General features: G+C 46.0%; 3 protein-coding genes across 4 annotated transcripts; 2 read left to right on the top strand and 1 right to left on the bottom strand.

Annotated features, from left to right (window-relative positions):
• Window positions 1-16021: 16021 nt before the first annotated feature.
• LOC120915505 (nicotinamide N-methyltransferase-like) lies at window positions 16022-38208 on the top strand. Its single transcript, XM_040326069.1, has 4 exons — window positions 16022-16130; window positions 25634-25801; window positions 32570-32777; window positions 37574-38208. Exons 2-4 carry the CDS (start codon window positions 25651-25653, stop codon window positions 38007-38009), a joined length of 795 nt encoding a protein of 264 aa, XP_040182003.1. The 5' UTR covers window positions 16022-16130; window positions 25634-25650; the 3' UTR covers window positions 38010-38208.
• Window positions 38209-48009: 9801 nt separating this feature from the next.
• TIMM8B (translocase of inner mitochondrial membrane 8 homolog B) lies at window positions 48010-57132 on the bottom strand. The gene is made up of 2 exons (XM_040326068.1): window positions 56942-57132; window positions 48010-48363 (listed from the first exon to the last, which is right to left on the bottom strand). The coding sequence occupies exons 1-2, from the start codon at window positions 57056-57058 to the stop codon at window positions 48196-48198; spliced, it is 285 nt and encodes a 94-aa protein (XP_040182002.1). The 5' UTR covers window positions 57059-57132; the 3' UTR covers window positions 48010-48195.
• A 260-nt stretch (window positions 57133-57392) lies between these two features.
• On the top strand, window positions 57393-83811 carry SDHD (succinate dehydrogenase complex subunit D). Of its 2 annotated transcripts, none has more exons than XM_040326067.1 (4): window positions 57393-57500; window positions 73729-73833; window positions 79317-79461; window positions 83043-83811. In XM_040326067.1, the coding sequence occupies exons 1-4, from the start codon at window positions 57455-57457 to the stop codon at window positions 83206-83208; spliced, it is 462 nt and encodes a 153-aa protein (XP_040182001.1). In that variant the 5' UTR covers window positions 57393-57454; the 3' UTR covers window positions 83209-83811. The 2 variants fall into 2 exon arrangements, with proteins under 2 accessions (XP_040182001.1, XP_040181999.1); XM_040326065.1 differs by having other exon boundaries at window positions 79314-79461.
• Window positions 83812-119188: the final 35377 nt, after the last annotated feature.

The raw sequence follows: 119188 nt of genomic DNA, 5'->3' as shown, positions 1-119188 counted from the left end.
CGGAATGCTTGATTTTCCTCCTCTCCCTCCTGCAAGCATTCAGCGGCTGTATGGTGGAATATAGAAAGCTCAATTACTCTATATGCAGCCCCCTGCCGAATCCGATCCTCCCATATTGCGAGCTGTACGGCGGGCATCTCTTCTCCTCTCCTGTGTATCATCACTGTGCTAGCTGGCATGCATGGGTGTTCGGCGGTGACGCTGTAAAACGACTTATATAGGCATGGGGCGTGGTCACAAGGTGATGCCACCCAGCGACCCTACCCCTTGTTACATCAGATTCCCATCATGCCCCGGGAAAGTGATGTAACAAGGGGTGGGGCAGACCCCGACAACCAACGGCCAGGGTTGTCAGGAAGAGGCCCTTGTCCCCATCAACATGGGTAGAAGGGTGCTTTGGGGTGGGGGGCACAGTGTCCCCCTGCCCCAAAGCACCCATCCCCCCCATGTTGAGGGCATGCGGCCTGGTACGGCTCAGGAGAGGGGGGGGCACTCGCTCGTCCCCACCCCCATTCCTGACCGGCCAGGCGGCATGCTCGAATAAGGGTTTGGTATGGATTTTGGGGGAACCTAAGACCTAAGGGCCTGGTATGCTCCTGAAGGGGAACCTACGCCGTTTTTTTTTTTATTTGGAGCGGAGTTCCCCTTCATGGTCAGCGTAACCTAAAAAAGATTCTGCCATTCAGGTGCGCCGCTTCAAGCCAAGCAAAGGCAGCTACGCCGCTTGATATTTACCAATATTTTGCCGGCGTAGTGAAGAGGCGCACCTGAATGGCCGAAAATGCCGCTCAAGCATGCGCAGTACACAAATAAACCTCCCGCAGGTTTTAAATGTACTAGCAGGCGCAGTGGCTGGTTTTTACAAAAGTCACTTTCACTTTCAATTCAGGCCGCATATGTTACACGAACACATGTCACTACACTTCCCCACATCCCCCCCATAATAAACTCACTCCCAAACCCTTTTATTTTACATTTATAGATGCCGTGCGCCAGGTCCATAAGGGCCTCCTGGGCGCATTCGGCATTATAGTTAATAAGGAATTGCGCTGCATTGCCGGTGCATTCCTTTAGTAAATGTCATAACGGTTGTTGCGCCCGCCGATGCGCCATGAATCATGGTGAAAAGGCATAGTAAATCAGCCCCACTGTGTTTGTTATATTTATTTTGATAAGTGAGTTTTCTTTGTTTATGAGACAGCGCAACCTTTTCATATTTTTACTTTTTTTTTTTATAAAAAGACTCTTGCCTGTCCAGGGATCCAGCGCTGTACTCATGCAGGCTGGTTCATCTCTGTCTTTGGGTCCCCGGTGCTGCCATGCTGAGTGTAGGAAGCCAGCTGCGACCTGCGCTGTGTGAGTGGTCCCGCAGCCTTCTGGGACCTGTGACATGTCTCAGACAGTTGCATGGAGGGAGTGGAGAAAACTTTGGTGGCATTGCCTAGACCAGGGGTCTCCAAACTTTCTAAACAAAGGGCCAGCTTACCGTCTTTCAGACTTTAGGTGGGCCGGACTGTGGAAATTGGGAGTAGAGAAGGTCCTGAGGTCAGTGAAGAAAAAAAAGTAGTGCCCCATCATTTGTTTCAGTGGAAGCAATTGTGCCTCATCATTGGTGTCAATGGGGGGATTTGTGCCCCATTGTTGATGTCATTGGGCCCCATTGTTGGTCCCATTGAGAGGGATAGGGCCCCATTGTTGATGTCATTGGGAAAAATTGTGTCCCAGCATTAGTATTAGTGAGAGGAATTGCACCTTCATTGGTGTCATTGGGAGAAATTGTTGCCCCATTGTTGGTCCCATTAAGAGGAATAGTGCCCCATCATTGGGTGTCATTGAGCCCCATTGTTGGCACCATTGGAAAAAATTGTGCCCCAGCATTGGTATTAGTGGGAGGAATTGTGTCCCTTTATTGGTGTCAGTGGGGAGCAATTATGGCCCCAAGAGCTAGGTAAAAGCAAGCAAAGGACCGCATCTGGCCCCCGGGCCGCAGTTTGGGGACCACTTGCCTAGACACTTCAAGCAGGAGTGGGTACCTGTCAAAATTAGGTACTTCACACTCCAATAAAATAAAGATGTTCCAAAAGTAGAAGAGGAGGAAGAGCAGAACTTCCACTTCAATGTACATCGGGAGCAAAGGCGGCTCTGTGTAATCCAATCCAAAACAAGAGCTACTGGAGGTCAAATTGCTAAAAAAGTTAATGTTTAATAGAAATGTGTCAGAATACACATACAGTTTGTATAGAGGGCTGTGTAGCCGCAGAGCGGTCAGGGTGCAAATGCTGACCTGTGTCCACAGCCGTGAGCATCAGAACTGGAGCACAGATCAATAGAAGGTGGTCAGGACTGAGGAGTCACATTATTCCTGTCACATCTTGTGTATGTCCGGGTGCGTGTGCGTCTCTTACCTGGGGAAGAGATGGCACCAGGATGCAGGATGAGGCAAGCTGGCAGAGGCCGTGTGATGCTTTGGGGAATGTTCTACTGGGAAGCCTTATTTCCTCCTACTTATGTGGATGTTACATTGGGGTCTATGACTTGACGGGTCAGGGCTGTTTTGTCAGTAAAAGGGGGACCTATTCAATATTGGGTGGGTGGTCATAATGTTATGGTTGAACTGTGAAAATGTATATAATAATTGATGCTGCGCTGTTGTTGAACTAAAGTGTAACCAATGTGTCACAAAATGATAAACGTACTAAAAAAGAAAAAAGCAATAATAAGGGTGAGCACAAGGTGGCAGTGTAAACCAAATGTGCAAATTAAGTCTTCAACTAACAGATCCTTACAATCAAAAATGATTTGCACAACATACCTGGGGCCAGATTCAGATACAATGGCGTATCTTTAGTTGGGCGTAGCGTATCCCATTTACGCTACGCCGCTGCAACTTAGACAGGCAAGTGCAGTATTCACAAAGCACTTGCTCCCTAAGTTACGGCGGCGTAGCGTAAATGGGCCGGCGTAAGCCCGCGTAATTCAAAGTAGGCTGGTAGGGGGCGTGTTGTATGGAAATGAATCGTGACCCCACGTAAATGACGCGCCTAACGAACGGCGCATGCGCGTGCATGCTCCGTATCACGTTGAATTTTCTCCGTAAATTCTGCCGGCTCAATGCTTAGTCGACGTGAACGTAACCTACGCCCATCCCCATTCGTGTACGACTTACACAAACGACGTAAAATACCATGCTGTTCCGACGTTTCCGACATCCATACCTTAACATGACTTACCCCTGCTTTATGAGGGGTAAAGTTACGCCGGTCGTACGCCTTACGTAAACAGCGTATTTTAATACGCCGGGCGCAAGTATGTTCGTGAATCGGCGTATCTAGCTCATTTGCATATTCAACGCGGAAATATACGGAAGCGCCCCTAGCGGCCAGCGTAAATATGCACCCCAAGATACGACGGCGTAGGAGACTTACGCCACTCAAATCTTGGCAACAGTGAGGTGTATCTGATTCTATGAATCAGTCGCAAAGATACGACGGCGCACATTCGGACTTACGACGGCGTAGGTGGAGATACGCCGTCGTAAGTTATTTGTGAATCTGGACCCAGATCTATAACAAATGTGGGTGATTAGTCAATCTGTGCTCATCAAGTACATACACTGAACAGTGAAGTGAAAGTGTAACAAGTCTTGGAGGCAGTCTTTTTGGGATTAAAGAGGTTCTAAAGGTTAATTTTTTATTTTCTAAATAGGTTCCTTTAACCACTTAAGCCCCAGACCATTTTGTTGCTAAAGGACCAGGCCCCTTTTTGCGATTCGGCACTGTGTCGCTTTAACTGACAATTGCGCGGTCGTGCCACGTGGCTCCCAAACAAAATTGAAGTCCTTTTTTCCCCACAAGTAGAGGTTTCTTTTGGTGGTATTTGATCACATCTGTGGTTTTTATTTTTTGCGCTATAAACAAAAATAGAGCGACAATTTTGAAAAAAAATCAATATTTTTAACTTTTTGCTATAATAAATATCCCCAAAAATATATATATATAACAAAAACAATGTCCTCAGATTAGGCCAATACGTATTCTTCTACATATTTTTGGTAAAAAAAAATAGCAATAAGCGTTTATTGATTGAAAAGTTATAGCGTCTACAAAATAGGGGATAGTTTTATGGCATTTTTATTAATATTTTTTTTTACTAGTAATGGCGGCGATCAGCATTTTTTTTTTTATCGTGACTGCGACATTATGGCGGACACTTTTGACACCATTTTGGGACCATTTTTACAGCGATCAGTGCTATAAAAATGCACTGATTACTGTGAAAAAGTGTGAAATGTCCTGTAGGTCAGCCTGCGCTCCAGAGGTGTTGTCTCCACCTCTGGGCAACAGGTGGCGCTAGAGGGGTTCTGGCAGAGCGACTCTCCCCAGCAGCCAATTAGAGAAGTTTTCCCTCACGGAGCATGCTGGGGAGGGGTATATCTGTGGCAGACGCCATCTTTATTGAGTCTTCGCGGGGTCCCGTTTCCAGGTGCGGCATCTACCTTTAGGGTGCGCGCATCCATGGACCCCGCTGGCGTGGCCCACCTGGCCGGAGTCGCATTCTACACAAAGCTCCATCCTGATGGAGAAGGGAGCCCCAGTGACATACTGGGTCCCCAACTTTTCTAGGAAGATCCTAAGCTGAGGGCTGTACGGTGGGGGATCGGCTCAGGGAGAACCCAGAAGCGGGTTATCCAGGAGACTGTAACGAACCATCGGGGATCTGGTCACCAAGATATTGACAGGTATGTTGCAGCTGTCAATCGGTGACCCTGTTTGACTTATGCGTAAGTCTACTGGGAGGATTCGCTCAATTTGTCCATTTAGCTCATCCAAAGTAATAGGCCTGTGGCAGAGGCCCTAGAGCCGGGTCTGTGAGAGAGATCTGTTCCTCCCAGCAATCTAAAGTGACGCTTCGGCTGCCAGGCTTGTGGCAGAAGTCTTTCGGGGGGCACTTCACCCACTTTGGCTGGAGTGGCGACGAACTGCAATTTGGTACTATTGAGAGCAGGATTGCTTGGTTATTATCCAGGCCTGATACTGCAAGGTTCTCTTCTCCTTCATCAACCTTTTCTTCCTATTTGATGTTGGCTGTGTTGGCCTGGAATTAAAGCATTGGAAAAAAACTTTATTCACTGTCTGGACATTCGCTCAATACTCTGTTCTCAAACTGCACCCCTAGACAACATTGAGGTAACTTAATACGCCAATCCCAAGGCAAACCAGCGGCTCCTTCGAGGGTAGCGCTCCAGTTACACGTATATCTCAGCTTGAAATGGAGACAAAGGGAACTAATAATACCAAACAGATGTCACCCCTCCTCCTCCTTCTTTCACTGAGGAACCAAATATGGCTCTGAGTGAAGAAAGCCCCTGTGAACTTGGGTGTAAGGACCCTGTATGACACGAGGACTGTTTGTGCCAATAATGGACTTGCAAGGAGAAACCACCGTGTATAGACTGAACCAATCAATTGTGCTCATGTGTATGATGTCATGTTGTCTTTAAAAAGCCAATAAAGGTAACCGCCCCTTTCTCTTGGCACGGGGATTCGAAGCAAGCAGTGTCTCATTTCTTGCTTCTGTAATTTGGCCCAGCAGGCAAAATAGCTGTTCCCTGAATTTGAGTCAGGGACCCATCCTCATCAAGGGAACAGACGATCAGTGACACTCTCACTAGGAAGAACGGGGAAAGGTTTGTTTACACTTACCTCTCCCCGTTCTTCAGCTTCGGGACACCGGCGGCGATCGTGTCCGTGGTCACGGAGCTCATGACCGGGTTGCGAGTGCGCCACCGGCGGCTCGTGCGACCCACGGCTGGGCTCTTAAAGGGGATGTACCTGTACGTGCTTATGCCCAGCTGTGCCGCTCTGCCGACGTATATATCGTCATTAGGCAGTCCTTAAGTTGGATCACTTACCTTTTCCTTCGATTTCCCTTCTAAATGTTTTTTTTTCTTTGTTTTCTTTGTCTGAATTTCTCACTTCCTGTTCCTCCTCAATAAGCTGTTCTGGCTGACTAACCCCCAGCCAGATTGGCTCGGATGATGGGGAAAAGCTTACTGAGGAGAAACAGGAAGTGAGAAATTCAGACAAAGAAAAAAAACATTTAGAAGGGAAATCGAAGGAAAAGGTAAGTGAACCAACAATGCACTGGCTTAAAGAAACCGATTTAGAAAAAAACATTTTTTACAACCCCTTTAAGGTGATAAACAGTGAAGTGTAGTGCTACAGTCTAATGCCGCGTACACACGACCGTTTTTCGGGTTCTAAAAAATGACGTTTTTAAGGGTCTAGAAAAAAAAAGGGCCAGATCCACAGAAGAATTACGCCGGCGTATCTATTAATACCACGTAATTTCAAATTTTGCGCGTCCTATCTTTGTTTTGTATCTACAAAACAAGATACAACGGCATCTTAGATGGATCCGACAGGCGTACGTCTTAGTACGCCGTCGGATCTTAGATGCAATTTTTCGGCGGCCGCTAGGTGGTGTTTCCGTCGATTTCCGCGTCGAGTATGCAAATTAGCTATTTACCGCGATCCACAAACGTACGTCCGGCGCATTTTTTTACGTCGTTTGCATTCGGCTTTTTCCGGCGTATAGTTAAAGCTGCTATATGGTGGCGTACTCAATGTTAAGTATGGCCGTCGTTCCCGCCTCGCATTTTTAATTTTTTACGTCGTTTGCGTAAGTCATTCGCGAATAGGGATTTGCGTAGAATGACGTCACCGTCTTAACCATTGGCTTGTTCCGGTTTCATTTCGAGCATGTGCACTGGGATACCCCCACGGACGGTGCATGCGCAGTTAAAAAAAAACGTTGTTTACGTCGGGTCACGATGTATTTACATAAACACGCCCCCATCACCGAGATTTGATGGAACACACAATGGCTCCACAGGAGGGACTTCCCTATCAACAATGTGTTGATAGGGGAATCGCTCTGTCTATGGCCCCGTACACACCAGAGGATATCCGCTGGAATCCGCCGGACCGTTTCCAGCGGATACATCCTCTGGCGGATTTGGATCTGATGGCTGTACTCACCATCAGATCGAAATCCGCGCGGAATACATCCGCGGTGACGTGTCGCGCAGTCGCCGTGACGATGAAAGGTAACTACTTCCACGCATGCGTCGAATCATTACGACGCATGCGAGGGATGGGAGCGGACGGATTGATCCGGTGAGTCTGTACAGACGACCGGATCAATCCGCTGGACACGATTCAAGTGGATAGATTTCTTAGCATGCTAAGAAATTTCTATCCGCTTGAAATCGATTGGCCGGATAAAAAGGAACAAGTTTTTTTTTTTTTCCTTTCAAATAATTTTTAGATATTAGATATATTATATCACCAACCTTTAATCTCTTCCGTTTTCGGCTTTTGCTTTTGGGAATTCTTTCCTGATCAGACCAGCAGCAATTTTACCACAAGATCGTCCTTAATTTTAAGGCTCACTAAGGCCCCTTTCACACGGGGCGGATCAGTAATGATCCGCCCCGTGAACCTCCGCTTGCTCAGCGGGGATCGCTCTGTTGATCCCCGCTGAGCCGGCGGATGACAGGGCGGTCCCCGCACACTGTGCAGGGACCGCCCTGTCTTTTCTCCGCTCTCCCCTATGGGGGGATCGGATGAACACGGACCGTCTGTCGGTGTTCACCCGATCCCATCTGCCAGACAGATGGAAAAGTAGGTTTTTCCTCCATCACACTTTGGCAGATCGGAGCGGATGTCAGCAGGCATGTCACCGCTGACATCCGCGGCTCCATAGAGGAGCACGGAGCGCCCGTTCAGGTCCGCCTAAAAAACTGGCAGGTGGACCTGAACAGGCCGCCCGTGTGAAAGAGCCCTAATCCATGTTTCATCCAATAGACAAGGTAAGATAAGTAGCTGGCCTGTAGGCACTTGTGTTGATTGATGCACTTTTGACCTGTTTTAGATGGGATGATGTAAAACTCTGGAGGCTCTGTAACAACTTGTTCTACAAGTCTATTTGATGGCACAAATTGCGCTGTACAGCATTTTAGGAGGCTTTTAGCACACAAGTGATGTGAGGCCTGGAAAAGCCTGTTTGGGTAGAAAAGGGTACAAAATATACCAGAGAAACGAGTTACTTCAGGAAAATGATGGCTCTGTTAATGAGAATAGCAGGTGGCAGCTGCATTCACAGGATCTCTTTCAAAGTCTTGTAAAACATGGAGAAACCAAAGTAGGGCCGAAACAACTAATCAACAACTAATCGATGATGAAATTAATCAATTACAATTTTCATAATCAATTAATTGACCAGTAACATAATGGGGTTAAAAAAAACTAAAATTAGCCCTTTATAGCAGTGGTCCCCAACCTTTTTGACACCGGGGACCGACTGCGTGGACGAAAATTGTGCCAAGGCCCAGGGCGGGGGTTGGGGTTGGCACACGGCGGGTAAACAATTTTTCGCGGGCAATTTGTCAGCGCATTATTTCTATTATTACATTGTAGTAATAAATGAAATAGTTCATAATGCAGTTCATAATGCAGAATCCATGGAAGCCCTGAGCGTGTCACTTGCCACGTTGCCTGTCACCAGATGTGGAATGTCACTTGCCACATCACCTGCCACATTGCCTGTCACCAGATGCGGAATGTCACTTGCCACATCACCTGCCACGCTGCCTGTCGCTAGATGCAGAATGTCACCTGCCACGCTGCCTGCCTCAATATGCAAAATATAACTTGCCACATCACCTGCCACGTTGCCTGTCACCAGATGTGAATTGTCAATTGCCACGTCACCTGCCATGTTGCCTGCCACCAGATGCGGAATGTCACCTGCCACGACACCTGCCACGTTGCCTGTCATCAGATGCGGAATGTCACTTGCCACAAGTTACGGAATGTCACTTGTCACATCACCTGCCACCAGATGCAAATTGTCACTGCATTGGTGGTAGCACTAGTCCATGTGGTGGGTGCCGTGTGAAGGCAGAAGAGTGGTGATGCAGGGGGGGGGGGGGGGGCGGTGAAAGATGTAATCTCTCTGATCCCCGTGCACTTCTGACATTGAGGCTGAAAGAGCAGCAATGCGAGGTGCGGAGAGAGATGTTGTCATCTCTGCTTGCCCGAGCGTTCGCTCGTTTTATCTCATCCACCCGGCGCTTATATCCCAGCCGCCTGTCTCTGTCATGCCGTCTGTGGTAAGGCCACGACCCGGGGGTTGATGACCCCTGCTTTATAGTACAAAAAAGAAAAATCGCTACTGTAAATATTACTTTCACTGTCCCACAGTAAAAAAATGAACCCCTTACAGTAGCGATAACCCCATTATGTTACTAAACCTCTCAGGCCGGGGTCACACCTCTGTGTTTTTTGTTGCTTTTTGCAGAAACACTCTACAGTTCAGTTACATGTTTTCCTATGGGACACGTTCACATCCATGATTTTTTTTTCAGCTGCTGCGTATTTGGAAAGGGCGAGGACTTTTTAACGCAAAACTGTGCTATTTTTTATTTTTTTTGTTCAATATACTTCAATGGAGAAGCTGCAGAAAAGCATGTGATGTGTTTTTGCGGCAATTTGTGTTTTGTAACCTGCCCAACAACAAATTGGTCCAAAAAAAATTAAAAATTCAATTTTTTTTTTTTTAGGCCATTATTTGATTAACTGATTAATCTAAACAATAATCGGCCAACTAATCGATTATAAAAAAAAATCGTTAGTTGCAGCCCTAGCCCTGTCCCTTCAAGCTTGCTTGCAAAAGCACATATGTAAGTCACGCCCACATATGTAAACATTGTTTAAACCACACATGTGAGGTATTGCCACGATCATTAGAGCGAGAGCAATAATTCTAGTGCAAGACCCCCTCTGTAACTCTAAACAGGTAACCTGTAAAAAAATGTAAAGTGTCGCCTATGGAGATTTTTACGTACCGTAGTTTGTCGCCATTCCACGAGCGTGGCAAATTTGAAGCATGACATGTTAGGTATCTATTTACTCAATGTAACATCATCTTTCACATTATACATGAAAGTGTATTTCTTCCCAAAAAATTGCATTTGAAACACCGCTGCGCAAATACAGTGTTACATAAAATATTGCAATTTTCTAGCAAAAAATACAAATTTCAACTTGTAAACAACTAAAGTCAGAAAAAGGCCTGGCCCTTAACTGGTTAAATTTGTGATACAAGTAAATTATGGCTTAATAGCTCGTTATGTTGTATAGCAGAAAGTAAAATATATATATTTTTTTTCAAAATTGTCTGTCCTTTTTTTGTTTATAGCACAAAAAAAATAAAAAAATCCCAGAGCTGATCAAATACCACCAATAGAAATCTCTATTTCTGGGAGACAATGACATACATTTTATTTATGTACAGCATTGCATAACCACGCAATTGCCAGTTAAAATAACACAAAAAATTGCCTTTTCATAAAGGGGGGTAAATCTTCCGCCTGGCAAGTGGTTATTGTAAATCCCTCACCTTCAGCAGAATGTAATAACCTTTTTTAAAAATAAAAACATCTAAAAGCACTTGTTTATGCTTCTCCTGGGCTTTGATGAAATGTGCCGACAATTCACAGAACGGAATGACCATTAACCACTTGCCGCCCGCCAATGACAGATTGACGGCGGCAAAGTGGTTGTAGAATCCTGACCGGACGTCATATGACGTCCTCAGGATTCTGAGCCGCTGCGCGCCCCCGGGGGCGCGCATCGCAGCGATCGTTGTTGCGGGGTGTCAGTCTGACACCCCGCAACACCGATCGCGGTAAAGAGTCTCTCACGGAGACTCTTTACCACGTGATCAGCCGTGTCCAACCACGGCTGATCACGATGTAAACAGGAAGAGCCGTCGATGGCTCTTCCTCACTCGCGTCTGACAGACGCGAGTAGAGGAGAGCAGATCGGCGGCTCTCCTGACAGGGGGGGTTCGCGCTGATTGTTTATCAGCGCAGCCCCCCCTCGGATCGCCACATGGACCACCAGGGATGCCCACCAGGGAAGGGCAAAACAAAAAAAAATGGAAAAAAAAAGTCCAAAAAAAATAAATAAAAAAGTCTGAAAAAAAAAAAAATGGGAAAAAAAAGATGCAAAAAAAAAAAGATGCCAATCAGTGCCCACAAATGGGCACTGACTGGCAACAAGTAAATCAGTGCCCCCCCACAGTGTCCATCAGTGACGCCCCACAGTGTCCATCAGTGCCACCCCACAGTGTCCATCAGTGCCACCCCCAGTGCCCATCAGTGCCACCCCACAGTGCCCATCTGTGCCGCCCATGAGTGCCCATCTGTGCCGCCCATGAGTGCCCATCTGTGCCGCCCATGAGTGCCCATCTGTGGCGCCTATGAGTGCCCAGTGCCGCCCATGAGTGCCCAGTGCCGCCCATGAGTGCCCATCAGTGCCGCCCATGAGTGCCCATCAGTGCCGCCTATGTGTGCCCATCAGTGCCGCCTATGTGTGCCCATCAGTGCCGCATACCAGCGCCGCCAATCAGTGCCACCTCATCTGTGCCCATCAGTACTACCTTGTCGATGTCCATCAGTGCCATCTCATCTGTGCCCATCAGTGCCACCATATCAGTGCCCGTAATTGAAAGAGAAAACGTACTTATTTACAAATAAAATTACAGAAAAAAATAAAAACGTAATCTTTTTCAAAATTTTCGGTCTTTTTTTAGTTGTTGCGCAAAAAAAATAAATGGCAGAGGTGATCAAATACCACCAAAAGAAAGCTCTATTTGTGGGGAAAAAAGGACGCCAATTTTGTTTGGGTACAGTGTAGCATGACCACGCAATTGCCATTCAAATTGCGACAGTGCTGAAAGCTGAAAATTGGCTTGGGCGGGAAGGTGTATACGTGCCTGGTATGGAAGTGGTTAATTAACCACCTGTGTACCAGACTGTATTTTAGGGTTGCCACCTTTTCTTCAAGCCAAACCTGAATACTTTAGCGGCACAGGGCAATTTTTTTTTGTAGTATACACTATGGGATTATAAAAGACCTGGGACATCTTTGGGTGCCCCAAGGATAGTAGTTATGCGGCGCATATAGCGCGCATTGTTTGGCCAAAATGCTCTTGTTGACACCACCGCCCAGCCTCCCAGTGGTGCTGAACCTGCCCCCAGACAGGGGCCCGCAGCTCCCGGACGGAAAGAGATTCTTCTTTCTTTCTTTTATTATTGTTTTAGAGTGTAAATGTTTGCTGACCATACTCCCTGCTTGTTATCCCCGATGAAGGTGCTTAACCAGAAACGCGTCGGGTACCAGGGTACACCGCTCACTGGAGAGTTACAGTGTCATTGCAGTTATATGTTCTGTTGTACAGTTTGTGTTTGTTTTGTTGGTTACATGCATATCATCTTGTATGGTTCATGGTTTTAATATTTGTATTTTTGTCTCATGACAGTTTCTATGTAATAAAATATTGTTTTTTTACGCATCACAGTGTCAGTGGCTTTTAAAGTCCCACCTAAGGGGGTACAGTTCTTTGTTCTACATTCTAGAGATGTGGCCACTACACGGTGTTACCTGATATGGTGACAACCTCTCTTTTCTATAGAAAGAGATTTGTGTGTAACTATCTTCATTACTTGGGGAGCCACAGCCCGGTCTGGATAATGTGTCTGGGTTTCAGGCGGACTGAAACCTGGACACATGATTAAAAACAGGGGTGCCCAACCAGTGGCCCGTGGAGCCCTCTGATGTGGCCCGCGACCGCCTGCTCTGGGATGGAATAGAATACTGTTATTAAAGGTCAGTTTATTACTAAAATCACAGGGCCGGATTCAGATACAATGGCGTATCTGTCCGGCCCGCGTAACGTATCTCCGATACGTTACGCCGCTCTAACTTTGTGGCGCAAGTTCTTTATTCAGAAAGAACTTGCACCCTTAGTTACAGCGGCGTAACGTATGTGTTGCGGCGTAAGGCCGCGTAATTCAAATGTGGAAGGGGGGCGTGTTTTATGTTAATGTGTGTTGACCTGACGTGATTGACGTTTTTTACGAACGGCGCATGCGCAGTTCGTGTACATATCCCAGTGTGCATTGCTCTAAATGACGTCGCAAGGACGTCATTGGTTTTGACGTGAACGTAAATTACGTCCATCCGTATTCGCGAACGACTTACGCAAACAACGAAAAATTTCAAAACTCGCCGCGGGAACGACGGCCATACTTAACATTAGCTACGCCTCATATAGCAGGGGTAACTATACGCCGGAAAAAGCCGAATGCAAACGACGTAAAAAAAAAAGCGCCGGGCGGTCATTTGTTTCTGAATCGGCGTAAATCCTCATTTGCATATTCCTTGCCTAAAAAATACGGAAGCGCCACCTAGCGGCCAGCATGGAATTGCAGCCTAAGATCCGACGGTGTAAAACACCTACACCTGGCGGATCTTAGGGATATCTATGTGTAACATAGATACGACCGTCGGAACTCAGAGATACGACGGCGTATCAGGAGATACGCCGTCGTATCTCTTTCTGAATCCAGCCCATTGTGTATATATCCGCATATACAAAAAATGTGGTTTTAGCCTGGATCAACCAAATCAAAAGAATTTTAACAATAATAATATATCTGAAAATAATTTAATGAAAATATTCCAGCTTCATCCACAGGGGATGCAGTTCTAATGGTCAAGCGCAAATAACAACAAAACGAGAGAAAAACTTCCCCCAAAGAAGACCAAAATTAGAACACTATGGAAAAAACAATGAATTTTATTGAGTAGAAAAAATATATAGTGCAACAAAAAACATATAGGCCCAGATTCTCAAAGGCGTTACGACGGCGCAACACCATTTGCGCCGTCGTAAGTCCTAATCTGGCCCCGGGTATCTATGCGACTGATTCTTAGAATGAGTTACGCATAGAGACCCATTAGATCTGACAGGCGTAAGGCTCTTACGCTGTCAGATCTTAAATGCATTTTTTTTTCCGCCGCTAGGTGTCGCCGACGCCTTTTTCCCCGTCGCTTATGTAAATTAGCAAATTACGACGTCTCCCGAACGTAGGCGCGCTCGACGCAGAGAATTTACGATGTTTCCGTAGCCTTTGCGACGCGTAACGTTGCCCCTGGGTCTATGAGGCGCAGCCAATGTTAAGTATGGCCGTCGTTCCCGCGTCGAAATTTTCAAAATCTACGTCGTTTGCGTAAAACGTCCGTGAATGGCGCTGGACGCCATTTACGTTAACGTCTAAGCAAATGACGTCGGTGCGACGTCATTTAGCGCAATGCACGTCGGGTAATTTACCCGACGGCGCATGCGCAGTACGCTCGGCGCGGGAACGCGCCTAATTTAAATGGTGCCCACCCCATTTGAATTGGGCGGGCTTGTGCCAAGCGCTTTTACGATACACCGCCGCAAGTTTACAGGTAAGTGTTCTGAGAATCAGGCACTAACGCTGTAAAACTGCGGCGGTGTAACGTAAAACACATATGTTACGCTGCCCAGGAGCAACGTAATTGTATGAGAATCTGGGCCATAGAAAATGGCAGATAAACAGAGTGGTATCACAGTTAAAAAGACAACGTTGTCAATTAAAATCAGGGGAATCACAGCTGCTGTTTTTCAATGTGCTGGGTGGCACACACACAGGAAAAGACAGCAGCACACTGCTTCTCCACTGTGTGATCCGTGCTGCAGTAAGGCCATGCAGGTAGCAGGCAAGCTTCAGATGTGGTCCTGTATGAAGTCAGGCAGCCAAACAGAAAGCCGGTGGAAGCGACAGAGAATCTCCTCAGCAGCTGCTGGTTCCCAGAGGACGTGCTGATGTCAAGCTTCCCGCGTCAAGTTTTGAAAAGTTTACGTCGTTTGTGTAAGTCGTTCGCGAATAGGGCTGTACGTAAGTTACGTTCACGGCATGCGCCATTCGTAAAAAACGTAGGATACGCGGGGTCACCATTCATTTAAATAAAACACGCCCACATCATCCCCATTTGAATTAGGCGGGCTTACGCCGGATCACAGACGTTACGCCGCCGTAACTTAGGGCGTAAGTTCTTTCTGCATACGGAACTTGCGCCCTAAGTTACGGCGGCGTACCGTATCTGAGATACGTTACGCCCGCTGTGACGGTATTAGAATGATATCCCCGTCAAACATTCCCTTCTTCCCATAACGAAAGTCACCCAATATCCCACGAGGAGGAATATTCCTGGAGTCGCCCAATAAGCCACACATGAGTCAGAGCTTACTGCTGGAACAAGGCAGACTTTAATGGTACAACACACAGCTTATATGTAATTTACAAAACTGTTACAATGACAATCTCCGCCCCCTCACACTGGGGCTTCCATACAGATTATAGGCAGACACTTCGGAGCCGATTCTGAAGACACATTTCTTTAGATAATGACATCAGTGAAGGTAATTACTAGTTGTAACAGAATACGTTATCTAGACAGCTTGGCCCCGCATATAGAAGAGATAATTACCACAATCAAGCAATCAGAATAATTAACATGAGCCCCTTCTAATCACAGTAAGCAGTAAACACAGGGCTTCTTCACACAACACACTAGATCAATTACCCTTTGAAATAGGGCTGGCTGAGGGAGGGACATTAACATTTCAACAGCCTGTAACACATGAATCCTTTTTGCCTCTAACACACACACACAGCATAACTAGCAGGGAGAATTACACTGAAGCATATCCTTCACACCCGCCAAAAGATACGCAAATGTATCTGAATCCGGGCCTTTGAGTTTATATATTTTGGTGCCTTTAAAGTCCACTAGGGGATCTCCCATTTGTTTCTCGATACACTTCTGATCCGGGCGGATTTGGGAGCGGATACCTGTCAAAACCAAATACCCCCCACAATAATAATTGCCAAATATGGCAAAGGGGGGGGGGGGTATCTGATTTTGACAGGTACAAACAATCTACATTTGACAGGTTTCATCTGAGTTGGTAGACTTTTCCTATCTTACAATGGAATGTGATGAATGATAATGACACCCTCCAGCATGTAAAGGGTAAATAACATCTACAACAAATATGCAGGGACTCTCATTACAATATTGTAGTGAGGGAGGGTGTCAGCATCGGGTTTCACTGTAAATTGTGCTTATAAATTTGGTGGTAATTCACAAGTAGGAAACCTTCAGCTGAGCAGTGAGCACCAAATTGAGGTAAGAAGCCATTCTGGAGCCAACACAGAAGGAAATCTTCTGAAATCCTATCAGCATCTAAAATACATCAGTCCACCTAGAAATTGCGCTTATAATATTGTTTTGCAGCATTTGAACTATTAAGTGGTAAAGGGTGCATTAGTAGTGATGGAATGTAATTTTTTTTTTTTTTATGTAGATCTAAGCATTAAATGAATTAATAGAGGCATTTTCCTATGGCCCTTTCTATTACCCACATTACATAAGACCTAACCAGATATATGAGGTAGCTTTATTTATGTTCACAATTTTATTAGTTGTTTTATGACAGAATTTTTTTCAAAAACGTGCACTTTTTTCACAGTTCGACTAAATTGCTTCAACTGTTTTGTATTTTTGATTTTAAATTACATATTTTTTTTTAATTAGCAATTTTTACCAAGTATACTTTCCATAGTTGTTACCAGGGTTGTCCCGATACCGATACCAGTATCGGTATCGGGACCGATACGAGTATTTGCGGGAGTACTTGTACTCCTGCAAATGCCCCCGATGCCTGGCCGAATACTTGTCCCTCCCCCCCTCCGCCGCAACGTGCCGCCGCCGCAAACCCATTGCCGCCCCCGCCGCTGCATACCGTAAAGCCGCCACGTTAATCTGCGTGCCGGGAACATTACAGCTTTTGTTTGAATAGCTGTGTTCCCCGCCGCGCCACGTATAGACACTCCCCCTTGCTCGGGATTGGACGGGTGATCTGTCCAATCCCGAGCAAGGGGGAGTGTCTATACACGGCGCGGCGGGGAACACAGCTATTCAAACGAAAGCTGTAATGTTCCCCGCACGCTGATTAACGCGGCAGCGGCGGCGGCATCATCTAGGTATGGGGGACATGGCTGGATATATGTGGGGGACATGGCTGGATATATATGGGGGACATGGCTGGATATATGTGGGGGACATGGCTGGATATATGTGGGGGGACATGGCTGGATATATGTGGGGGGACATGGCTGGATATATGTGGGGGACATGGCTGGATATATGTGGAGGACATGACTGGATATATGTAGGGGACATGGCTGGATATATGGGGGGACATGGCTGGATATATGTGGGGGACATGGCTGCATATGTGGGGGACATGGCTGGATATTTGGGGGGACATGGCTGCAATATGTGGGGGGGACATGGCTGGATATGTGGGGGGACATGGCTGGATATATGTGGGGGACATGGTTGGATATATGTGGGGGACATGGCTGGATATATGTGGGGGACATGGCTGGATATATGTGGGGGACATGGCTGGATATATGGGGGACATGGCTGGATATATGGGGGACATGGCTGGATATATGGGGGGACATGGCTGCATATGTGGGGGACATGGCTGGATATATGGGGGGACATGGCTGGATATATGGGGGGACATGGCTGCAATATGTGGGGGGACATGGCTGCAATATGTGGGGGGACATGGCTGGATATATAGGGGGACATGGCTGCAATATGTGGGGGACATGGCTGCATATGTGGGGGACATGGCTGGATATATGGGGGGACATGGCTGCGTATGTGGGGGAACATGGCTGCAATATGTGGGGGGACATGGCTGCAATATGTGGGGGACATGGCTGCAATATGTGGGGGGACATGGCTGCAATATGTGGGGGGACATGGCTGCATATGTGGGGGACATGGCTGCATTTGGGGAAACATTTAAAAAAAAGTATCGGTATTCGGTATCGGCGAGTACATTAAAAAAAAGTATCGGTACTTGTACTTGGTCCTAAAAAAATGGTATCGGGACAACCCTAGTTGTTACTAAACAAATCTTTTTATACATAGTACATTAGGTATGTATACACTATGTTTGTTCAAGTTGCAGAGCAATTATTTATTTGTTTTAAGGTACTTATATAGCGCCGTCATTTTATATTACTTATACATTCACATCAGTCCCTGCCCTCAAGGAACTTACAATCTAAGGTCCCTAAGTCACATTCATACATACACATATTACATACCCCCAACTGCGATGGGAATGAGGGACGCCTATTAGCAAAAAGTATGTAGGCATAGGACATACACCCTACCAAGAGAATATTACAACAAAAAAATGAGTTAAACCTACAAGTGCTTTTTGTTACCACTACTAGTCCTTTATATTGGCTTTTGAAATTTACAAATGCTGCAATTTAGAAATTGGATGAAAGGTTTAGCGCTGGGAAACTGGAGTTGGGAGCTATGCGTATAAGGGCCAATATAGACAGGGACCAATTATCCTACCAGCATGTCTTTGGAGTGTGGGAGGAAACCCACACAGGCACAGGGAGAACATGCAAACTCCAGGCAGGTAGTGTCATGGTTGGGATTTAAACCAGTGACCCTTGTGCTGCTAGGCGAGTCCTGATCTCAACACAATAGATCACCTTTGGGATGAATTAGAGCAGAGATTGAGAGCCAGGCCTTCTCGTCCAACATCAGTGTCTGACCTCACAAATGTTCTTCTGGAAGAATGGTCAAACATTCCCATAGACACTCCTAAACCTTGTTGACAGCCTTCCCAGAAGAGTTGAAGCTGTTATAGCTGCAAAGGGTGGGCCAACTCAATATTGAACTACAGACTAAGACTGGGATGCCATTAAAGTTCATGTGCGTGTAAAGGCAGGTGTCCCAATACTTTTAGTAATAGAGTGTAAATGTGCTAAATGAACCATGGAGAGTCAGGACGCTCTCTACGTTGAAGATAGAGAAAGGAGCTGTGTGTTAGTGGGCGTCCTGACTCTCCTGTAGTCCAAGGGAGGGGGCGAGCACGACACTCCACACCAGGGAGAAAGCCTTGCATTACTGTGTGGAGTTACAGACAGAAGAACAGGAAGTGAGGATTTCTCAGAAGAAATAAGGACATTTAAAAGCAAAATGGAAGGATGAGGTAAGTGAAGGAGGACTAAGGTAAAGGAAGCTATTCAGGGGGAAAAAAATATCTTTACAACCCCTTTAATGAACATGCACCAAATGCTTACACACGCAATAGGCGACAATCTCTCATGTGCGGCGTGCCACACATGGAATGGAGGACCAGGTATTCTAACAGTTATTAGGTATGGGGTTCATTTTAGAGCTCAGGCTAGGTAAGGTGTTAAGGTTGGCATAGAGGTTAGGATGAAGCTTAACTAGTCTAGACCAACAGCTTCACAAATGAAATACTTATATGGAAGCTGTTTGTAATTTTGGCAAACTGGTTCTGAGATTTACACCACCCAGCTAGGTCCATGTCCTAAATTTTCTTTACTGAAATTAGGCAATAGAGCTTGGCCACCTCCCACTCCTTCTCTGATTGGGCAGAGAAAGAGTAGTACTTTAACCTAATCAGGTCACTGCCTGTTTTTGCCATGTCATGCATGTATCTGGTCTGATTGGCTCAGAGTACTTCCTCTCTGTGACCCATTTTGAGTTCTTTTGTACATGGTGACATCGCAGAGGGAGGCGATGGAGACAGGGGTTGTTGGTGGCACTGCAGAGGGGGATGGAGGCAGGGGGTGATTGGAGGCAGGGGGCCTGGGGGAGATTGGAGGCAAGGGACGATGGAGGCAGGGGGTTATTGGAGGCAGGGGGCCTGGGGGAGATTAGAGGCAGGGGGAGATTAGAGGGAGATTGTGGCACCGCAGAGGGGGATGGAGGCAGGGGGTGATTGGAGGCTGGGGAGATTGGAGGCAAGGGACGATGGAGGCAGGGGGCCTGGGGGAGTTCGGAGGCAAGGGACGATGGAGGCAGGGGGTGATTGGAGGCAGGGGGCCTCGGGGAGATTGGAGGCAAGGGACGATGGAGGCAGGGGGTGATTGGAGGCAGGGGGCCTGGGGGAGATTGGAGGCAAGGGACGATGGAGGCAGGGGGCCTGGGGGAGATTGGAGGCAAGGGACGATGGAGGCAGGGGGTGATTGGAGGCAGGGGGCCTGGGGGAGATTGGAGGCAGGGGGTGATTAGAGGGAGATTGTGGCACCGCAGAGGGGGGTGAAGGCGGGGGTGTTGGTGGCAGAGGGGGATGGAGGCAGGGGGTGATGTGACTAAATAATTTGCCCTTATTATATCGAAAATAACAAAAATGATTTTTTTTACCTTGAATCACATTGCTATTAGCCTAGTGTACTTGTTTGTAGCCTAAATACTGAAATTTGCATCTAAAAATTTAATTTAGTAACTTTTGTGAAATGCCAGTAAAAACGTGGCTGTGCCAGTAAATTTGAACCTGGTAGGTTGGCAACACTGAAGTTGAGTAACCTCTTAATTTTCAATATAGAGAATAGCATGCAAAAAAAAAAGCAGACGATCATTCGTCCGATATTCTCATTGTGTGTAGCGGGCTTTACACCATAGACCATCGTTTTTTCAGCTGGAGATGTTGTTCTACAAACAGAATTCATACAGAACATGTGATGATGACAAAGCTACATCCAATCTTTGAACGACAGTGCTCGTAAATAAGACATTTTTTGAACTCAGAGAGGAGTAAACATCTTGTTAGGCTGAAGCTGTCTCATATTTGCAGAGCCTCAACAGATTAACTCGTTTTTATGATTGGGGAAAACGAGCCACCACTTAGTGAAAATAAAGCATATATGTGGAATTAAACCTTTTTAAAGGATATGTAAAATGTTCAGTTTAAAAAAAAAAAAAAACATTTCATACTTGCCTCCTCTGTGCAGTTGGTTTTGCACAGAGTGGCCCCGATCCTCTTCTTGGTGGGCTCTGCACGTGTACTATGGGAACACGCTGGAGCTCATCCTTAGTCCTACTGCTGTGTCAATTAACACATACAGCAGAACTCGGCTCCGCCCCCTCTACCGTGTCATTGGATTTGATTGACGGCAGCGGGAACCAATGGCTGTGCTGCTATCAATCTATCCAATCAGGACCCGAGACACCAACTGAAGCGGGTGTGCCCGTCCCCGGCGCAGGAACGATCAGGCTCAGGTAAGTAAAAGGGAGGCTCTGGTGGGCTGGGGCACTACAAGAGGTTTTTCACCTCAATGAATGGGGGTTATTTACTAAACTAAACAAGTGCAAACTACAAGTGCAAAGTGCATTCGAAATTGCACTGAAAGTGCACTTGGAAGTGCAGTCGCTGTAAATATGAGGGGAAGATCTGAAATGAGGGGAAACTCTTCTGATTTTATTATCCAATCATGTGCAAGCTAAAATACTGTTTTTTTTTTCCCTTGCATGTCCCCCTCAGATCTACAGTGACTGTACTTCCAAGTGCACTTTGCACTTGTAGGGCTAGATTCAGATAGAATGGTCTATCTATGTGCCGGCGTAACGTATCTCAGATATCTCAGGTATCTCAGATACGTTACACCGCCGTAAATTTGAGCGCAAGTTCCGTATTCAGAAAGAACTTGCGCCCTTAGTTACGCCGGCGTAACCTATGTTGTCCGGCGTAAGCCCGCCTAATTCAAATGTGTTTGATGTGGGAGTGTTTTATTTAAATTCTCTGTGACCCCACGTATTTGACGTATTTCACGAACGGCGCATGCACCGTCCGTGGAATATCCCAGTGTGCATTGCTCCAAAGTACGCCGCAAGGACGTATTGGTTTCGACATCAACGTAAATGACGTCCAGCCCTATTCGCGAACGACTTACGCAAACAACGTAAAATGTTCAAAACTCGGCGTGGGAACGACGTCCATACTTAACATTAGCTACGCCTCATATAGCAGGGGTAACTTTAGGCCGGAAAAAGCCTAAGGTAAACAACGTAAAAAAAATGGATTTTCTGTGTCATCTCCCTTTCCAGCAAGGCTAAAGGGTGCCTGTGAGCTGGGGCAGGTGCACTGTGCCAATCTGATTGGCAGTGCCCAGTACAGTGTGCTGTACAAACTGGACAGAGGTGGCTGAGTCTGCTTCACATCCCATCCTACCCCTGCCATGTCTGTCCTGCCCCATACTCCACCCCCTTACTTGCACACGTTGCTGTGAAAGGGCTTGCTATGAAGGTGGCAGATTGAAATATAGAGCACACAGCAGCTCTAGATCGTGGCTGCCTGAGCCTAGGGGAGACGAGTCTGGGGCCATGAATATGAGTAGCAGACATACTGAACACCCCCCTTCTCTCACTATCTCTCTCACTCCCCCCCTCTATTATTCCCCCTCTCTCACTTTCTCTCTCCCTATCCCTCTCTCTCTTTCTTCCCCCTCGCACTCTCCCTCTCTCACTATCTCTCTCCCCTGTGTCTCTCTATCTCTCTCTCCCCCTCTCTCCCCCCCCCTCTCTCTCTCTCTCCCCGCTTTCTCTCTCTTTCTCTATCTTTCTCTCTCCCTCTCCCTACCTCTTTCCCCCTCCTTTCATCCATCTTCTAGTTTCATCTTCAATTTACTCCCCAATCATCGTTAATGTACTATATAACCAACAAGCGCTACCTAGAAAACCACACCCAACTTTGCCTGGGAGAATCCTGACCCATTGGATCTTCCTCAGATCCATAAAGTTCTGGAAGAATGGTACTTACCACCCCTAGAAGTTATATTGATGGACCCCGTTAGCCATAAAGGCGATATTCCCGCTGATTTCTTTGATGAATATGTTGCTGGAGTTGTAGAGTCCGAATACACCACCAATGTTAGGCCTCGTACACACGAACGTTTTTTTTTGGCAAAAACCAGCAAGAAAACTGCTGGCAGAGCTTTCTTGCAGAGAAAACAGTTAGTGTACGAGGCTTTCAGGTTTCTTGTCTGGAAATCTGGGCTCTATTTTCTCGTCGAGATTCTTGTTGGCCTGTTTCATGACGAGAAACCTGAGAGTGTGTATACTTACCTGTCGCCGTGGAAACCCGCGCATGCTCGAAATAACTTTGACGCATGCGCGGTAGCTTCCATGGCATAGGTAGAGTGAAGCACGCGATGACGTCACGGCGTTCTTGCCTTTCAAGAGATCCGCGGTTCTTTTGAAAGGTCAATGTGTACACTCGGGCGGCAAAAGATTCTTGCCAAGAATCTTTTCTGGAAAAACGTTTTTTTTTCCTGAAGAGATTCTTGCCCGTGTGTACGAGGCCTTCCTGTGGACTCTCTAGCTGACAAAGCCGACAGCTCAAGTGAGGGTGTTAATAATAATAATAATAATAAAAATAATATATAGCACCAACAGTTTACACAGCGCTTTACAATGTATAGGGGGGACAGCACAATTACAGTATAGTTCAATACAGAAGGTACAGGTGGGCCCTGCTCGTAGACTTACATTCTAAAGAGAGGGGGTGGTGTTACAAAAGGTAATAGCTGCAGAGAATTATTTGATGGGGGTGGCTCGGGGACAGTTAGGTGGGTGTAGGATAGGCTTCCCTGAATAAATGAGTTTTCAAGGGGCTCCTAAAGGTGGAGAGGTTAGGGGCTGAGCAGACATACCAGGGCAGGGAGTTCCAGAAGATGGGAGAAGCTCTGGAGAAGTCCTGAAGGCGAGCATGGGAGGAGGTAACAAGGGAGCTAGAGAACAGGAGGTCCTGAGAGGAGCGGAGGGGACGATTTGGGTGATATCTGCAGATTAGGTTGGTGATGTAGATGGGGGTGATGTTGTGAATGGCCTTGCGTGTTGTGGTTAGCATTTTGAATTTTATACAGTGGGGTAGGGGAAGCCAGTGAAGGGACTGGAAGAGAGGAGCAACAGTCCTGGAGTGAGGTGCATTAGTCTAGCAGGAGAATTCATAATAGACTGAAGGGGGGATTTCCTGCGTAGGGGTAGTCCAGGAAAGAGTTGCAGTAGTCAAGGCGGGAAATAATCAAGGAGTGAATAAGTTGCTTTGTGGTGTCATTAGTCAGGAAGGGTGACCTAATGTTATTCCTAATTCAGTGGCGGTGTGTCCATAAGGGCGCACGGGCACCGCCCCCTCTCTCCAGCCACCCCCTCTATGACCAATGGATAGATTCATGCATAGCATAAATCTATCCATGGCCGCCACTGCCACCCCCTATCCGCCCGGACCCTTTTCGGGGGGGGGGTTTTGAAGCACCTGATTAGTCATAGGCTCTAATAGGCGTCTGTAACGGTCACCACCGTTTACGGCCTTCCATCAACCCACGACAGCTTATCGACACTCCAACCAACAGGACCCGATCAATAAGAATTCCCCCCAGACAGGAGACACACAGCTCTGTGCTTCTGGTTTCAAATGTAATGACAACTTTAATGATTTCTTTCAGTCTTATATACAGTACAGGGCATGAAAGGAACAATCAACTCCCCACCCACACATCACACCTTGGGGGGCTTCAATCACATTCTTTGAGCTAATTACTAATCATTCTAGACATGTCTGTGCCAGCCTATAATTATCATGATCTAATCACTGCACATTCCTTCATTAACAGCATAACAAACAAAACGCCATCACACACAATGATCTCTTCTTAATCCATATCCCTAGACAGACGTTCTGTCTTTGCATACAGCTTGACCGAAAGGTATTCACACCTCTGAGCATCAATAGGCTTAAAGCAGTGTTATCACACAATTACAGGTCTTCCAGGAGCCTGACTCAATTAGCATGTCACTAGTCAGGGCTAATCATAGAAATTAGTCACTATTGACTGGTTGGGTCACAATTAACCAACATCTTGCAGTATCTCAAAATCCTGCAATATGAACTATCAGTGATGTCCCCTGTCCTGTAATTTAGGACATCATTTCTCAGTCACCCTATGGCCCTATCGGACATAAGGTGACCCTAGACATAAGACTCCTTGGTGACGCCGGTACAGGAGTACCCCTCATCCTTACAAAGTCTCTGGGTGTCCCGGGTCATTCCGTTACAGCGTCAAAAAAAGGTATATAAGTAAAGGTACCCCTGTGCCAGGCAACTGACTCTGATCTGGTTGCCCACCGTACCACACTCCTACATGTCTGTAAATATCGGGTGGCTGTACTGTCCAATACTATCACATTAAAATACTTTACCACTTCAGCCAGTCTCCATGTGAGTTCTCTTCCGTCGTGGGCAGTGTGCCTGGACCACTGATATGCACCTCACTGTTCTTGAAAGAATGTCAGTTCTGCTTGAGGAGTAGGAAGACTACTAAGTCCTGCCTGCAGAGTTTGACCTCCTACTGGGCCACTCATTTGTTGAGATGATGTTTTTCCTCAGAATCTGCAGGTCTTTCCATATAGCGGTTTACTTACCTTGTGTTTGAGTGTTGGGGCTTTAATATAAACGCCAAGTACGCTGTCATTTAATAGAACTAAAGAAGGTGCTTGGATAACTAGTGAAACATGTTCAGAATTACAGAACAAATCCAGATATCTGTAATTAACTTCTGCTAGCTAAACTAATAAACCATTCATGCAAGTTTGTGATTTTTAGGTTTCCACCATCTATCACTGTGCTGGCAGACTCACAGGATTTTGAAGATTTAATTGATGACAATAATTAAACATAAACTTCCCATTTATCTCTTTATTTCAAAGTATTACATTCCCCATTTCAGTTGCAGTCCACTGCATTTAATAGAATCAAGCTTTCTTTACTCTCCTAGAGAGAAGATAGATCAGCATGGAGACTCCATACACATCATCTCAAACCTACATTGATGAGTTTGACCCTGTGGATTACTACAGAGCATATTATGACCCTGAAGAAAAAGCTATAACTGGAGAATGGTCTGAATTTGCATTGAAGAATCTCCATGAAACCTTCACTTCAGGTAAAGAAACACTGTTTTTATTGCTGAAAGAATTATCACACAAAGTTGCACTTAACTCTTTTCATGCCACCACTGTATGTCACGCTGTACAGATGCTGGGTCGCTTCCACACATCCTGGTGAGTATTAAACTTCCCTATTCCCGTGCATGCCTCTGCCATGTCTCCCGGACACCGCTTGCCCAGGACTGGCATGGCATGTGTTACCAGGTAGAGTGGAGGGGGATTAGCAAGGTTGTTCACACTTTCACTTTCAAGTCCTCGTGTCACTTGCTGGGAAAAACAGCTGATGGAGTTCGATCTGCACTACATTAGATTTATTGAGACATTAGGGGTCTTCTAGACATGTTAAACTTAGACAAAAGAATGGCAGGGGGTGTAGTATACTAGGATTTTTCCAAACCGTTTGGCACAGTTCTCCACACGCAACTAACTAATCTGTAAATTAAAGTCCACAGGCTTAGAATTTTCAGTTTGGAAATGGATAGAAAACTAGCTAAAAGGCTAGATTCAGTTTTTATTAGTTATTATAAGGTTATTATTCGTGTACCCCAAGGTTCAGTGCTGGGACCCTTATTTTTTAACATATTTATGAATGATATAGGGTTTGAGATTTAAAGTACCATTTCAGTCTTTGCAAGTGACACCAAGCTATGCAGTGGAATTACATCCCTACAGGATGTCTACCACCTCAATTCACTATTGGGCAACTATGTGGCATATGAGGTTTATGTTGATAAATGAAGTTGTGCACTTGGGGCTAAAAACATGCATGCATCTTGCATACTAGGAGGAAAACAGCTGGAGGAGTCAATGGTGGAGAATGATCTGTGTGTTCTGGTAGACAGTGGCATCTTAGGAGCATTGCACTGGGGTCCTGTCTACACAATCACACACGAGAATAAAAATGCAAATTGCCCCCCGCTAGTGGCTGAATAGCACCGCAAAAACAACGGTAAATCTCAGCTAAAAATAGTGGCGCTTTACCGCCGATGGCGTGAAAGTAGCCTATGTCATCATGTGCCAGGCCCAGGCCCAAGCAGCCAATCAAATATAGTGCTCAATGTGGATTGAATAAATGATAATTATGCATAGCCATAGTTGCCATGCCGCCGCCGGCGCCGGTGGCTATATTAGTGCGGGAGGCAGCCTAATGATGCTTGGCTAGGGTCGCTGGGCAGGTGGGGCCCCCGGGAAACTTCCCAGCATGCCCATGCGAAAATACAGCCCTGATGGTAGATCATAGACTTAATAAGAGGATGCAATGCCAAGCTGCAGTTTCTAAAGCTTCCAATATATCTTGTATCAAAAGTGGTATAGACTCCAGAGAGAAGGATATCAATTTGCTCCTGTACAAATCATTAGTAAGACCTTATCTGGAAATTGCAGTTCAGTTTTGGGCACCAGTTTTCAACAAAATAAAGCATTGAAACATAGATTGATGGGTGAGTTGGCTTTAAATATTAAAAGTGAAATTATTATTTCCAGTTTGTGGTGACCAGATGCACCTTAGTTACACTTTAAAAATGGAAAACACATATACTGCACTGTCCTTAACCACTTTCTTACCGGGCCATAGTAATATGGCGCCGGCAGGAACCCTCCCTCCGGGTGGACGTCATATGACGTCCTTTCTTCCCGGCCGTCTAGGGGGCGTGGCATCGTTCGTGACCCGGTGCGCACGCCCGCGGCATAGCTCCTGATTCGGTGCGTGTGCTTGGCGGCCGCAATGTGCACCAGGCACCCGCGATTGCCCGCGATGTCCACCGGCACCCGCGATTGCTCGCGATCACGACAGGAGTGTGGATCTATGTGTGTAAACCCACAGATCCACCTCCTGTCAGAGGTGAGGAGACCAATGTGTGTTCCTGAAATAAACCAATGAAAAGTGGTTTATGTGTTAAAATAGCACAGCTTCTGCTGTTAAAAGGCTATACTTAGCGTTCTGGACAGATGATGAATCGTTAGACAAATTTGTGAAATAACGTGAATAAAAACCGTGTGTTTTAATATACACACTATAAAAGGATAATAAGTACAATTACAGTACATTCATAGCTTCAAATAATAGTTCAAAATAAAAGAAAGTTCTTAGAGTGCTTTAAAAATGGCAGATTAGCCATGTGTTTGCTGAAGAAAATAGTCTGTGTGCTTCTGAAGATGGATGAAGAAGAAGGGACCTTTTTCATAAAGCACTTAGCTTATATCAAGCTACTCCCTTTTTTAGACTTCGCGCCGAAAAATAAACCACTCCTTCATTTACTCCCTCCATCCTGAGGAGTGACGAGTAGAATTATAAGGCTCAATCGGACAATTCATTGTCATCTATGGAGTGGCAGGTGTAACATGTGTCACTTTACATCCACCGACATCCAATCTGATCTGATTCCCTAAAAACAGACAGATGGAAATGCATTCCCCATTCTTCTACTGGGTCAGATGGCAAGTGGGTGTAAACAACCGCCCAATAGAGGAGAGCAGGCTGTGTATGTTCTGTATAAGTGGAGCAGACACTGAACAGACATGCGCCTGCGGGTATCAGCGGACATATTCCTGGTGGAGTCTGCCTGTGTGGACGGGGCTTTGTCTGTGTTTTGTAATCCCAGATCAGGGTCTGGGTCTTGAAGGCTTCAAAGTGTCTTGGTTGGGACAAAGCCTTAAATTCTGTGTCCAGGTCTTTATGGAGATCTACAACAATTGTGAGTGTGCAAGGCCTGGTTAAAATTTAGTGGGCTCTGTCAGGAGAAAGCTGTGTGCTCCAGCCAGGAGGCAGTTGTGTCCCAATAGGAAAGAGACTGCACTCTAGAAAGTCAGGACAGCTGAGCGAGTTTGAAAAACTGGGGATGCTGAGGTGACTAGGTGAGTCCAGGGGGTGAGAGAATCTGTGAGTTTTGGTGGAGTGAAGGAGCCGGTGTGTCAGGAGACCCCATATTGAGAGTCCAAGAGTTCACCCATGCAACTGGATCAGGGCCATCTTTTCCATTGGGCACGCTGGGCAGTTGCCCGAGGGCCCCACTTGCCTGGGGGGCCCCACCGGCTGTCCAGCAACCCCAGTAAAAAATTGTGGAGAGTGACGGGTTAGAACTGCCCATGCCCAGTTTGCGGAAATCACAGAGAAGATCCGATCCTCCACGAGTGCGGGGGGTTGCTGATGTAAGGGGGGAGTGAATGCAAAAATGTAAGGGGGCACTGATATAAAGGTTCCCCCTCCTATATTAGTGACCCCCTTACCTTAGTGTATTTACTCTACGGAAGGTGGTCTCTGGTCACCAGAGTGCCCCCCACATCAGAGTTCCCCTTTACATCAGAGTCTGCAGGATTCCCCCTTACAATGCAAGGGGGAACTCAGTCTGCGGACCCTGATGTAAGTGGGAAAGAGAAAGCAGTGGACTCTGATATAAGGTGGTCTCTGGTCACCAGAGCCCCCTCTCCACATCAGAGTTCCCACCTTAGATCATGATCTGCAGCGTTCCCCTTTACATAAGAGTTCCCTTTCACTGTAAGGGGGAATCCTGCAGACTCTGATGTAAGAGGAAACTCTGTGCTGGCTGGGTTATAGTAACCTGACCTTCATGTCAATGAAGACATATATATATATATTTTTTTTTGTTTAACTTAAACACATTGCTAATAGCACTAGCTATATGTTTATAGTTTAAATGCTGACATTTTCATTGTTCGGCACTGAAAACTGTAATTTTAGGTACTTTTTTTGCAGTGGCAGTAAAACATGTGGTTCTGCCAGTAAATTTTATGATTTTTGTCAGTAAATTCTCATGCACGTTTGTGTAGACAGGGCCCCAGTGCACTGTATTGCCCGGGGGCCTATAATGCTCTTAAGATGACACTGAACTGGATGCTTAAACTGTAGGCTGAGTGAACCCAGAGATCAGTAAAAGGAACAGCGCTGCTGAAAAGCAAGCCTTTAAACACAGTTCAGACTGGAATGACTCACTGAAAGCACTCACCACCACTGAGCTAAACGTTCCCCATATCAAAAAAAACAATTGTTTTACATGCAAATAAGGTTAACCACTTAAGGACCGCCGCACGCAGATTTACGTTGACAGAATGGCACGGACAGGCAAATGGACGTACAGGTACATCCCCTTTAATTTGCTTTACTGAATGGGAAGGCGTTGTTTTGCCAAAAAACTGGAAACTATCATCTCCAGGGTTACAGGAGGAAAATCGGGTCTTCTGCCCCAAGATCGAAGAGCCCGAGGGGGCAACCATCCAGAGGAGCGTCAAACAGGTTCTGGGATTTCGGAGGCTTTCGCCCATCCAAGGACTTCAGAGGGCATTGGAGGGGTACACAGTCAACCTTCGTAGGTTCGCAGAGAGCTAAGACCCTTGCGGCTCCCCAAGATACCCAGAAGCCCTTTTAATGCCAGGCCTGCCCAGGAGGCAGTTGGAGCCAGGTGGCTCAAAGTGACCAAGTTCCGGCAAGACCACTGCCGAAAAATGGTGGTTTCAGTCCACGGTGGAACAAGGCCATGTAAGAAAAGAAATGGCTGCACATCCAGGAATTCTGATCGCCTTTTATTGTTTAAAGTGATAACACCAAAGACACCAACACAAGGTCACATAGACGCATTTCACACATTCATTTTGTGCTTTATCATTACCAATGGCAAGGCTATTATTGGTTGTTCAAACGGCAGCCTCCAGAACTACCTCAAGAGGCTGAATCAATTTACATGGATAGACTCAAGATGGAGTCTCTCCATACCATAAATCCATGTCATTCAACCAGGTTACTGGAGGATTTCAGTGGACTTGCAATATACCTATCAGCATGTCCCGATCTTTCAGTCATACCAGCAGTTTCGAGTTGAGGGGCAGGCATTCGCAAAACCAGCTGGAGCCTACGCAGAATATGCTCTACCTAGGGGCCCAATCCAATCCGCGGGCGGCCTCAGTTTCTTTGCCACCTCAAACTCCCTAAAGTCAGGGAGACGTTCCAACAGGTGTTGGTTGCACCAGTGATGTCAGCATCCCAGTGCATGATTCCTCTCTTACTACAGTAGAGTTTGGGAGGAAGTCTATCCAAGCTTCTATGTCTTTTTGTTGAATAAGGATAATTAGGTTTACAGCATTAAACCCTCCCTCTCAAAAGCTCACCATTTATCATATGTATGCTGCCAATGTCTGGCGTCAGGAAAATGGAAAATTGTATCAAATACTTACTGTAATTTTTCTTTCCTGATGCCAAGACATGGCAGCATACAAACCCTCCCTCTGATCTTTTTGCATTATATGGAGAATGGGGGAGGTTGCTCTTAGTCAGACTTTTATAGAGTTAAACGAGTCCTGTGGGTGGATATAGGGGCAGAGCTATATGATATGTATGCTGCAATATTTTGGCATCAGGAAAGGAAAATGACAGTAAGTATTTGATACAATTTTCCATTTTCTTAACCACTGTATAAACAACAAAAAATCTGGAACAAACATTTTTGTGCATTTCTGCGTTTTTTTGAGCTCTATGGGGCACTAGCTCCTCTGAAAAACACGAGTTTGGTAATATATATATATATATATATATGTAGATAGATAGATAGATAGATAGATAGATAGATAGATAGATAGATAGATAGATAGATAGATAGATAGATAGATAGATAGATAGAATAAAATATTTACAAAAATGTGAGGGGTATACTCACTTTTGTGAGATACTGTATTTGCTAAGGTTACTATTGGAAAATGCTCCAAATGCTCACCTCTTGTCAGCTCCCATTTTAAATGGAGAGGTGGAGATGACAGAGTACAACACCCAACCAATAGATTAAAAGGGAATTCCAGCTTAACCCTAGCTACTCCTAAAACTCTCAGCTCCTAGGACCCATGCTTACTAATGTGTAAGATAGATGTGTATAGTTATCAGTTATCAGGCTGCTCCAGTCCAGTCACGTGTTTTTTTATATACAGTTAGAAAGCATGCTGCAGGAATCAAAGGGACAATGACACACTCTACCCACAACATCACACAATGGGTGCTTAACGAGTCCCCCTCAATACACATTCCTTTAGTGAACATAAGTCAGACGTCTGACCTTTAGAGTGTGTTAACTCACAACACATATTAGCATCAATAGAACTTTCACACAATACAGGGTTAGTTAGCATAGCACCATGAAATATCTTAGGAGCCAGGCTAAATTAACACAATAGACAATCACAGCAAGCTTTCATCACTACAGCCAGGTAGCTGGAGGTGATTAACATCAATTAACATCTCAACAGTCTATGTTCCACATTGAGGGAGACACTCTATTGACCTGTTGTGTTCAGAATTAACAATTTGTAACATTTCAAGATATCCTGCAATACATGAATTATCATTACTGTCCCATCTCATGTAATCCATTATATCAGTTCTCAGTCATCCTATGCCCCTAGTGGACATAGGATGACCCTAGACACAAGAGTCATTGGTGAAGCTGACACAGGAGTACCCCATATCCTTCAAGAGCCTCTGGGTCCCACGGGCCATACCGTTACAATAGGCTTACCTGTAGCATAAAGTGGTAAACAAGGGTTTACAACCACTTTAAAGCCTCAGGATGAAGTCACCGCTTCAGGCTTTACTTGCCGTTGTCAGAGCGCTCTCTCCTCTCCCCTGCAATGACACTGGCTGACACAGAGGAGCAGGATCATGTGCCTGGTCCAAAGCAACCTGAAAATAGGCCAGTTTACAAAGCTTTCTACATTTTAAAAATTGTAATCCACTGTGTTTGTTTTTTTTTTTTTTTTTTTTTTATAAGGTGGTGTTAAAGGAGACCTACTAATTGACTTTGGAGCTGGACCCGCAATTTATCATCTTCTCTCTGCTTGTGAAGCTTTCAACAATATCATCACTTCCGACTTTCTTGAGCAAAACCTAGCACAGCTACAGAAGTGGCTGAGGAATGATCCCGATGCAATAGACTGGACTAAAACTGTCAAGTTGGTTTGTGAACTGGAAGGTAACAGGTAAGTTACATGTGTCAGTGTGATTAGAATAATGTGCCTATGTAACAGCAATTCTGTCCTTTTCTCTGACTGCTTTCTGTAGGGGTGCAGACTGGCGCTGATTGGCCTTAGGCAGTCTCAGTGTGTTTGATTCGGGTGGCCACCCTTTGAGAGATATATGCATTACAAAAAGGGGAAGGGTGAAATACATGAATTTTGGGTAAGAAGAAAGAAATATTATGTTAGCAATATGTGATTGGTTAATACAGACTACGTGTTCTGTAAAGATTTAAAAAAAAAAGGCTTCTTATTAATTAAAAAGCCTATTTTCTACGACTAACACCTGCATGAATTAATTGGAAAAGGAGGAAAGTATAAAATAGAGAAGTTATAGATAAAAATATATAAATTCATTTCCAGTAATTGTTAAGGAATGTCTCACAGACTATATGAAAACAACACCTTTGAAAATAACAAGAAGAAAGATTCATCTCCGGCAATTACTAAAGAATGTTGCATGTATAAAGTTTTGCTCAGGGATAAGAATTAATAAGAAATTATGTGTACAAGGCCATTTAGAATTCTACTAAAATGACTGAAATAATATTCACTCTGAAAACCTCTTAACCCCTTACAACATATGTAACAGTTAAGGAAGCACCCTAGCTTCAGAACCTTAAAGTGGAGGTTCACCCAAAAACCTTTTTTTTTAACATTAGATTGAGGCTCGTTTTGTCAAGGGGAATGGGGTGTTTTTTTTACAATCGAAGCAGTACTTACCGTTTGAGCCCAGATTCACACTGGGTACGATTTGGTATGATTTGAGATGCGATTTCACATGTCAAATCGCATCTCAAATTGGCAACATTTGCCGGCAATTGTCGGCAATAGCACCGTCCTAATCGGTGCGACGCCGCATCTGCGGCGCTGGACCGATTTAAAAAAGTAGTTCCTGTACTACTTTTTGCGATTTCGGGCCGCGATTTACATTGACATCTGTGCAGAAACCTGCATAGATGTCTCTTAAATCGCGGCCGAAATGGGGACTGCCAGCAGGAGTGAAATCGTGCGAGTTCTGCTGAACTTGCACGTCTTCACTCCCGCAGCCCAGTGTGAACCTGGGCTTTAGAGATGCATCTTCTCCGCCGCTTCTGGGTATGGGCTGCGGGACTGGGCGTTCCTACTTGAATGACAGGCTTCCGACGGTCGCATACATCGCGTCACGATTTTCCGAAAGTTGACGAAATTCGGTGCGCAGGCGCCGTATAGAGCCGCACCGACGTTCAGCTTCTTTCGGTTACTCGTGACGCGATGTATGCGACCGTCGGAAGCCTGTCAATCAAATAGGAACGCCCAGTCCCAAAGACCATACCCGGAAGAGGCGGAGAAGATCGCTCTCTAAAACGGTAAGTACAGCTTCGATTTTAAAAAAACTAGCCGATTCCCCTTGACAAAATGAGCATCCATGTAATGTTAAAAAAAAAAATTCGGGTGAACTCCCGCTTTAACCCCTTACACTTTCTACCTCTCTTTCAATTTCTGAAGCAGGCATGGGGGGGGGGGGGGGATAAATAGTTGGGGACTCCAGCAATGCAATATCTGCCTCTTATTTCCAAAGTTTTCGCAGGAGGCAGCTGATGGCCAGCAATGTGGGTGAGAACCTTGTCCCACACCATCCTAGGGGAAAGGGAAAGTACTGGAATGACTGCTGAACCTGAATGAGAACTCTCTAAAGCACAGGTGTCAAACACAAGGCCCGTGGGCTGAATCCAGCTGCAGGAGAGCTCCAGCACTCCTCTGGTCCTACTCCAGACCCCTACTTTCTGCTTTGAAGCAATACATCCAGCTTCTTCCCAGCAGCAGCATATGGAAAGGGGGGTGTACTGTGATGTAAGGGAGAGTGGGGGATTCAACTTCTGATGGTGGGGTGGTTCTCGACATCCAATGTAAGGGGAGGAGGGGATGTGCTGCACATTTAATCTTACAGATACAACCGCCCCTTTTGAAAGCAATCATAATGCTGATGCGGCACACAAATTAAAGCAGATCTCCGCCGTACAAAAAATATTAAAGGCCATCAGCTACAATTACTGCAGCTGCTGACTTTTAATATTAGGACGCTTACCTGTCCTGGAGTCCAGCGACGTCGGCAGCAGAAGACGAGCAATTTCTCGTCACTCTGCTGCCCCCACTGCCATCCTCAGTGAGGGAAACGGGAAGTGAAGCATTGCGGCTTCACTGCCAGGTTCCCTACGGCGCATGCACGAGTCGCGCTGCACCGTGCTTATTGGTCCCCGCTGTGTTCTGGGAGCCGTGTGTTTCCTGGGAACACAACGGGGGGGGATTTGGGCGTAATCTGACATTCTGTCCGCAGACTGTGTGGCTGGAAGTGGGTGAAAAGTGGGTGCAAAGATTCACTTTAGGATGGAGCTCCGCTTTAAGTTCGACACCCCTGCTCTAAAAGGTTTTGAACCTACAAGTTTGACACAAGCTTAACACAGACAACACCTAAAACCCCAGCTAAATGTAACAAAAAATAAATAAATGGCTAATTAAAAAAGAAAAAATAATACCTATGTTTGCTGCAGTACTCACCTTGCATTAAGAAGTTTTTATGCAGTACTTTTTAGACAATCTGAAAAAAAAGAAAGAAAATCAGTAAATTTTGAAAAAATAACTAACTAATAATAACTATTAAATTATAGGTATTGTAATTTCCTTTCAAATTTGGCTTAGTGAATGTAACAAATACAAATTTATCAGAAGTTACTAATTATCCAAAATAATGAATGTCGCAGCTAAAAAAAAATGGAATGGAACAAAATAATAATAAATAATAATTATAAAAAGTTTTTATTATTATTATTTATTGTTATTAGATTGTTGCGTTACATTCGTCCAATGAATTTGCATTCATTATTTTGGATAATTTGTAACTTCGATAAATTCGTATTGATTATGTTCACTAACAGCAAAATTTGAAAGGAAATTCCAATACCTATAATTTAATAGTTGTTACCAAGAAAGGAAAAAATCTCAGCATAGCATAAATCCTCTCCCCCAAATCCCCCTTCCTAGCACAAATCACTCCGATTTTCCCCTCCCTCAGTCCACCCTAATAGCCCAAGTTTCCCCACCACTTCCTGGCACACACAAAATGTTCCATGTTTCTGTTTGAATTAAAAAAAAAACGCTTTTTGCTTCCATCACTTCCTGTAGATCATCTCACAGCATGCACTGCCTTTGTGCATCACAGAATAGGTGTGTATTATCAGTCTGGACCACACCTCCCCTATACTGCCACCTGTTTGTTTTTCCACACACTTTCTGTCAAACTCTTTTAGCTCTCCCTTCAGCTATATAGTGCATGGGCCTGTCCGATTTGATACAAATTAAATGGGCTGGTCAGGTGGCTCCTATTCCATAGTTTTGGTACATCTAAAGAGAAAATTGTACAGAGATTGTACAGTGTATGGTCATCTTCATACAAGTGCATAGGAGGGAGTGGATGGAGACACTATCAAGCCCTATTCCCATCTCCACCTAGTGGGAACTTGCGTTCCCTCAAGTGTTTTTTTGGGGCCTTTTGAAGCATTTCTGTTCCTAGCGCATTAGGCAGTTGCTCTATGGGTGTCAAACGCCCCAAAGAAGTTCCAGAACATTTTTTAGAGCAGAGCGTGGCACATTTCTTATTGATTTTTTTGTTGCACTTGCAGCACGTTTGTCACACGGCAGACCCGCACCTGCTACCCGTGCTTGGATTGCCATTAACATTTAATTGCAGTGTATGTGCGATGCTCGTTGGCAGCGCAATTCCAAAACATGTGGCAAATTGTGTGTGTTTTTTTTTTTTAGCAGTTTGCTGTGCATTTTGAAACGCACAGATGTGAATAGAGATCCATGTTCTTGTGTAAACACACCATTCACACCTAGCGTAGTGGCAGTGCAATTTTCTGCATAATTTTTTTCCGTAAAACAACATAGGGCAGCCCATTGATTTTAATGGGCTGCCCTACACTTGGCAAGGTAGCTCATGGAAAATGTTGGCGCGTTGCATTTTGCTGCATTTGTAGCTACGTTTTTCCACGTGGCAAAATGTGTTTGCTTATTCGTTTGGGGTGTCGTTAACAATACAATTAACACCAATATCACTTTTGAATGCGGACACAAAATTGTTCGCAAAAATCCTAGCAACTAGAATAAAAGAGTACATGACGGAATTGGTCCACCCGGATCAGGTTGGGTTTGTCCCAAGTAGAGCGGGAGGGATAATGGAGTGAGAACACTTCTGCTCTTACAAAAAATTAGAGAGGAAAGGATGCCCGGTCTACTCCTGTCAATCGATGCCGAGAAGGCGTTCGACAGGCTAGACTGGGGATTCATGATGAGCACACTAGAATGTATGGGGATAGGCCCTAGAATGATACAATGGATAAAAACATTATATAAAGGGCCTACGGCCATGGTAAACGGAATATTATCATGCCCCTTTGAGATTAAAAACGGGACAAGACAGGGGTGCCCCCTGTCTCCACTCTTATTTGTATTAGCATTGGAACCACTCCTGGAAACAGTACGGGGGGATGTAGATATCGGGGGTTTTAGAGTGGGAGATGAGGAGCATAAGTTAGCTGCATTTGCCGACGATGTCCTATTCTACATATCTAACCCCTGTATCATGATACCCAATCTTTTGAGAGTACTAAAAGAATATGGAGAACTTTCCAATTTTAAGATTAATCCGAATAAATCTGAGATGCCTCAATGTTTGCAATCATTACAGTAAAGGAAAAATAATCTATAATTTCTTCTTTCAGTGACAGTGAGAGCTGTAAGAGAAAGATAGAAAAATTAAGGAGAACAGTGACAAAAGTTCTGAAATGTGATGCTCTGAAGAAGAACCCATTTGACCCGGTGGAGATGCCACAAGCCGATTGCCTGATTAGTTGCCTCTGTTTAGAAGCACCCTGCAAAGATGTAGAATCCTTCACCAATGCTTTGAGAAATTTGAAGGACCTCATTAAACCAGGGGGTCACATAGTAATACAGAGTTTGCTTAACTGTTCATACTATTGTATTGGTCAAAAGGCATTCTCCTACCTGCCCATCACTAAGGAAGAACTGGAGGCATCATTTAAAAAGGCTGGCTTTGAAATACTGAAACTAAAGACCACTCCATTTGCTGAAAAAAAGGCAGAAATTAGTAATTGTAATGGCTTTTACTTTGTCCATGCCCGTAAACCATGTCCATAAGGCAAACAGCCTATCAAGTATTTACACCCAGGTCTAAGGCTAAGCTCGCACAGCAATGGAGAGCAGCGGGAGCACTTTACCGCTCTGCCAGCTGTCCAATCCTGGACCCCACTGTTGCCATGCATATTTGATCAAGTGCTGTTTTTCTACATTCATGTAAGTGTTTCCACCTACAATAAACACTCATTGCCTACAGTATCACACTATGTGCATCTTCTTTTTTACTTTTCCTAACATCATCTGGTTCAGCCCTCAAAATTTCCACTCGCCTACTAGCATTTGGCGAGTGGATTTAAGCTGGGGGCGAGTGATGACAGGGCTGCTTGACCATTCTCCCTCCAATCTGTGCCTACACTAAGAGTCCCGATGAGATTGGCGGCCGAAGAGGAAAGGTGCATGCTCGGGAAAAGTAGTCTGGTGAGCCGCGCACAGGCAGAGCAGTACACAGGTGCTCTTACAATTCTCATTAAGCCATGGGACCCAACAGTATGACCTCTCTGAGCCTGCCCCCCTCCCCCGGGCCCCCGACCAATGTAGCTGGAGAGCAGAAAGTAATGAGTGAGGTGGAGGATTGCCAAAATTACCACTCCGGTGCAGCGCTCACTGAAAGTTGCCCTGACATGAGAGCGGCAGCCTTCTAGTTTGTCTAGTTTTCTTCTCCTTGTGTTCTATGTAAGTGTCCAACAGTTTAGCATGAGCACTGTGAACAGACTGGTCTCAATGTGTGCTGTGCGCTGTCAGTGTGCGCTGTGCTATGGTGTCAATGGCTGTGCAGTTGTGTGGATCTCAGCGCTGAATTGTACTCCCTCCCGCTGTGCTGCAGCTCCTCTTCTCTCTGCCAGCCTGAATAAAAGGGGGAAGTGGGGACATGCAAGCGTGGAGCCGCACACACAGGCTCCTGATGATGAGATGAATGGGAGAGAGAGAGAGGATGGATGGGAGTTGCAGAGGAGACAGTAAGAGAATGGGGAAGAGACCCAGTTCTAGTGCCCTGTCCCTCTGGTCTGCCCCCAGTGCCCTGTCCCTCTGGTCTGCCCCCAGTGCCCTGTCTCTCTGGTCTGCCCCCAGTGCCCTGTCCCTCTGGTATGCCCCCAGTGCCCTGTCCCATTTTGTTAAAGTTGTTGTTGGTAATATTTAATTTTGTAACTTTATTCTGCATAAAACATTGTCATTCCATGAGATAATCTACGAGGGTGTGTTTACAGGTGCAATTAGGCGCAGGACAGTGTATGAATTAGGTGGGGCAACTGGTGGTGAGTAACTCTTGAGGCCTGGCTAGTAGCTCAGGACTTGAAATTCTGAGCCCTGATCTGGTTCATTGTTTGACCGTCTGTGGGTCACCACCTCCAAGCACGTACATCTGCTCCATTTGATTGGTGTTTTTGAAGTCACCTGTTCATTGCTATTTAAGATTTGGTCTCGCAGTGATTATACCAAGCTCTGTTGACCCTCTAAGCATACGCTCTTTAGGGTTCAACTTTTCTGGTAAGCCTCTGTCCGTTTGGTGGCGGCCTTTTTCACAATGTGTGTCAGGTCCAGATTGTGGGAACACCATTTGGCTTTGTTGTTTGCCTAGGACTTTTCACCAATTGGAAATTCACGTTTTTCAAGTCACATATGTCTGCATAGGACTTTTCCACTTATTGGACATTTTAAATTTTTCATTTACATATGTTCTTTAATTCATCATTTACTTTGATTGGACACCGTTCACATTGGTGATTTTTTATTCATTTCTATATATCCCTAATGTTATATGTCATTTGTTTAAGATATATAGTATATACACACACACATTTGGGTATTATTTAGCGCTACAATTTAAATGTTCAGTTGTCCAATCCTGGCTACAGTAGGAGGCAGTGTGGTGCGTGATTCTGCGTATCACACAGCCCCCCCCCCCTTTTTTAATACAAATTTTTATTTAAAATGTACAAAACATACACTTCATTCACGGTGTTGTACAGCAGTGTAATGCGCTGCCGAACAGTGCTATGCGTTCCTGTATGGTGCACTGAAGGAATATCCAGCAATGCTCAGCTTTAGATAAAAAATCATGTCAAATCAATTGATCAAGGTCATTCACTCATACCTAATTTACTATGAATAATCATAAAACCAAATATGTTTTGCAAGCTTGCCATGAATATAATATAACACCTATAAGTGCCGAGTTATGAATTTGAAATAATATTCTAACATGCACTGCAATAAAATGCAGCGTGACTGTATATTAGTGCAGCCCTAGAAAACCATTGCTTTCTGTGTGTCCTTGCGGTGACAGACATGTTACAATGCAGTAAAATGACTGTCACCACACACTGTGTGAATCGGTCCTTAACCACTTTAAGACTGGGCCTATTTTTCAAACTTTTTGTTTACAAGTTAAAATAAAATAAAAAATTGGGTTAGAAAATTAATTGGAACCCCCAAACATTATACAGTGGGTACAGGAAGTATTCAGACTTTTTCACTCTTTGTTATATTGCAGCCATTTGCTAAAATCATTTAAGTACATTTTTGTCCTCATTATTGTACACACAGCACCCCATACTGACAGAAAAACACAGAATTGTTGACATTTTTGCAGATTTATTAAAAAAGAAAAACTGAAATATCACATGGTCCTAAGTATTCAGACCCTTTACTGTGACACTCATATAATAACTCAGGTGCTGTCCATTTCTTTTGATCATCCTTGAGATGGTTCTACGCCTTCATTTGAGTCCAGCTGTGGTTGATGATACGGATTGGACTTGATTAGGAAAGCCACAAACCTGTCTATATAAGGCCCTTTTCACACTACAAAATAAATCCGTTTTAATAATCCGTTTTAAAATCGGTCAGATAATGTTAAAAAACGGAAGTTATACGTCCTTTATAAAATATCATTAAAGTCTATGGGATTTTTTTATGTTCCGTAAAGATCCGTAATAGTCCGTTATAACATACGGACGTTAGTTATAACGGAATATGTGACGGGTCTTGCACTATTTTTTGTCAATTTTTTGTCCGTTGCAAGTAACGGATATATTAACGTCCGTTATATTTTAACATTGAAGTCTATGGCACATGGACGTTAGTAAATGTCTCCGTAAATGTCCGTTATGTTAACGGACGTTAATTTTACTGAGCATGGATATTCAGGGGAACCCCGCTGTCAATTTAAAACAAAAATGACGTGCGGTTCCCGGTAAATATCCATAACCAGACCCTTCAGGTCTGGTATGGATATTCAGGGGAACCCCGCCGTCAATTTAAAACAAAAATGACCTGCGGTTCCCCCTAAATATCCATAACCAGACCCATTATCCGAGCACGTTGACCTGGCCGGCCGCAGAAAAGAGGGGGGGACAGAGTGCGGCCCCCCCTCTCTCCTGAACCGCACCAGGCCACATGCCCTCAACATGGGGAGGATGTCCCCATGTTGATGGGGACAAGGGTCTCATCCCCACAACCCTTGCCCGGTGGTTGTGGGGGTCTGCGGGCGGGAGGTTTATCAGAATCTGGAAGACCCCTTTAACAAAGGGGACCCCCAGATCCTGACCCCCCCCCCCCCCCTGTGTGAAATGGTAATGGGGTACACTGTACCTCTACCATTTCACGAAGGAAGTAAAAAGTATTGTAAAAAAAACACACTGACACAAAAGAATAAAGTCCTTTATTAAAAAAAAAACAAAAAAACTCCAGCGCTGAAAAATCCACTCGTTCCCGGCTTCCTGCGTTGTCCTGATCCAGCGACGGGTGCGGGTGATCTCCCGCGATGAGAAGATCCAGCGAATGAGCGGCTGAAGCTGTGACATTTCTTATATAGAGGCGGCAGAGCCACCCGTCACGTGACCCTGCCCCCTCTGACGTACCTCTGCTACGTCACTGGGGAAGACCAAGAAGAGGAAAGACCTTTCCTCTTCTTGGTTTTCCCCAGTGACGTAGCAGAGGTACGTCAGAGGGGGCAGGGTCACGTGACGGGTGGCTCTGCCTCCTCTATATAAGAAATGTCACAGCTTCAGCCGCTCATTCGCTGGGCTGTGCCCAGCGGTGAGAGGAGGTCCGGGATGCATCCATTCCTTTCTAACGTCCGTTAATAAAAAACATTTCACCCTTTCTTGAAGTCCAGCTCCAGAAGTCGTATGGATATTCAGGGGAACCCCACTGTGCCCAGCGGTGAGAGGAGGTCCGGGATGCTGCTGCGCCGGATGGATGGATCTTCACATCGCCGGAGCGGAGATCACCCGACGCTGGATCTTCTCATCGCGGGAGATCACCCGCACCCGTCGCTGGATCAGGACAACGCAGGAAGCCGGGAACGGGTGGATTTTTCAGCGCTGGAGTTTTTTTTTTTTTTTTTTTAATAAAGGACTTTATTCTTTTGTGTCAGTGTGTTTTTTTTACAATACTTTTTACTTCCTTCGTGAAATGGTAGAGGTACAGTGTACCTCATTACCATTTCACACAGGGGGGGGGGGTCAGGATCTGGGGGTCCCCTTTGTTAAAGGGGTCTTCCAGATTCTGATAGACCTCCCGCCCGCATACCCCCACAACCACCGGGCAAGGGTTGTGGGGTTGAGACCCTTGTCCCCATCAACATGGGGACATCCTCCCCATGTTGAGGGCATGTGGCCTGGTGCGGTTCAGGAGAGAGGGGGGGCCGCACTCTGTCCCCCTCTCTTTTCTGCGGCCGGCCAGGTCAACGTGCTCGGATAATGGGTCTGGTTATGGATATTTAGGGGGAACCGCACATCATTTTTGTTTTAAATTGACGGCGGGGTTCCCCTGAATATCCATACCAGACCTGAAGGGTCTGGTTATGGATATTTACCGGGAACCGCACGTCATTTTTGTTTTAAATTGACGGCGGGGTTCCCCTGAATATCCATACGACTTCTGGAGCTGGACTTCAAGAAAGGGTGAAATGTTTTTTATTAACGGACGTTAGAAAGGAATGATATAACGGATGTATACGGATATATACGGATAAACATTATCCGTTTTCAATAAAGGAAGAATGGTAAAATATTTATACGTATGTATCCGTTATTAAATCCGTTAATAAACGTCCGTTAATAGGTGTAATACGGATATTATAAAACGGACATACAATCCATAGTGTGAAAGAAGCCTAAGACCTTACAGCTCACAGTGCATGTCAGAGCAAATCAGAATCATGAGGTCAAAGGAACTGCCTGAAGAGCTCAGAGACAGAATTGTAGCAAGGCACAGATCTGGCCAAGGTTACAAAAAAAATAAAAAATCTGCTGCACTTAAAGGGGTTGTAAAGGTAAAAAAAATCCTAAATAGCTTCCTTTACCTTAGTGCAGTCCTCCTTCACTTACCTCATCCTTTAATTTTGCTATTAAATGTCCTTATTTCTTCTGAGAAATCCTCACTTCCTGTTCTTCTGTCTGTAACTCCACACAGTAATGCGAGGCTTTCTCCCTGGTGTGGAGAAAGCCTCTTGAGGGGGCCCCCCCCCATCAAAAATCCCCCATATAAGGTCATCCATCACAAAGCCCCTCATAAAAGATCCCCCATCACAGACTCATCTATTATTACAATGTAATATAAAATTAAATAGTTAAATTCCCCATAATGCAGAATAAGTGGGAGCCCTGATGTCGATCTCCCCAGCCAGCGGAGTGCTTCCTTACATCTCAGGTGTGACTGTCCCCAGCGGAGCGCTTCCTTACATCTCAGGTGTCACTGTCCCCAGCGGAGTGCTTCCTTACATCTCAGGGGTCACTGTCCCCAGCGGAGTGCTTCCTTACATCTCAGGTGTGACTGTCCCCAGCGGAGCGCTTCCTTACATCTCAGGTGTCACTGTCCCCAGCCAGCGGAGTGCTTCCTTACATCTTAGGTGTCACTGTCCCCAGCCAGCGGAGTGCTTCCTTACATCTCAGGTGTGACTGTCCCCAGCGGAGCGCTTCCTTACATCTCAGGTGTCACTGTCCCCAGCCAGCGGAGTGCTTCCTTACATCTCAGGTGTCAATGTCCCCAGCGGAGTGCTTCCTTACATCTCAGGTGTCACTGTCCCCAGCCAGCGGAGTGATTCCTTACATCTCAGGTGTCACTGTCCCCAGCGGAGTGCTTCCTTACATCTCAGGTGTCACTGTCCCCAGCGGAGTGCTTCCTTACATCTCAGGTGTCACTGTCCCCAGCCAGCGGAGTGATTCCTTACATCTCAGGTGTCACTGTCCCCAGCGGAGTGCTTCCTTACATCTCAGGTGTCACTGTCCCCAGCGGAGTGCTTCCTTACATCTCAGGTGTCACTGTCCCCAGCCAGCGGAGTGATTCCTTACATCTCAGGTGTCACTGTCCCCAGCGGAGTGTGTTTCCTTACATCTCAGGTGTCACTGTCCCCAGCGGAGTGTGTTTCCTTACATCTCAGGTGTCACTGTCCCCAGCCAGCGGAGTGCTTCCTTACATCTCAGGTGTCACTGTCCCCAGCCAGCGGAGTGCTTCCTTACATCTCAGGTGTCACTGTCCCCAGCGGAGTGCTTCCTTACATCTCAGGTGTCACTGTCCCCAGCCAGCGGAGTGCTTCCTTACATCTCAGGTGTCACTGTCCCCAGCAGAATGCTTCCTTACATCTCAGGTGTCACTGTACCCAGCGGAGTGTGTTTCCTTACATCTCAGGCCCCGTACACACGGCCGAGGAACTCGACGTGCCAAGCACGTCGAGTTCTGGGATGAAGCCGCCGAGGAGCTCGGCGGGCCGCCTTCTCCCATAGAACAACGAGAAAATAGAGAACATGTTCTCTATTTTCTCGTCGAGCTCCTCGGCGGCTCCATCGAGCCAAAACTGTACAGACGACAGAGTTTCTCGGCAGAATCCGGGTTTTGACCGAGTTTCTCTGTGAATTCTGCCGAGAAACTCTGTCGTGTGTACGGGGCCTCAGGTGTCACTGTCCCCAGCCAGCGGAGCGCTTCCTTACATCTCAGGTGTCACTGTCCCCTGCGGAGTGCTTGCTTACATCCTATTTTCTCTTTCGCTCATGGACGGACACAGCTCTATTAATTCTTGACATTAGGGACGTCCCCAAGCAGTGTAAAAAAAAAAAGGGTGGGCACAGCAAACAAACCAACTTCCACCCAAAAACAAACAGTGCTCCTCAACGAAGTTGCAACCTTAAACAGTCGCCTGCAAAACTTTGCGGCCGAAGCAAGTATCCAAAAGATACACTCCTGTCAACCTTGTAAAATGTTGTGAAGGTGTGAACGGACGACCAGTTTGCCGCCCTACATACCAGTGAGACAGGCGCTTGATGTCGGAAAGCCCAGGAGGCACCTATTGCCCTGGTCGAATGCGCCGTGACAAGAAAGGGAGGTGCCTGCCCCTGTAGGGCATAAGCCTGAAATCACGATCTGTCTGATCCACCGAGAAAGGGTGGCCAGTGAGACCGCCAGGCCTTTCTTTGGACCAGTCACCAACACCAACAGTGAGTCTGACCTCCGAAACTGAGCCGTAGCAGAGAGATATATTTGAAGAGCTCGGACCACATCCAAGGAGTGTAGAGCAACCTCTTTGGGATGCGACGGCCGGAGGACACAGGGATGGAAGCACTATGTCCTCATTAAAGCGGGGGTTCACCCTAAAAAAAAATTCTAACATTACATTGAGCCGAGTTGTGAGAATGACATTATGCTGACCTTTTTTACTTTCTTGCCGTACATAACGTTTTATCTATATTTTCACTACGGCTTCCAGGTATGCAATCCTGCGGGACTGTGCGTTCCTATTCACATGCTAATTGATTGACATGCTTCCCACCGGCGCATACATCGCGTCACGAGTTGCCGAAAGAAGCCGAACGTCGGTGCGCAGGCGCCGTATAGAGCCGACTCACAATCTGGCTTCTTTCGGCAACAGGTGACGCGCTGTATGCGCCGGTGGGAAGCATGTCAATCAATTAGCATGTGAATAGGAACGCCCAGTCCCATTTTGCTGACATATTTTTGGATTTTCAGTAAAGTTGTTCAATTTCTGTATAGGCGACAAAACTTTTGTCTTGCCAAAACTTGACCTTTCTGTCTTGATTAAATGATAAATCTTTTTTCAGTGAAACTAATTTATTTCAGTGCATCAAACATCATTTGGGAGGGCTTTAGCTTTTCATATAAGCTATTCCTAACACCAATTGATTAATTAAAAGTCAGGTTAATAGCAGGAGTTTCTACAAAATAGAGAAGCGACAAGACTTTTGTCAGGGACTGTACAAGGTCGGCGTACCAAGGGCGCCGAGGCCAATCTGGGGCAATTATTTTCACCGAGAAGCAGAAGAGGAAGAAGCTTTAGCGGGGGAAAGCATATATCAGCTGATACTGTCCCCACGGAGCCACCAACGCGTCCGTCGCGTCTGCCCAGGGATCCTTGGACCTGGCCACAAAACAATACCTTCCGATTGAGTCGAGAAGCCAGGAGATCCACGTCTGGCGTGCCCCATTTCCGGCAAAGTAGCCGAAACATATCCGGGTGTAGTGACCATTCTCCTTGGCCCAACATCGGGCGACTTTGGTAGTCTGCTTGCCAGTTTTCTACGACTGAAATGTATATGGCCGACAGGGCTGGCGCGCTCCGCTCTGCCCATCAAAGGATGTAAGCGACCTCCAATGCTGCAGCCAAGCTTCTTGTTCCTTGATGGTTGACATACGCCACCGCCGTGGCGTTGTCCAACTGGATCCTGACTGGACATCCCTGAAGCCTCTGTGACCACGTGGAGAGGCACAATCCGATACCCTGAAGTTCCGCAACATTGATCGACAGGAGGGATTCTCCCTGCGTCCATTGACCCTGTGTCGACTGAACGCCCCAGACACCTCCCCATCCGGTCAGGCTGGCGTCTGTCGTGATCACCGTCCAATGAAAGGGAAGGAACGATTGCCCGGACTGAGGGGCTGGAGACCTCAGCCACCAAACCAGGGAAGCCCTGACTAGCTGACTCACCCAGATTTGACAAGCCAGGGACAACGGAGACTTGTCTCATTTGGACAGGATCTCCTTCTGCAAGACACGAGTGTGGAATTGAGCATACGGTACCACCTCGATACCCAGGACTTGCATGCAAAAGCGCAGCGTCGACCACCTGCGGGATACCAACATCTTCACCGCAGTCCAAAGAGTCTGCAACTGCTCCAAGGGGAGGAAAACTCTCGCCTCTGAGGAGTCCAGAATTAAGCCCAGGTATTCCAGGCGCTGAGTCGGAACCAACACCGACTTCTGGAGGTTCAATACCCAACCGAACTCTTGAAGAGTCTGACTGGCTATCGCCACATCCTCCTCTAATTCTGAGCAGGAGGTTGTCCAAGTAGCCCACAATAGCAATTCCTCGCTGCCTCAGCAGGGCCAGAATCGGGACGAGCACCTTGGTAAAAACCCTTGGTGCCAATGCCAGGCCAAAAGGGAGAGCCACAAATTGGTAGTGGTCGTCCCCGACCGCAAAAATCTCTGATGCCTGGCAAATATGGGGACATGCGAGTATGCGTCCTTGATGTCCAAGGATGCCAGAAAATCCCACGGATGGAGTGCAGCGACCATAGAGCGAACTGATTCCATCCTTAACTTCCGTACTCTCACAAAGGTGTTGAGGGCCTTGAGGTCCAGGATTGGACGGATCCGTCCTTTTTTGGGACTACAGGGATTCTACTCTGTTTGAAACAGACAAGCTACAAAACGTCATCAACGTTACAGAAAAAGCACAGCTGAATGTAAACACTACTCGTTATGACCTGGATAAATAAGAAGCTTCACATGCATTTCACCCTTATGTTTGGGAAGATAAAATGAGGAATCGGATTGCTCTACATGGGCAACTTCTTTTGTTGTTCCAGCTCTAATTAGAACTAAACCCCCAAAGAGCCAACAAATGAGGTTGCCTTTATTCTAATATGGTGACCATTCCCTTTACCCAAAACCACCACTATTAGTCCAAGCAGCAGAATGATTATACATTTTATACTTTTTTGTGACTTATAGGAATTGTAATGATGAATAAAGCACTATAGGTATGTGTAACAATGGTTCTGAGCATTTTATTTGACACTCTAAAACAGATTTTGCATATTTATGCACCGACTCATAAAAATGAAACTATGTATATCAGTACAATGAGCCAGGCTCCAAGAAATGTAATGAATTGGTTATTTGCTACCAAGAAAATGATTTTGAGTCCATAACATCAGGAAAGAGAAGTCAGTGTGTCCCTTTCTGAACAATCTGAGCAAAGCGATTGGTGATGGAAAGGGTTGTGTCAATAAATCGGTCCACACAGTTCACTAAGCAGCCTTCAGTTCGTGAGTCCAGCTTGTTGCTAGGTCTGTCCATGCATTTATCCCAGCAGACATCCATAAAGGTGTGCACCTAGGAAGAGCAGAAAAAAAATATTAGGGATACAGCCGGACTTTTTCAGGTAATGTGTTAAAATTATCTTAACATAAGCAAAACCATAAACCACAGTTAGAGAAAAACTTTTATCAACATTAAGTCAATTAACCACTTGCCATCCGGGACATTTCTGACACTTCGCTCCTACATGTAAAAAATAGGATTTTTTCATCATACTTACCTGTAAAATCCTTTTCTTTGAATACTTCATGGGACATAGTTAGTGCCAGTTCACAGCATAGAAACGCAATGCGGATGCGATCCAGGTGCTTTTTTGCATGCAGGCATAGTTCACACCAGTGCTTGCAGTTCCAGAAAAATAAGTAGAACATGCTGCATTTTACCTGCACTGGAACGCTGTAAAACGCACTGGAACGCTGTAAAACACACTGGAACGCACCAAAAACACACTTGCCCTTATCCAAGGTTAATAAAAAAAAGGGGTGAAAAAAAAAGCACTGGACTGCATCAAAAACATACCAAAAATGCACTGGAACGCATCAAAAACATGCATGCAAAAAAGCACCTGGAACGCATCCGGGTTACGTTTCTATGGTGTGAACTGGCCCTTACTGATGCCACCAGGATGACTGGAACCCCCTCTTCCCAAATCCTGCGCAACAAATGTGGAAGGAGAGGGATTCGGGGGAAAGCATAAACCAGGGAGTACTGGCTCCATAGAACTACCAGAGCATCTGCTCCGATTGTCAGGGGGTTCCTTGTTCGGGACACAAACTGATGTAGCTTGTTGTTGAACCTAGATACCAATTAGGGCCGAAACAACTAATTGATTAATCGACAACTAATCGATTATGAAATTAATCGATTACAATTTTCATAATCGATTTATCGGCTAGTAACATAATGGGGTTAAAAAAACTAAAATTAGCCCTTTATAGTACAAAAAAGCAAATCGCTACTGTAAATATTACTTTCACGGTCCCACAGTAAAAAAAAATTAACCCCTTACAGTAGCGATTATTTGCTCTTTTTGTACTTATTTGTTTTTTTTAACCCCATTATGTTACTAAACATCTCAGGCCTGGGGTCACACCTCTGTTTTTTGGTGCCTTTTGCAGAAACACACTACAGTTCATTTACATGTTTTCCTATGGGACACGTTCACATCCATGATTTTTTTCAGCTGCTGCGTATTTGGAAAGGGCAAGGGCTTTTTAACGCAAAACGGTGCGATTTTGTTTGTTTTTTTTGGTTCAATATACTTCAATGGAGAAGCTGCAGAAAAGCATGAAATGTGTTTTTGCGGCAATTTGTGTTTTGTAATCTGCCCAACAACAAATTGGCCCCAAAAAATTTAAAAATTCGATTTTTTTTTTTTTTTAAGGCTATTATCCGATTAATCTAACCAATAAATCGGCCAACTAATCGATTATGAAAATAATCGTTAGTTGCAGCCCTAATGCCAATAGATCGACATTCGGTGATCCCCATCACTGGTAAACTCCCCAGAACACGTTCGGGTGTAGGGACCATCCCCCCGGACAGACCTGCTGGCGGCTGAAATAATCTGCCTTCCAGTTGTCTACCACCGGGATATGGGCTGCCGATAGAACCGGAACATGTCCCTCTGCCCAGGCATATGTGGTTCACCTCCTCCTAAGTTGAACATTTCCTGGTACCGCCTTAGTGGTTGATATAGGCCACAACAGTGGCATCGTCGGACTGAACTCTGATAGGGCAGTCCTGAAGCTCCACCATCCAGGACTTTAGGGCTAGAAGCACCGCCCCCATAACACCAAGATGTCCTTAACCAGCTTCCCTGAGCTGTGAGCCCCTCTAGAGTAACTCTCCTCTGTTGTCAGCACTCTCCAAGACACAGAGAGAAAGGATCTTTTGCAGGTTTTGATCCTGCAACCACCACTTTAGGCTTAAGCGCACCTGGGGAGATAAGGACATGGGGTAACCCAGGGCTTGCACTCTCCTGTTCCAAGCCGACAAGAGGTCTTGTTGTATAGGCCTGGAATGGAACTGGGCATAGGGAACTTCCTCGAAGACACCATCCTTCTCAGAGGACTCATACAGAGCCGAATGGAGGGTTGCCTGGTGCCCCTTACCTGACACACCGGATCCTTCAGGTCACAGATCTCTACAAGTGGCAAAAATACCCTTGCCTGAACCGTATCTAGGATCAGCCCTAAATATTTCAGACACTGAGCTGGCCTCAAGGCTGACTTTTGGTATTAAAGATACAGCACAGGTTTTCTAAATACTGCGCTGTGCAGGCTACGCTCTGTTCTAGGGCTGGGTTTGACAAATTTGCTTGGAATCTAGGAGTCAGCTAAAAAAGTTAGGAGCCAAAAAACACGCCCCGTCAAGCTCGCGCGCAGAAGAAAGCACATATATGACACAGGATCCTGTGCCTCCCTGCACCCCTGCCGCGCGATCGCGGCGAGCATGCAACAGACGGTAATTGAGGCCGCAAAGCAGCCGCCTCAATTACCAGCCACCGCGATCGCCGGCCCTCAATTACCAGCAGGCGCCAGGTCACAATTGCGACCGGGCGCCTGGATTTTGTCAAGCCCTGTTCTAGGGCCTGTAGTGAGTGATCTCTGAGCAGAAGGCTGTCTAAGTATCCGAGCACCAAGATTCCCTGGGCCCTTCAAAAGACCAAGTACTGGTGCTAGGACCTTTGTAAACCCCCGGGGTGCTACGGCAAGACCGAAGGGCAGAGCCACAAACGTTCCTCTACTGCAAACCGCAGGAACCTCTAAGACGGTTGACAGATAGGTACATGTGTAAATACGCGTCCTTGATTTCAATGGAGGCTAGAAAGTCTCCCATCTGGAGCGAGGCTACTACCGAGCGGACTGACTCCACCCGAAAGGACTGAATTAACAGATACTGGTTCAGGGATCTTAGATCCAAAATGGGCCTTGTGTGCTAATTTGGTTTTAGAACCATGAACAGGTTTGAATAAAACCCTGTGCCCCTTTTGGATACAGGGACCTGTACAATCCCTTCCTGATGCACTAAATGATCTAGTGCAGTGATGGGGAACCTCGGCCCTCCAGATGTTTTGGAACTACATTTCCCATGATTCTCTTGCACTCTGCAGTGTAGTTGAGCATCATGGGAAATGTAGTTCCAAAACATCTAGAGGGCCGAGGTTCCCCATCACTGATCTAGTGCCTTAAAACAATAAGTCTCTCTTTGGAGGATCCGTAGGAATGCCAGATCTTAGAAACCTCTGAGGAGGAAACCCCCGCAATTCCAGCTTGTAACCACAGGATACTGTCGAGGCGACCCACTCATTCCGAACCACTGTTCTCCAAATGTCTGCAAAGTAAAGCAGCCTTCCCCCCACTCAATAGAGTGGGGGCGTCCCCTCAAAAGGAGGGCTTGCCGTCGGGTAGAGCTGCACGATTAATAGTGAAGAATCAAAATCACAATATTTTTCCCTTTCCGATCTTCAAAACAGCATGTCACGATCTTTCTAACAAGTGCAGAGAGTTGTCACAGCTGGAAAAACAAAATCCAGTCAGCCTGCCAAGTATTAATACAACACACAGAATAAGTAGAAACAAAGTATCTTTTCGTTATTTTATCAAAAGGAAAGAACTCCAAAAGACCAAACCTTTTCTGACATTTGTTGCATAAAAGTAAAAAAAATTCTGTTAGAAAACTACTTGGAACACCCAAACATGATATTTTTTTTAGCAGAAACCCTGGAGAATAAAATGTTGGTTGTATGTATATTATGTGTCACACCGTATTTGCGCAGCAGTTTTTCAAAAAAAAAAAAAAAAAAATACACTTTACTTAATTAAAAAAAACTTGTAACGGAAATTACGTTCCGTCACGGCCATCTTGGTACACCCCGCACAGTCTGAAGTCGCCAAGCAGACATCTTTTTACACCCACCAGAAATCTTGCATTTCACACTTATTTTTACCACTATACTGAGCTTATATATCGTGAAGTACATTTAGAAAATCTGTGACACTGTTTTGATGTTGAATTTTAAAATCAGAGGTCTTCTGTCAGATCAGCAGGCTTGCTGCTGCTTTTAAAATTCAACATCAAAACAGTGTCACGGACTTCTAAATACTGTATTTTACGATATAAGCCGAGTTTAGTGGTAAAAATAAGTGTGAAATGCAAGACTTCGGTGGGTGTAAAAAGATGTCTGCTCTGCGACTTCAGACTGTAGCCTAAGGCCTAATGTACACGGGACGCTCAGGCAACCTCTTCAGAAAGTTTTTCTTGACAGCTTGAAACCGGCGTTTAAAAACGTTCGTTTAGCCGCGTTTGCATGGCGTATTCGCGTCTAGGAGCGTTTATTTAAAAGGGGTTGTAAACCCTCCTGTTTTTTCATCTTAGTTCACCCTAGGGTTGTCCCGATACCGATATTAGTATCGGTACCGATACCGAGCACTTGTACTCACGCAAATGCTGCCGATGCCTAATCCGATACCTGCAAGAGGGGGAAAGTGAGGCAGCGAGCGGCAGGAAGTCCGCGGGCAGAGCAAGCTAGTGGGTAAGCTGGCGGGGGGGAAAGGGGGCAGCCGCAGCCATTATCCACTGGTGACCGGAGCCGTCACATTCGGCAACTGAAGTGACGCTCCGTGTTGCCGCTGTACAGTCAGTGTCCCGACGTCCATCTTGGTACACCCTGCACTCGGCCACATTAACCACTTCTCTACTTTGGGTGTTTTTCAGATTTGGTGTTTACAAGACGAAAACTGTTTTTTTTTTGCTAGAAAATTACTTAAAACCCACAAACATTATATTTATTTTTTTCTAATACCCTAGAGAATAAAATGGCGATCATTGCAATACTTTTTGTCACACCATATTTGCGCAGCGGTCCTACAAGCGCACTTTTTTTGGAAAAAAATCACTTTTTTGAATTAAAAAAATAAGACAGCAATAAATTTGGCCCAATTTTTTTATATATTGTGAAAGATAATGTTACGCCAAGTAAAATGATACCCAACATGTCACGCTTACAAATTGCGCCCGCTCGTGGCATGGCATCAAACTTTTACCCTTAAAAATCTCGATAGGCGACGTTTAAAAAATTCTATAGGTTACATTTTTTGAGTTACAGAGTAGGTCTAGGGCTAGAATTATTGCTCTCGCTCTAACGATCGCGGCGATACCTCACTTGTGTGATTTGAACACCGTGATTTGAACACTTGCGTATGCGTTCGCTTCTGCGCACGAGCTCGTCGGGACGCTTTAAAAAATTTTTTTTTTTCTTATTTATTTTTATTTATTTTATTATTTTTTACACTGGAAAAAAAAAATGATCACTTTTATTCCTATTACAAGGAATGTAAACATCCCTTGTAATAGAAAAAAGCATGACCGGTCCTCTTAAATATGAGATCTGGGGTCAAAAAGACCTCAGATCTCATATTTAGACTAAAATGCAAAAAAAAGAAAAAAAAAAGTTTCTTTAAGAGGCTGGGCGGCACTGACGTTTTGACGTCACTTCCGCCCAGCAGAGCTATGGGGACGGGCGAAGGAGATTTTTCCTTCAGTCTCGTCCCCAGTCAGCAGCCAAACGCACCCGATCTCCTCCGCCGCTACCGACGGCTACCTTGGTTGTGGCAGCAGCTGCTGCCGTTACCGAGATATCCATCTTTAAAGTTAGGCCGTATAAAGACGTACAGCGGTTTGGAAGTGGTTAAGCCAGCAGTGGACATCTTGTTACACCCATCCCATATAGTGCGGCTGGGTGTAACAAGATGTCCGCTGCTGCTTTTATGTGGCCAAGTAAAGGGTGTAGCAAGATGGGTGTCGCAGGCAGCATAGAAAAAAAGTTTAAGTTCCTTTTATGTAATTTAGTTCAGTGCATGCCCATAAGTGCCACCTGACAGTGCCATGTTTCAGTGCGTGCCACCTATCAGTGCCATCTATCAGTGCGTCACATGACATTAAAAAAAAGAATCGGTATCGGCGAGTACTTGAAAAAAAGTATTGGTACTTGTACTCGGTCTAAAACAAGTGGTATTGGGACAACCCTAGTGCACCCTCAACATCTGTGAGAGTTACTGGCCCCCCCACCCCGTTTTACTTACCTGAGCCCTGGAATGTCCCACACCGAGGATACGCCGTCTCTCTGCCCAGATTTCTCGGCTCTTGATTGGATAGATCCATAGCAGTGCAGCCACCGGCTCCCAATGCTGTCAATCAAATCCAATAACATGGGCACCGGGGTCCGAGTCCTGCATTTGGCGCTATGGACGCCGAATGCTGGACACGGGAGCGTGCCCACAAGGTAACCCCCCCCCCAGAAGAGCGCTTCTCCTAAGGGGGTTATCTGATGCAGTCGCAGAGGGACCCCAGAAGACAGCGTTTATGGCCACTCTGTGTAAAAAAAACTGCACAGTGGAGGCAAGTATGATAGGCTTGATATTTAAAAAAAAAAAAAAAAAAAAATAGTAATTTCAAACCTTTACAATCACTTTAAAGGGGGTTCACCCTAAAAAAAAAAAAAAAAATCTTTGTCTACCATGCCATCCAGCATACTAGCGTCAGCTACAGTATGCCTTTATTTTTATTTATTTCGCTGTACTTACAGTTTAATCCATTAGTTTAGTTTCAGACTCTCGCGGGGAGTAGGCGTTCCTATGCAGAGGGGAACATGATTGACGGCTGGCTATGGCGCGTCACGCATTCCGAAAATAGCCAAAATAGGACTCGGCTCTTCACGGCGCCTGCGCAGTCAGCTCCTAGTCTGTGCGCAGGCGCCGTATAGCGCCGTGAAGAGCCGAGTCCTACTCCGGCTATTTTCGGAACGCGTGACGCGCCATAGCCGGTCGTCAATCATGTTCCCCTCTTCATAGGAACGCCTTTCCCCGCGGGAGTCTGAAACGAAACCAATGGATTAAACTGAGTACAGCGCAAAAATAAATAAAGGCATACTGTAGCTGACGCTAGTATGCTGGATGGCATGGTAGAAAGTTGTTTTTTTAGGGTGAACCTCCGCTTTAACTGCTTGCCGACCAGCGCGCGACTATATACATTGGCAGCATGGCACGGACAGGCAGAAGGACGTGTATATATACATCCCCTTTAAGATCGATGCATTGTGGACGCGAGTTCCGTGAGCCCAGCCACGGGGATACCAGCGATCGTCTCACGGTGAGGAAGGAGATGCTCGTTTACATCAGCATCTCCCCGCTCTGCCCAGTGACAATGACAGTGATCACCACATTCTGTAATCCAATCGGTGATCACTGTCTTTTCACATGTATCCCATCCCCCCCCCCTACAGTAAGAATCACTCACCAGGGCACACTTAACCCCTACAGCACCACCTAGAGGTTAACCCCTTCACTGCCAGTGTCATTTTCACAGTAATCCGTGCATTTTTATAGCACTGATCCCTGTAAAAATTACACTGGTCCCAAAAATGTGTCAAAAGTGTCCGTCATAATGTCGCAGTTATGATATATTTAAAAAAAATAAATAAAATAAAATATGATTAATAAAAATCCTATAAAACTACCCCCTATTTTGTAGACGCTATAACTTTTGTGCAAACCCATCAATAAACGCATATTGCGATTTTTTTTTTACCAAAAATATGTAGAAGAATACGTAATCGGTCTAAACTGAGGAAAAAACATTTTCTTTATATATTTTTGGGGGATATTTATTATAGCAAAAAATATTGCATTTTTTTCAAAATTGTCGCTCTGTTTTTGTTTATAGCGCAAAAAATAAAAACCGCAGAGGTGATCAAATACCACCAAAAGAAATCTCTTTGGGAGCCACGTTGCACGACTGCGTAATTGTCAGTTAAAGCGACGCAGTGCCGAATCGCAAAAAGTGGCCCGGTCATTGACTAGCAAATTGGTCCAGGGCTTAAATGGTAAAAAAACACTTCAAACACTTCAGAAACGCACCTAAGCGCAGATACCGCGTCTGGAATGTCAGAAACATCGGTGTCTGAACCCATTTTTTTGCCTTAAAAAAAAAAGCCTCTAAACCAGGGGTCTCAAACTGGCGGCCCCCCAGCTGTTGTGAAACTACAAGTCCCATCATGCCTCTGCCTGTGGGAGTCATGCCAATCAGGTTCACCAGGTCTGATTACCGGTCACCGAATTGGCTGAAGCGACATTGAGGGCGGGAGAAGACATTGAGGGATCGTGGAGGGAGGATGGCTGACCCGAGAAAGGTAAGTGGGGGGGGGGGAGCGCAATCTGGCAGCATTTTAAGGGGCAAACGGGCGACAATTAACGGCACAAAGGCTGCGTTTGATGGGCACAGCGAGGCTGCAATTTATGTTTTTTTTTTTTTTCGTTTGTTTGCGCCCCCCAACACATTTTGAGCACCAACCACCACTGGTGGGGAGATCCGAGTACCGCTTTACAGACGTGGCCCACTCATGGGCTAGCGGTGTGGGCACACATGTGAATGAGGCCCACGGGTGCTGGTCATGTAGAAGGCCTAGTTATAATGATGGGATTCTATGAGCATTGCCCCCATGTCTCCTGGGCCCAGCAATTCCTCACCTATAATGATGATCATTATCAGACCATGCTGAGCCCCAGCCATGTGCCGCACTCCATCTCCTCACCTGAGCCGTAAACTGAGCCTTCTGCTGCTCCACCGCCAGCATCCTCTGCAGGTCCGCCTTATCCGACGCGCTGGCGCCCAGACCGGACAGGTCAATTTCAGAATCAAAGTCCGCCATGTCTACCAGCACGACCTTCAGCAACCCGGTGCACAGACACAGTGTATTACACCGGCTCCGCCTAGAGCGGGTCAGGGAATACCGCGCCCTGATTGGCTGAGCAGCATGCTCCTGTGCGAGGCGTGGAACGCGGAAGCATGCGTTTCACCTAAGCTGATTGTGATTGGCTGAGCAGTTCGCCGCCGCATATCTTCTTCCTCTGAATTGACTGTATTATAATTTTTTTCTAGTCACAAAGCTTGAGCGAGTTTTCGGGTGAGACATAGATACTGGAATTCATGATTCATCAATCTACACGGAGTGTCTGTACAGGGGAAGCCTGAATCTCTCCCTCTAGTGGCAGGTAAATAGTTTACTTCCGGGTGACAGGGGCACCTTGGCTGTGTGTTCGGCAAGATGGCGGCTCTGGTGAAGTTGGGATCGCTGTGCAGGGGAGGCAGAGGTGAGCCCAATGCTATATAGATGTGTGTGTGGGATGTGTATGGGAGGAGGGAGCAGTGCTGACATAATATCTTCCCATACACATAACATGGAGGCAGAAGATATAATCTTAGGATACAAAGATGTTCTTTTTTTCTTGGCTCAGTGCTCTTCTGTTAGTGCGAGGGTCACGCCCCTCCTGTTAGTGTGGATTCAGGCCCCTCCTCCTGTTAGTGCGGGGGTCACGCCCCTCCTCCTGTTAGTGCGGGGGTCACGCCCCTCCTCCTGTTAGTGCGGGGGTCACGCCCCTCCTCCTGTTAGTGCGGGGGTCACGCCCCTCCTCCTGTTAGTGCGGGGGTCACGCCCCTCCTCCTGTTAGTGCGGGGGTCACGCCCCTCCTCCTGTTAGTGCGGGGGTCACGCCCCTCCTCCTGTTAGTGCGGGGGTCACGCCCCTCCTCCTGTTAGTGCGGGGGTCACGCCCCTCCTTCTGTTAGTGCGGTGGTCACGCCCCTCCTCCTGTTAGTGCGGGGGTCACCCCCCTCCTCCTGTTAGTGCGGGGGTCACCCCCCTCCTCCTGTTAGTGCGGGGGTCACCCCCCTCCTTCTGTTAGTGCGGGGGTCACCCCCCTCCTTCTGTTAGTGCGGGGGTCACCCCCCTCCTCCTGTTAGTGCGAGGGTCACGCCCCTCCTCCTGTTGGTGTGGGGGGGGTCACGCCCCTCCTCCTGTTGGTGTGGGGGGGTCACGCCCCTCCTCCTGTTGGTGTGGGGGGGTCACGCCCCTCCTCCTGTTGGTGTGGGGGGGTCACGCCCCTCCTCCTGTTGGTGTGGGGGGGTCACGCCCCTCCTTCTGTTAGTGCGGGGGTCACGCCCCTCCTCCTGTTAGTGCGGGGGTCACGCCCCTCCTCCTGTTAGTGCGGGGGTCACGCCCCTCCTCCTGTTAGTGCGGGGGTCACGCCCCTCCTCCTGTTAGTGCGGGGGTCACCCCCCTCCTCCTGTTAGTGCGGGGGTCACCCCCCTCCTTCTGTTAGTGCGGGGGTCACCCCCCTCCTCCTGTTAGTGCGAGGGTCACGCCCCTCCTCCTGTTGGTGTGGGGGGGTCACGCCCCTCCTCCTGTTGGTGTGGGGGGGTCACGCCCCTCCTCCTGTTGGTGTGGGGGGGTCAGTCCCCTCCTCCTGTTGGTGTGGGGGGGTCACGCCCCCTCCTTCTGTTGGTGGTGTGGGGGGGTCACGCCCCCTCCTTCTGTTGGTGGTGTGGGGGGGTCACGCCCCCTCCTTCTGTTGGTGGTGTGGGGGGGTCACGCCCCCTCCTTCTGTTGGTGGGGGGGGTCACGCCCCCTCCTTCTGTTGGTGGGGGGGGGTCACGCCCCCTCCTTCTGTTGGTGGGGGGGGGTCACGCCCCCTCCTTCTGTTGGTGGGGGGGGGGGTCACGCCCCCTCCTTCTGTTGGTGGGGGGGGGTCACGCCCCCTCCTTCTGTTGGTGGGGGGGGGGTCACGCCCCCTCCTTCTGTTGGTGGGGGGGGGGTCACGCCCCCTCCTTCTGTTGGTGGGGGGGGGGGGTCACGCCCCCTCCTTCTGTTGGTGGGGGGGGGGGGGGGTCACGCCCCCTCCTTCTGTTGGTGGGGGGGGGGGGGGTCACGCCCCCTCCTCCTGTTGGTGGGGGGGTCACGCCCCTCCTCCTGTTGGTGTGGGGGGGGTCACGCCCCTCCTCCTGTTGGTGGTGTGGGGGGGTCACGCCCCCTCCTTCTGTTGGTGGTGTGGGGGGGTCACGCCCCCTCCTTCTGTTGGTGGTGTGGGGGGGTCACGCCCCCTCCTTCTGTTGGTGGTGTGGGGGGGTCACGCCCCCTCCTTCTGTTGGTGGTGTGGGGGGGTCACGCCCCCTCCTTCTGTTGGTGGTGTGGGGGGGTCACGCCCCCTCCTTCTGTTGGTGGTGTGGGGGGGTCACGCCCCCTCCTTCTGTTGGTGGTGTGGGGGGGTCACGCCCCCTCCTTCTGTTGGTGGTGTGGGGGGGTCACGCCCCCTCCTTCTGTTGGTGGTGTGGGGGGGTCACGCCCCCTCCTTCTGTTGGTGGTGTGGGGGGGTCACGCCCCCTCCTTCTGTTGGTGGTGTGGGGGGGTCACGCCCCCTCCTTCTGTTGGTGGTGTGGGGGGGTCACGCCCCCTCCTTCTGTTGGTGGTGTGGGGGGGTCACGCCCCCTCCTTCTGTTGGTGGTGTGGGGGGGTCACGCCCCCTCCTTCTGTTGGGGGGGGGGGGGTCACGCCCCCTCCTTCTGTTGGTGGGGGGGGGGTCACGCCCCCTCCTTCTGTTGGTGGGGGGGGGGTCACGCCCCCTCCTTCTGTTGGTGGGGGGGGGGGTCACGCCCCCTCCTTCTGTTGGTGTGGGGGGGGGTCACGCCCCCTCCTTCTGTTGGTGTGGGGGGGGGGGGGGTCACGCCCCCTCCTTCTGTTGGTGTGGGGGGGGGGGGGGGTCACGCCCCCTCCTTCTGTTGGTGTGGGGGGGGGGGGTCACGCCCCCCTCCCTTTGTATTGCATTTTAGTGTAAATATGAGATCTCATATTTAAGAGGTCCTGTCATGCTTTTTTTTTTTTATACAAGGGATGTTTACATTCCTTGTATTGGAATAAAAGTCACCCAATTTTTTTTTTTTTTTTTTGTCAAACTAAAATATAAAAGCAAAATAAATAAGAAAAAAACATATATATATGATGTTTGGGGTTTCTAAGTAATTTCCAAGCAAAAAAAAAAGTGTAAAAAAGAGTCTCGGGGACTGAACTGGTTAAAGAGTTACTCCACTTCTGATAAAAAAATAAACAAAAACAATCCCCTCTGGGTGATTAATGTACATTGCAAAGTCCTACCTGATTCTGCTCTGAAGGTGACGCTGTTTGTTCTTCTCTTAGCTTTGGATGGAGTGGAGAGGGATTAGAACCCCTGTCTGGGCCCCCATTAGGGAGATCCACCCTCTATTTGCCCTGTTTCCTGTTTATCATCGAAAGTGAAAGAAAATCCCAATTCTTTTTGGGATGACATCGGAACACTAATGGAGGAAATAGTTACACACAGAGATCCCCTCACTTCGGAGGAATTTCCTCTCTTCCTGTGGCTCTGGGACAGGAAGTGAAGGGAAATATCAATGGGATGTAGATGGCTAAAAATCTAACGAATCACAACACACGGGGGCGGGGCGCGTGCATCCTCTACCCAGAGATGCAGAATCGTGTGTGTAAATACGTGATTCTGCGAGGTCGGCAAGTGGTTATAGCACAACTTTACTCTGTCAGTCAACCTCAACTATTTTTTATCCATTTGCTGCATTAGTAAAAGGTTAGGAAAGTATATTATTAGATTTGTTTTAACCATTTTTATTATTATTATTATTTTATTTTTTTAACATTTCCTTAGCTGGTTTCTGGCATAAGCCAAAATGATGTCATACATCCCAGGAGTCTTTATGGGTGATTTATTATTTCCTTCATCTGGAGGAGGGGCTTTTTCCAGCTAAGCAAATCATCTTGCCTGAGCTAAGGGCAGGTGGATTCCAGGAAGTAAATGTTACAGGAATCATCTGCTCTTAGGACCAGTTCACACCACAGCAGTCCAGTGTATTTTTTTTTTTAATGCATCAAAAATGCAGGGAAAGTAGGTTTTATGGTTTCCAGTGGCATAGTTCACACCAGTGCGATCAGTTCTAGGGTGTTCCAGCCCCCCCCCCCCCCCCAAAAAAGTAGAACATGCTGCATTTTTCCACAGTAAATCACATCAAAATGCACCAGAATGCACAACAAAACGCACTGAAGTGGGGAAAAAAAGCATCTGGAATGCATCCAGGGCACATTGATGGGGGGTAAAACACACGTGGTAACCTGGACTGGGTGTCGGTATAAAGCCAGCCTTACTCTTCTAAGAGCCTATCCTTGGACTCCATTGACATTATTTTGCTGTCATCCTTATTTATGGTGAAAGCGAACATCATGTATAAACTGTAGAAGTTTAAAAAGCCATAAAATGAACCCGGAATGCATAACATTGGTATTTAAATTGTACTGCAGTAATCCTTATCAGCAGTATAATTGTTCCTTTCAGATTTATTTTTAGATCTGTCTATACACGGAATGCCCTCTAGGTGTCAGCAGAGATATTTGCCATTGAAACACATTTGATCATTTGTTGGCTTTAACCACTTAAGCCCCGGACCAATATGCAGCCTAAAGACCCAAGGTGTTTTTACAGTTCGGGACTGCGTCGCTTTAACAGACAATTGCGCGGTCGTGCGACGTGGCTCCCAAACAAAATTGGCGTCCTTTTTTCCCCACAAATAGAGCTTTCTTTTGGTGGTATTTGATCACATCTGCGGTTTTTAGTTTTTGCGCTATAAACAAAAATAGAGCGACAATTTTGAAAAAAAAGCAATATTTTTTACTTTTTGCTGTAATAAATATCCCCCAAAAACATATATAAAAACATTTTTTTTCCTCAGTTTAGGCCGATACGTATTCTTCTACCTATTTTTAGTAAAAAAAATCGCAATAAGCGTTTATCGATTGGTTTGCGCAAAATTTATAGTGTTTACAAAATAGGGGATAGTTTTATTGCATTTTTATGAATTTTTTTTTTTTTTACTACTAATGGCGGCGATCAGCAATTTTTTTCGTGACTGCGACATTATGGCGGACACTTCGGACAATTTTGACACATTTTTGGGACCATTGTCATTTTCACAGCAAAAAATGCATTTAAATTGCATTCTTTATTGTGAAAATGACAGTTGCAGTTTGGGAGTTAACCACAGGTGGCGCTGTAGGAGTTGGGGTGCACCTAGTATGTGTTTACAACTGTTTGGGGGTGTGGCTGTAGGAATGACGTCATCGATCGTGTCTTCCCTATAAAGGGAATGACGCGATCGATGCGCCGCCATAGTGAAGGACGGGGAAGCCGTGTTTACACACGGCTCTCCCCGTTCTTCAGCTCCGGGGAGCGATCGCGACGGAGCGGCTATAAACAAATAGCCGCGCCGTGGTCCCGGATCGCTCCCCGAGCGGACCCGACCTCCGCATGTAGCGGGGGGGGTCTCGATCGGACCCCCCACCCGCTAATAGGCGAGGACGTACGTGTACGCCCATGTGCCTGTACGTGCCATATTGTGGACGTACATGCGGGGGTCGGGAACTGGTTAAAGAGATACTAAAGGTTCGCTTTTTTTTTTTAAAAATAACAAACATGTCATACTTACCTTCACTGTGCAGCTTGTTTTGCTCAGCGTGGCCCCAAACGTCCTCTTCTGGGCTCCCTCGGCGGCTCCCCCGCATTAGATAACCCCCTAGGAGAAGCGCTCTCTTGAGGGGGTTACCTTGCGGGCGCTCTCCTGAGTCATTCATTCGGTGCCCCCCGGCCCCAGCTTCATTGGATTTGATTGACAGCAGCAGGAGCCAATGGCTGCGATGCTATTAATCTATCCAATCAAAGCCGGGACTCTGGAGAGGACGGCGGGACGTGCCGAAGAGATGAAAGGGCTCAGGTAAGTAAAACGGGTGGGCTGGGGCACTAGTGACTGCCATAGGATGCATTAAGGTGAAAAAACACGAACCTTAACAACCCCTTTAACCACTTCAGCCCCGGACCGTTTTGGTGGTCAAAGACCAGGCCACTTTTTGCGATTCGGCACTGCATCGCTTTAATTGACAATTGCGCGGTTGTGCGACGTGGCTCCCAAACAACATTGACGTCCTTTATTTTCCGCAAATAGAGCTTTCTTTTGGTGGTATTTGATCACCTCTGAGGTTTTTATTTTTTGCGCTATAAACAAAATAAGAGCGACAATTTTGAAAAAAAAAATCTCTTTTTTACTTTTTGGTGTACATTGTACCTCTACCATTTCACAAAGAAAGTCTAACAATTGTAAAAAAATAAAAAACAGACACCGTTGGGAAAGTCCTTTATTTAAACAAAATATTCCAGTGGTGGTAATCCACTCTCGGTCTCCGCTCCAACGCTGTCGGAATCCTGCAATGGGTGATCTCCTCTCCGGGTCCAGCGATGAGAAGATCTCCTCTTCATCCAGGTCCAGGATCCAGCGATGAGATGTCCATCCAGCGAACGCATCACCACCGGAGACAGCCTGGGAATGACGCGGCTTCAGCCAGTGACAGCTCTTATGTAGGTGAGGGAGTGGAGCAAACTTTGGTGGCATTGCCTAGACCAGGGGTCTCCAAACTTTCTAAACAAAGGGCCAGCTTACCGTCTTTCAGACTTTAGGAGGGCCGGACTGTGGAAATTGGGAGTAGAGAAGGTCCTGAGGTCAGTGAAAAAAATGGTTCCCCATCATTTGTTTCAGTGGAAGCAATTGTGCCTCATCATTGGTGTCAATGGGGGTAATTGTGCCCCATTGTTGATGTAATTGGGCCCCATTATTGGTCCCATTGAGAGGAATAGGGCCCCATTGTTGGTGTCATTGGGAATAATTGTGTCCCAGTATTGGTATTAGTGGGAGGAATTGCGCCCCTTCATTGGTGTCATTGGAAGAAATTGTTGGTCCCATTAAGAGGAATAGTGCCCCATCATTTGGTGTCATTGAGCCCCATTGTTGGCACCATTGGGAAAAATTGTGCCCCAGCATTGGTATTAGTGGGAGGAATTGTGTCCCTTCATTGGTGTCAGTGGGGAGCAATTATGGCCCCAAGGGCCAGGTAAAAGCAAGCAAAGGGTGGCATTTGGCCCCCGGGCCGCAGTTTGGAGACCACTTGCCTAGACGCTTCAAGCAGGAGTGGGTACCTGTCAAAATTAGGTACTTCACACCCCAAAAAAATAAAGATGTTCCAAAAGTAGAAGAGGAGGAAGAGCAGAACTTCCACTTCAATGTACATCAGGAGCAAAGGCGGCTCTGTGTAATCCAATCCAAAACAAGAGCTACTGGAGCTCAAATTGCTAAAAAAGTTAATGTTTAATAGAAAGGTGTCAGAATACACAGTACATCGCCGTTTGTATAGAGGGCTGTGTAGCCGCAGAGCGGTCAGGGTGCAAATGCTGACCTGTGTCCACAGCCAAAAGCACCCACAATAGACACGTGAGCATCAGAACTGGAGCACAGATCAATAGAAGGTGATCAGGACTGACGAGTCACATTATTCCTGTCACATCTTGTGTATGTCCGGGTGCGTGTGCGTCGCTAACCTGGGGAAGAGATGGCACCAGGATGCAGGATGAGATGAAGGCAAACTGGCAGAGGCTGTGTGATGCTTTGGGGAATGTTCTACTGGGAAGCCTTATTTCCTCCTATTTATGTGGATGTTACATTGGGGTCTATCACTTGATGGGTCAGGACTGTTTTGTCCATAAAAGGGGGACCTATTCAATATTGGGTGGGTGGTCATAATGTTATGGTTGAACTGTGAAAATGTATATAATAATTGATGCTGTGCTGTTGTTGAACTAAAGTGTAACCAATGTGTCACAAAATGATAAACGTACTAAAAAAGAAAAAAGCAATAATAAGGGTGAGCACAAGGTGGCAGTGTAAACCAAATGTGCAAATGAAGTCTTCAACTAACAGATCCTTACAATCAAAAATGATTTGTACAACAAACCAGATCTATAACAAATGTGGGTGATTAGTCAATCGGTGCTCATCAAGCTGATCAACATACACTGAACAGTGAAGTGAAAGTGTAACAAGTCTCTGAGGCAGTCTTCTTGGGATTAAGGTGAAAAACAGTGAAGTGTAGTGCTAAGGTCTTAAAGTGGAGTTCCACCCAAAAATGGAACTTCCACTTTAAAGAAAGGTGACCCCCTGACATGCTAAATTTGACATGTCATTTTTTTGGGGGGGGGGGGGGGGGGTGAGCGAAAACACTATTTTTCACCACTTGAGACCCGCACTGTAGACGAAAGACATCCACAGCATGGGTCTCAACTGCTGGGTGGATGTCCTTTTATTTGCAAGCCCCCCTGGGGGCGCGCAGCAGGAAAAAACTGTGCCCGGCGCATCGCTGAGATGCCGATGCGCGTGCCTGGCGGCCGCGATGTCCACCAGGTAATCGGCAGTGACAGCAGGGACGTGGAGCTCTGTGTGTAAACACAGAGCTCCACGTCCTGTCAGGGAGAGAGTAAACCGATCTGTGTCCCTTGTACATAGGGACACAGCATCGGTCACCTCCCCCAGTCAGTCCCCCTCCACACACAGTAAGAATCACACCCAGGGAATACATTTAACCCCTTCCTCACCCCCTAGTGTTAACCCCTTCCCTGCCAGTCACATTTATACAGTAACAAGTGCATTTTTATAGCACTGATCGCTGTATAAATGTTAATGGTCTCAAAATGGTGTCAAAAGTGTCCGATTAGTCCACCTATAATCGCAGGCCTGACAAAAAATCGCAGATCGCCGCCATTACTAGTAAAAATTAAATCCTAAATCTATCCCCTATTTTGTAGGCGCTATAACTTTTGCGCAAACCAATCAATATACGCTTATTGCGATTATTTTTTTTTTTTTAACAAAAGTATGTAAAAGAATGCATATTGGCCTAAACTGAGGAAAAAAATATAAAAATAAATAAATAAATTGGGATAGTATTGTAACAAAAAGTAAAAAATATTGTTTTGTTTTTTTTTCAAAACTTTTTGTCTTTTTTTGTTTATAGCGCAAAAAATAAAAATCGCAGAGATTATAAAATGCCACCAAAAGAAAGCTCTATTTGTTGTAAAAAAATTATAAAAATATAATTTGGGTACAGTGTTGTATGACCGCGCAATTTTCATTCAAAATGCGTCAGCGCTGAAAGCTGAAAATTGGTCTGGGCACGAAGGGGGTTTAAGTGCCCAGTAATGAAGTGGTTAAAGGGTTCCAGCTCCCACTTCCTCCCTAGGTCCCCTCAGCGACCGGAAGCAAGTCAGCACTCCCCCCTCCCTCTCCGCAATCATCTGGGACACATCACAGGTCCCAGGTGAGTTCTCCGTCAATCACGGTGCGAGCCACAGCCGGGCGCCCACAGTGACAATGCCGGCGCCGCAGAGAGGAGGGGGGCTTCGTTCCCCGGCATCGCTGGACCCTGAGAAAAGGTAAGTGTCTGATTATTAATAGTCAGCCGCTGCAGTATTTGTAGCTGCTGACTTTTAATATTTTTTTTTTTTTTTTTTAGCTGTGCAAACTAGGGTGACCACATTTCCATACAGCCATTCAGGGACACCCCCCCCCCCCCCAGCAAGCAGCGGTCGGTGACATCACAAGCAGGCAGTGCCGCCATATGACGTGGCCGAGAGGCCCCGCCCCTTACCTATTTAAGCATTTGTTTCATGTATGGAAGCCCAACATTGCAGCTGCAGGCAGCCACTTAGATTCACAGAGTGTAATTGTTCTTGCGATGTTGGGCTAACATACATGAAACAAATGCTGTTTATATCTAAGGCACTAAAGTTGTATATAAAACCCTGTACTTTATACCACAAAAGAAATACAAATGACACAAGGGATCTGGGGTAAAAACTGCACATACACTGACCTACCCGACTACTACACTGACCTACTGTACCTGATTCCTACACTGACCTACCTGACCACTACACTGACCTTCCTGATCCCTACACTGACCCAATTGATTGCTGCATTGAAATACCTGACCACTACACTAACCTGATTCCTACACTGACCTACCTGATCATTACACTGACCTACCCGATTCCTACCCCGTCCATTGGGGGAGCATGTCAGATCCTCAGCTCTAAGGGACTAATGCTGGGACCTGTAGTCCTTCATTAGGAGGATGAGGCCAGTGGCAGACTGGCAGTGCTGGGGGCATGGGTTAAGTGGCAGTGCTTGGGAAGGGATGGGATCACTAACTCTCACTTGCTGTCACCTGTTAGTGTCCATTTGGGAGGGGAGAGGGGCTTGGTGAGGGTGGGAGAAGCGGTGGGAGAGAGAGAGAGAGAAGGGGTGGAAGAGAGTGAAGGGGTGGGAGAGAGAAGGGGTGGGAGAGAGAGAGAAGGGGTGGGAGAGAGAGAGAGAGAAGGGGTGGGAGAGAGAGAGAGAAGGGGTGAGGGAGAGAGAGAAGGGGTGGGAGCGAGAGAGAGAGAAGGGGTGGGAGAGAGAGAGAAGGGGTGGGAGAGAGAGAGAGAAGGGGTGGGAGAGAGAGAGAAGGGGTGAGGTAGAGAGAGAGAGAGAAGGGGTGAGGTAGAGAGAGAGAGAAGGGGTGGGGGAGAGAGAGAGAAGGGGTGAGGGAGAGAGAGAGAAGGGGTGATGGAGAGAGAGAGAAGGGGTGAGGGAGGGAGAGAGAGAAGGGGTGAGAGAGAGAGATAGAGAGAAGGGGTGGGAGAGAGATAGAGAGAAGGGGTGGGAGAGAGATAGAGAGAAGGGGTGGGAGAGAGATAGAGAGAAGGGGTGGGAGAGAGAGAGAGAGAAGGGGTGGGGGAGAGAGAGAGAAGGGGTGGGGGGGAGAGAGAGAGAGAGAGAGAGAGAGAGAGAAGGGGTGGGAGAGAGATAGAGAGAAGGGGTGGGGGAGAGAGAGAGAAGGGGTGATGGAGAGAGAGAGAAGGGGTGGGAGAGAGAGAGAGAGAAGGGGTGGGAGAGAGAGAGAGAGAAGGGGTGGGAGAGAGAGAGAGAGAAGGGGTGGGAGAGAGAGAAGGGGTGGGAGAGAGAGAGAGAGAAGGGGTGGGAGAGAGAGAAGGGGTGGGAGAGAGAGAGAGTCAGAGAGAGAGAAGGGGTGAGGGAGAGAGAGAAGGGGTGGGAGAGAGAGAGAAGGGGAGAGAGAGAGAGAGAGAGAAGGGGTGCGGGAGAGAGAGAGAGAGAGAAGGGGTGGGAGAGAGAGAGAGAGAAGGGGAGAGAGAGAGAGAAGGGGTGAGGGGGAGAGAGAGAGAAGGGGAGAGAGAGAGAGAAGGGGTGAGGGGGAGAGAGAGAGAAGGGGTGGGAGAGAGAGAGAGAGAAGGGGTGGGAGAGAGCGAGAGAGAAGGGGAGAGAGAGAGAAGGGGAGAGAGAGAGAGAGAGAAGGGGTGGGGGAGAGAGAGAGAGAGAGAAGGGGTGGGAGAGAGAGAGAGAGAAGGGGTGGGAGAGAGCGAGAGAGAAGGGGAGAGAGAGAGAATGGGAGAGAGAGAGAGAAGGGGTGGGGGAGAGAGAGAGAGAAGGGGTGGGGGAGAGAGAGAGAGAGAGAAGGGGTGGGAGAGAGAGAAGGGGAGAGAGAGAGAGAGAGAAGGGGTGAGGGAGAGAGAGAGAGAGAGAAGGGGTGGGAGAGAGAGAGAGAAGGGGTGAGGGAGAGAGAGAGAGAGAGAAGGGGTGGGAGAGAGAGAGAGAGAAGGGGTGGGAGAGAGAGAGAGAGAAGGGGTGGGAGAGAGAGAGAGAAGGGGTGAGGGAGAGAGAGATAGAGAGAAGGGGTGGGAGAGAGAGAGAGAGAAGGGGTGGGAGAGAGAGAGAGAGAAGGGGTGGGAGAGAGAGAGAGAGAAGGGGTGGGAGAGAGAGAGAGAGAAGGGGTGGGAGAGAGAGAAGGGGTGGGAGAGAGAGAGAGTCAGAGAGAGAGAAGGGGTGAGGGAGAGAGAGAAGGGGTGGGAGAGAGAGAGAGTAGGGGAGAGAGAGAGAGAGAGAGAAGGGGTGCGGGAGAGAGAGAGAGAGAGAAGGGGTGGGAGAGAGAGAGAGAGAAGGGGAGAGAGAGAGAGAAGGGGTGAGGGGGAGAGAGAGAGAAGGGGAGAGAGAGAGAGAAGGGGTGAGGGGGAGAGAGAGAGAAGGGGTGGGAGAGAGAGAGAGAGAAGGGGTGGGAGAGAGCGAGAGAGAAGGGGAGAGAGAGAGAAGGGGAGAGAGAGAGAGAGAGAAGGGGTGGGGGAGAGAGAGAGAGAGAGAAGGGGTGGGAGAGAGAGAGAGAGAAGGGGTGGGAGAGAGCGAGAGAGAAGGGGAGAGAGAGAGAATGGGAGAGAGAGAGAAGGGGTGGGGGAGAGAGAGAGAGAAGGGGTGGGGGAGAGAGAGAGAGAGAGAAGGGGTGGGAGAGAGAGAAGGGGAGAGAGAGAGAGAGAGAAGGGGTGAGGGAGAGAGAGAGAGAGAGAAGGGGTGGGAGAGAGAGAGAGAAGGGGTGAGGGAGAGAGAGAGAGAGAGAAGGGGTGGGAGAGAGAGAGAGAAGGGGTGAGGGGAGAGAGAGAGAGAGAAGGGGTGGGAGAGAGAGAGAAGGGGTGGGAGAGAGAGAAGGGGAGAGAGAGAGAGAGAGAAGGGGTGAGGGAGAGAGAGAGAGAGAGAGAGAGAAGGGGTGGGAGAGAGAGAGAGAGAAGGGGTGGGAGAGAGAGAAGGGGAGAGAGAGAGAGAGAGAGAGAGAAGGGGTGAGGGAGAGAGAGAGAGAGAGAAGGGGTGGGAGAGAGAGAGAGAAGGGGTGGGAGAGAGAGAAGGGGAGAGAGAGAGAGAGAGAGAAGGGGTGAGGGAGAGAGAGAGAGAGAGAAGGGGTGGGAGAGAGAGAGAGAGAAGGGGTGGGAGAGAGAGAGAGAGAGAAGGGGAGAGAGAGAGAGAAGGGGTGGGAGAGAGAGAAGGGGAGAGAGAGAGAGAGAGAGAGAGAGAAGGGGTGAGGGAGAGAGAGAGAGAGAGAGAGAGAGAAGGGGTGGGAGAGAGAGAGAGAGAAGGGGTGGGAGAGAGAGAGAAGGGGTGGGAGAGAGAGAGAGAGAGAGAAGGGGAGAGAGAGAGAGAAGGGGTGAGGGAGAGAGAGAGAGAGAAGGGGTGGGAGAGAGAGAGAGAGAGAGAGAGAGAGAAGGGGTGGGAGAGAGAGAGAGAAGGGGTGAGAGAGAGAGGGGGATGGGAGAGAGAGGGGGATGGAAGAGAGAGAGAGGGGGGGTGGTGAGTGAAATTGACCCCCTAAGCTGGCCTGCAGTCCTTCCTGTACACCCTGTCTCAGCCCCTGTCTGTGGGTAGGTGTGTGTGATGTATGCACCTACCTCCAGACCATCCTTGTCCTCTCTGTCAGCCTTGATGATAGGCACAGCTGGAGAAGTTGGGAGAAGGTGTGCAGGCTCTGGGAGGATGTCACTGCTGCTCAGGTCTTCTCTCACTCCCTCTCGTGCTGTTCCTTCCAGTCAGCCTCCTGCTGCTCCCCGGGGCCCCCACTCTCTGTTCTTCTCAGATGATGCTGCTGCTCTCCCTCTCACATCAGAAGCTGTGTCCCTCTCTGGTATGTCAGGGGGCAGCCTCGGAGCTCAGCTGCTTTGGGTCCCAGGAGGCAGACAGAGCAGAAGCGCGGAGGAGGAAGTGAAATCCTCCCGCGCTTTCAGTTCTGAACAGAGGGGGTGCACTGCAGCCGTGATGTCACTGGTTGCTACAAGCCAAGCGGCTGTAGCAACCAGTGAGCACAATGAAAGTCATGGGGAGGTGGTTCTGCATGCCGCAGACAGCGCTACAGCGGCTCAGACTCTGCTGAATTCATAATGACTTTACCCAGTGCTTCATTCCGGGACATTGTATTGTCCCGGAATGAAGGCATCCGGGAACAGGGACACAGATGCCAATTAAGGGACAGTCCCGGGCAATCCGGGACACGTGGGCACCCTAGTGCAAACTGATAAATATAAATGAGTGTCTCCTCATTCCATGCAATGACAGAAGTGGCCTCTCACCTTACTACTGTAAGGTAACAGCATGGAAAAACCAGTGGTTGCAGTTAGGGTTGTCCCGATACCGAGCATTTGTGTGAGTACTTGTACTTACACAAATGCTCCCGATGCCTGACCCGATACCTGGAACCTGAGAGAGCAGGGCAAAGATTGGTCTGGCAGCAGTGGAACACAAGAGTAAGCTGGCAGGGGTGCAGGGTGCCGCCACCTATTCCTTCCAAAATGGTGACCGGAGCTGTGACATTCAGTACAGGAAGTGACGTTCCGTGTCTTCGGAGGGTAAACATCACGACGACCATCTTGGCACACCCTGCACTCGGCTGAAGTAAGCCAGCAGCGGACATCTTGTTACACCCAGCTCCAACTATATGGGCTGGGTGTAACAAGATGTCCGCTGCTTGCTTACTTCAGCCGAGTGCAGGGTGTGCCAAGATGGGTGTTGCAGCATACAATACTTACTAGAAGTTAAATGACATGAATGATGAGAGGAGGAAAGGAAGGCTTTTGCAATGTTCTATGCCCTATAGCTTTGCAAAATCCTCTCCTCTCATCATTCATGTCATTTATTTTGCAATTGGCAATCGGTGCTGCATATGTGCCCATAAGTGACATCAGTTCCATCCATCAGTGCCCATAAATAGTGCCCATTAGTCAAATTGTCACATGACCTTAAAAAAAAAAAAAGTATCAGTGAGTACTGGTGCTTGTACTCGGTCTTAAAAAGTGGTATCGCAGGGGTTGACAAATTTGCTTGGAATCTAGGAGTTAACGTTAAGGCTCACCTGCCAAGAGGCGCATATATGTGTACCGCCGGTACGAAGAGGTTAATGTTCTGAGTAGAGATGCACCAAAATTTCTGCTGCCTAAACATTTTGGCTGAAAAAAGTATTATCAATAAGAGAAAAAGGTACAGATAATGGCACAGAAAATGCACTGTGATTTTAGATTTTGGGGCGATTTTTACCATGTTTTTCATAGGTCATGCCACTCCAAAAAAGGTAGCACGGGCACGTTAATGATGCGTTCCTGCTGCGTTTTTCAATGCATTTGAACAGGGAGGTGTGTTTTTTTTCTCCTGACTGAAAATGCACCAACCTGAATTTTTAACTCCACAACGGGAAGCCCAACGGACCAGTGTGCAGACATACATAGAATTTAAAGGGATACATTTTCTTGTGCTAAAGGTGGCAATAATGGGCGACAATAAATTCATAGTCCTTTAACCACTTAAGGACCCACGCACGACTATATACGTCCTCTTTTTGAAGAGGGATATCTCGGTAGAGGCAGCAGCTGCTGCACCGGTCCTTTAAAATGATAATGGTGGTCTGCGCGGCGGATTCGCCGCAAGATCACCATTATCGGCGGCGGGAGAGGGGGCCCCACCCTCCCGCCGCTCTCCCGTGCCCTCCGCTGCTTACCGGAGCGACGGTGGCGATCAGGTCCTTCCTCCTGCCTGGGATACAAAAAGAGGGCAAGATGGCCCACCCGTCTCCATAGCATAGCAGGGCGGAAGCGACGTCAAAACGTCTCTTCCGCCCATGCTTCTTGAAGGCACATTTTCCTGTTGTCATTTTTTCAAATGACAATTTTTTTATTACATTTTAGTCTAAATATGAGATCTGAGGTATTTTTGACCCCAGATCTCATATTTAAGAGGACCTGTCATGTTTTTTTCTATTATAAGGGATGTTTACATTCCTTGTAATAGGAATAAAAGTGACCCATTTTTTTTTAAACGTGTAAAAATGTATAAAATTAAATAAGAGAACAAAAAAAAAAATTGAAGCGCGCTGTCCTGACGAGCTCGCGCGCAGAAGCGAATGCATAAGTGACTAGCGCCCGCATATGAAAACGGTGTTCAAACCGCACAAATGAGGTATCACTGCGATCGTTAGAGCGAGAGCAATAATTCTAGCCCTAGACCTCTCTAACTTAAAAGATGTAACCTATAGAATTTTTTAAACGTCGCCTATGGAGATTTTTAAGGGTAAAAGTTTGACGCCTTTCCACGAGCGGGCGCAATTTTGAAGCGTGACATGTTGGGTATCATTTTACTCAGCGTAGCATTATCTTTCACAATATAAAAAAAATTGGGATAACTTTACTGTTTTTTCTTATTTTTTAATTCCATAAAGTGAATTTTTTCCAAAAAAAGTGTGCTTGTAAGACCGCTGCGCAAATACGGTGTGACAAAAAGTATTGCAATGACCGCCATTTTATTCTCTAGGGTGTTATAAAAAATATATATATTATGTTTGGGGGTTCCAAGTAATTTTCTAGCAAAAAAAATGTTTTAATCTTGTAAACACCGAGTCTGAAAAACAGGCAAGGTCCTTAAGTGGTTAAATTGATGATATTGAAAAGTCGAATATAATACAATTTATATATAAAAATATAAATATTTTTTTAAAACTGTCCTTTTTGGCCAAGTGCATCTTGCATTTTCGGTTTTGGCACCAAAATTTCCATTCGGTGCACCTCCTAGTTCTGATGTTTTCGTTGGGCAGTGGTTGAAGCTCGGTATTTTTTGGCAGCAGAAGCTTCATGATGGCGTTAGAACAACTTTGTCCAGTTTTCCTTCATATTGTTACCACTTATTTGCATTTAAAAAGGGAACAAGTTTTTCCTTGTGCTAAAGGTGCCAATAATGTTTTATATATTGTATCACCAACCTTTAATCTCTTCCGTTTTCAGCTTTTGCTTTTGGGAATTCTTTCCTGATCAGACCAGCGGCTGTTTTACCACAAGATCGTCCTTCATTTCAAGGCTCACTAATCCATGTTTCATCCAATAGACAAGGTAAGAGAAGTAGCTGGCCTGTAGACACTTGTGTTGATTGCTTTACTTTTGACCTGTTTTAGATGGGATGAGGTTAGGGTTGTCCTGATATCACTTTTTTAGGACAGAGTACAAGTACCAATACTTTTTTTCATGTACTCGCCAATACGATACTTTTTTTTAAAATGCAGCCATGTGTCCTCAAATGCAGCCATGTGTCCCCAAATGCAGCCATGTGTCCCCAAATGCAGCCTTGTGTCCCCAAATGCAGCCTTGTGTCCCCAAATGCAGCCATGTGTCCTCAAATGCAGCCATGTGTCCTCAAATGCAGCCTTGTGTCCCCAAATGCAGCCGTGTCCCTAAATGCAGCCTTGTGTCCCCAAAGAGAAAGCCAAGCCCCTCCGCCGTCTAGTTGATTAGCGCTTGGGGAACATAACAGCTTTCATTTGAATAGCTGTATGTTCCCCCTGCGCCTCATCATATATAGACACTCCCCCTTGCCCGGGCACTTTGATAGACAGATCACCTGTCCGATCTGTCTATCAAAGTGCCCGGACAAGGGGGAGGGGCTATATATGACGGGGCGTGGCGGGGTACACACAACTTTTCAAATGAAAGCTGTTATGTTCCCCAAGCGCTAATCAACTAGACGGCAGCGGCGGGGGGGCTTGGCTTTCTCTTTGGGGACTAGGCGGCAGCAGCTCTCCTCTTCTCCATACCCGAGGACTACTCTGCTCCCCTCTCCGCCCGCTCTTCGCCCCCTCTCCACCCGCTCTCAGGGGGGGAATCGGGAGCATTTGCGCGAGTACAAGTACTCGCGCAAATGCTGAGTATCGGTACCGATATTAGTATCAGTATAGGGACAACCCTAGATGACAAAAAACTCTGGAGGCTCTGTAACAACTAGTTCTAAAATATTTGATGGCACAAATTGCGCTGTACAGCATTTTAGGAGGCTTTTAGCACACAAGTGATGTGAGGCCTGGAAAATCTAGTTTGGGTAGAAAAGGGTACAGCATGTACCAGAGAAACGAGTTATCCCAGGATAATTATGGCTCTGTTGATCAGAATAGCAGGTGGCAGCTGCATTCAGAGAAATTCCTTTCAAAGTCGTGTAAAACGTGGAGAAACCAGCGCATGTTGCTTTGTAGAGAGAGATTGTGTGGTGGCAGGTTTGGCAAGGAAGATCTACTTTTTTTTTGTGGGTCTATACCAGGTATATGCAGATAGCAGACCTCCGGCTGTTGCAAAACTACAAGTCCCATCATGCCTCTACCTCTGGATGTCATGCTGTCAGAGTCTTGCTATGCCTCATGGGACTTGTAGTTCTGCAACAGCTGGAGGTCTGCTAATTGCATATGCCTGGTCTATACATTACATCCTTTTCCCTGCTAGAAAGAGAGTTTGGTGTGCAGAGACACCCTAGAATTTCTGCTTATGTGTTACGTAATTTGCTGTGGACAGTCTGTCTAGGTTATGTAATAGGCATAATTCTTATATATTTCTGATGCTAGATGTACAATAAAGTAGTTACATCTCATTTGAAACCTGAGCTACTGTATGGACTCTCTCTATCTGCACAAAGAAAGCTCAGGAGGAGACAAAAACAAGGCTTCTGCCATTATAGTGCAAATACCTGGGGAGTTTTTGTTAGGGCCCTTTCACACTAACGTTTAATATCCACTTGCTCAGCGGGGATCTCTCCGTTGATCCCCGCTCAGCCAGGACATGACAGGGCGGTCCCTGCACACTATTCAGGGACCACCCTGTCAGATTTCTGCTCTCCTCTATGAGGAGATTGGATGAACACGGGACTGTCTGTCAGTGTTGACCCGATTCGATCCGCAGACGGATGGAAAAATAGTATTTCCTCCGTCTGCAGAATCGGACCATAGAAGGGACCAATGAGATCGGGTGTCAGTGGATGTTCATTCGCTGACACAGATGGATGAAATACGGACATACGCACGTGTGAAAGGGCCCTTACAGCTTTATTCCAAAATTGATTAAATTTATAGTTTTTCCAAAAATTCGACAAACAATACCCCATCATAAAGATGTCAAAGACGTTTGTTTGAAATCTTTGCAAATGTATTTAAAAAAAAAATGACGTAAATAATATTCACAGCCTTTGCCATGACCCTCAAAATTTAGCTCAAGTGCATCCTGATTCCACTGATCATTTTTGAGATGTTTCTACAACTTGAGTGGAGTCTTGTGATAAATTTAGTTGATTGGACATGATTTGTCTATTATATTATATATTTGTCTATATAAGGTCCCACAGTTAACAGTGCATGTCAGAACACAAACCAAGCCATGAAGTACAAGGAATTGTCTGTAGACCTCCGAGACCGGATTGTATGGAGGCACAGATCTGGGGAACGGTACAGCATTGAAGGTCCCAATGAGCACAGTGGCCTCCATCATTTGTAAAAAGTTTGGAACCACCAGGACTCTTCCTAGAGCAGGCCGCCGGGCCAAACTGAGCGATCGGAGGAGAAGGGCCTTAGTCAGGGAGGTGACCAAGAACCCGATGGTTACTCTGACAGAGCTCCAGCATTTCTCTGTGGCGAGAGGAGAACATTCCGGAAGAATAACCATCTCTACAGCACTCCACCAATCAGGCCTATATGGTAGAATGGCCAGACAGAAGCCACTTCTCAGTAAAAGGCACATAACAGCCCACCTGGAGTTTGCCCAAAGGCACCTGAAGGACTCCCAGACCATGAGAAACAAAATTCTCCGGTCTGATAAAAAAAAAATTGAACTCTTTGGCCTGAATGGCAAGCGTCATGTCTGGTGGAAACCAGCTCATCACCTGCTACCACCATCATGCTTCATTGTAAGGATGGTATTGGCCAGGTGATGAGCTACCATCATGCTGTAGGGATGTTTTCCAGTGGCAGGAACTGGGAGACTAGTCAGGATCGAGGGAAAGATGAATGCGACAATGTACAGTAACATCCTTGCTTGAAAACCTGCTCCAGAGCGCTCTGTACCTCAGACGGGGGTGAAGGTTCATCTTCCAACAGGACAACGACCCTAAGCACACAGCTGAGATAACAAAGGAGTGGCTACGGGACAACTCTGTGAATGTCCTTGAGTGGCTCAGCTCGAGCCCAGACTTGAACCCGATTGAACATCTCTGGAGAGATCTGAAATGGCTGTGCAACAATGATCCCCATCCAACCTAATGGAGCTTGTGAGGTCCTGCAAAGAAGAATGGGAGAAACTGCCCAAAAATAGGTGTGCCAAGCTAATAGCATCATAGTCAAAAAGATTTGAGGCTGTAATTGGTGCCAAAGATGCTTCAACAAAGTATTGAGCAAAGGCTGTGAATACTTATGTACATGTGATTTATATACATTTTATAAATTTGCAAAGATTTCATACAAACACGTTGTCATTATGGGGTATTGTTTGTAGAATTTTGAGGAAAATAATTAGTTTAATCCATTTTGGAATAAGGCTGTAACATAACAAAATTCTGGATGCACTGTATGTGTTATGGCCTCTTTTTGCTGTGGACAGGCTGTCTGTTATGTAATACTAGGCATACTGATTATATATTCTGATGCTAGACATACAATAAAGCAGTTGCATCCTGTTTGAAACCAGAGCGGCCGCTGACAAAAAATCCTGCTCCCATTCTAGTGCAAATACCTGGGGAGTTTAACAGGAATGAATGTGTTGTATACTTTTAGTTTTACGTTAACCCCTTCTTGAAACTGCTTCCCGCCCCTTTGACAGGTTCTAAATGCTGGGAGGTGAGCATTCCGATCATGTGACCGTTGTGGTTGGCAGTCAGAGGTCGCATAATCTGAAAGCTCCTGATCGCAAGTTTGCGTTGGAAGCTTTCTGGTACCCGCTGGGCGCTGGTTACTCCATACACGCTCCCAGGACAGTAAGGCTGCATTCCCACCTAGACAATTCTGATTACCGGCAGTGCGATGCTATTACTTGTTAATGGCACCCTTATCGCGGTTTGATTTTGCTGTGGTTGTCATGCAATAAATTGCATTGCAATCACGACAAAGTCGCAACGCTGTCGCTCAGAAGAAGCTCCTGCTCCTTTTTTAAATGCCAAGTTTCACGTGTTGTGATTTTGCTGGGACAGCCGCAGCAACCACAGCAAAATTAACAAGTAATGGCATCACAATCGCTATATGTGGCCCGCGTAGCCCTCTGATGTGACCCGCGACCTCCTGCTCTGGAATAGAATACAATACTGTTATCAAAGGTCAGTTTATTACTAAAGTAAGTGTATATATTGGGCAGATCTGTTCTGCAGTGCTTACTGGGCTTCTTTCAAACTAACATGCAGATGCAGAGCACCTGAGGGTTACCTGCACTGAGCCATAGACTTCTGTTATACCTGGGAGTTTGGTGAACTTTCAGAAAGTGCACCAAACCTGCAGAATACAATAGAAGTCTATTGTAAAGTGCAGAAAAGCCAAAGGTACACTGCGTTGCTCCCGCGGTGCAGGTAAACCGCAGCGCATCAGTGTGGAAGCAGCCATGGGCCCCTTTCACACGGTCAGTCCGACCCAGTTGGACCCTCCATTCACCTCCAAGGAGTAGCAGATGTAAACCGACTTGTGTCCTACCTCCAATCCGATCTGGCTGTGTCCGTGTCCACTCTGCATATGCAGAGCAGCCATGGATCTGCCATCCGCCTGCTCCGCTGATTGTGGCCTGCGACCAGTTATCAAGTCGCTTAAGTGGCCCTCAAGCTTCAAAAGGTTGGGCACCCCTGATGTACAACATATCACCTGGCACATGACACGCATAAAATAGAATACTTGGTAATTCTACAGTGGTACAAGACAATCTTAAAGAGGGGGTTCACCCTAATAAAACCATTTTTTTTTTTTTTTTTCTAGCATTGAATTAAGCATAGTAGCGCGAGCTACAGTATGCCTGTATTTATTTTTTTTAGCCCCGTACTCACTGTGCAATCGTATAGAGAAGATTCCGACTCCCCGCGGGGAATGGGCGTTCCTATCCAGAGGGAGCATGATTGACGGCCGGCTATGGCGCGTCACGCTTCTCCCGAAATAGCCGAAATAGGACTTGGCGCTTCACGGCGCCTGCGCATAGTCTGTGCGCAGGCGCCGTGAAGAGCCGAGACCTACTCCGGCTGTCTTCGGGGAGCGTGACGTGCCAGAGCCGGCCGTCAATCATGCTCCCTCTTTATAGGAACGCCCATTCCCCGCGGGGAGTCGGAATCTTCTCTATACGATTGCACTGTGAGTACGGGGCTAAAAAAATAAATACAGGCATACTGTAGCTCGCGCTACTATGCTTAATTTAATGCTAAAATGTTGGTAATGAGGGTGAACCACCGCTTTAAGTCCTCTTTAAATGAAATGAACCAAAACTTATGAATTAAAGGATTTTGAAAATGGGTATCTCTAAAATGTAGGTATTTGTAAGAGACGGGTCATCCAGGATACAAAGATGATTTTAAAATTTCTGTTTGTTTTGTCTGTTTTTAGCAGCAGGATCCAAAGGAGCCTCCCTCCATTGGACAGGGGAGAGAGTACTGAGTGTGGCCCTCCTGGGTCTCCTCCCTGCCGCTTACATGTATCCAGGAGGTGTCATGGACTACTCGCTGGCTGCTGCTGTCACTCTGCATGGCCATTGGTAAGCCAACTCTTCTTAGAATATTTTGTTTTGAGTGGAAAGAGGTACTTCACTCCCCCCATATATACCTTATATACTCGAGTATAAGCCAAGTTTTTCAGCACATTTTTTGCTGAAAATGCCCCCCTCGGCTTATACTCAAGTCACCTTTTTGCGCCTGATCTCCTGGATTATATATATATATAATATCTCAATTTTTTTTTCCCCTTGTCTGCTGGGTTTTTCTCAAAAAACATACTTGCATACTTGCACGCATCTACGATACGTTACGCCGCCGCGATTCTACGTGAATCTGGCCCCTAATCCCTAGAAACGTTTCTTAGTGCAAAAACAATCTGTGCAAAAAGCCATTCTCTTGTGCAAGCCCAACATGTCTGGTTTAGCATTTGCACTTTTGATAACATATAGGTTGCCATAGAGAGAACTATATATAATACAGACAGTATATTCAGTCACTTTATATATTTTTTTTTATTTGGAATTTGCACTTTATGTATTGGCACATTGGATATTAATATTTACACAAAGGTATACACAACGCGGCACAAGTTTATTTTTATTTATCTTTTTGCATTGATGCTACTTTTGAAATCTCGCTACTTCACATGAAGTAGCGCAATTTCAAAGTAGCAAGGTCAGCGCGATTTCAGCTGCTACTTGATAGACATCTGTGTGGCTTCATGCACAGATGTCTATTGAAGTCGCACCTGAAATCATCAAAAGTAGTGCAGGAACTACTTTTGCAAATCGGTGTTGCACCAATTGGAACAGTACCATTGCCGCCAATAGGCTGCAACTTGTCTTTTGATTTGATCTCTCAAATCGCTCCAATGTGAACCTAGGCTTCAACACAGTTTATATGAGTGTCTGGTGCTAGCAGCTGAAAGTAATCAAGATGCCTCCTCACACATGAGGGTTGTTTTATTGGATCCTTAGGTTAGTGGGTTGGTAGCTCGCAAGATTTTTTTAGTTGATTAAGCTTTACATTTGCAGATACATTTGAAAAAACACATCATGTACCAGACCCATGAGAAAAGCCTGGGAGCGATCTGATATGGTCGTTGCTGGGCAGGAAGTCAAGTCCTCTCTATGTCCTTGGTTGACCAGGGCGACATCTGACGTCACTTTAGTTTCTTGGGCCAAAACCAATATTTTTTACTTTTTTTTTTTTGCTTTTAAAGGTAAATGAGACATTTGGGGTCTTTTTGTCCCCAGATCTCTCAATAAAGAGGACCTGTCATGCTTCTATTTCTTGTGATAGGAATAAAAGTGATCAAAATAAATAAATAAAAGGGACAGTGTAAAATAAGAAAAAAAGTAAAGCGCCCCATCCTATAGTGCTCATATGCAGAAAAGGACGCATATGTAAGTCACGCCCACATATATGTGTTCAAGAGGTATCTCCATAATCGTTGATCTTAGCGCAATACCCCTAACTCTAAACAGGTAACCTGTAAAAATATTTAAAGCGTCGCCTATGGCGATTTTTAAGTACCATAGTTTGTCGCCATTCCAGCAGCATGCGCACATTTTAAAGCATAGCATGTTGGGTATCTTTACAGAAATTTGGAATAAACTGTTAGTGCAAACACTGGTACTACCGAACACTTAAAAAATGGGCAACGTCTATGTCTAGAAAACGGTCACAGTTTTATAGTCCATATAGTGGTACAAAATGACCAATCCTAAAAAGGAAGGAGATGGGAAGATGGTGGGCGGCAGCTGTCCTCAGAGAAAAGCCAACTCTGTTAGGGGAAGACAAGGAAACAAAAAAGGGAAGCGCCACCTAAGTGCAAAATGTTAGATACTATGTTTAATCTCAAAAGAAATGCACTTTACAATACACAATTACAAAACAGGCTCATCAGGGTCTCATGATGCGCGGTGCGGTCCGGTCTCAGGTCCATCTAGATCCACGGATCTGCAGGCAGGGAGAGAAATCCATCCTGTGGCCACCAGGAAACAGCCAGGTTCAGTGTGGAGGCGCAGATGATGACGTTACCAGAGAGCGGGACCAGGGAGAGCACCGGAAAGGAAGGCGAGACTAGAAAGGAGCTTGTCTCCGAGCGCGTAGCCTGTTGTTTCTAGTCTCACCTTCCTTCCGGTGCACTCCTTGGTCCCGCTCTCTGGTAACGTCATCATCTGCGCCTCCACGCTGAACCTGGCTGTTTCCTCATTAGTTAACACAATTTTTTGGGGATAATGTGAAAGATGTTAGGCCAAGTAAAGAGATCCAACATGCTATGCTTTGAAATTTGTGCATGCAGCTGGAATGGCGACAAACTATGGTACTTAAAAATCGCCATAGGTGACGCTTTAAACATTTTTACAGGTTACCTGTTTAAAGTTGGGGGTATTGCGCTAGTATTAACGTTTGTGGCAATACCTCTTAAACACCGTTAAATATGTGGGCGTGACTTGCGTATGCGTTCTCTTCTGCATGCGAGCGTGATGGGATCCCTTTACGCTTTTCTTTTATTATTATTATTTTGCACTGTCCCTTTTTATTTTTTTTAATGACTTTTATGCCCCTTACAAGGAATATAAACATCCCTTGTAATAGAACTAAAGATGGCATGTTTGGTATTTTTGAAAAACAAGAAAGCCTTTACAACAGCTTCAATGCTTCTGTGTTTTTTTTTTTTTTTTTTTTTTTTTAAACAGTGGTGGTTTTCCTTTTCTCTTAAACATGTAAAGATTTTTTTTTTTCCACCAAAGGATGAAAAAACACTGCGCTAACAAAAAAATGTGAAAATAACCACGTGTTAAAGTGGTAAAAAAAGCTGCCGGTACCAATTACCTAAGATACCCAAAGTAAAACAAAACAATATAAATACCAAGGTACAGCGCTAAATAAACAATGATAAACCAAAATATTAAGTGATAATATAGGTGAATAAATAAGATAAACTTATAGAAAACATTTGTGACATAAGAATTCCAGTGAGGAATAATGAAGTCCATAAAGTGTAATCCACATCAAAAATAAAAAGAATGGAATAAAGTTCATGGATAATAATCTGCATCAAAATAAAGGACAAGGATTGCCTCCACCGAAAGGACACCCAAATCGTGAGATGTAGTCTCCTTACCACATGTAATTGACCGTCGTTACAGCGGTCAGATCAGGCACAGGGATGTTTATAGTCTTCCCGCATAGACTATCACCAGGTAAATGTATTGGAGACAAATCCAGCGTGTACTCGCTCCAGGAAATAAGTGATCGATTCAGGCTCCCATGGAATGAGAAATAAGGGAAAACCCCATAGTGTGATACCGTTTTAAGGCGGATTTATTAAAAAGTAAAGTAGCACTTACAATTAAGTAGAAATAATGCACGGTATGTGTAATCGGGGAAAGCGGCGTCTCCTCTGTACTTCTCCCGTCTGCTAAACTCCGTGGTTGCGCGTCTCCGTAAAACAATGCGTGATGACGTTCCACTCAACTAGGCCACACCTACGCGTTTCATCATCAAAAGACGTGGTCGGGGATAGGCTGCTTAAACATGTGTTTGTGTATATACATAAACATATAAATATACAGCCTTCAAATTTATATATATTTTTTTTCTTTTCTTTTAGGGGTCTTGGACAAGTAGTGACTGACTACGTTCATGGAGATACGAAGGTGAAGTTGGCCAATACTGGACTTCTGGCTCTCTCATCTCTGACATTTGCTGGCCTGTGTTATTTCAATTATCATGACGTTGGCATCTGCAAAGCAGTGGCTATGCTCTGGAGTCTGTGATTTGAAGGCAAACGAATGTATTGCAACAACTGTTTTATACCTCTGAGGAACAAGGCACCAGACCGTGCCAGTAGATGATGTACGTTGGCCTGTGTATGATGGAGGTTGTGTTTGCAGCCAATTATGGCCGCAGTACGTTATATATACAGTCTATTTGATTTTTTGTTTTTTTAAGTGCCCCCTTCTTCCAGATAGAGCCACACAACCTTATCCAGAAACGATTAAATTGGGGGATCTGACCATTTTCTGTATTGGGAGATTGATTTTCCAAACATTGTCTGCATCCAGTTGCTGTGCCGGTTTCCTTTTACTGCCAGAAATTGCACTATATGACATTGTCCCAATCACAATTTCTTTGTCAATATATTGGTTTGCCAGATTGATCAACACACTCTCTATACTATCCTGTCTTCCGGGGTGGAAATGCATCTGTACATCATTCAGCATCACAGCTAGTTTTAATAAGTTTCTCTTTTTAATGCATTAAATAAACTTACACACTATTTAATGACGAGTGCCTGCACAATTCTCAATAGAACTCAGAAATGAATATGTTTGGTTTAATGCTTGAAATAAAGAATAATAAATTAATACTGGCATCAACAACTATGGTACTGTGTTTTAATTCAAAGCAAGAATATATATGTATACCAGGGCTCAAAATGTCAAGTCTTGAGCTACTAGCCAGGCCTTTAAGTGTTACTCGCCACCAGTTGCCCCGCCCAACCCTTACCATGTCCCACTTCTAGACAGGCTCTCATAAATTATTTTATGAAATGACACTTAAATGTTTTATGCAGAATTAAGTTATAAAAATAAATATTAACAACTTTATCTGTGCCCAAAAATGCAGCATGTGTCCCCAGTGCAGCAAAATGTCCCCAGTGCAGCAAAATGTCCCCAGTGCAGCCACGTGTCCCCATTGGAGCCATGTGTCCCCAGTGCAGCCTACCTGTGCTGGGTAAGAGAGAGCAGAGAAGTCGGAGCCGCCGCCGTCTGGTTGTTCAAAGTGTGGGGAACATAACAGCTTTCAATTCAATAGCTGTGTTCCCCGCCAGGAGCTGTCATATACAGCCCCCCCCCCCTTGTCCGGGAATTTTTGCTAGACAGATCACCCGTTCAATCCTGGGATGGGTGATCTGTCTATCAAAGTGCCTGGACAAGGGGGAGGGGCTGTATATGACGGCGCGTGGTGGGGAACACAGCTATTGAATTGAAAGCTGTTATGTTCCCCACGCTCTGAACAACCAGGCGGCGGTGGCGGCAACTCTCCTCTCCCCTATATTCACTCCTTGCACGCCCCCCCTGCTCCCAGGCAGCCCACACTCGCCAGCCCTCAAAATGCGAGCAGGCGAGTGTAAATTTTAAGGGCTGTGTATACATTTTATTTAACCCTTTTGTTATCAGATGTCTTTGGTTCCTAGATGCTCAGGGCATATTTTAGCAGGGTCGGTATGTGTCGGTTGACTTAAAAACAAATGTTACTGATTTGCCTACCAGAAAACTTAAAATGGTTTCTTAGCGAAGAAGTAAATCTTGATGGGTTTTACTTCCTCTTTTTTCCCCTGCAAAATAAAAAGCATAATGGGCTATTATGCATCGCATACCAGCCCATTATGTGGCACTTGCCTGCAAATGAAGCCCGGGATGTCCCTGCTGCTGGAAGCATCCATCTTTACCCCTCGTCCTTCCGGGGTCGCAGACTCCGGCTCTGTGATTGGCCGGAGCTGCGTGACGTCACTCCCGCTCATGTGTGCGGGAGCAGCCAGTAACGGCACATGCTGGGGAGGGCCGCTTCTTCACTACGCCAATGACATCACCGGCACACTACAAGGCAAATATCTCCTAGATGGCGCACATTTAGGAGATATTTTCAGTACATATAGGTAAGCCTTATTATAGGCTTACCTATATGTAAAAATAGGTCAGGTTTTATTTTTTTCAACCACTGTAAGGACATTGAGAGCATTTATGTAATGCAGGGTTTTAAAGTAGATCTACAGTCACAGCATTGACTTTAAAGCAGAGCTCCACCCTAAAGTGGAACTCACGCTGATCGGCACCCACCCCCCCTCCGGTGTCACATTTGACACCTTTCGGGGGGAGGGGGGTGCAGATACCTGTCTAAAGACAGGTATTTGAACCCACTTCCGGCCACACGCTACGGGCAAAAGACAGGTTTTTCTGACTTCCCGTCTGTCGCCCGTTGTGTGCTGGGAACACTCGGCTCCCAGCACACAGCGTGTGAGCCAATCAGCGGGCGCAGCGCGACTCGCGCATGCGCCGTAGGGAACCGGGTAGTGAACCTGGAGCGCTTCACTTCCTGGTTCCCTCACTGAGGATGGCGGGGGAGCAGCAGAGTGACGAGCGATCGCTCGTCCTCCGCTGCGGACGGCGCTGGACTCCAGGACAGGTAAGTGTCCTAATATTAAAAGTCAGCAGCTGCAGTATTTGTACCTGCTGGCTTTTAATATTTTTTTATACTGGCACATCCGCTTTAATTTTATAACATCAACAGTGTGATAGCAATACAAACAATTTTGTTTTTGACAATCCCATATAAGCTTACCTGCAAAATCTCCTTATTTGGGTAGTGCTGTCTGTCTGCTGCCCCTCCTGGTTTGCACTAATTAAGGATTCCCTGCATGCTTTTCAGCTTCTCATTTCTTTTAATTTACTTTAATTTCCAAGGGCTACAATACATATCTCTTGCTGCCTGAAAGTTGTGATTCCTATGACTGCCTCCCTATAATTCTTTCTCTCTGTAGTTCAGAAGACAGGCTCTGTGAATTGTGTGACTCACAGGACATAGTCAATACGTGTCATCGATTTCAAGCAAGCAAATGTAAAGGATTCTTTTCAAACCTCAAGATCATTTAGGAGAAATTGAATTTGTTCTGGAATATAATTGAAATATAATGTGGAAATGAATATATGATTTTAAAGTGTTACTAAACCCACAACAGTAAAACAGTCTGTACAGGTGAAACTTGAAAAATTTGAATATCGTGCAAAAGTTAATTTATTTTTACTAATGCAACTTAAAAGGTGAAACTAATATGAGATGGACTCATTACATGCAAAGCAAGATGGTTCAAGCCATGATCAATATTCTAGGCTCAAAGTGTCCCACTCTAATCAGCTAATTAAGCCATAACACCTGCAAAGGGTTCCTGATCCTTTAAATGGTCTCTGTCTGGTTCAGTAGGAATCGCAATCATGGGAAAGACTACTGACCTGACAGTTGTGCAGAAAACCATCATTGACACCTTCCTTAAGGAGGGAAAGCCTCAAAAGGTAACTGCAAAAGAAGTTGGATGTTCCCAAAGTGCTGTATCAAAGCACATTAATAGAAAGTTATGTCGAAGGGAAAAGAGTGGGGAAAAAAAGGTGCACAAGCAGCAGGGATGACCGCAGCCTGGAGAAGAGTGTCAGGAAAAGGCCATTCAAAAGTGTTGGGGACTTTCACAAGGAGTGGACTGAGGCTGGAGTCAGTGCATCAAGAGCCACCACACAGACAGATCCTGGACATGGGCTTCAAATGTCGTATTCTTCTTGTCAAGCCTCCTGAACAACAAACAACGTCAGAAGCGTCTTACCTGGGATAAAGAAAAACACACCTGGTCTGTTGCTCAGTGGTCCAAAGTCCTGTTTTCTGACAAAAGCAAATTTTGCATCTCATTTGGAAACCAAGGACCCAGAGTATGGAGGAAGAATGGAGAGGCACACACTGCAAGATGCTTGAAGTCCAGTGTGAATATTCCAGTCTGTGTTGATTTGGGGAGCCATGTCATCTGCTGGTGTTGGTCCACTGTGCTTCATTAAGTCCAGGTTCAGCACAGCCGCCTACCAGGAGATTTTGGAGCACTTCATGCTTCATTCCGCAGACAAGCTCTATGCGGATGCCGACTTCATTTTCCAGCAGGACTTGGCACCTGCCCACACTGCTAAAAGCACCAAAACCTGGTTCAATGACGGTGGGATTACTGTGCTTGATTGGCCAGCAAACTCACCTGACCTGAACCCCATAGAGAATCTATGGGTGTTGCCAAGAGAAAGATGAGAGACATGAGACAGAACAATGCAGAAGAGCTGAAGGCCGCTATTGAAGCATCCTGGTCTTCCATAACACCTTAGCAGTGCCACATGCTGATCGCTTCCATGTCACGCCACATTGAGGCAGTAATTTCTGCAAAAGGGGCCCAAACCAAGCACTGAGTACATATGCATGCTTCTACTTTCCAGAGGTCCGATATTGTTCTATGTACAATCCTTGTTTTATTGATTGAATGTAATATTCATATTTTCGGAGATTGTGGATTTAGTGTTTTCATGAGCTGTAAGCCATAATCATCACAATTATGACAAATCACGGCTTGAACTGTCTTGCTTTGCATGTAAGGAGTCTATCTCATGTATTAGTTTCACCTTTTAAGTTGCATTAGTGAAATAAATGAACTTTTGCATGATATTCAAATTTTTCGAGTATCACTGGTATATGCAGTAAAGCGTGCTTGTTGTACTCATTATGAGGCCTAAGCAGTTAATCCTCTGCATTGTGCAAACGGGCTGTTTGACCCTGTCTTCTCTGATTATTCCCTTCTTGTACTGTCCCCATCTGCTGATAGTATAGAGCCTTGGTGTGTATTGCTAGAGTTTTTTTTTTTTTTTTGGAGGGTGCATGTGATCAGCATAGGGACGAATCTGCACTGTCCAGACAAAGTCAGGGGTCCTACAGCCTCATTGGACAGTCGGGGGGAATAACTTAACCAGACACTGATAAAAGTCACAAGACTGCTATAAACTGCTGATGAGAAAAGGTACTTGGCATTTTATATTTACTAAAATAATTGCGTTTTCATGTTCTGTGTACAGTGGGAGACCAGATATAGTGAATGCAGGGTCCTGGGTTTAGTAACACTTTTTAAACTTTTAACATTTCACAGTTTATTTTTATTCAAGACTATTAAATGGACTTAAATGTAAAAATCAGTTTTACATTTAACAGCTTATAATAACAAATGTATAGCAAAGTAATGGAACTAGCAGTAAGCATGGGTGCTCTGCCTGTTTAGTGTATCTTCCCGAGAACTGTTAATATACAGATCCTAGACCTGGAGCAGTTTGAGCAACTCTAATGCCCCGTACACACAATCAGATTTTCCGTCGGAAAAACCTTGGATGGTTTTTCCGACGGAATTCCGCTCAAGCTTGGCTTGCATACACACTGTCGCACAAAAGTTCTCGGAAATTTCGACCATCAAAAACGCAGCGATGTACAACTCAACGACAAGTCGAGAAAATGCAGTTCAATGCTTCCGCGCATGCGTCGGAATTGCTAAAGGTGAAAGGATTTTCCGATAAGAATTTTTTCCGTCTGAAAATGTTGAGAACCAGCTCTCAATCTTTTGCTGGCGGAAATTCCGCCAGCAAAAGTCTGATGGAGCATACACACGGTCGGAATTTCCATTCAAAAGCTCACATCGGACTTTTGCTGTCGGAATTTCCAATCGTGTGTACGGGGCATTAGTTGCTTAAATTTAGCAGACACCCTAGGGAATAAAGTGGCGGTCATTGCTACTTTTTATCTCGCACGTTATTTGCGCAATCATTTTTCAAGCGCTTTTTGGGCAAAAAAAACTGTTTCATGAATTAAAAAATAACAGAACAGTAAAGTTAGCCCAATTTTTTTGTATAATGTGAAAGATGTTACGCCGAGTAAATGGATACCTAACTTGTCACGATTTAAAATTGCGCACACTCATGGAATGGCGCCAAACTTTTTTTTTTTTTTTTACTTGATTTTTTTTTAATTTTACTTTTTATTTTTATTTTTATCACTTTTTGTTTCTATTACAAGGAATGTAAACATCCCTTGTAATAGGAACAGTGTGTGACAGATCCTCGTTGTAGAGAGATGCAGGGTCAATAAGACCCCACATCTCTCCTCCAGGCTGGAAAGTATGAGACTGTGAAAAAAATCACTGATCTCATGCTTTCACCAGCGATTGCGGCTTTGTTTACTTATGGGTACCCGGGCCTCCGACGGTCATGGAGATCTGGAAATCTCTATCCTCCCCATCCGGCGGCGGCCGATTCATTCTCCGGCCCTCCGATGGCACAGGAGAGCCCCGAGAAGCACCGGGTAGCAGCAGGAGGGGGGGGGAAGTCCCCTCCCGCCGCCTATAAGAACGATCAAGCGGCAAAATCGCCGCTATGATTGTTCTTCTGGTGCACAGAATCGTCGCCTGAAGAAAAGGATATCTGAATGATGCCTGTAGCTGCAGGAATCATTCAGATATCCCCCACTAAAGTCCAGGACATCATATGACGTCCCACGGTACAGAAGTGGTTAAAGAGGTATTCCATCTCTCAAGGTGGGCGTCTACTTGCCTTTCATGGCCATCTATGAAAAGGCTTGTATACCCTGCCAATTTTCACTTATTGTAGTGTATCTAAACCCCAAAACAAAAATATAATATACTGTACATGTGGTGACTGCATTTGTTTAACACCTTCGTGCCTGGCCTATAGCAGATTGATGGCCAGACTGGATGAGCAGAATACGTTTTGACCTAAATTTCTGAAGAAAGATTATTTGCAAAATTTTATAACCGAAACTAAGAAAAACACATTTTATTTAAAAAGTGTTGGTCTTTTTTTGTTTAGAAAAAAATTTAAAATCTAGTGGTGATTAAATATCCCCAAAAGAAAGCTTTTTCACCCTAGAACAGGAAGTTTTTTTTAAGAATGCAGAACATTGCCCCTTTCCATTTTCTCTGTAGCGTAGACAGGGGTTTTGTAGTCCTCAAACATAGCTGGGAACTAATAAGTGCCGCATGGTTAAAGATTATAGGAAGTTATCAGATGACAAAAGTTCTGTCAAGATCAAAAGGCACTTTACCGTCGTTTTAGTGGCGCTATTCGACCACTAATGGGCGCTTTTAACCCCTCCTAGAGGCCGAAAAAGGGTTAAAAGCGCCCGCAAAGTGCCTTGGCAGCGGCGCTGCCCATTGACTTTAATGGGCAGGGGTGCTGTAGGAGCGGTGTATTCACCGCTCCTACAGCGCCTCAAAGATTTTTTTTTTTTTTACCATCCTACCAACACACCACCACAAGCTCTCGGGCTTTCACACTGGAGTAAATAGAGCTCAGGGTGCTTTGCAGGCGATATTTTTAGCGCTATAGCGCCTGCAAAGCACCTCAGTGTGAAAGGGGTTTTAGAGTCAGCATCTTAATCGGCTGTCATTTTCAAAAGGTGAACCATGACCGGTTTACATTAATAGTACCATAAGGAAATGGTGCATTATATTTTTATAATCTTCAGGTTATGTAGACGTATTGCTCTGTGGGTAGAAGAACATACTGGGGTTGATTTGCTAAAACTGCAGAGTGCAAGATCTGGTGCAGCTGTGCATTGAAACCAATCCTAGTCCAGTTTTGTTGCCAATGCTTGAAAGAGAAGTATGTTTTTTTTTGGGGGGGGGGGGGTAGTCAAACTTGCCTAGGTGGCTACAGCATCAGTCCACCGCCAGCTCTAATGCCGCGTACACACGGTCGGAAATTTCGGACAAGAAAAGTTTGATGTGAGCTTTTGGTCGGAAATTCTGACCGTGTGTAGGCTTCATCTGACTTTTTCTGTCGGAATTTCCAACAACTAAAATTTTAAAGCTGGTTCTCATTTTTTCCGACGGGAAAAGTTCTTGTCGGAAATGAATTGTTGGAATGAATTAGACGCATTCTCGGAATTATTGAACTTAATTTTTCTTGGCTCGTCGTAGTGTTGTACGTCACCGCGTTCTTAACGGTCGGAATTTTGTGTGACCGTGTGTACGCAACACAAGTTTGAGCCAACATTCCGTTGGATAAAAGTCTACGGTTTTCTTGTCGGAATTTCCGATCATGTGTACGCGGCATAAGACTGAGAACCGAGTGATCAAACAGTGCTGATCGCTCGGTTCTTGCTGAGAGGCTAAGCCGGGTGCCGGTCCAGGCATGTGGGCGGATCCCTACCACATTGGTTGTGATCTTTCCCTGGACCGGCTCTGTGACTTCAGCCCGCTGTCTGCTGAAAACGGGGCACAGGAAAAGTACAGCCAAATAAGCTTTGGATGTACTGCTCCTTTAATTGAACAAGCTGAAGTTAGAAGCTGATTGGTTACCATGCACGCCACTCTCCAGTTATAGCAAATAAACCCCACAGGTTAGATGACTTGCATGTAATAGAAACCTCTGATATGGAAAACCAACAATAATAGTTAATTACTTACAGATAAAGAAGTTTGGCATCAATTTGAGACCCTTCAGAATTCACTGGCAACTGCTTTTGATCTACTTCAAGCAAGTTTTGCATTCCCATAGATTTGGATGAGAATGCAGAACCTGTATGATGAGAACAAAAACTTGTTGACACAGGCCCTTACTTGGCCTGGGGGTGACCATTGTCAATGGAATGTGAATAGAGTTAAAGCGACACTAAAGATATAACATGTTTGTTATTGAAAAAAAATATATATATATTTACCTCCACTGTGTGGCTCGTTTTGCACACAGTGGCCCCGATCCTGGTCTTCTGGGGTCCCTCGGCGGCTGTCATGACTCCCCCTCCGCAAGAGCTCTCCACCTTCATGCGAAAGAGCTCCCATGGTGGAAAGCTTTTGCGGGCGCTCTCCCGTGATACAGTGGCGGGCATAGCCGCCGATTGTATCACTCGGCACCGCGTCATTGGATGTGATTGACAGCAGCACCAGCCAATGGCTGCGCTGCTATCAACCCGTCCAACCTAGCCAATTAACGGCCAGGCTGGGAACCGAAGAGGATGACAGGGACGATCTTGGGACTTTCGAGGGGTAAGGTAAGTAAAACCGGGGCTCGGGGGGGGGGGGGGATTTCCAGTGCTGTCGGATGTTTTTCCACCTTAATGCATAGGATGCATTATTTTCCAATAGTTTTTATTGAAAGAAAATGAGTATTACAACAACACAGAAGCATCGCCACAAAAGTGTTAACAAACACCTAAGGTCTCCATCCCAATACATAACACCATATATTATTCGGCATCATCATCGTAACAAAAAGCATAATAAAATACTCCAGGGTAAAACACTGAGTGTGGTTCTCCCCAATTAATCGATGACCAAACCTTAGTAGGCCCAAGACCTGCCGGTCAAGAGACCTGGATCTGGAAACCCCAAATCCATTCTGTTGCCTCTATTACTATCCGAACGGGAGGACCCGCTTTGAAAGACTTCTGTTGGAAAGATGGAGGTGTAAAAAATAAAAATAAATAAGCAGTATCGTATATGGAAAAGAAAAGAAGAAAAAGAAAAGAAAAAAAAAAAAAAAAGGAGAGGGAACAGATAGGAGAGCAACCGACCAGCCCCTAGAAATCAATTAAATGGATCCATAACCGTAGCTCACATCTCCAGCGATCTTAGATCGCTAGCCAAGTAAGCCAGCCACGGGTCACAAACCTTATGGAAAATCTCCAGCTTGTCCTGAATCAGTGCCGTCAATCTTTCATTTAGCATTAACCATGACAGTTTCCGTTTAAGCTGTTCGAGCGGCAAGGAGGCGGCGCGCCAATTTCTGGCTATCGTGATCTTAGCTGATATAAAGATAAACATAAGCAATCGCCTTTGGGCTTTAAAGGCCTCCACCACCCTGTCGCTCCAAAAAAACATGCTTTGCAGATTTAGTCATGTTCAACTGGGTCAATGAGTAGATAAAATTATATACCCTAATCCAGAATCTTCTGACCTTTGGACATGACCACCAGATGTGATAGGCGGTTCCCACCTGGCCACATCCCCGGAAACAGTTGGGGGTGGCCCCATGAACAAAGGTAGCGAGTCTGGCCGGCACCATATACCATCTAAGCAACACTTTATAATTGGCTTCTATAATGGACGTGTTTATAAGTGACTTAGAAGCAGTCTCTGCCAGCTCACACCACTTATTTAGATCAAAGGTTTCCTGCAGGTCCTCCTCCCACCGGAGCATGTAATTCAGCTTAGTGGAAGACGACATCAACATCGCATATAACTCAGAAATATGTCCCCGCATACTGTCATAGCGAACGCAAAGATACTCCATGGGGGTATGAACCTCCAAGTCTCCCTGGCGGGCCAACATTTGTATAAAGTGACGTATCTGAACATATCTGTAACATTCTATCAATGGCATTTGATACTTCTCCCGCAAAACCTGCTCAGAGAGAACCTTCCCTCTGTCGCAAAGGTCCGCTATGCGCAGTAGTCCCTTATTCGTCCACCATTGGAAAGCAACTGGGTCGAGACCCGGGGTGAAAGCACGATTTCTCAACAGGGGGGCCAATGGGGAATGAGGCGATTTAAAAGCCTGTGTTCTAGAGACCCTATCCCAAATATCCAAGGAAAAGGATAAAGATGGGCATAAAATGGTGGGTCTGTCTTTAGGCGGAAGCCACAATATATGGGAAATAGGAGACGGGCGACACGCGTAGGATTCCATGATCATCCAGATCGCCTGTGACCGCTTTGAATGGAACCTGGAGAGTTGGGCTAACTGAGCCGCATAGAAATATTTCTGCAGGTTAGGTAGGCCCAATCCTCCCTTCCGTTTCAAGGTATACATAGTGCGTTTGTTCACCCTAGGCCTCTTGTCTCCCCAGATGAATTCAAGGATTTTTCTTTGTAACAACTCCAAGTCACTGCGCACCAAGGCTATCGGTAATGTACAAAATAAGTACAATATCCTTGGCAAGATGTTCATCTTTATAGAGTGGAGTCTGCCAAACCATGATGGAGGGTGGATTCGCCATTTCGCCAGGTCCTCGATCATTTTTTTTATTAAGGCTGGGTAATTCTTTTTATACAAGGTTTGGAGAGAAGAGGTTAGATTGACTCCCAAATAAGAAAGCATTTCAGATTCCCAATGGAACCGATGTGTTCTTTCGATCACTGACTGGGCAGAACTAGACAAAGAGATATTGAGGGCCCTAGATTTACTATGGTTTATTTTCAAACCCAAGATATCTGAAAATGGCTTTAGAATATTATATAGATTGGGTAGGGACGTGCTTGGTGAGGACATAGTCAGCAACAAATCATCGGCAAAAAATAAACATTTATGCTCGTAGCCACCACCAACGATCCCCCGAACATCCTGGCAGTCCCTGATTTTTATTGCTAACGGCTCTATAGCCAGGACAAACAGGAGCGGGGACAACGGGCATCCCTGTCTAGTGCCCCTTCTGATGTTTAGAGATTGAGAGGGGTATCCTTTAATCATTAAGGAGGCCGTCGGTGTATCATAAAGCGTACGAAGGAGAGCCAGGAAACGCTCACCAAATCCGTACCGATGTAGCACGTCGAAGAGATAATCCCAGGAGAGGGAATCAAATGCTTTCTGGATGTCTAATGAAAGCAACATACCCCCTCTAGGACCCTCCCCATCCCAGTTTGATTGAATCGCCGAGATCAAATTGATAATTCTGCGAGTTTGGTCTGACGCCTGTCTATTGGGAACGAAACCCGCCTGGTCCGGATGGATATAATGAGGGAGAAAAGTATTCAGTCTTAGAGCCAGGACTTTAGTTAATATTTTCAGGTCAGTATTAATTAACGAGATTGGGCGATAATTCGCACAATCTCCATGGTCTTTGACCGGTTTCGGTATGACATGAATGAAAGCCGCGTTGTTGTGTGTAGGGATTTTGCCGTCCCGGCGTAGATCATTAAAATATTTACATAAATGAGGGGTAAGAACGTCTCGATATTTCCGGTAGTAATGACCAGAAAAACCGTCCGGTCCAGGGGCCTTTGTGGGATTCAAAAATTTAATGGCCGCCCCAATCTCAGCTTCAGTAATCGCATCATCCATCAGGTCCACATGGTCTCGGGAAATTTTGGGCAATTTAAGGTCATGAAAAAATGCTTCGAGCTTAGCCCGGTCCAAACTGTCCCGCTGGAGATACAATGACGAGTAAAACTTATAAAATTCCCGAACGATCCGCTCAGGGTTTTGAGTGAAGTGGCCGGTCGGTAAGCGCAACTTCGGCAGAGTCGGGGTGTACGGTCGGGGCACCAATTTCCTCGCTAACAACGTAGATGGTTTGTCCCCCATCGTATAAAACCGATGTTTGGACCAACTGATGTGTTTCTCAGCTTGCGTAGTCAGACTAAGGTTCAGCGCCAAGCGTGCCTCGTCAATTTTAAAACTCAAATCTGTCTGGGGGTTCCTATGCTGTTCCAACATTAAGGCCTCCAAGTCGTCCTCTAACCGAGAAATTGTTTGCTCCCGCGTCCGCTTCAGTCTACTAGCTATTTGGATCAGTTTGCCCCGTATCGTTGCTTTGTGGGCAGCCCAAGTTATCGCAGGGGAGGTGTCAGCTGATTTATTAACTTCAAAGTATGCCTGTATTTCCCTCTCAATTTCCCCATAGTGGACAGGGTCATTCAGTAAGCTAGCGTTGAGGCGCCACGGTGAGGGGGTGGCTTTAGTCCACAGCCCTCTGGTGGATAATTTTATCGGAGAATGATCCGACCAAGGGGTAGTTAAAATTTTTGCAGAAGTCACGTATGGGAGCAAAGAGGTACGGACCAAGAGATGGTCAATCCTAGAGAAGGATCGATGCACCTGGGAATAGTAAGTAAAATCCCTCGTTGAGGAATTGCACTCCCGCCAAATATCAATCAGATCACACGAATTAAACAATCGTGCAGCCTTGCAGCTACTCGCCGGGGGACGCCTCATGATTGATTTAGTCGGGTCCGATTTATCCATAGTCCTATCCAACGGAATATTACTATCCCCTCCCATTATCAGCTGTCCCTGAACCTTAGGCAATAGTATCCGAAGCATATTTCGGAAAAATTCCAGCTGGCCCGTGTTCGGGGCATAATACGTGATAAAGGAAACTAGCTGATCGTGGAGACGACCCACTGCCATCAGGTATCTCCCCACCCTGTCTTTGACTATAGTTATAGGTGTGAAGGGAACTCTCTTAGAAAAACAAATAGCTACTCCCCCTTTCTTTTCTGGGCCACAAGAGAGGAAATATTGTGGATACCTAGCATTGAGGTATCGAGGTGCCGAGGACCTGGCGAAATGGGTCTCCTGTAGCAGGAGAACGTCAGCCCTCTGCTTATGATAAAACTGAAAGGCTTTGGTTCTCTTGATAGGGGAGTTAAATCCGTGGATATTATGAGTAATGACTGCATAATCCGTTGAATAGGATCTAGCCATCGCGGCAGGGCAGAGCACTCTTACCTTGGGACATCAAGCGGGTTGGAGAAGTCACTGTGGAGATTGATGATCGCAGGACAGTCGCTGGAGATGCGAGGCGGACCGGGAGCTGGAACGGTGCCCTCAAGAGAAAAGAAGAAAGGATAAGAGAAAATAAAGCAAGAAACAAAAGGAATAACAGTAGGCCTAGCGGCCAAGATCCTGAATGAACATATCTGTAATAACAGATCAAAATAGTATCCGAACGGGGGAAAACCCCCACCGGGGAATAACTCCCGGAACAAAGTGTGCAAGGGTACCATCCTCCTGGGAGGGTGAGTAGTCTTGCAATCGGGTGGCACATATAACCACTCCAACCCAAAAAAAAAAAAAAAAAAAAACACTCCTGTGCTGACAATCGGGGTATGAAAAATTGCCTGGTCAGACAACATTCCTGCTAAGAGGGAAAAAACAGGTCAGTCAAGCAACACGTATTTAAACATTTCTCAGCATATCTCACTGATCGCCCCCCCAACCCCAGGCAGTCCATCATGAAGAACAATATGTAATTGAGCTGGATTCCAACCTGTCCGGGCTCCAGCAATCAAAACCCCGGGGGGGGGGGGAGGCCAGAGGGGCCCGAGGAGCAGAAAAATACAAAACGGGTAAGAAAGCAAGTAAAAGTATAAAAATAAAAATTCAAAAATTTCAGAAGTACACAACCACCCTCCGCACAAAAAGGCGCGGAAAGGGAGGCTATAGAGGGGAAGCTCCAACAAGACATCCGAGCTTCATCTTTGGCATCGGGACAATTGTGTCCCACCACAAATGAAAAGCCACCAAATCAGTCGGGTACTTAATCAGGTCTTTCGCTGCGACTGCCTGGTCTGGCGCTTCTTGACATCCTGCCATAGCGGGGAGATGGGACGATCCTCATCCCGTCGAGGCGACGGGGTCGGAGAGCCCCGAGCGATGATTCCCAATTCCAGGAGCAGATCCTCTCCCGCCTGGAATGTTGTGAACGAATAAGAGCGGCCTTTATAAGCAAAAGACAGTTTAAACGGAAAAGACCATCTGTACTTTATCTGCTTGTTGATCATTTGCTGCAGTAAAGGCTTTAAATTCCTGCGTTTCATGACCGTTGATGGAGCCAGATCTGTGTAAAGCTGTATCGGGGACCCCCGCAGTGACAGGTCCGGTCTGTTTCGAGCCGTCAACATCAGTTTTTCCTTAATGCGATAGAAATGCGGCTTGGCTATTACGTCGCGCGGCAGACCGTCCGACCGAGGGGCTGTCAGGGCCCTATGGATACGATCGATCTCCATGTGGTGGTCAGCAATATCAGGTATCAATTCCTTCATAAGCTCTCCCATGACCTCTTCCAGGTCCGTGCACGTCTCAGGAAGACCCCGTATGCGAACATTGTACCTGCGAGAGCGGTTCTCTAAATCTTCAATTTTATTATTTGCTTCCTCCAGCCTAGTTTGAAGGTCAGTGATCATGCCAGCATTCTGATTGACTTTTTTGACCGTACCATCCACTTTAGTCTCTATCCGGTCAAAGCGCTCTCCAAAGCTATGAATGTCCCTCTTAAGATCTGTTGTGATGAGGGTGCAGGCCTTGGACAGTTCCTGCTGCAGCATTGTGGAGAAGCGTGCCAGCAGCACAGCATCTGGGGAATACTGTGGGATCTGAGCCATCACAATGTCCTGTCCCTGCTGGCTAGCCTGGCTGGCCTGGCTGAACATGGCCTCAGCCAAATCCATCATGTTTCCCCCTAGGGATGAGGCTGGAGAGTCCACTGCCTCCTGTTGGGCCACATAGGGGTCCGGGGACGGGGGTTGTAAAGTTGACTCACCCCTCCTGCTGCAGGCCGCCGAGTCTCCCGAGGATTGGGAAGCAAACGGGTCCCCCACCAGCTCCGGGAAGCTGTCCTGGCTGGATGTCCGTGCCAGAGAGGCCCTGGAAGCAGCACCGCCTCGTGCGTCGCTCCGTCCCGACGCCATTTTAGGCTACGGCCTAGCGTTTGGGGAAGGCCCTGTGCCGCCGGACGATCCGGCGTGTTTATTTTGTCCCCTCTTCGGCTGTCCTCTAGCCCTTCTGTTCATTCCCCTCTCGGGAACACTGCCGCGATGCTTGCGGCGCTCGATCCCCTCTGTCAGCGCTGTTTGTAGCCGGATTCAGGGCCGGAGCGAGCGGAGCTCAGCTAGAGCACGTCTGCTCCAGAAGTCCCGCACATGCGCACTGCATAGGATGCATTAAGGTGAAAAAACTTTTACCTTTACAACCCCTTTAAAACTTCCTATGGAGCACCTGTTTCAATACCAAGAGGATTTTACCTCACTTTGGAGAGTTTTCCTCTTACTTCCTGTTGCATCCCTGGGAAAGGAAGTGAAGAGGAATATCCCTAACAGGGCATAGACAAAAATAAAACACAGGGGTCTTAACAATTTCCCCACTCAATTTAAAATTGGGTTTTGGCTACATACACTTTAAATAAAAAATGCCACCACACTACAATTTTATCTAAATGCTCAAGATATTTAAACTGTGTAAACCTTAAAATAAATGTTTGTACTATGTGATATACAATATTTCTAAATTAAAATTTGTAAACAAAAAAAAAATATATATTTGTGTTCTGTACATCCGTGTAAGTTATGTTGCGTGCAAAAGGACACATCTATATGCATAACCAGAGTTAATTTTGGCATAAAATTTCAATTTAGTTTTAATTATAGTCTTTTCTATTTTAGTTTTAGTTGTATTTCAGTCGTCTGTAATTATTTTAGCTTTAGTCGATGAAAATCTGCAGTATGTGTTAATTAATTGAAATGTCCTACATTTTAGTTGAGTTAAATCTCCAGTACATTTTAGTCGACTAAAATCTATTATAATAATCTATATTATTTATGGTTGTAAAGGAAATATTTTTTTTTGCTCAAATGACTGTTTACAGGGTATAGAGACATAATAGTTAACTGATTCCTTTTAAAAACGATTAAAAATAGATAAAAATCAATCATATAATGTACCTGTAGTTTCAGTTTCGTTTTTGCATGTTATCCTGCCTCTGTGCTGTATAGAGCAGTGATGGTTTGTAAAACAAAACTAGAACCTCCCAGTACTGTGGTCATCAGGAAACAGACAACCAGGAAGTGTCCAGAACAGAGCAGAATTACAGCAACATCAGAGCAAAAACGAACAATGAGGACATGAAACCAGGACTGCTGTAAGGTAAAGTAAGCTATTTAGCTAAAAAAAATGTTTCCTTTAGTGACCCTTTAAGTTTTGAACAAACTGCACAGACACTCTGGACAGTGGTCTGAGGAGGCCTGTAATGTTGCACAGTGCTCTGGACGGTAGTCTGAGGAGGCCTGTAATGCTACACATTGCTGTAGACAGTAGTCTGAGGAGGCCTGTAATGCCGCACAGTGCTCTGGACGGTGGTCTGAGAGGCCTGTAATGCTGCACAGTGCTTTGGACAAGGGTCTGAGGAGGCCCGTAATGCCGCACAGTGCTCTGGACAGTGGTCTGAGGAGGCCTGTAATGTTGCACAGTGCTCTGGACGGTAGTCTGAGGAGGCCTGTAATGCTACACAGTGCTGTAGACAGTAGTCTGAGGAGGCCCGTAATGCCGCACAGTGCTCTGGACGGTGGTCTGAGAGGCCTGTAATGCTGCACAGTGCTTTGGACAAGGGTCTGAGGAGGCCTGCAATGCTGCACAGTTCTCTGAGGAGGCTTGTAATGCTGCACATTACCCTTGGAGGCTTCTAATGCTGCACAGTGCTCTGGACAGTGGTCTGAGGGGAGGCCTATAATGCACAGTGCTCTGGATGGTAGTGTGAGGAAGCCTTTAATAAAACACATTGCTCTGGGCAGTCTGAGAAGGCCTGTAATGCTGCACAGTGCAAAGCACACCACACCACACCATTAAGCATGCTACCTTGCTTGCACTCACAGGCTTTAAAGGCGGAGCTCCAAGGAAAATGGATGTTCATGTAGGTCAATGTCCCTCCCTCACATTTTCAATCTATTTTTTGTTCGTTCACAAAAATGGCATTGATTTTCGTCATAGTTTTCCTCAAATTACCAAAATGTGGGGTAATTAAATTTTCGTTTTGTTTTCATCACTATGCCTCTGTCGAAAATGTTTGTCTCCATGGAGATCCTGGAATAAACCGCTCAGGAAGCTGCGACAGACCTCGTCAAATGTGCCATCACCACCGCTGGCAGGTCCACTCCTATAGCCCTGTATTCCTCTTTGGATAAGATCTACAAGCAATCCAGCTAAGGTTCTGGTGGTAGCCTTCTTCCCTCTGTTCTTCTTACTTGGTATGACAAACAGCCTCTTAGATTGCCGATGACGCTGTGACCAAAAGGTATTTCTTAAATATTCTGAAAACAAGAGTTCATGTAAGGCACAGATAGATCCGACTGATGAAAAGATCTCATCCTGGGAGATGGATTTTGAGCAGAAAGCCTCGTACACACGACTGGTTTTCCCGGCAGGAAAACTGCCAGCAGAGCCTTTGGCCAGGAAAACCGGATGTGTGTATGCTTCCTTGCAGTTTTCCCGTCACGATTCCCAGTGTTTTTTTTTGCGCCAGATCTACTACTTACCTTTGGGAAACACTGCGAGGCAATGCCGATGGAGCATACACATGGCCGGGATTCCAGACCAAAGCTTCATGGCAGTTTTCCTGCCGGGTTCTCGGCTTTCCCCTCAGTTTTCTTAGCAGACTTTTTACCGCTGAGAAAACCGAGCGTGTGTACAGGGCTTGACACTGAGGAACTGGATTACTAGCGTTTCTTCTGCCCACTTGATCTTAGCTATTGCTGAGATAGCTGTCCCCTTTACCTTCAGAGAGCTCAGGCCTAGGCCCAGTTCTCGTCTATGCCATCCATTGTATACATAGTGTGTTGCTAGCTGTGATTGGTCACAGTAAACACATGGTACAAACAGGTCAATCACAAACCATGTGATTAGCTTTGACCAATCACATGGTACGTTTTTTCATTTTTTTATTAGGAATGTGTTATAGCAAAAAGTTAAAAAAATATATTTTTTTTTTCAAAATTGTCGGTATTTTTTTGTTTATAGCGCAAAAAATAAAAACTGCAGAGGTGATCAAATATCACCAAAAGAACTCTCTATTTGTGGGGAAAAAAAGGCGTCAGTTTTATTTGAGTACAGCGTTGCACAAGCGCACAATTGTCAGTTGAAGTAACACAGTGTCGTATCGCAAAAAATAGTGTAGCGCCCCCTTTACTTTCAGAAAGGGCACTATGCTAAAGTTAGTGGGAGAATGAGAGAGGTAAGTTGCTCTCATTCTTAATTTTGTTAAATTTGGCTGTCGCCAAATTCTGGATTGTTCTGTGGGTCAGTCTGCAGTTCAGGGATGTGGTGCCATCCCTGGGCAGTAGATGGTGCCAGAGAGGTCCAGGCGGAGCCGCTTCCTCCCAGCAGCCAATGAGAGGAGTTGGGCCTCGCTGTGCAAGCTGGGAGGGGTTATTTCTGTGGCGGAGCCCGTTCTGGGTTCTTTGCGGGTTCCCGGGTGCGGCACCCACCTTTGGGGTGTGCGCACATCGCGGGCCCTACCACTATGGCCTACCTGGCCTGGGGTTGCGCGCTACGCGGAGTTCCTGACTCTGGGCCCTCCTGGCCTGGATCAACTGATGCCACAAAGAGGCCCCAGTGACTTACTGGGTCCCCACTTCTACTGAGGAGATCCCAGGCTGTATGCCTTTCGTTGGGGATCGGCTTGAGGAGAACCCGGAGGCAGGTTATCCAAAAGGCTTGAACGAACCATCGGGGATCTGGTGACTGGACATTGACAGGTACACTTGCACTGTCAACCGGTGACCCTGACATGATCTATTGGGAGGATTCGCTCTGCTGTTCACATTGTCAGCATTGAGCCTGTGGCAGAGGTTTCATCTGGCATCCTAATCTAATCAGAGCCAAGTCTGTGGCAGAGACTTGTTCCTCCCAGCAACCTAAAGTGACACCCTGGCTGCCAGGCCTGTGACAGAGGTCTGTCCGGGGGCACTTCACCCACTCTGGCTAGAGTGGCGACGTATTGTTACAGCTGTAGAAAAGCAGGACTGCTTTTCCTTATCCAAGGCCTGATACTGCAAAGTTACTTTATTTCATCAACCTTTCCTGTCTACCTCAAGTTGATGTTGGTCACGTTGGACCAAGAAATAAAGCATTCAGAAAACTTCACCTGCAGACTGGACATTCAGTTACTGCTCTACTCACTACCTTCACCCCTAGACAACACATAGAGGTAACTTAATACGCCGATCCCAAAACAATCAGCGGCTCCTAAGGGGGTAGCGCTACAATAGCTTGGTCATGGAGGGGGTAAATCTTTCAGAACTGAAGCGGTTAAGGTGTGTCAAGCATTTCATTGGCCAGAATATAAATTATTTTGGCCATTGAAATTCAAGAACATTTAAGTGCATCAAACGCTTCTCTCCTGTGAGAAGTGAAAGTGATTTTTGCTTTCTTTCCAGCATCTAATGCTCCTTTTCTAATACGTCTGTAAAGGCCTATGTGTGCACGGTCACAGGGGATAACATAGTGGGGCGTTTATAGGCAAAAAAAAAAAGTGTCAAACACACTCAATGTACATGATGCCTAAAGGGTTCTTCCATGCCAGTGGCGTCACTAGGGTTGGTGTCACCGGTGCGGTAAAACATGGTGTCACCCCCCTCTGTCTAGGCTGCCCAGCACCAAGCAGGCAGCGCACGGGGCGTACCCCAAACCAGCCCCTGTAAATGATAGTCTAGGGCAGTATAGTGGCAGGTTAGGGTAGTATAGAGTGGTATAGTGGCAGGTTGGTGTAGTGGGGTGGTATAGGGTAGTTTGGGTTGGTATAGGGCATGTTGGGGTGATATAACGTAGTTTGGGGTGGTATAGGGCAAGTTAGGGTGGCACAGGGCAGGTTGGGGTGGTATAGGGCAAGTTAGGGTGGCACAGGGCAGGTTGGGGTGGTATAGTGCAAGTAAGGGTGGCATAGGGCAAGTTGGGATGGCATGGAAAAGGTTGGGGTGGTACAGGGCAAGTTAGGGTGGCATTGGGCAGGTTGGGGTGGTATAGGGCAAGTTATGGTGGCATAGGGCAGATTTGGGTGGTACAGGGCAAGTTAGGGTGGCACAGGGCAAGTTGGGGTGGCATGGGAAAGTTTGGGGTGGTACAGGGCAGGCTGGGGTGGTACAGGGCAGGCTGTGGTGGCACAGGGCAGGCTGGGGTGGTACAGGGCTGTTTGGGGGGGTACAGGGTTGGCTGGGGTGGTATAGGGCTGTTTGGGGTGGTACAGGGCAGGCTGGGGTGGTACAGGGCAGGCTGGGTGATACAGGGCAGGCTGGGATGGTACAGGGCAGGCTGGGGTGGCACAGAGCAGGCTGGGGTGGTACAGGGAAGGCTGGGATTGCACAGGGCAGGCTGGGGTGGTACAGGGTAGGCTGGAGTGGTACAGGGCAGGCTGGGATTGCACAGGGCAGGCTGGGTGGTACAGGGTAGGCTGGCATTGCACAAGGCAGGCTGGGTGGTACAGAGTAGGCTGGCATTGCACAAGGCAGGCTGGGTGGTACAGGGTAGGCTGGGGTGGTACAGGGCAGGCTGGGGTGGTACAGGGTAGGCTGTGGTGGCACAGTGCATCTTGGAACTCTATGTAGTAACACTGCAGAGTAACTTACTTACATAGCATGAATGCAGATGAAGACCCGGGCTTGTGGGCGGGGCTGCTGTGTCCTCACCTCTAGCTGCTTGAGCTGCAGCATCATCAATGGTGAAGGAGTCTGTGGGAGGAGAAGAGGAGGCAGCCACACCCACAGCTCCACCCACCAACTCCGGCTCACACGGGGATAGCCTGACTGTTACATGAATGTTACAGGCAGCCTCCCCGTACGGCTAGATGCCCTGCTCGCACCGCTCCAATCAATACAGTATGGTGTTTAGCGGCGCGGCGGCCCCGGTGTCACCTGCTGGGCTTGTCAGCTAAAAAATAAAAAAAATAAAAAACGGGATGGTGTCACCCCTCTAGCGGGTGTCACCCGGGTGTGGACCGCACCCCCCCACACCCCCCTAGCAACGCCTCTGTTCCATGCTGTGTGTTTTTTGTTGTTTGCAAGTGATTCAAAGCCTCCCTCAGTCAAGGATCAGTTCACTACTACATTATACACACTATATATCCTCCCTCACTGATTTTTTTTTGCTGACTCTCAGTATATCACTGTATGTGTTTGCGGTAACTTGTCATTTTAGGGATTTTTTTTCTTAGAAAACCTATTGTAATCTTAACACAAGCTTTCTGTAAGTCTCATAGACAGGATGTGGCTTTGTAAAAACAGGACTCCAGGGTTTATTGAGAAATGTCGGCTTTCACAATGACTAAAAGCATTGACTCTCATGCTTTATTACACCTTCTGTGACCATTTCTTTTTCTATAGCTGACATTCTTGTTTACATACTTGTGAGTTGAAGCAATGGAGCCAATAGGGTTAACATGTTTGGCATGAAACTGGTAAAAAACACATTCAATGGAAAGAATAACCTAACAAGCAAATGGCAACCATCAAACTACAAAAAAAAATACAGGGCTAGTATACACCCTGTTCCAAATTATTATGCAAATTCTATTTCAGTGTCACAAAGATTAAATATTTTGTTTTTCAGTTTAAAGGGGTTGTAAAGGTTTGTTTTTTATTTTCTAAATAGGTTGCTTTAAGCTAGTGCATTGTTGGTTCACTTACCTTTTCCTTCCATTTCCTTTCTAAATGTTTTTTTTCTTTGTTTTCTTTGTCTGAATTTCTCACTTCCTGTTCCTCCTCAGTAAGGTGTTCTGGCTGACTAACCCCCAGCCAGAACGGCTCGGATGATGGGGGCAAGCTTACTAAGGAGAAACAGGAAGTGAGACATTCAGACAAAGAAAAGAAAACATTTAGGGAAAGGGAAATTGAAGGAAAAGGTAAGTGAACCAACAATGCACCACTAGCTTAACCACTTCAGCCCCGGACCATTTTTACTAGTAATGGCGGTGATCTGCGATTTTTTTCGGTACTGCGACCTTAAGGCGGACACTTCGGACACTTATGACACATTTTTGGGACCATTGGCATTTTTATAACGATCAGTGCTATAAAAATGCATTGATTACTGTAAAAATGTCACTGGCAGGGAAGGGGTTAACACTAGGGGACGAGGAAGGGGTTAATTATGTTCCCACATTGTGTTCTAGCTGAAGGGGGGTGGGACTGACTGGGGGAAATGACAGATCGCTGTTCATACATTGTATGAACATGCGATCAGTCATTTCTTCCCCTGAAAGGACCGGGAGCTGTGTGTTTACTCTGTAACGAGCGATCGCGGTTGCCCGCATTTTGCAGGTCTGTCCCAGGTCCCGGGTACCTTCATTCCAGGACAATATAGAGTCCCGGAATACAGTGGGGTACCGAGCTACAGGTCCCAGAGCTGAAGATGTGATACCCCCCTTCCACCCAACTAATGAAGAACTATGGTCCCAGCATGAATCATTGAAATCTATGGGGGTCACACCTTTAAATTTCAGGGGTTCATAGTGGGAATTGTCATCCTTTAATTTTTTTTGGGGGGGTCACATCCTTAGATATTAGGGGTTCATGGTGGAACTTGCAGTCCCTCACTTTGGAGTATATAACACCCCCAAAGTGAAGGGCTACAGGTTCCAGTATGTACCCCTCATAGCTAAAGATGTGACACCCCCGCTCCCTCCAACTAGTGAAGAACTACAGGTCCCAGCATGAACCTGTGAAATCTATGGGGTCACATCCTTAGATATCAGGGGTTCATGCTGGGACTTGTAGTCCTTCACTTTTGGGGAATGTGACAACCACCCCCCCCCCCCCCCAACAAAAAAAAGTGATGGGCTACAGGTCTGAGCATGGACCCCTTTGGATCTGAAGATGTGAACCCCCCAAAAAATGGCGGAAAGGTATCAAAAATATTTTTTTGGGGGGACCCTGAGTGGCAGTTTGGAAATGTGGTCACCATACAGGTGAGCCCAATTAAAGTAAAAACTACTAAAGGAGGCTGTTCCACATTATTAAGCAGAGCCCCATTTTCAAGCAATATGAGAAAGAAAAAGGATTTCTCTGCTGCCGAAAAGAGTGAAATAGTTCAATGCCTTGGACGAGGTATGAAAACATTAGATATTTTACGAAAACTTAAGCGTGATATTCGCACTATTAAGAGATTTGTGGCTGATTCAGACCACAGACGGGTTTCGTGCATATAAAGGCACCTTGAGGAAGATTCAGGCATCGGATCAAAAGGTATAAAGATGACCTCTGCAAAGTATGTGGAGTTCCTGACTGAACACTTCCTTCCCTGGTACAGAAGGAAGAACTATGCTTTCCGTAATAAAATCATCTTCATGCATAACAATGCACCATCTCATGCTGCAAAGAATACCTCTGCATCAATGGCTGCTATGGGGATAAAAGGAGAGAAAGTCATGGTGTGGCCTCCATCCTCCCCTGACCTCAACCCTAGTGAGAACCTTTGGAGCATCCTCAAGCAAAAGTTCTATGAGGGTGGGAGGCAGTTTACATCGAAAACAGCAGCTCTGGAAGGCTATTCTAACATCTTGCAAACAAATTCAAGCAAAAACTGTCAAAAAACTCACAAGTTCAATGGATGCAAGACTTGTGAAGCTGCTATCAAATAAGGGGTCCTATGTTAAAATGTAACATACGCATTCCCCGACTTGTTCATTCCCCGACTTAGTTGGGGTAGGCGGTACACTTTGGTGGGGGGGTGTCAGCCCCCACCTTTATTTTTAGCATAAATTGTTGAACATACACCTTCTGCTATAACCTATGTAATACATTTCCCTGTATATATATTTGATACATTTTTGCATCTATTCGTTGCTATGTGATCTTTACAGTCAATTAATTATGTGTATTTCTTTTTGATACCTAGCATTGCTTATAAACGCTCCTGAGGAAGCTCTTATTGAGCGAAACATGTAGAGCGAACCCACAAGTCAATGCTCCATTTTGATCTTCTATATATCATCCGATGGAGATCTCACCTATTTATCGTAATTGATGTTATTTAATTGTCGAAATAAAATGTTTTTCAATTTTTTACATATTCTTTGATTCTTTAATCTTTATTTGGACCAATTAATAGTCCCTGGGTTCTACTGGTACCCCCTCCCTCTCGCATTCTCTAACACCCTAACCCAATGCACACTGGGATATGTCCACGGATGGCGCATGCGCCGTTCGTTAAAAACGTCAATTACGTCAGGTCACGAATCATTTACATAAAACACGCCCCCCTGTTTCTCATTTGAATTAGGCGCTCTTACGCCAGCTCATTTACGCTACGCCGCCGTAACTTAGGAGGCAAGTGCTTTGTGAATACAGCACTTGCCTCTCTGATTTACGGCGGCGTAGCGCAAATACGATACGCTACGCCGGGTCAAAATTACGCCGCCCTACCTGAATCCAGCTATAGGTCTTTTAACTTGCTGCACATTTTCACTGGCATGTTGTACACTTACAGAGCACTTGAAGCACAAGTTCTAGTTGACACTTTTCCAATTTGTAGCAAATTTGCGTTGCAAGTCTCAAACAAGAGCAAAGTTGCAGTGGTAAGTCTACAGCAAGAGCTCTGCAAGTCTACAGAATGAAGATTCATCCACAGTGACCCCGGTGGTGGGATGACTATTGCACAACATAACTGAACCAGAACTTGCAGCAGACTTGCAGAATGTTTGCAAAGAAAGTTGATCTGGAGTCATGCAATGTGGACTTGCTGCAGTTGTGCAACACACTTGTGAATCCTGGCAAGTCTAGTAATGGCTTGGCAAGTCATTTTCAAACGTTGTTTGTGTAAGTCGTCCGTGAATGGGGCTGGGCGTAATTTACGTTCACGTCGAAACCAATAAGTCTTTGCAGCGTAATTTGGAGCATGCGCACAAGAATATGTTCACGGACGGCGCATGCGCCGTTCGTTCAAAACGTCAATCACGTCGGGTCACGATTCATTAGCATAAAACACGCCCACCTCTTCACAATTTGAATTAGGCGCGCTTAGGCCGGCACATTTACGCTACGCCGCTGTAACTTAGGATGCAAGTGCTTTGTGAATACAGCACTTGCCTCTCTAAGTTACGGCGGCGTAGCGTATATGAGATACGCTACGCCTGCCTAACGTTAGGCTCATCTACGTGAATCCAGCTATAAGTGTATTTTTCTTACGTAGGCCCCGTTCACACCAGAACACATTTGAGAAACCAGCTTTCTGTATGCGTTTCCGACACTGTGTTCCAAATGCACTGCAGTTGTGATTTACAGAAGGTGCTTAACAACATCCCAAATTCAGGTTGCAAACACAGTGCATTTGCCTGCACTAGGGTGACCACATTTCCAAACTACCATTCAGGGACACCCTCCCTTCCCAAAAATCAGCTTGTGCTGTACCAAATCACAGCACAGTGCAGGGGGCGGGATTGTGCTCCTCCAGGCATTCCCGGCCAGGACAAGTACTGTCAGTGAGTAAAGCGGTGATGTGGTGGCCTTTTTGGGGGCATCAGATTGGCCCAAAGGGGTGGCTGTGTCAGTTTCACTCCGGGACACTGTATTGTCCTGGAATAAATGTGCCCGGGACAGACCTGCAAAATGTGGGACTGTCCGGGACACATGGTCACCCTAGCCTGCACCCAGGGGCGGACTGACAACTCATGGGGCTCCTGGGCAATAGGAGATTATGGGGCCCCCAGGCAATAGGAGATTATGGGGCCCCCAGGCAATAGATTATGGGGCCACACAGTATACACACACACATACAGTATACATACACAGTATACACACACAGACACACAGTATAAACACACAGTATACATACACACAGAATACATATACACACACTGAAAAGGTACTGGAGAGGCAGAGCAGCTATAATCTTGGGATTTAAAAAAAAAAAAAAGATTTTTACATGCTGTCCCTGGTTTTACTGAGGCTGGCAACCCTGATGGGGGCCCCTAGTGGCATGGGGCCTTCGGGCAATGCCCGAGTGGTCATTCCGCCCCTGCCTGCACCAGATCACATGGTAAAAGAGTACCATATAATCTGGTTGCAGTGAGTTTCCAAAAGTAGTGCATGGACTACTTTTTCTGTGGTGCAGTACAATTTGACCCCATTCAAAATGAATAGGCTCTAATCACACTGCACTGAATCCCATCTGAACCGCAGAGGAATACACAGCGCGTTCTTGTGCGATTCCTAATGTGAACCAACCCGTAGGCTTTCTCTAGCTGCAACAAATTCCTATCACAACCAAAAATATTCTGATAGAATAACTGCTTTACACCCAAAACTGAGATTGCGTGAAAGATCCATTCTGTAAGCATTGCAAAATCTGTTCCCCAAGTCTAGTCTCGTTGGATGCCCCACTATGGAGGAAAACTGTCCGTAGGCTGGGCAGGTGAAATATTTTAGGAGTTTCATGTCTGGGCAGTACTGAAATTTCCAAAAATACCCAGCTAAAACATAAAGGCTTCCTTAGAGGACACTCACCTTTATAGGGATCAAATACTTTGGCAATTATCTGAACATTTTAAAGATATTATTGCTGAATGACCAAGCACATTTGAGAAATCAGACAAATAAAATGAGCATAACCAATTAAGTAAAAGAAGGATGAAAAATTGGCAATACAATTTTGCAATAGGTTGTGAAAGAGTAAGAATGACGCAAGTCAGCAAGGAAATGGGTGAAATACAGTTCTTGGCTTTAGTGAAACTAGACAATGGCTTAGGTGAACAGACAGTGTGAGGTGGCAATGTTTAGATTTTATGAGGAAAATAGGGGAAGTACACTATAATATATTGTTGGGGGACGGGTGAATCTATAGGCTTACAGCTCCCATGGGCTCGGTAAAATAGAGAGGCAAGGCCAGTATTCACAAAGCACTTGCTACCTAAGTTACGTCGGCGTAGCGTAAATGGGCCTAATTCAAATTAGGAAGGTAGTGGGCATGTTGTATTAAAATTAGCCGTGACCCCATGTAAATGACTTCCCGAATGAACGGCGCATGTGTGCGCATGCTCAGAATCACGTAGAATTTACGCCCTAAGATACGACGGCTAAATGGCAACGACGTGAACGTAACCTACGCCCAGTCCCATTCATGTACGACTTACGCAAACGACGTTAAATCCGACGGCAGTTCCGCCGTCCATACCCTACACGACTTAGACCAGCTATTTGGTGGTTTATCTTTACGCCTGACGTACGCCTTACGTAAACGGCGTAGCTTACTGCAACGGGCGCAAGTACGTTTGTGAATCGGCGTTTCTAGGTCATTTACATATTCGATGCGTAAATCAACGCAAGCGCCCCTTGCGGCCAGCGTAAATATGCACCCAAGATACGACGGCGTAGGAGACTTACGTCGGTCGTATCTTGCCACAATTCAGGCGTATCTGATTTAGAGAATCAGCGCATAGATACGACGGTGCACATTTGGACTTACGAAGGCGTATGAGTAGATACGTCGGCGTAAGTCTTTCTGAATCTGGCCCATGGACTCCTTCAGTAATATCACCAAATCAGGTGGATCACACCAGTGGGATTTCCTCAAGCCTTGCCACCATCGGAGGTATATACAGAGAGAAGAGGGACTCGCATAGTGTAAAACCATAGGATATTTTATAAGATAAAAACAGATGAACACTAACATCATCCAAAAAATCAAGGAGCATTTGAATATCGAGCCGGCCGGCTTCCAGAACGTGCAGCCCGTATCTTCCGGGTCTGATCACGTGATGCGGTGACGTCAGAACTACATTTCATTTCTGTCACTGTTGGCAGTTACTCCACCCAAGGCTGAAGCCCAAATTATGGGCATTCCTATGAGAGGGTTATCACCAGCACTGAGCCCACCCCCTCAACATTCTGCAGTACAATTAGTTTGTTGCCCTGTGTTCTCCTCTGCCACCTTCTTTGTACTAAAAAGAAAAAGCTACTGAGCCTAGACAGACTGCTATAGTAACTGTTGTGTTGTTGTGAATTACTGTGAAAAGGAGCAACGTTATTCAAAACTTGACACGTGAAGTTTGTTTTGTTCTGCGATATTCGTAAATGTGTTTTCAATCTATTTTTATTGATTTTTTTTACCAAATACAAAAACTATTACATTTATATATAATTCCTTTTAAAATTCACATTGTTTCCATTAGTTATTCCATATACCAAATCTTGATGAATCTCTGTTAGTTACTTTATCCTTAATACAAAATAATTTCATAATTAATCTGCATACGTTCCTATTGTCTTCCATATCCGTTCATCCTCTCATCCAAAAAAAATAATATAGTTTCCTTTCTCTATATCCCCCCTCTCCCCCTTATTTCTCTCCCGTTTTCCACTTCCTTTACCTTTCGTACCTCCTGATTTTCATTTATATATATTCTTTCATTCCTTCCGAGAGCTGGAATTCATCCTATTTTTGCCATATTTCTGGCATTTGACTATTTATATATCCTTCTTCTCTTATCTATTTTTCCATGTATTGTATTTCGTTCATTTCACATATCCAGTCTGCTATATTTAGGCTTTTAATTTCTCTCCACTTACAAGCTATTATTGTTCTAACAGCCATTGTCATATGTTGAAAAATATCCTTCTTTATACTCTTTATTAACTCTGGAATCAAAGATAGTAATGACATTTCTATATTTAAATTCCTCTCTACTTGTCACAAACTACGATGAACGAGAGTGAACCACAAGTGCGGATAGGGAAAATATTTCAATGCACTTCTCTATGTTATGTGATTGTCAGTACTGGACCCCAGGCGTCACTCCAATCAGAGAACAGGAGTTTGGGGGTTCACTACATCATCTCTGTCACATACAAGAATGCGTTGAGCTACTAAAGATGGAGGTATTACTAAATACCTTCAGCCCCTAGCATGGAAAAGGTATAGGGAACATGTTTGTTATTTACGGCCAGGAGGGCATATACTTTAAAGAACAAATGTCAAGCACGTAGCATATGAAAAATACTTTATGCAGATAGCTTATATTTCAGAGAGGCAACTGTAGCTTAAATGATTTAAGGATGTATGTCCCGCAACTGTTACATGAAGGCACAGTAAGTAATTCCAAGCAGCATGGTAGTATAAACTAGAGCCAGATTCAAATACAGTTCTTAGTAAAGCTACAGTATATGTGAACCGGTTACTTCTAGAACAATAAATGTAAGGTAGTAATGGTACTTATCCGTATGCAGGGATGAGTGTTCTCCAGTAAGCAAGTATCGTAGCAGCCTTGGGATTCTGTAGTGCAGGGTGTCTCTTAGTGAAGAATATCTTAAGGTGTCCCCAGCAACTTCCGTAAGCATGGCAGCGTGAACCTTAAGGGTGGCATGGATCCGGGCTGCAGTGATATCCAGTTGAGGGGATATTGCCAGTAGTTTGTTTGTAGCCGACATAATTAGAACAGCGTGTACTATCCACGCTGTTCTGTTTATAGGAGGGAGGCATGTGTAACAAATGAGCGTTGATATTCACTCGGCACTTCCGCGTTCCATGGTGGAACGCACGTGGCGCTGGGCGATGACGTCAATGCGCGGTCGCCGTATGCGTTCCAGCGTGGAACGCAATACGGTGACGAGCGCCGTTAACACTACTCCCGATACTTTCCAATATATCTCAAGAACTTTTTCCCAAAAGTTTCTCACCAGGAGACATCCATACCAAATTTGGTCCGTAGTCCCCCTTTCAACCTTACATCTCCAAAATATGTCTGATTGTCCACTATTTATTTTATTTAACGCTACTGAGCTCCAATACCATCTCATTGCTATTTTGTAATTTCTTTCTTGGTATTTATTTTCTATGGATGTTTTATGGATTATTGAGAATATTTTCTCCCATTCTGTCTCCGATATTGATCTCCCTATTTCCTTTTGCCATTTTTTCATACCTGTTAACTCTCTAAGGGGTCCTGAAGGGAGTAATAAACCATATATCTTAGATAATTTTTTAGTTGTTTTTTGTTCATCTGTTAAAATGTAATCAAGTTTAGTATCTGAAATTCTGAATCACAATAGAAATTAATTTAAACAAATCCGCTCTACTGCAGAGTAGTCTTCCCGGTCACGATTGCAGAGTGACAGCGGTGAGAGCCGGCAATGTGGAGGACGGTCTATGTGGACAGCTTTACCCCAGATGCTGGCATACTTAGATGGGCCTCTTTTAATCATCAACCTTGTGAGTTGCTAAATGTTGAACCTTTATTAAATATAACCATATTGCTACACTTAGAGGCTCCTCTCTTCTCTTTTATACTCCTTGTATAATTATACTCTGTAGCTCCTGATGGATTTTGATTCTAATCCCCTTGTGGAGGCTTCCATTTGTAGATGGACATTTTATGGTTACACAACCTATCACATTGCTATAATCTTTTTATATGGACAATAAACTGAAGGACCTATGAATAAATGGTTGTGGAATGAATCATTTGATTTTCCATGATTTCTTATGGGGAAATTCGCTTTGATATACAAGTGCCTTGGATTACAAGCATGTTTCTGGAACGCATTAAGCTCGCAATCCAAGGTATTACTGTATATTACATAAAACAGACAGATGCAATCACTATGTACCTGGAGAGAATGATTTACTAAAGGCAAGTATGCTGTGCACTGCAAGTGCATTTGCTCTAGATCTGAGGTGAAGATCTGAAATGAGGGGAAGCACTGCTGATTTCTATCATCCAATCATGCACAAGCAAAAATGCTGTTTTTTGTTTTCCTTGCATATGATTAGGAAGCTTTACCTCATTTACTATGATCTGGAGCAAGTGCCCTTGCAGCGCACATTATTTTTGCCTTTAGCAAATCATCCCCATGGTGTGCATTGTAAATGTGTGTCTGAATATTTTTATTTTTTTAGTCCAAGAAGCTGTGAAATTCTGAACTTCTGACACATTTTCAACTTACCAAACAGATTTAACAAAAATGCTTTCAATGTTATATTCATTGAGTAAATAAGAGAAGATCATTGTTCGGGTTTACATTCACCTCAATTGAATATTTTACACAAAATAGACAGTTACAATCTCTATACACCCATTGGGGCTGATTTACTAAAGGCAAACAGATGGTGCACTTTGGAAAGTGCATTTGCACTCTGCAAGTGCAGTTGCTCCAGAGCTTAGTAAATGAGGTACAGTTTCACTTTACAACGCATACCCAATCACATGCAAGGGAAAAAAAAAAACAGCATTTTTGCTTACACATGATTGGATGATGGAAGTCAGCAGAGCTTCACCTCATTTAACTAGTTGCCGACCAGCCGCCGTCATTCTACGGCGGCAGGTCAGCTCTCCTGTGCGAGAGCCCGTAGCTCTACGTCGGCTCTTTTAGTGGCCACTAGGGGCGCGTGCGCGTGCCCCCCGCTCGTCCGTGACTCCCGTGCGGGTGCCCGGCGGGCGCGATCGCCGCCGGGCACCCGCGATTGCTCATTACAGAGCGGGGAACGGGAGCTGTGTGTGTAAACACACAGCTCCCGGTCCTGTCAGGGGGGGAAACTCTGATCCTCTGTTCATACAATGTATGAACAGAAGATCAGTGTTTCCCCTAGTGAGGCCACCCCCCCCCCCCCCACAGTAAGAACACACCCAGGGAACATACTTAACCCCTTCCCCGCCCCCTAGTGTTAACCCCTTCACTGCCAGTGGAATTTTTATAGTAATCCAATGCATTTTTATAGCACTGATCGCTATAAAAATGTCAATGGTCCCAAAAATGTGTCAAAAGTGTCCGAAGTGTCTGCCATAATGTCGCAGTACCGAAAAAAAATCGCTGATCACCGCCATTACTAGTAAAAACAATATATTAATAAAAATGACATAAAAATACCCCCTATTTTGTACACGCTATAACTTTTGCGCAAACCAATCAATAAACGCTTATTGCGATTTTTTTTTTTACGAAAAATATGTAGAAGAATACGTATCGGCCTAAACTGAGGAAAAAAAATGTTTTTTTATATATTTTTGGGGGATATTTATTACAGCAAAAAGTAAAAAATATTATTTTTTTTCAAAATTGTCGCTCTATTTTTGTTTATAGCGCAAAAAATAAAAACCGCAGAGGTGATCAAATACCACCAAAAGAAAGCTCTATTTGTGGGGAAAAAAAGGACCCCAATTTTGTTTGGGAGCCACGTCGCACGACCGCGCAATTGTCAGTTAAAGCGACGCAGTCCCGAATCGCAAAAAGTGCTCTGGTCTTTGGGCAGCAATATGGCCCGGGGGTTAAGCTCTGGTGCAACTGCTCTTGCAGAGTGCAACTGCACTTTGAAAAGTGCACAGACTATTTGACTTTAGTAAATCAACCCCATTGTGTTTCACACACATGGAAAATGTGTTTAGTTAGTCGTGCAGCCAATCACAGTTTGATCTTTAATTATCAGATAAGCCAAGCACTTGGCATGTTTCTAATTGCAATACTGAATGAATCATGGTAGTCTGTGCGTAAAGGGGATGCAAACCATTCTTGTGCATAATAGTCCAAGGCAAATGGTTGCCCTAGCCATTACACCTCCCAATTTTCTTTCATGTGACAGAAGAGAGGTGTTGACACACAAATGTACACAAACAGGCTCATTCACTATGGCAAAGACAAACATACAGTAATCTTTAGTAACAGAGGTGGACGGACTGGAACTTTTGGCCTGGAGGGTAAACACAACTATCTAACACTTTTATCGTATGACCAGTTTTCTGAGAGCTGAATAAAGGGCGTCACCAAAAGTGAGTCATGGAGCAATTGCTGGAAATGGTGGGTGCTGTCTTATGGGTCTGATCTTATTGTGAACTAACCTTTTAGAATACACATCTATATATATATATATATATATATATATATATATATATATATAAAATTGCTATTGTAAAGGATGCATTGTAAATGAACTACTGTGGGAAATGAATAAGAGTATTGCTGCTTTGTGAAAATAATACTGATTCCCCTAAAGAAAATATGATGCAATCATCACAAATTATCCCTATTAGTACTCTTCTGCTAACAAATAAGTACCCGTTGGTTCAGCAGAAAATTTCCAAACTCGTCCTTTGTTTCTTCGTCTCAAAATCTTCCCAATGATTATCGATTTTGTGCCCATTAACTGGCCGATAAACGAACGAACTGTCTAAATAACCGAATTTTGGCTGTTTTTTCGTATAGTGTATGGCCAGCATAAAAGTATGCTCTGCATCTGCTCCATCTTGATGCGGGTAGATTCACATTTATGAGAGTCCTCCCCCTTTCACAAAAGCTAATACCTTTTAGGCCCCTTTTTACACTGGGGCGGGAGGTGCGGTGGCGGTATAGTGCCGCTATTCCGCGGCAATTCAGACAGTATTCGGCCACTAGCGGTGCGGTTTTAACCCCCACTAGTGGCCGAAAAAGGGTTAAAATAGCAGCGGTGTCCCATTGTTTTTAATGGGAAGGAGCGGTGGAGGAGCGGTAAACACACCGCTCCTCTCACCGCTCCAAAGATGCTGCTAGCAGGACTGTTGGATCGGTCCCGCCAGCGCATCGTCTCAGTGTGAAAGCCCTCTGGCTTTCACACTGAGACTGCAGGGCATGAATTTTTCAGGCTCTATTTTTAGCGCTAAACCGCCTGAAAAACTCTTCAGTGTGAAAGGGGTCACTAGCTCATTATGAAATACTTACCTTACAACGAGTCGTCAGTAGCTCACCTGGTCCACACTGAGGCGTGTCTTCTGGGTATCGCGGCTCCAGCGCTGTGAGTTGCTGGAGCCGCGATGTCATCACTCCAGCGCATGCGTGGGAGACTTCTCTCCGGCAAGGTCCAGCGCCTGCTGGGCCTTCAGCCGAGAATCCCCGGTGCAGTCAGTGGCTCATTGCAAGGGGAATATCTCCTAAACTGTATAAGTTTAGAAGATAGTCTTTTTACCTACAGGTAAGCCTTATTATAGGCTTACCTGTAGGTAAAAGTTACAAAATGGACTATACAACCACTTTAACAGTAAAAATCAGTGCATTTTTCCACCACTCCCTCCAAAAGATGTTTCAGTTATGGTGCCTTTTATATTTCCTGACTCATGGTCCAGCAGGCACGGACAGGGACGTTTCCTTTCTTTCACAGTGCACCTGGTAACTCTACTGGCAGCTGGGAAGGATACAGAACAGGGTTCAGTATTGTTAGAGCTTGTTCCGCCGCTACGCCTCTAAAATGCTAGTGGTGATTCTGCCACAGCTCTCACCTCCACCCCTCCTCTTCTTCCTCTATGGCCTCTTCCTCTGCAGATTTGTCTTCTGAACCAGCAGTGCTCCATAGGCGTTCAAGGGGCTACGCATGCACTCAGGCAAAAAGATACCATGCAGTGCTTGAGTTGGTCTGCTTAGGGGACAGGAGCCCCACTGGTGCAGAGATTCTGTCAGCTCTGCAGGGACAGGCTCAGAGGTGGTTAACGCCGTGCCAGCTTCAGCCAAGAATGGTTGTATGCGACAACGGCACCAATCTCCTCTCTGCCCTCCGACAGGGACACTTAACCCATGTCCCCTGTTTAGCTCACGTCCTGAATTTGGTGGTGCAACGTTTTTTGAGCAGGTATCCAGGCTTACAGGATCTCCTGAGGCAGGCCAGGAAAGTCTGTGGTCATTTCCACCGGTCATATAATGCCAGTGCTCGGCTGGTTGACATTCAAAGAGAATGCAACCTGTCCAAGAACCCCCTCATTTGTGACATACCCACCAGTTGGAACTCAACGTTGGCAATGCTGCAGCGGCTGCACATGCAGCAGAGGGCCATCAATGAGTACCTGTGTAAGTATGGCACCAGGACAGGGTCAGGGGAGCTTGGCTTTTTTTTTGCCACGCCAAAGGCTACTGATCAAGGATGCATGCACTGTCCTGTCACCATTTGAGGAGGCCATGAGGATGGTGAGCAGGGACAGTGCATGCATCAGTGATACTGTCCCTCTTGTCTTCCTGTTGGAGCGCACACTTTGTGGAATAATGGACAGGGCCCTTGAGGCAGAACAGCGGGAGGAAAAGGAGGACTTCCTTACCTTTCAAGGCTACTTTTATCCAGATAGTATATAACACACAGGGAGAAGAGGAGGAGGAGGATTGTGTCAGCATGGAGGTGGAGGATAACACTCAGCAGCACTCTTCAAAGGATCATTTTCAGTCCCCAGAAACCCATGGAGATGTATGTGGCTGGGAGGAGGTGGTTGCGGATCATATGATCCTTAGTGACCCAGAGGACTCAGGATCTAATGCCTCTGCAATCTTACGCTGCATGGCCTCCCTGATCCTGCAAAGCCTGCGAAAGGACCCTGGGATTCGTGGTATCAAGGAGAGGGATCATCACTGGCTGGCAACCCTTCTTGATCCACGTTACAAGGGTAAGGTTGCAGAACTTATCCAGCCTTCGCAGAGGGAGCAGAGAAACATCTTCAGGAGGCCTTGAAGAAAGATTTGTGCAATGCGTTTCCAGAGCCTGGGAGGTTACAATTTCCTGGTGCTGGACAATGTGTTGCTGAGGCTTGGTTCAGTCACAGAAAGAGCGGTGGAGAAGGTTGACCGATGCCTATAGACAATTCTTCAGTCCTCAGCACCAAGGTCTGATCGGTTACAGGAACCATCGCTGGCGTCTGCATTACATGCTGCAGGAATCTATAGGGGCAAGATCAGACTTGGAGACCTTTCCAACAGAGCATCCACTG

Source organism: Rana temporaria, chromosome 10, assembly GCF_905171775.1.
Source record: "Rana temporaria chromosome 10, aRanTem1.1, whole genome shotgun sequence".
In the NCBI taxonomy this organism is placed as follows: Eukaryota; Metazoa; Chordata; class Amphibia; order Anura; family Ranidae; genus Rana; species Rana temporaria.
Note: the sequence above shows the minus strand (reverse complement) of the source record. Positions and strands in the feature narration are given on the sequence as shown.

Excerpts from the sequence above, each read along its gene's own strand:
- TIMM8B (XM_040326068.1), bottom strand. The coding sequence starts at position 57,058 with ATGGCGGACTTTGATTCTGAAATTGACCTGTCCGGTCTGGGCGCCAGC. Across the intron at positions 48,364-56,941 it reads AGGCTCAGTTTACGGCTCAG|GTGCACACCTTTATGGATGT; the intron begins GTGAGGAGATGG and ends TGCTCTTCCTAG.
- LOC120915505 (XM_040326069.1), top strand. The coding sequence starts at position 25,651 with ATGGAGACTCCATACACATCATCTCAAACCTACATTGATGAGTTTGAC. Across the intron at positions 25,802-32,569 it reads CCATGAAACCTTCACTTCAG|GTGGTGTTAAAGGAGACCTA; the intron begins GTAAAGAAACAC and ends TTTTTTTATAAG. Across the intron at positions 32,778-37,573 it reads TGTGAACTGGAAGGTAACAG|TGACAGTGAGAGCTGTAAGA; the intron begins GTAAGTTACATG and ends TTCTTCTTTCAG.
- SDHD (XM_040326065.1), top strand. The coding sequence starts at position 57,455 with ATGGCGGCTCTGGTGAAGTTGGGATCGCTGTGCAGGGGAGGCAGAG. Across the intron at positions 73,834-79,313 it reads TGTTTCATCCAATAGACAAG|CAGCAGGATCCAAAGGAGCC; the intron begins GTAAGAGAAGTA and ends GTCTGTTTTTAG. Across the intron at positions 79,462-83,042 it reads GTCACTCTGCATGGCCATTG|GGGTCTTGGACAAGTAGTGA; the intron begins GTAAGCCAACTC and ends CTTTTCTTTTAG.